Source organism: Melospiza melodia, chromosome 10 (assembly GCF_035770615.1).
Source record: "Melospiza melodia melodia isolate bMelMel2 chromosome 10, bMelMel2.pri, whole genome shotgun sequence".
Taxonomy (NCBI): domain Eukaryota; kingdom Metazoa; phylum Chordata; class Aves; order Passeriformes; family Passerellidae; genus Melospiza; species Melospiza melodia.
The window spans coordinates 24,346,362-24,486,146 of NC_086203.1; the positions used below are offsets into that span (position 1 = coordinate 24,346,362).

General features: G+C 44.7%; 2 protein-coding genes across 4 annotated transcripts; both read left to right on the plus strand.

Annotated features, from left to right (window-relative positions):
• The first annotated feature begins 9,280 nt into the window (after window positions 1-9,280).
• SYNPR (synaptoporin) lies at window positions 9,281-107,317 on the plus strand. 3 transcript variants are annotated; one of them, XM_063164927.1, is made up of 6 exons: window positions 9,281-9,386; window positions 9,486-9,551; window positions 79,483-79,607; window positions 96,139-96,337; window positions 104,255-104,446; window positions 105,537-107,317. In XM_063164927.1, exons 1-6 carry the CDS (start codon window positions 9,369-9,371, stop codon window positions 105,801-105,803), a joined length of 867 nt encoding a protein of 288 aa, XP_063020997.1. In that variant the 5' UTR covers window positions 9,281-9,368; the 3' UTR covers window positions 105,804-107,317. The 3 variants fall into 3 exon arrangements, with proteins under 3 accessions (XP_063020997.1, XP_063020994.1, XP_063020996.1); XM_063164924.1 differs by lacking the exons at window positions 9,281-9,386; window positions 9,486-9,551 and adding an exon at window positions 56,643-56,812; XM_063164926.1 differs by lacking the exons at window positions 9,281-9,386; window positions 9,486-9,551 and adding an exon at window positions 65,598-65,847.
• A 148-nt stretch (window positions 107,318-107,465) lies between these two features.
• SNTN (sentan, cilia apical structure protein) lies at window positions 107,466-115,980 on the plus strand. The gene is made up of 4 exons (XM_063164928.1): window positions 107,466-112,811; window positions 113,415-113,449; window positions 114,196-114,335; window positions 115,714-115,980. Exons 1-4 carry the CDS (start codon window positions 112,606-112,608, stop codon window positions 115,870-115,872), a joined length of 540 nt encoding a protein of 179 aa, XP_063020998.1. The 5' UTR covers window positions 107,466-112,605; the 3' UTR covers window positions 115,873-115,980.
• The last annotated feature ends 23,805 nt before the right edge of the window (window positions 115,981-139,785 follow it).

The following is a 139,785-nucleotide window of genomic DNA, read 5'->3' on the forward strand; positions in this document are numbered from 1 at the left end:
ATCTATATCATCTATCTTTACTTCCCCATCCCTGGAAGTGTCCAAGGCCACTTTGAGCAGCCTGGTCCAGTGGAAGCTGTCCCTGCCCATGACAGGGGTGTCAGAACTGGGTGGTCTTTAAGGTCACTTCCAACCCAAACCATTCTGTGATTCTCTGTGCCCACATGGATTCTCTACAGATCTCCAGCCTTTCCAGGAAGTTCTGGTACGCAGAGGTCATTGAATAAACTCTATGGTCTTCATAAAGATCAGACTCTAGAAGTTGCTCCTGCCAGGGCAGATTTGGGGAAAAGCAGTGCAGTATCACTACACTGCCTTTTGTTGACAATAGCCTGGGGGTAAAAGAACTTTTTTTGTTTCCCTCTCCAGCCTCCCAGTCTTCTGCAGGCCTAGCAAATGCTCTCAGACAGTCTGAGAGCATTTCTCCCAGATAAGTAATTTCACAGGCTCAAGCCTTTGCTTTCCATCCCCCAGAATGACTCTGTGAGAGCTGCCATAGCCCCCAGCTCCCTCTGCACCTGAAGAAATGTCCTTGAAGGACTTCAAATATTTATGAAAACTGAAGCAGGAAATGTAGTCAAAAGCCAGAGTGTGAGGAAGAGAGACAAGAGGTGACAACATACAAGCAGGAGAACAGAAAGAAAGATGCTGCACAATTCCCTTCTGCTACTACTTTTTTAAGGTCTCAAAACTAAGATTTTTGCCATTTCTAATAAACCTTCAGCGAGAAAATAAAAAATTCGTGTTTCTTGGGAGGCACATAGCTGTAAAGGTGACCAAAGTAGGAAACGCTCAGCAGTTCTGCCCAGGCTTAGGAACAGCTCTGTGCATAACCCACTGCTGCCTTACACTGAGCTCCATTTACCCCTCTTATCTCCCCTCCAAAAACAGGCAGTAGTCCTGCTGGGGGCTATCCAGAGCTTTTCCCAGCCCTTGCTGATTGACTTAACACAACTTTGAGAGGAACAAACTCAATCCCTCTCTCCAGCACAGCCCTCTCTACCTCTGCTCAACTGCAGCTATTTGGGATTTTTGTGATGGGCTGTGTCTGCTTTCTTTTTAATTACTGCTTTGCTTATATCTCTGAGTTTTAAATTCCCCTTTGTTATTTTTCCATCCATATTTTTCACTTCATATTTCATGCTGCTTCTTCTGTTTGGTAACACCCTCTCACTGGGGGTTTTGTGTTAGTAGTCCCTGCTTGCTCTCTGTCCGGCAGGGTCTCCTGATGTTTCTCTTTCCAACAAAGTTCTGAGTTCTTCAAAACAAACCCAACATCACCTTCTCTGCAGCATCAGGGACTGATGGGTGGTTGGACAAAGGGTGTTTCTAACCAGATGGGAAGGATAATTTATCCTTATGAAAACTGGGTATTGCTTGGTAAGTAGGAATAATACCATGGCTGGCTCTCTGTCTTTTACAGCCATAAAAGAACAATTTTAGGAGTATTGACTAAACTCCCTCAGAAACAAATTGAGAGCAGGATCTTTCCCCTTTCACAGTGTCCCTGGGGCAGAGGAGAGCCTGACCAGGGTTTCACTAATGGTGAGGATCCAGTCTCTGCTGCACTTTTGTGGTCACCTCTGAGGATGTTGTGAAGTCCTTGGTGGGGAATTAGACTTGAGTGCAGCACAATTTGGGCTGGGAAGAGCTGGTTCTATTCTAAGTGATCTGCACTTCTCCCTGTGAATGCCTTGCAAGGCAAAGTGAACTCAAAAGGCTGTTGAAATGACCAGGAAAAAGTGTGCACTTTTTTTTCCACTTTTTTTTGTACTTTTATCTTTCCATGAAGCCTAAAAAAATGCCTTGATTTTTTAATTTATTTTTTCATTAGTTCCAATTTGGTGAAACACATGTTTAAAAACACACTATCCTGGGAGCAGAGAATGGATTTCAGTGTTCTCAACATTGCTATAAATATCATGTCAGCAACCAGCATGACTTGTACAACAGCTTTAGCCAGATTGCAAATCTGAAGGAAATTCAGATAATATTTAGCTTGAGAAAGGGTTGTTATATTCATTTTTATGGAAAGGAAGGTCCCCAGATAATTTTTTAAATTATCTATCATTATAAAAAGTTTATTTTATGACATTAGTAAGCTCCTGTTTTGAGGTGTTACCAATACTGACTTCAGCACATGCTGAAAAATGGTTAGCAAAATTTCCAATTAGATGCAGAGACCACCTTATTAAAACCTGGAAGTTTGCAGCACTGCTTCTTGCTCAACCCCAGAGCCTGAGAAAGCTCTTGGGAAAACTGCAGTCAGTGAGAGGAAAGCAAAGATAATGTGTGAATTGCCTGCAAGGAGGGCAGGAGTGGGGGCTGATGTTCGGGGATGTTACAGGCAGTTTTTGGGGGCTGGAGATTTTTGCTTTCCCTTAATTTACACTTGTGTAGTTCATTTTATGTTTCTGATCCCCAAAAGCAGGATGTAGAGAACTGCTCATTTCCTGAAAATTTCTTGAAATTCTATTGCAGATGACAGGAGCTGGTGCTGTGCTTGGAGCTCCTCCATCAAGTACTAATCAGGTGCCTTGGACAAGAACATGTCACTGTCTTTAATGCCTTGCACACCCAAGCTTTCACCGGTGGGACCTGCTGAGAGTTTTGATCTGATTTGGAGCATCCCCCTTGCTGCTGTGACCTTGCCTGGGCTGCACACCAGGTGATGCTTTGCCTCCCAGCCTGGCCTCACCTGCAGCCCTGCACTTGGGGCACCCTCTGCAATGGATGATGTGAATTTGAATTTTCCCTGGCTGAATTTTCCCCTCATGGTTTGTGTGAGAGCTCAGACCAGCAAGCAGCAGTTTTAAGGAGAAGGAACTGTTGTTCTCTGAAGTGATGGGGCTCCAGCTCCTGGCTCCAGGCTGTGGGTGCACAGGGAGTTGGATGGGTATCCCTGGAGAGTGATGCTGTTTGGGGTGTTTCCTGTCCTTTGCATTTTTATTAGCAGTCTTACACAGCCAGCTGTGAAAAACACCTTCCAAGTTGCAGGGCTGTGCTGGTGTGAATTTGAGGACCTTGGTGAGTTTGTATTTTCCATGCTGTGTTACAGGAGATTTGCACCTACCGCGCTGTCAAAGCTTTAATCCAGACTGAAGGAGGTAAATAAATGAGGTAAATAAATGCTCCCCAAGCAGGGAAAGGACACGTGAGATACCTGCTGGGATGCAGAGATGTGTAAGCAGGATGCCCACCTCATCCCTCCTTAAGAATGCAAGTACTGAATGTGCTTTGTACCAGTATTGAGGAGCCAAATTTGGGTTTTTGGCATTTCTCCTTCAATCCTGCAGCTGGCAGAGTGAGTCCTCCCCACCTCCTGGCTATTCCTGACCCTCTAATTCCTTATCCTGAAAAGAGATTTTTCTCATGCAAACCAGCAGCAAGGTGGGTTTGGGTTTTGTTGTTGCTTTTGTGCCCTAAATGGGCACTGGGGCAGGGCACAGCATGGGGACAGCTCCCTCATGGGGCTGGGACAGCTGAGGGCACCATCCCCATGCAGGATGTGGCACAAGCCCCTTCCTCTGTGCTTAACCCAAAGCAGCTCTCGTGGCTGCATCTCTTCCTTGGAGCCTGTGCTCTGACATTTCCCCCTCTTCCTTTAAGAAAAAAAAAAGAGAAAAAATCTAGCACTTAAACATTTGCTTTGGTAAAGGATGAAATGGAAAAGTAGGTCAGATTTGAAGGATCCCAGCCCTGACAGTGTCCCTTCCAGAGCTCCAGACACAGGTTTTTGGGGAGAGACTGAATATGACTGCAGCAGTGCTTCTCACGCTCACTTGTGCTCTCCATGTTCCTGTGTATAAAATCACCCTCAATGTGCCCAGGACAAATTATATCTGATGATTTTAAGGGACAAATTTGCCAGTTGCCAGTGATATATTTACGAAGTCACCCCTGTTCAGCTCCTTTGAAACTTAGCTGGGTTTTACCATGAAGCAAGGTTATTTTTTTTGCTTTTAAATAGTCTAAGCTAAATTAGCTGGAACCTAATTACAGAATGCTTTTGATTAAAGCCAGACAATGTGCTCTGGAAGCCAGGATCAAAAATGACAAGACAGGATGGCAGTGAAAGATTAGGGAGGGAAAGAAAAATGACTGATTCGTTTTTTAAAATCAAATCAGGATCGCCTTTTGTACGTGGAACAAAGGTTGCAGCCAAGTCAGGAAAACCTTTTGGACTAAGGGAAACTTGACTTTCAATAATACAATTTATATATAACTGAAATCCAAAAAGAAAAACTAAAGATTATTTCTGCATCCATTCTTAGAGATCAGGAGAGAAATATTTGCAGGCCTTGTGTGAGTTCTAGAAATCTTAATAAGACAGTTTGACTTGTAGACATGATACTTTTGGTCAACATCAGCTGCGCAGCCAAACAGCTGCCTGCTCTTGCCTTAATCACTGAACCTTTAGAAAGTGCTCCGTAATTATTTTCATGCCATACTCTGAAAATAACCCTGTTTAAAGAAATTGTGCACATTGCTAGAAAAACAAATGCTGATTCAACAAAGCTCCTTTCAAAAATACTTTTGTACCTTTAGCTTTATAATGAGCAATAGCCTCATTGCTCTGCTGATTTGAATCCTGAAGACTTGTTATTGTCTGGCAACACATTGAAATGTGCATTTTTTTTCCAAGCTATTTTGCTCTAAAACAAGCCCATATGGGTTTCTGTATGCAGACTTTATTCAGCTTCTGAGGATAGAATATTCTGCAGTCCTGTGGCATTTCAAGTTGTTTACCTTAGTATACAGTGAGGGGGGATTGATGTCCATGCTTGGCCCTATCAACTGCACACAGGGAAAACTGAGAAATGAGATTCCCTGGGGAATTAGGTTTAATAAGATTATTTATAGCCAGGACTGTACACCTAGGATTTGAAAATGCAGTGGGGGAGGGAGCTTAGGGGTGTTAGAAATTGTGCTACAGGACCTGGCTGGGACCTAAGAGTCTGGTCTCTCCCATGGATCACCATATGTGATTCCTGGCCACATGGAAGGCAATTCTTGGCTCTCCCAAGGCTTCATATTTTGTTGCTCTTCTGTCATTAAATTTGAAAGTGAACATACCAAAAAAGTGAAGCCAAGCCATGAAACGACTGTCAATTGGCTTTGGGATGGGTGAGTGAACTCTGTGCCAGGAAAAGGTGAAAAGCTCCCTAGTGCAGAATACAGCCCCAAGGGGAAGCTATTGAAACCTAATCAAATAACTGAGAGATTTAAAAACAACAGAAAGATCCAAGAGATGGCACCAAGCTCTCCTCTCTAGGAGATAATGTATTGCAAACAAATTTGATGGAGACCCCGAGAGGATGAAGTGACCCTGGAGAGTGTGGATCTCGAGAAGAGTGACAGGTAGAGTGTGAGACTGAGGCCTGGCTGGAGCTGGGAAATCTGGTGTGCTAAGTGCCATATGGTCCTCCTAGCGCGTGTGCGAGACCTCATTTCCACACCCAACTGCTCACAAAAAAATTGCACTGGTGCTATCACCAGTTGCCTTCAATTCGCTTCAAACTGGGTGACCCCACCATCTGGCCCTTGCTGCTGCAGCTTGGATGACCCATGGGTTGTAGGCTTTGTGCTCTGCCACATGCAAGGAAAGACACTTTTCCTACTATTTATCTGCACCTGTGTGCAGATACACCTGGCTGACATTCAATGTCCAGCCTAGGAGAACAAGAGATTACCCTCACCCTTTCCACATCAGCAGGTGGAAGTAAGATTTAAATCAAAGACACCCCAGGGAAAAACAAAGCCTCAGTGTCCTTTCCAGCTCCTCGAGGCTGGCATGCTGCAGTCCTGGGCAGGGGCAGGAGCACTACCATCCCTTAAGTTAGTGTCCCCATCCTGCATGGCTATTTCTCCATTCCCACAGGGAAAATTTGATCCAGATTCACGTGCTGGCACAGTCATGCTTCCATGGATCTGCTGCTTTCCAGCCCCATGTGGTCTGCAGTCCATGGGTGTGCAGTAAAAGCCTGAATTCACTTGGTCTGCTGCTTAGACCACACTGTAGGAAATTACTTATGAGAACACAGGTTCAGGCAGCCTGGGAGAAGTCTAACATACCTCTCTTGGCAAAGCCCTTTGAGAAAAACCTTTCCAAGGTAGAAATGAAGGGTAGGTACATATTGAAACTTTTCCTACTGACACAACCAACAGACGCAGTTCTCACACTTGCAATTAACCAGGGAAGCTTCCCACCTTCTACCCAAAAGAAAAATCAAGGTATGTGCTTCCTAGAAACAGGAAAGAAATCACTGCCTGTAGCAGGACAAAATGCTAATCCTGAAATGAGGACTTCAGCTTTTAAACTTGCCCTATTAGGACTTGGGCCAATTAAATTAATTTTTTTGATGAGCACTAAAGCTCCACCAGTGTCCTATGCAACACTTTGGCCCCCAGCAGGACTGGCATGGCTGCTTCCCCTTAGAGCACTGCTGGAGCCTTTCCAAGGAAAGGAAAGGGCAGGAGCCTCCTGTGTGTGAGATCCTGTGCCTGTGAAATATTCAGAGACTTTCCAGCCTATTTTTCATTCATCAGGGAGATTTGTGCCTGCACCTCTCTGGCTTTTATTGATTCATGCATGCCAAGCCCAGCCATCCAGGTGTGAGCAGAGTGAAGATAATGGAGTGTCCTGGGGTACAGCTTTGTGCTGTACCATCAATAATTGCAAAATTACCATGGCTGTAACCTGAACATGCATTTCAGAGTGTGTTTTATCAGGTGGGCTCAAAAAAGTGTGGAGCTTTAATGTCATTTTCAGAGCAAGGTTTGTACTAGGATGCTCGAGAACTGGCGTGGAGGTGCTCTTACCTCTGAGCTGACTGGGATGGAGACAGCAGCTGTGAAAGCCAGAGACACTCAGCCATACCCAAGAGCAAATGCTTACAGCCATCTGGAGGAGTTCATAATGGCAAGAAGAGGCACTGAGCACTGGCTATAAACTCTGGTTTATAGGTTCCTGCCATGGTTCTGCAAGGATTTCCAGCCAGAGGGGGAGCTGAGGTGGGGATGGCCAAACACTGAGGAGCACCAAGGTGAAACACAGCTGGGATGGTGGAGAGGGAATGAGAAAAATCCCCCCAAAACAGCATGAGGGAGCTCCTGTATCTGCTGAAAACCCAAGTGTGCTGACCTAGAGAACAGTGGGGGAAATCATCCCAGTAGTAAAGGTTTTAGGAGCATTTGGTTTGTTCTCCTTTCTTTGACAATTTTTGAAAACTGAAGTCCAAGTGCCACTAAAATTTCAGGCTTATAATTGGAGGTAATTAATAAAGGGTTAGTGAATTAGGCTTCCAGTTCTCTGTGGCAGTCAATGGAGATGGGGTAGATTTTTCTTTTTCCAATACACTACTGATAAAATTAAAGAAAAAATATTCTTAACGTCTTCTCCACTCTACTGCTAAGTTATGCCTTTACTAAATGTTTCAGCATTTTTTTTCAGTCTCTCAGGAGGTTTTTGAACTGCTTCAATACATCCACAGCTGTAAGTCTCTCCATGAAAGAAACCTATTAAAGGAAACAGCACATGAGAGTCACAGTAAACAGCAAATGATGAAACTTCCCACAGCCAAGGGCTTTGTTGGTGGGAATACCAGACACCAGAGCTGAAAATCCCTGCAGGAGGGAGAATGGTTACCCTGATACTCTTGGGGACCAGGCTAATTCACACTCAATGATCCTTGTGGGTTGCTTCCAACGCAGGATATTCCATGATAATTTCTTCTTCAGGCATGAGAACTGGAGGCAGGTGGCTTGCAGTGACCTGGCTCTGCATCTCTGTACCAGTGGGAGAAGTTCTGGCTGGAAGTCAGAAGGATGATTGTGCATCCCTGCCTGCTTCTGCATCTTGGAGATTTATGGATGCTCTGTCCTTCTGCCTCCATGAGGGGACTCTGCCTCCCACAGCACTGGGCCACCAGCAGGCAGTTCCTAGAATTGCTGTGAAGTGTTTCATATTTCCTAGAGGATGTTATATAAATAAATAAATTTGATAATATTTTGTAAGGCAAATTATCCATTTTCCTTTCCTTTTGTTATCTGCTAGGATAGAAAGAAAGGAGCACAGAAAATACACGAATTTTTAATTGAAAAAAATTTAATGTAATTCTGACCTGAAAGCTGTTTTGGTATGGTTAAAAAAATATATATAAATTTTTAAAAATCTGGACCCAGTCCCACTGCTGCCAGACTTCAGCTGAGTTTGTTCCAGATCTGTGATTTTGACACAAAATCGACTGCCTCAAGTTCCAGTAGAAACTTCATAAATTCATCTTTTTCTGACTCCCATCCCACCCCCCCCCCCCCCATCTTGTTTACTCCAAGAGTGCATTTAGATTATTGTTTGGGGATTTCATAACAGAGATGTAGTTTGAGCAAAACTAATTGACTTATTTAACTTTTGCAGATGGCCGATTCCTTCCAGGGAATAAAAGCTTCAGGTATTTTTTAGGCACATCTCTGACCTACTTATGGCCGAAATCCTATTTGAGCACTGGTGTCCTTCTGGTGGCACAACTGGTTATCAGGGTGGCAGGGAAGTTTATTATGGAAATATTTATAGATTCGGGGTCTCAACCTAGGGGTTGTTGTGTTCTTAAACGGGTTGATGGATTTGTGTCCCGAGCCCTTACTGGGGCAGGAATTTGCTCCATCGCAAAATCCTCGCAGTGCTGTTTAAATGCCACAGGGAGCTGGGAATGCTCTCGGAGAGCGTGGATGGACACAGGGAACCTCCGCTCCTGCCGGGCTGTGCCACCCGGGATGCATTAGAACTGTTAAGGCTCTGCTGGGAAATGAGGCCAGGACAACAGCAAGGCAGAAATCGCTGTTCTGCTGTCAAGGAAATGCTCGAAAAAGCGGGAGGGAGCGAGGGCTGAGAGCGCAGAGCTGCAGCCCTGCGGCCGCGGGGGAGACGAGCGAGTCCGTCCCGGGAGGGGCTGAGGGGACGGAAGCGCGCAGGGCAGCGGGGGGGCATCCCTTAAATATTAATAGTTATGTGCGCGCGCTCAGGAGGCAGTTTGTTTTCTCTCTTTAAAAAAAAAAAAAATTTCCTGATGCTTTCCTCCAGAAATAAAAATTTAAAAAAACAAAACAACAACAAAAAAATATTAACGCAGATTCCCAGGAGGCCAACGCCGCTATCGGGAGCGCGGGAGCGGCGGCGGCCGGGGCGGCCCGTTGCGGGCAGCGGGCGGGGGCCGGGGCCGGGGCGGCTCCGCGGGGCGGCGCGGGGGGCGCGGGCCCCGCCCGGCTGCTCCGCCCGGCCTGCGCGGGGGCAGCGCCGCGCATCCCGGCTGGCGGCGGGCGGGAGGCTCCGCTGGGCTCCGCTCGGCTCCGCTCCGCGGGGCTGCGGCGCCATGGAGGCGGTGGACCAGGTGCGCGGGGCGCCGCGGTGAGGGGCGGGCGGGCTGCGCCGCGGGCAGCGCGGAGCGGGCGCGGGGCTGACCCCTCTCTCCGTCTCTCCCTGCCCGCAGCTCGCCTCCGCCGGCACTTTCCGCGTGGTGAAGGAGCCGCTGGCCTTCCTCAGGGTGCTCGAGTGGGTGAGTGCCGCGCTCGGAGGGGTTTGGGGGGGCTGTGGCCGAAGTGCGCGCACGGCGGAACAGGTGGGAGCTGGGCCGGGCTGAGGGACGGGGACACGGGGGATGGGGACGGGGACTCGCGTCCTACAGCGCTGGGTTTGTGGGTGACCCCCCCGCTATCCGTGTGCTGGCTGTAAACGAATTAAAAAAAAAAAAAAAAAAAAAAAAAGCAGCGAGGAAAATAAAATCCTCGTTATGCATTTAGTAAACTTGTCTCTGGGCCGAGCGGGGAAGGAGGCAGATAATTGGTGTGCGGAGCAATGTCACTGTGTGTTGCTCTGATGCTCATTCGTAGTGAAGTCTGCAGGTCAAATGACATCCATCGCCGGTAGGTCTGCGGGAGCAGAGAGCCTCTCTGAACGGAAAGTTCAGAACATGTCATGGAGGATTAATCACATTCCCCTAACGCCGACTGGCTGGGGAATTATGTAAGGCGTGTATTTTGGGGGGCGCATCCCTGTGCGGGTGTGTTTATCCACATGTTGGCACCTGCAACGTGCAGCCCGGCCAGGGTGCCTCTGAAGGGGTGTTTTGGTGTGCTGGGGGCAGCTGCTCACCCCGGACTCTGTCCCTGCTCACCAGAAGCAGCTCCTCTTCCCCGGTGGGCACCTTGAAGCATCAGGTCCTGTGGAGTTGGGCAATGGTGATGTGGCGGTGCCATGGCCCGGGACAGGGTGCCCCCAGAGTGGGTCACCTGCACATGGCAGTGGATGGACAAGGTCCCTTGTGTTCTTTGCCCAGAGCTCTGCAAACCCACCCAGCCCTGCTGCTCCTGCCTCAGGGAGAAGTCAGGACATGCAGGGCTGAGCCCCAGGTGCTGGTCTGAGGGTGCTTCAGCCACTGTGCAGTGCTCACTGCGGGGCAGAAGAACAGGAGCGAAGCTGTTCCATGGCAAATAGCTGCTGGGAGCGTGGTCTTTTGGCTGCCTGCCTGATGAGGCTCTGTCTGATGGGGCTTGGGAAGTGAGCCCTGCTGGGGAGGACTCTGGGCTGATGGGCATGGGCTGTGTCATCCATCGGGAAAATTGTCCCCGCCCCAGCCAGCGTGTTGGCATCCTTGGGACAGCGATTGGGAACTCTTCTCTTGGCACTTCCCTGGGTCTGTAACTTCTTCCAACAGCCAAATATAAAAGCTGCCTTTGTCACGGTTGGAAGGCACAAGTGGAGCTGCTCTGGCTGCTGCAAGTGCACGTTGCCTGTGTGTGTACACAGCAGCACACGCGGCCGTGTGTGCACGGAGCTCTCTGACACGGCTCGAGTGGGACAGCCCTGGGCAAATAAGGGAGTACAGGAAAAGGGTGCAGAGTATGGTAATATTTAAGATGATCTGAGAAGTTACTTTCTATCCATTTGACATGTATGTGTAAGTAGAATTAAGCACAGTTTAGTTTATGGTATTTCACAGTGTGGAAGTAATTTTTTTTTTTTAATATACTTGAAAGCCTTTTTGGATTACTGGAATTCCATCTCTATTCAATTAAACTTACTCCCCTATCTTCCTTCTCTTCTCACCATGCTTCCAAACTGCTGTCCACCTCTCTCTACCATTCCCAGTCCCAGCTAACTGTCCACCTCTCCCTCAGACCCCTTTTATCAGCCTAGCCATAATTTTAAACCTTAAACACTCAAAAGACCAAATGCTCCAGTCAATTCTGTGTCCTCTTCCATGTCCCCCAGCAGCCTCACAGACCTTGTTGCACTTGATCAGAGCAGTTAAATTACACCCTTATCACCTCCCACTTGAGTCCTAGATTGCATCTGCCAGGGAATAAAGTTCATGGCCCAGCTGGTGACGCAGTGATGCTGGGCGTTGGGTGGCTCTCGTGCCTGGGGGGAGGCTCTGTGGTGCTGCAGCACAGATGGCAGAGCTGTGGGAGTTCCTCAGGAAGGCTGGGAGGGTGGAGGTGGTGCAGCCTGAAAATGTCCTCAGCTTGTCCATGCAGCCCAGCCTTGAATTCTCACTCATTGTATGGGGTGGCTCACAGTGGCTCTGGCCACATCCTTATTCCTGAGCCACTGCTGCTGAAATCCCTGTGTTTGTGGGTGCACACGTTTGTGGGTCTGGAGGCAACTGAAATGGCTTGGAGGTTCCTCAGATGTGAAACTGTAACTGCTGCAGAATTAATCTTCAGGTATGCAGATTCCAGTTTACCTGTAATCTGGCTCAGACATGGACTTCTGTCCCAAGGAACAGGGACCTTATCTGACCTTCTCAGTTTCCTACTTTGATGGTCACCTAACACCCAGAGAGAAGCTGCTGAGATAAGGCTGATTCTTCTGAATATTCATAGCACTGTAATTTGTTTTCATTTGTATTTCCTATGTACACTGTAATCTCATTTTCAGACAAGAAATTGCATTTAGAAGCCATTAAGAAACAACACTGGCTCAGGCCTGGGAAAGGTTAAGAGAAAGAAAAGAAACCAAGAAATCAACTTGTAGCAATTATGCAAGAGTTGCATTTTTTGAACTGTACCTTGGCAATAAAGCATGTGGATCACAAATCTGAACTTGGAAAAATGCACACAGCTGTACTGGGTGAGGCCTGGGTGTTTCCAGCTTTCAGTCAACTCATGGCATGTGCAGGGGGCAGGGAAGAACTGTACAAAAGCTGTATTTGTTCTTGCTCATCTTCAGTCCCTTGGCTGTTACTCCACAGATCTTTGCATGAGAAGAATGTTCTTCTGAAGCTTATTTCTCAGATAATCCACTGTGGCACTACAACCAGTAGCAATGTCGCAAACACTCTTACAACTTCATTTGAAAAATAACTCTCTTATTTGTGCACCTGACAATAATGAATAAGGAAGGAAGAAAGAGAAGAAATACCTTCATTCATCTCCCTGGATTAATTTCAGTCCTGTGACTCTCTGGATGTGTTTAGACTGCTTTTATTGGGGTCTGCAAAAAGTGAGCAAGGCCAGCAAGTTTGTCACTTTTGGTCTATTTGTTTTGCACTTGCTGCCTCTCTCTCTGGAGCCCTAGAAGAGGAAATTAGGTAGAAAGCAAGGCAATGTGATGGGTATAGGGGCTACCTGCTGTATTCGGGCTGTTACTGGAAAAATATTTTTGTACAAATGGGAACTTTGTATCCCCAGGCTGCGGAGGGCAGAGGGGGCATGGGTGGTGGTGGGGTGTGTGGGTGTGTATGTTTAATTACATTGTGAATTGCGACAAACAGCTTTCCTTCTGCAAACCCAAAGCAACCTGATACTTGTCGGTTTCCTGTAAAGTAACAAGAGCTGCAGTGCCGTCCAGAATGTCTTTCCCTGTGTTCCTCCATAAATGTCCATAATGTCTTTCCTGTATTCCTCCATAAATAGCAGGATGCAGAAACTCCACCGTTGTGCCAGTCAGGAGATGCTGTGATTGCCTTGGTGGTTATCCATAGGTTGGTGTTTTAAAATACCTTGCAGGGAGCTCCCATCTCCACCAACTTGCAGCTGTGTCTGGGTTGCTATGGGCAGGGGGTATTTTTGGCACAAAGGCCACGCTGCAACTTTGTGTAAGCCAGTGCAGCTTTTATCAGGGCACTTGTGAATCATTTATGTTACACGACAGATCTTGTGGATGCTATGGCTTTTCTTAATAGGACAACTTGGAAGTGAATGTTACAATGTTCAGTAAACTCAAACGTGTCTGAGTTGTTTTATTTCTTGCCTTTATGCAAAAAAAAAAAAAAAAAAAATACATTGCAGGCCTTGCATGATTGGCTTTCATCTCTGCTCATGAGCATCTCCATGGGATGTACCAAAGAGTTCCAAAACATTGGACAACAAATCTCTGGGGGGGATTGGATGAAGGTTATTTGGAAAATGTGCGTGTGGTGCACATGGACTGAGCTAACCTTGCTTTGCCTCCACGCTGTGATCACTTGACTGGTGAGCCAGGAGAAAGGCCAGGCTGTTGTCAAGCTTGCTGTGATGGTATAGATTCTGAAAGGGTTAGCACCTCCTGCCTTGCACACAGATGTGTGTTCAGAAGGCAGAGGGAAGCTGAGTCTTGAAAGACTGATAATAAGTCTTGTCTTTTGTCCTAGTGCTGATTGCTCATCTGGCCGTGGAGTGCTTTTGTTGGATTATATTTGCATGCATATGAATGGACATAAGTAGCTGCATGCTTTCAAGTGTGCCCTAGAAAAGCCTAGATATCTTGAGATGCTGAAAATAAATGGGGAAGAAATAAGAATGTAATGCTTCCATGAAGCATGTGTGATTAGTAGTTTGCTCTGTCTAATGTATTATGGGTCTGAGATGTTTTATAGTTGCTTGAGACTCTTCACCACATTTGTATATAAGTGTTTGGTTTTTGCTTAACCAGAAGGCTGCTGGCTACTCTGGTATGGGCAGGTACTTAGTTGGTGGAGCAGGTTTATCTTGCTGAAGCTTAATGCTCCTCATGGATGCAGGGTGGAAGAGTTGAGTGTTTGATCTTCTCTACATACATATTGAAAGAAAAGCCTTTAAAAAAAGTAATATTTCTCATTGCCTGGTGATTTTGCTTGTACAATGCCAGGATCAGATGTTGCATTTAGTGCTGGGTCCATCCATCTTGCTGTGGAAGAAGCACGTACACATGTTTAAAATGTATTGCCAAGTCTTTTGATGTCTGCCTGGGGATGTAAGTACCTAGCTGCTCCTGTAAACTGGATCCCAGTTGCTGCCTCAATGGTCTTGTATGTGTAGTGTCAGGTCAGTAAAACATGTGCCACTAAATCAAAAAAATGTAAATCCATTTCTATGGTATTTTAATATTAGAAAGGTAATTACCGTGTAACTAACCCTTCTCTGTAAGCTGTCGTTAATTGGATGATTTCTTATAGGCAGCTTAGCATAATGCATGCAAAATACACTGCAGCTCTGGGCAGGCAAAAATTGCCACGATGAACCAACAAGATGTGTGAGCATCCAGGAGACCTGAGCCCTGGGAACAGGCTTCATTTGTCCTTGGCTTTTGGCCTGCAACTCTGAGCACTTATTGGGGCAATCTGCAGGCAGGGAACTCTGTCAGATGAGTTATTTTTATTAGGAAGAGCCCAGGAAGTGGGTTTTGCTGTTAGACATCAGGTGTGCAATAGGAAGGATCTGAGAGGTTTTTGTAGTCTCACTGAAGCAGATGTGGAAGCCAAATGTCACTCTGCCAGTGGGACTGGCATCAAGGCAGTACAAGCACTGGCAGTGCCTACCTTGTGGTCCTAAAATCTCAACTACTGTGAGTCTCATGATTCTGAGACCTCTGGCTTTGATAAAAGATACGGTTTTAGATCAAGGTAGCAGAAAAAGATGGGAGCTCTAAAGACTGAAAACCCAGAACACAATTGAAAGAACAGGAAATCTGCCTTGTGGTCCCATGTTTTATGCAGTTTGCAGAGAGCTGACTGCTTTGCTGTTCACATCCATCATTATCTGCATGCATATCTGGTTGGAAACTGAGAACTCTGCTTATCAGCAAGTTGCTGTTAAAACGGTACAAATGCTGATACAGGGAAGAGAAAAGGTCAGCAGTGCCCGATCACATTGCAAATAAATGACATCTTTCATCTGGAAAATGCCTACCATTTTCCATTTTAGGACCATGCTGTGATCACGGAAGAGCTGCTTTTAAAAGGTCAGCTAATAGTTCATTTAAATCCTGATGTTTCTCAAACAGCCCAGAGTGTGACCTGGTATAAAATAATTATTTAGGATTAGCTCATATGGTTGAGAGACAGGGATCCAGGAGCAGAACTTTTTGGAGTTTAATGCTGCTGCTTGGAGGTTCCTAGGAGAAACTGGTGAAATCTCATGGCAAGCCATTTCAATGGCTGCTCTTATGTGAGTGTGGCTGTTTGAAGCATTAGGAATAGAAGATGAGAAAAGAGACTCATTAATGCTAAATTTGATTATATATGCAAACCAGGTTTCTATGAAAAGAAGAACAAAAATGATCTGACTTTCAAACTAGCAATAAGATGTGTGCAGATAGAGGGTTCTGCTATTAGACAAACACAGTTAAAGTCTCCTTGACAATTTTTATGAGGGCGATGTTTCAGTCATCACTCCTGTAAATCAGCATCTGCATAATTGGAGCTCCGGGTAAAAGCCCTGCATGTTGACATCTCTGGATTCAGATGTTGCAGTTGGGAGAGGACAGGCTTGGAGATGCTTCTGATGAAACCCTTTTTATCATTTGGATGCTCAGGTCTCTGGCTTAACCTGCATTCATGGCACTGTGTGTGGTCCCAAGGGGCAGGAGGTGTTGCTTGGTGAAGTTCTCCATTCTGCTCCGGGGGACAGGACCTTGTCCTGAGCAGGGAAAGAGGAGAGGCAGACAGAGGTGACCCTGGGCTCTGCACAGGGCTGCCTGAGCAGACAAAGCTGCACCTCTGCAAGCCCAGCTTTCCCCTTGGGCACTGAGTGAAAATGCTTTGTAGTATGGGCCTGGAGTGCAGTGTGGAAAACAGCACTTGGCTGTCTGTCTGCCCAGCCCGGCAGCTGCCAGAGGGGTCTGCATGGATTTTACTCCCAGGGGAGTCTACAGAGTGCTGTTTAGAACATTATAGAAAGGCATATATATACAGTGTGGAGATGCTGTGTTTAAGGTGTTTGTTCAAAGTGGCATATGTGCTGCAAAGTGTGACATTGTTGCTAAGGTGACAGCTTGCTTGCTTTTTGGCAAAAGCATAAGAATACTGAATATAGGCAAACTGTAAGCTTTTCCTTTAATTTGCACAGTTTTATCTTCTGGTTGTGATAGAGACTTCTCAGGTTTGTGTTTGGGAGCATTGTCTTCCCATTCTGAATACTTCACTCAGTTATAAAAGCTAATAGTGCTTTCCATTCTTAAGGGAAGTCCTAAATCACATAAAATTATGGGAATTCTAATTATTATAATTGTAGATTTAATTTATGTCATTGAAAGGCTTTGATATATAATATTTATTGAAGCAAGGAAGCATTCTCTAAGAATATTTTATATAACAAAAGTACTAGGTGTTGTGTCATTAGCAGCCTATAGATGCGGGCACATCCCTGAGTGCATGCTCCGGATTTTTGGATGGGGCATTTGCACTCATTTGCAAGTGCTCAGCTGGAATGGATGGTGTGGGGAGAGAAAACTCCTGTGGGTCAGGCTCAGAAGTTGTTTGTGGTGGGAGGGAGCAGAGTCTTGTGTTGGACAGCCTGGGTTCTGCTGTGGTGAAGTATTTTCATAATGCTGCCAGGGGAGGAGGATCAGCAGAGGATTAGACTGGTGTGGCCCCTAAGGAGAGAGGGTTTTCCAGATGAGCAGCCATCTGTGGCATGAAGCAAATGTTATGAACCTCAGTGTTGAGAGCAGAGAAGAAAGGTCTCACAGGATGAATGTCAGCTTTGGCCCTTAAAGCAGAGGGGTAGGGGCATGACCCAGGAAAAGCTGAAGTAATGTGCTCATTGCCCTTTATTGTTTTACCTTTCCTTTTTTTTTTCCCCCAATGTTCTAATGGAGGGATAATTGTGTTTCTCTGAGCAAGCTGTTCTGTCTGTGCCTTTTCCAGAATGCCTTAGCATCTGGGAGAAGGCTGTGTTAGAGGCAGAGCCTGTGGGAGCTGCTGAGCAAATACTGTGGGGAGCAGCAAGTGCTGCAGCCTGAGGCTTGGGACAAACACTGTGGGGAGCTCTGGGGGCTCCAGGGCCTGGATGAGTGCTGGTGCAGATGTTCAGCCCAGTTTGGCAGGGCCATTGCAAGGCAGAAGCTGGTGAGGATGTTTTCAGTGCTCAGACATGACACAGGGAGCTTTTGCTGGACTGGAAAAGCCACTTTGATAAGAAGACCCCATCCTAGTCACTAAAATGTGCAGGAGGGAGGTGGTGTTAAGGAAGCAGGAGAAAAACTGAAGCAGGATGATTTTAATGAAGTTTTATCCATTTTCAGTGGAGAGGTGAACAATCCCAGATCTGCTGTCAGAAATAAATCTGGTTTGACTCTTGCAAAAGTCCCAACCTGTCAACTTGATCTTTATTCTATGAGAAGTACCAGAGGCTGCTGTGAACAGCCTGACTGAATATTCACCAGAAGTACTCAAAACTCTGAAGTATTGAGGGTGAAATTCTGCCCAGAAGATTTCAAAATGAAGTGCTAACCAACATCAGCAAGATCATTGATACATCAGGAAGTAAATTATAGTAACAGCTCTATAGTAGCTCTTTGAATTTCTAAGAGAAGTTTATTGTGTTTGTCCTCAGTCTTCTCTTTTCCTGATGTTAATGCTCTGCCCTCCTGTGTAATTTCTCAGGTGATGCAAATCCAAAGTATCTTTGGCTTGAAGTGATATACCTCAGTTTAAATCTATTGTCATGTGCATGTTGGGTGCTTGTGTTGGGGCCCCATGTTTGACACTGCATCTGACAATCTTCATATTAGGTGAAAAGCCTCTCTAGCATCCCCAATAGTATTAAAGAAGTAGCAAAATCTTCCTTTCTAGGTTCCCAAAATCCAAGGAGACATCTGGCTTCTTGGTTCAACCTCCCTGAGGTGAGCTGTATGGTCTGTGGCTGCCTTAAGTGTTCAGCCCAAAATACCCCAGCAAGGCAGGAAATATCTTACAGTTATTGAGCAAGCAAACTTGAGCATTGCTTGAACTGTTTTCAGAATAATCTTCTCCCTGGCTGTGTGCTGGAGGTGTGCTCAAAGCAAAACCAAACAAGACAGGGCCCCCATCTGCATGCATGCAAGTCTAAAACCACATTGTTGTGTACCCCTTCTCCTCCCCACACAAAGGTCATGTTGCACACAAAACACCACTTCTTTGCATCAGTTTTTTACCCCATTTCAAACAGCCTTTGTGTGGAGGGAAGGGTGTTTTGAACATGGTTGAACATGGCAAGGTCACACCTCCCTGCTGGGACTGTAAGGGGGAATGATGCTCTTGGGTGTATCTTGTGCCCAGCCCATGGGGCTTAGGCTTGATACTGGAAATTGGCTTATTACTGCACAATATGTATATAGCAACAATTATCCTTTGAAGCTGAGTTTCAGTTTCTCTTAGTGGTTTTTTAGGGACTGTGCTTGAAAGCCAAAGCAAGCGTGGGATTCCCCCACCGCCGGATCCAGCGGCTGATGAATCCGGCAGGGCTCTCCGGATTGCCATCTCCAGGGGCAGTCAGCGTGCTGGGATGGAATTAGGACCCGGTTTGAAAGGAGATGCCTGCCAAAAAATTAAACAATGGATGCCTTCCTGTTTAATTTTAACATTTTAATTAAATTCTTCGCTGCTGTGTGCCTTTGATCTTGGTGAGCTGATGCACATGGCGTGTGCTGTTGTGTCGTCGCAGCATTTTGTTCTAATCTTTCACACAGATGCAAGGATGCATTTGAGGGTGGATAAAAGTGCAAAAGCTGCTCACTGCCAAGTGCTGAGTGCATTGCAGGCTGCCTTTTCCAACTGGTGACCCACGGGCATGTGGACAGAGGGATTACTCACAAGTGTGGCTCAGTGGAGTTTCTCTCTAAACATATTCACTCCATTTTTTAATCTTCTGTGAGCGGTGCTACAGGAAGAGTTTCCTTGATGGAATTACTCATTGAGAGGGTTGATGCCAAGAAAGAATATTTTATTGTGAAAGGAATTTAATTTTGGGTGGAATAATTAATAAACTTTGATTTTTCAGTCAGAGAGCAGAAGCAATGCTGTGTGTTGTATATTGGGCACATCCATCGATTAATCCCAGCCAAGTGCTCGGTTTGGGAGCATTTGGCAGGCAGCTGGCTTTCCTTGCAGCCAGGCACAGAGCAGCAGGAAAGGTATTGGAAGGAGTTTCCTTGTGGATTATAGGCTGGGGCAGGTGATTAAGGATCATGTGGAGTATTTGTCCTTTGTGGTTTGGGTTGTACCTAAAATGTCAGAGAAGAAGCTGTCATTGCTATATCAAGAGGACTCATTGGTAGAGCTGCTTTGGGAAAAGAAATCTCATTTACTTGAGGGAAAAATAATTCTTAATCTCAATTTCCTTTCAAAACTAGGACTTTGGTGAGATCGTGAATGGAGGAATATTTGTGACAGAAACTACCATATTTCAAGACAAAATATTTCTATAAAGAGATATTCTCTACAGAAATGGTTGTATTCTCCTCTTCTGCACACCTTGCTGAGGTGCCCCAGGCTCAGTCCTTCTGGAGGGGTCAGTGATGGGGCCCTTTTGCCCATTGGAATGGTTTAGTGTGGCTGTGGCACCTAATTTCCAGAGCAGGCACAGGGTGAGGGGCCAACCCAAGCTCACTGAAGGCACAGCACTGGTGTTCCCAGGGTAGATGTTGCAAACCCTTAGCACGGGCACTTAGAAAAGTCAAGATTTTTTTTTTTGAGAGATGACAACTCTTTTGGGAAAAGACAAGTGAGTCTAAAATGCAGAAAATTATCTTGGTTGAAAATCGTCATCTGACATGTAAGTCCACGAGTGCACGCTGGTGCTGTAGCCTATGCATGTACTGTGTGCCCAGCCCTTTTTCTGGCCAGCTGTGGAGTTTTTCAGAGCTGTGCAGGGGCACTAGAATCCCCTCAGCAGAGCACCAGCACTCCTGAGCCCCCGTGTTTTGCTGTGTGGTCCTGGGGCTGCGGTGGCAGCCTGTCACTCGTGGCAGGCAGCTCAGTGAGAGGGCGCCTGTTCCAGCACAGAATCTGTGCCTGTCCAGATTGTGAGGCCCTGGCAGGCAGCAGGAGCTGGCTCCACGGCGGGCTGACATATGCAGGGGATGCTGGCTGTGCCACGGGGTACGAGCCTCCTGCCACTGCTGCTGCCCAGGCAGGGATGATGCCATGAAAATCAGCTCCTTGCCCATGTCCCAGCGGTGGTCCCCACTGCAGGGACCAAGTGCTGTCACTGCTTTTTTCTCTTTTCTCTTTTTTTCATCCTTTCCACCATGGCTTTCACAGCAGAATGACAACATGAGATGGAGATGAGATTTGGGTCTCATGGCAGAACTGATCCAGCACAGCTTGTGTTGCTGAGAAATCAAATGGAAAAGCTCTTTCTGCCATGCAGCTCACCATGGCATAGTTCAGTCATTTCTAAAAATGGCTTTTTCCCTCTTCAAATTTGTGTGCTCGTTAGTGCTGGCCACCCACGGGTGCAGCTTTGTTTGTTTGTGCAGCTGGAGGGGCTCTGACAGAGCTCATAAGTGTTCATTGTGCGGCTCAGTCCCCCAAAAGTAGTGACTCAGCAATGATCAGACATCTCTCATGGGACAAACAGTTCCCAGCTATTCCCAAATTGCACTGAAACCCGTGTGTCACTGGGCTGCCAAGAGGCAGGGCTTGAGTACCCCACATCTGTATTGCTTCTGCACAGAGAGATTGCTGAGCATGTCCTGGGTTTTAGGACAAGAGTATTCTTGCTTCATTTAAAAGAGAATTTATTTTTTTTTCTGGGGATTTTTACACTCCACCCCATGATGCGCTTTGGGATGCATTCAGCTTTCTCTTCTGAATAGGGCTCCAGATGATGGAAATAAATTATCATAAATTAGAATAGATTGCACTCTTCAGCATCTCTACATCTGTCATTATGTTTCTTTAACAGTTCAGTTTAACATTTATACACACTCTGACAGCAGCTACTGGTGTGTATGCTATAAATATTGGCTTGCAGAAGACATTAATGGAGTTTAGGTAAACGTTTGATGCCGCTGAGATTCTGTTCCATATGGTGGTATGCAGAAAAATCAGATTCTACATGCCACATATAATGGTCATGTATTCCTATGGACTGTCCTCCTGGCATTGCAGCAGCTCACTGCCCCACCAAGAAAGCACAGGTGCCTCCAAAGAGGAAGGTGAGATTCTTGCAGTCTATTCTGATTTTTACCACCTGTATTTATCTGTGGTATTTAAAGCCAATGTACAGTATGTAGAGATGGGAAGTGCTTATGAAAGAGACATCTCAGAGAAGCAGCAATCAGGCAACAAGATGTGGGAATGCTCTGCTTTGAACATGTCTAAAGAAAACCCACGGGATTTTCTGGCCCAGGTGCCATTTTGTTGTCAGTAAGTGAGTGAAAACTTTATGCATTTGTTGGTCAGAGTTGCTAAACCTGTAATATTTTGCTCTACCTCTGATGCAACTATCACCGAAAGTACATGGAGGGAGGGTGGCATGAGGGTTTGAGGAGTCTGGCTTGCATCCCTCTGACTTATAGGAGGACAAACAGCTGAGACCATCATGACAAGAGGCAGGAAGCAATATATTCTGGTTCCTCTAGTGTTCCTTCTGCAGTTCAACAGAATTTGGGTGTCTCCCAATTATGGTGTCTCCAATAGGTTTGGGGTTTTTGGTTTGCCGGCTTGGTGGTTTGTTGTTGTTTGGTTTTTTTTCTGTTTGGTTTGTTGGTTTTGTTTTTTTGGGTTTTTTTTTATTTTTTTTTTTTTTGCTAATTGCAACACTTTGATTAGTGTGGCCTGGTGATGTGGCTGTGTCCTCTGCAGTTACTCTGATTTACTTTCAGGCTGGAAGGAAGGTAAGAGGGCAGCTGGGGTAAAGCAGCCCAGCCCCTGCTCCTGATGTGGGGCCCTGGAAACATCTGGCTGGTGCTGGCCTGGGGCACATCTGCTGCAGAGAGCAGTGCCTGCTGCATTTGCCCCTGTGTAATGCAATGTAAGTAATGAGGCAGCCACAGTGTACAAACTTACTCAAAGCAGGGCAATCTGAGGAGAAAGTGCTCTTCACACTGTAAATTGCTAAAGGTCTTTGTGATGCCAGTGAATTAAAAATCTGAGAAGAAAAAACCCTCCAGTGCTGTAAGTTCAAGATGAATCTTTTAAAAGCTGCTGGTGGAGAGGGGAAGAGATATCTTATCTGAATGGAAATGCATTTAAAGTCTGTATTTTGTACAGCTCTGTGTTGCTGCTAAGCAAACAGTGTGTTCCCTGTCACTTGGAGAGCTGGAGACATTTTTGTGTAGACTGAATAGGTTTCTGTGTTGATGTTACCCCTTTTGATCTTAATCATTAGTCAGGTTTTCAGTCCTTTGCAGGTTATTCCTTTTACAAGGAGTTGCTTCAGATGATTTGGTGATTCACTCTTATTTATTCACACTGGCAGTACCAAGGAGCCTGGTGTGCATCCTGTGAGCATCTGCAGCCACCTGCCCCCTGACTTACCTTTGAGTTTCCAGGTTTTATTGCTGTTCTGACTGCTTGTATGGTTCTTCTGCCTCAACTTTCTTCTGCTTTTTTGCTCCTGTGGAGGAAAAAAAAAAGTTTTGTGAAACCATTAGCAAAATCTTTCTGCCCAGAGCAAAACCTGGCCCGTGAATTTCCTTTGAATGCTTACTTGTGTCTGAGCTTGAGGCTGGCATTTAGGTCTCTTGAATGGGGTTTTAAAGGAAATAAACTGTACTTAAAGAAGGGCAGCATTTACATTGGCCTGATGCTAAAGACATTTTAGCCCAGCCAACGAGATTTTATGGTGAGCCTTGGTCCAGCAAGGAGCCCTTCAGCCTTCTCCAAGCTGACAGAGAAGCTGGACTCTGGGGAGCAGTGTCAAAGCATTGAAACTCTTTTATCATCATTTGTTGTGTTTGTTTTTGCATCTTTTGATTCTTGTAGGACTGGACAATTTATATCTGCAGTCTGGGTGCAGCTAGGACAGGTGTGGGTTTCTCCATGATGCCCTAATATAAGCATGCAGAATTTGGGAAGGAATGTGCAGTGAGAGGAAATTCATGTAAACAATCTGCATTGGATCACTCGTCATGAGGATATATCTTTGAATTATGTATTTAATTAACTGCATTTAAAAAAAAAATTATCTCTCATCTACACTGTAAGGATATTTTTGGCTGGAGAGGACAGAAAGGAGCCCTTATTCTGGATGAGTTTTGCTGTTTGTTTTCAAATACACATTATGTTCTCATCGGAAAGAAGTCTGTGTACTTCTTTTTCATCAAACCTTTTAGCTTTCACATATGGCTGACATTCATCAATTCTAAAGCTGTTTCTTTTAAGCTTTCTACCCCCACTGTAAACCTGGAGATGACCTGCTCCCAGTTCCTGCTGTCACCTGTCCCTGGCTGAAAGGCTCTTTGGGGTAGGACGGGAGTAAAGTCACACTTTTTGCATTCCAATCAGTGCTGGATCTCATAGAGTTTAAAAATATCGCAAGTGAAAAAACATGGATGTGAGTCATACAGAAAGCACCCTTCATTTCTCAGGAAGTAAAAATATCAGAAAAACACATTCTTCAGATGTTTTCTCCTGTTGAGAGGTAGCCGCATCTAAGATTTCTGTTTGAAGTGTTGAATCACAAACATTGGTTCCCTGCTGTCACAGTGACCACTGGATGCAGGAGAGGCCTATTAAACATTAACAGCTCACACTGCCAGAGCTACATCGGCCACGAGGGGCTGGGTGGGCTTTGCATGAACACCAAAATGTGGAGAAGTCTGTGATGTCAATTCTGGGCCAAGATACTCCAGTGCTCAATCCCATCTGCAGTGAATGCCCCACTGCTGGAAAGTTCTGTGCTCTCTTTGGACCCAAACACTCATCCCCATCTAACACATGTGGTGTCATATTCCAGGGCAGCATGTCTGCATTTTGGGGGAGTGAGCTCTTTCTTTTCAGTCATTGCCTTTACTCCTCAGGGGCTGCAAGACCATGGTTTTGTATCAGCTTGTTTTAGTGGTATTCGTGAAGCAAACGTGTTTTAAAATGCATATGCATTTCCCTCTGTTTTTACAAGATTAATATTTGAAAGGCTATTTAATACAAAAATGCCTAAAATTGTTTAAATCTGAGGCATGCTGGAGAGATCAGAGAACTCTTATCAGCTGAATTAGTAATGTTGAATTAGAAATGAGAAAATCCTTTTCAATTTAAGTGGCTTTTCTCAGAACTTTTTGCATGTTTAATATCTTCATTCATCCTTCTCATAATTGTGCCAATTTCAGCCCTCCCTGAGTACCCATGCAGATGTGCAATGCACACTGCTCAGGCCCTGATCCATTCAGCCAAGCTTTACATCCCTGAGGTCCACCAGGAAGCCCCCAAACCATTTGTGCAACATTTTCCTCCTGTGGATGCAAAGATTGGGTCCTTCATGGATAGTGTCATACTTGTACTTGGAAAACCAGCTTGTGCTGCTCTCTGAGAGATTGGAGAGATCATGAGTGCTCTTCAGTGTAGACACTTTACCATTATCTTCCAAGAATCCTAAAAAAAAATTGAACTGGAAATAACATTTGTGTAATGTTTTGTAAGAACGTGACCATGAGGCTCCTCAGGGGGAATTACAAGTATTGCTTTCTTTTTCTTCATAACTCTTGGAGGGGGTCAGCCTCCCTCCAGTCCCCCTTGATAACAAGCTGCTGTGAGAGCTTAGCAGAGCAATGTGTGTCCTGGTTGCACCAGATGGATCTCATTTGTGTTGCTGTTCATAGTCATGATAGGCAGCAAATGGAGTGCAGCCTGAGGCAGCACTTTGCTGCCTGAAGTTGATGCCTGATGAATTATGGAGATAAGTAAGGCAAGAGTCCACCTTTGCTTTTCCCTTTGAGTGTGCACGTAAGTGTTAGGTGGCCCACGTTTGAGAAGACAAAGTGAAATGAGCTTTCAAGTACTTCCTTGAAGTTGTCTTAATTATTTCATTATAATGGTAAAGAACAAAGCAGAAGAATCAATAGGCCTAATTATTACATCTAAATGCAAGAGAAATTAGTCAGTGAACTCTCCCTTCTCTGGGGAGGATTAATCTTCCTATGCTCTATTTCAAATGTCTTTCAGAAAAATGAAAGGCTTATCACCTAGGAAACACGCGGTCCTAATCGCCCAGGTCTTGCTCTTGGATTTATGGATGGTGAGAGGACTCTCAGTTGGCCTTCTGAAGCACAAAATGAGGTTGTTTTGCTTGTGTTTAACCGTTGCAGTTGAGTTTTGCAGCTGGGTGATGTGAATAACGAGCGCAATTGGGGCATGTGCCCATGTCACCCCAGCAGGGCTTGGCCAGCTCTGGGTGAGCTGCAGGGCCAGCCCAGCACCAGGCAGTGCCATGGGGAGGGGATGGGTTGGATCCCAGTGTGTGCTGCCAGGGAGGCAGTGCTAATTAGCCCAGGTTCTCAGTAATAAGTGCTGTACTGATGAATCTGTAATACAGAGCTGTCCCATTGCCTTTTTGATCACTGTGTGAGACTCCAAATCATGCAGCATTTGGCTGCAGCCACAAGATGATTACAGGTGATCCTGGCAGGACCTGATTCTTCACCCTTGAATTAGTCACTGGATTGAAATGGCAATAATGTTTCCTGCATACAAAGTTTGCTATGGCAGTAAATTCTGGTCCTATCTCCCTGCTCTTGTCTTGCACCAAGCCAATAGCATCTTGTGATACTTTCTACTAGGTTGATTAGAAGAATTTCAAGCTGTGACCCAGATGTAAAATGATTTCAGATGAAGTGTTACATTAATAAATGAATCTTCAGCCTCTGCCCTTTTTAAGGTCTGACTTTCTTTAGATTTTGTCATTTGTAGTCATGTGTTGTGGTGGTGGAAATACAAGTCTGGAAGTACTAAGATGTGCTTCCCTAAAATAATTCCAGATTTTTGCATAGGCAGATCACACCCAGGAATAGAAGGCTTGGGTTTATTCCTCGCCTGCAAACCCAACTTAGTGTAAAGAAGACTCAGTAGCTGAAATATGAAGTCTAAATACAAGAAAAAAGGGCCATTTCTTTGCATAATACTGGGGAAATCAGCCTTACAGTTCACAAACTGAGATGACAGCTTGCTGTAGGGAAAACTTCAGTCCATCATTATTTTGCCTGTTTGGGTTGCTTAACTCATGGCAGTTTATTAATTAGTTTCTATTTTGCACTCTTTCTTAAAAGAAAAGGATTCCAACTCATTATCTATCACCCTTGTACCTTTCTTTCTTCCCAAATTACTCTGCATCATGGTCGGTTCCCATCTTCCCTGGCTGTTGAGTTGATTAACTGGGTGATGCTGACTGGAGGGCATGGGCTGGGCCACTGATGCACCACCTGATTATGTGGTCATGGAAACCCCTGGAGGTAAGACCTCTGTTATCAAAATAAATTGGGATTTTCTGCCAACTAATGGTTGGCGAAGCTTGCACTAATGCTAGATTCTGATGGATGATGTGCTATGGAAGCCAATTAGCCTTTGCTGATAAGCTAGACTTTGATTAAGCTCTTCCAGGCTTTCTCATCACAAGAAACATGTACTACTCATTGAACATGCAAATGTGTTTGCAGTGTGTAATTACAAAATTTTCTAAAGGAGCGACCTATTTTAAACAGAGCTTTTGTTTCACTCTTATTCCTTCGTTGCCCTCACCAACTCAATCACACAGGCTAATTCAGCAAACATAATTGACTGGTTTTAGGAGTTAAAATATCCTGCTGTTGAATGTTTTATGCTTCAAATATCGATTATAATGAAGACCTCTGTGATGGATACGTAGCTGTGCAGCCACTCTGAAAGATTTGCCCTTTGCAGTGAGCCTTTGGGATGCAGAGGGCTGGCAGTGCTGGGATCTGCAGCCCCGGCCAATTTCAAATGATCTTGCCCAATAATGCTGAGAACAAACTCTTTCTGTAGCCATAGGCTGCTGAATATGCAGCTTGTTTCACTTGTTGGAAATTCAGTTATTGATCAAATTAGCTCCTGACCTGTTTACGGGGTGATTGTTGTAATTAAAATTTATTATGGCTGTGTATTGTGACTTTGATCTTTGATGCTGAGGATTTGGGTATTATGGCCTGCCATTATGTAGCTGATAATGGATTGTGAAGAGCATCAAGGAGCTCATGTATCTTCACACTCCTCAGGGATACATTTTTAGTGTTAGATTCTCATTTGTAGGGCAGTTAGGTAAATGACAGAATCATGTTGCTTTCCCAGGCATACGTATTTTGTTAGCTTTAGTCACTTTGTCTAAGAGATTGTGTGAGCTCCTGTACCTGCCTCTATCCATACTGTGGTGCTTTAGGAAAAAAACCTAGGAAATGGACATTTTGTTTCCAGGTGTAATTCATAGTTGTAGTCCTCAGCTCTACCAAGGGCATTGCTATAGCTATCTGCATGTACCTCCTAGTTGTGGTGCCTTTAGTTTATTGCATGCCTAAGAGCGTGAAAATCAGAGTTGTATTCTGTTGTACACTGATGGATCAAAGCTTGGCATAGTTACCATTTTCTAATAGAATTGCCTTCACAAATTCTCCAATCAGAGCAGTAGAAACACAGGGAAATGGGCATTTTACATTGTTGTCCATCTCCTCTCCTGAGGTGTGGCTGTGGGGTCGGAGGGGAGGAACAAGCAGGTTCCTGATGCAACATCTCCTTTGGTTTCTCCTCCAAACTCCCAGTGCTGCACTGACACCTGAGACAGGGTAGTGGTCTGTCAGGGCATGTCCCATCTGTCACAGACCCTCTGAGATGTGTGGGTTTTAGGATGGAGAAAACTGCTGCACAAACCTGTGGTTGAGAGTCTGATCCTGCAGGAATAAGCTGTATGATGCAGGTTTTTGCCCCTTTTGCAGATTATGATTGATGACTTCACCTTATGATGCCTCATCACTGGGGCTGGTGGGTTCAAAAAATGCTGGATACAAGGAGCATGGTTGTTCTTCCCTTGTGAGGCTTTGCTCCCCCAGTCTCTGCCCTCCAGCTAAAGCAGCTTCCTGTGCTCATCACGTGGATGTTCCCAGGATTTCAGCTAATGACCACAGAGCACACTGCCCACTCTAAAATCATGTGTCTGTCCTCTTCCAAATTAGCAATTTTCAGATATCCCACTGGACATTTGGCCTAAAATAGTCTGAACACTTCTACTGTTTTATGGTCATCACCACCTTTCATGACAGGCTCTGGTGAAGCCACAGTCTGAACACACACCTTTGCAGCTTTTATTAAAATTAAATTCCATCTATGGTAGGAGTGTTGCAAGAGAAGGTTTCAAGACTGATTTTTGAGTGTAAATGTCTGAATTATAAATTAAATTCTGCAGCTATTTGGGTTAAGAAGAATTTTTATGAAATCTTGAGAATTGTCATTCTTTCCCATTCTATCAATAGTAACTGCAAGCTTGAGCATATGCTGCAAAAGGCATTGAGGTGAAGTATTCACTTAGAGAGAGAACACAAGTGCCTTTTTCATCTGAGGCAAATTAGGAGAAAAGGAGACAACTTCCAGCAAACTGTGGCTTCCGATCTACAAGCTGATAAAATCTGCATATTAGTCACAAGTTATTTTTCCAGATTTCTAGTTCATTCTGTTTTCTGAATTGAAGATGCTGAAAATCCCTTTCAGTCTTTCAGTCTGTTTCATAACTAGTATACTTGGTGGGGAGGGGAGAAAACAAAATCATCACCACCACCACCATTATTATAGCTCACATCTGGCAGGTTGAGAATTGGCTGGGGTTTTTTGGGAGTAAATCTCGGGGAGGAATGCAATCTTTATTGTGACCATGTTCTGTAAAAATTGGATTTTTATCAAAGAGAAGGTGTTACTTTATGCCAAAAATCTGTTGGATTATTAAATCCAAACCCTTCCGCAACTAAACCCCTCATTGCATGGGTTTGGAGCTCAGCATCCCAGCACATCCTGTATTATTAGCACACTGGACTTTTTAGAATGTGGGGTAGGGGTGCACATTGTGTGCAAGTGTGAAAGCACAGAGCCATTCTGAATCTTTGCAGTGGTGGATGTGTGTCTGTCTAGGGCTTGCTCCATAGTGAATTAATTGCTGTGAAGATTAATGGTACTTCACTGATTTCACTTGCCTGTCAAGGGGTTTGAGTGCCATGAGATTTTCCCAACTGCAGGAGACATCCCTGGCTGGGTAAAGGGCTACTTCATCCCTTGCCTCATTTTGTAGCAGTGAAATCAAGGGCTTGGGGGAGGAAATGGTTCCATGTCAGAAAATTCGTCCCTTTTTTTGTAGCAGTCATCAGAAGCAGCAACCACTGGCCAGCATGGGCATTGCTGCTTAGGATAATTCATAAGAGTGTTTTGGCTTTAAAGCTTGGCTTTGTAACATTACAGTGACTGAGGACATCTCTTGAGCTTCACTTCAGTCACAGAAGGTGTTTTCTGCACTGTTTTGGCATGTGCTAGTTTGTGTAAGAGTTGCTGAGCCTGAGTTTCTGCCTCATCGTGACCTCTGGAAGTGCATTGCTGTTCTCAGTGTTGCCCATAGAGCAGCTGGCACAATCAGAGCAAGTGCCATAAAATGAGATGTCTCTCGTGGTTTTTAATACTCCTCCTGTTTGGTGCCACCTTTGTTTAGTGTATGTAAATTTGTGATTGGCTTTTACTGTGTTTTGTATCCTAAATTTAAATTGTAGTCACTTCTGTAGCATGAAGGGATGTACAAGGGGGATGGTGCATCAAAGGTTATCAGAAAACATATACAGGATTTGCAGACTGGGAATATTTACCTACAAGCAGAAGACAGCAAAGGCCAGTTTAATATGGCCTTTGGTACAGCCCATTTTTCCACTTTAATTGGGTTGGTTTGTGGCAGAAGACTGTTCCACTCTTTTATGCATTGTTTTTCCAGTCAAGAAATCATCTGCACTTTGCTTTTCACTGTCTGTCTTTTTCCACACCTCTCTTGTCCCATTTTCACTGCCTGATCATTGCCTAGAGATGTACATGCATTGGTCCATCACTCATGAGGAGGATTTTTTTGGTTGAAATAAGTCTTCCCAGAAGGGCTAACATAGAATATTTTATTCTTCCAATTCACTCTGATTGCTGCAAGAGTTGAAGTGAGTCTGCACATTTAGATACAGCAAAGGCTGTTTTTATCTCTGATGAAAAACTAAAATGCCATTAAAGCAGAATGTTTGCAGTAATTATCTGTGTATATGTGCATAGAGGCCATAAGGAGAAGTGGACCTTATCGATTTGATGGCACTCATTATCCTAGAGCTATTTTTTCACAAGGTCCTTCCTATAATTCTAGGCTATTTTTCTCTTAAAATTTGCTCTGACATGTTTGTGTTTTGGAGGAATTTTCCCTCCACAAGATGAAACACCATCCTGTCATATAACTTATTTCTTTGTTTTTTTACTTGTGGCAAATTCATGGAAGTTAAATGCTGAATTCATGGTGGGCTCGGAGGAATGCATGATTGCATTAACCCTTATGCACTCTTGTATACTGAAAATATCCTCTGTTTATTTTCTGTTCAGGAGAACTAATTGATTAAGCCATGCAAGATTTTACATCCCCAGTGACATGTCATCAATAAAGACAATGTTTTCTAACATCTATATTGTTGTGGGTTTTTTTAAATTATCATTATTATTTTCAGTATGACCTTCTGTTGGTAGGTGTCTGTTGGTAGGTGGAGCAAGTAACAATGTTCTGCAGGGTAAAAACATTCTCTAACACTGCTGGGGTATAAATTGTGACTATTGCTGCACAGAGTTTGGAGGCAATGGGTGATTTCCATGTTCCCAAGATTCTGCTCTTCTGGAAGACCGGTATATATGTAAAACATCTCGTGGCTGAAGGAGGATTTCAGGAAAAAAACATGTAAAAACATGTTCTACAGAAGCATCTATGCTGGAGGAGTTGGCCTAAGCCAACACCTTGGGGTCTGCACCCACAAGATCCAGGTGGAAATCTTGCTGGGCCAGGTACCAGTTCTCTCTGAGTCATTCCTACCAGTTGGCATCACCATGGTCATGACCCATTCCCTGAATTTGCAGCAAATCTGCCACTGGCAGTGGATTGGAGTTGATTTTTCTCCTGTTTCTGTGGTAAGAGATTTACAGTCATGGCTCTGGATGCATCCAAGGCAGGGAATGAGGGATGAGTGTGTGTGCCCAGCATGGAGCTGGGCTGGTACCCATCACCTGGGCAGGACACACGCTGCTTTTTGGAGCAGTTGCAGCTGAGATACTGCTGTGCTGGAGCATTTTGATCTCTGGAAAAGATTTGGTTGCCATTCAGTTGGATTTCCTACAAAAATAATTCCCAAAGCGTTTTGGATGATGGGCGAAGCTTAAGGCAAGGTTCACAGGGAAGCATCTCCTCTGGAACTGAGCAAGGGAGGTGAGACAGCCTGATTTGGGGGTGATTTTGGCATATGCCCTTCCCCTGCATCTCATGGAGCCAGGGAGGCTTCTGCTTGCGTGCTGGGATACAGGAAAGCCTGCAGGAAACCTTCTCTAAGCTAGGGAATTACTGTGCCTGTTTTAAAAATTAATCCATATATTCTTCATTTAAATTTATCTTACCTCTCACATGCTTGAAGTTTCTCTACCTGAAATGTGCAATGGAGAACCATTCTGCAGGGATCTGTAGGTTAAAAACAAAAAACAAAAAAGGTATTTCCATGGACACAATAATTTGTATTTTCTAAAATCAGAGACTGTGATGGACTCTCTATCCCCCAGGAACTTGTTTAGAGCAGATATACTCTCTAAAGATTTAATGACCAGAAGCATTTTCCTCTTGTTTCACAATTACTTTTTTTTTTTAAAGTGAATACTCATAAAACATGGGCAAAATGTAAAGCTGAAAGGAAGAGAAGCCAGGAATACTAAAGAGAGAGAGAGAGAGAGTGCTTGCTTGAAAGTGTTGGCCAAGCAGCTGTTCATGCCTCCTATTTAGCATGAATGGAAGACATAGCCCTGATTAAAAATGGTAGGTAGCAGCTGCACAGCCTGGGCTAAGGATTACCAGATGGTTAACTCTGATTGACTTGTCTCCATGGAGCTCAGTGGGGAGGGAGGAATGGAATATCTGAAATGTGATGAACATGCTAGGTACACAATTTTTTTATAATGAATGTGCCAGATTTGTTTACATGCTTCTTGAATAAAATATGGCTGCTAGTTTGACTTAAGACAGACATCTTTAGTACATGCTATGTTGCAAAACCTTGCTCTTTTGATTGTAGGTGTGATGATTCCCCCTCATCTCTCCCCCCCACACCCCGGTGCTGTGATACAGCATAAAATAATTGGTTGACAGAATGTTGATTCTGCAGCACGGGGAGGATTTGCACAGATGGGAGTCAAAATATGTCTCCTTGCCTTATGCTAATGCCACCACAAAGGTTAGGGAGAAGTTCAGAACTGAATGTGGAATCCTTGTGCTGCTTTAGCTGTTGCAAAGTGTTTAAAGTCAGTACCTGGAGGAAGAAGATCTGGATCCAAATGCTCTGTGTGTCTGCTCCCTCTGTTTTACAGCAAAAGGGAACCAGCACTTGCTGCATATTCATCATATTATGGTGCCTGTGTGGCTGCTTTTTCTTGACATGTGCCCATGGTGGCCAAAGTGGGATTTTTTTTTTTCCTACCCTGGATATGTTGTCACAGATATCTCTAAAAATACTGTGGCAAGAGGATGATGCATCAGCATGATTCCAAACAGCATTTTCTTAAGGGGCTTGGCCACATTTCTTACAAATGCCAAACAATTGTCCCTCGTTTAAACAACGTGTTCTGCAGAGGCTGTAGCCATGTGCAAGGTGGTGAATTCCTCATAAAACCTGTTTTTGGGATGGTGGAAGAAAGTGGGAATTGGTCATTCAAGGGCCAGAACAGCTCACCCACCTCTTCTGGACAGTCCCTGGGAAGCAGCAGCCCCATGACTTGGTTTCCCTTCCTCTCCCTTTGATCTCAGCTCCTTTTGTTTGGGCAGCAGCTCTCACAGTGTGTTTTTGGAGAAGTCCTGGAGCTGTGGCACCCTCAAGGCCATGGGTTTCATGGGCAAACTCCCTCATGCTTCAGCCTTTAGTTTCATGTGACTGCCCTGACTTGAACAGGCGATGGAAAATTGCAGGTAACTAACAACAGAGGCTGGTAATTTGGGAAGTAATACTTTGGCATGTATTTAGGAAAAAAAAAATTAGTAATAACAGTGAATAATTTAGAAATGCCAAGATAAATACCATGTTTGAGGGAATGTGTCACCTCCAGCTGTGGGGAGTGGGAGACATTGATCGTGTGTTTCTTTATCCTCTGTGTTGAACATTTTTGCTTTGTGTTTTCATTACTTTTTAAAAGCAAAGTACAAATATGTCAAAAAGATGGAGCTGTTGGTTGTGCCAACTCATTTCCTCACATTTGAGTATGAATGGAATTGTGATGCCGATTTTTCTTCATAAATGCTTTTTACCTAGAAAACATTACTTCTGAACCTGTGACACTTAATACTTTATTATTGGTCTCACCTGAATGTTGTCACTGTATACAAACACAAATAAAATGCTAGTTCAAGCTACTGATATTGATAAGCAAATATGGGGGGGGTTTATGTGGTTGATTTTTTTTTTTAATTTTGGCAACATCAGAGCTTCCCTCCTTCTTCCCAGAATACAAAACCAAAACAAGATACCAGCTGATTTTTTTGAAAGTGGTGAGTTGTAAAAGCAATGATTTAAAGTCTCATTATACTCAAACAATTGTGCCAAAGAGAGGAGGTTGGGCAGGGGATGGTGGCAACAACCTCTACCTCTTTGTGGGATAAAATATTTGGCTGTGGGTTTCATGATCCTATTGTGAGGAGCATCCTGGCTCCAGAGGCACCACGGTATTTCCTACATGTTTCAAGTGCAGAAGGAAAAGCTTATGAGGAAAAAAAAAACATTTTTCCCAGCTGAGCATGAAGACTGTGAAGTTTGTGGTGGATTTTGTAAGGGCTTTTGGTGTCCCCTGGGGAATTGAGCCATTTGGATGCTGGAATGTGGTGGACACCCACGCCTGGCTCTCTGGAGACAGCAGGGTGGTTGTCAGGTGTCCTTGTATTTCCTTTCTCCTGCACGCTGCTAGAAGGCTGATTTCTGGGGAAAACCCATCTTCAGCATGATCTGCTTCTCAGTGTACAACAAACTGGATTAATCTTGAGTGTCATGGGCCAGGTAACAGATGAAGGTGATAAATCTGTTAGCAGCCACACTGAAAAGGCTGAAATGTTCTGCATTTGTGGAGGTTAAGCACTATTTGTGGAAAAACACATTTATAGTTGGGCCACACCTTGCAAAAATAGCAGAAGAGATGGCCAAGGAGAACTGTCCTGCCTGGTGCTGGATTTTAAGTTTTCTCATAGCAGGGAAAGGTACAGAAAAGTGCTGGTGTGATGAGAAACTGCTGAGAGAGAGACAAAAGAGTTTTTTCAGGTGTAATGGGCACACTCAAAAATAGCTCTGCTGTTTAGATGCATGAAGGGGAAAACAGCTGTTTGAGCTAATGAGCCAACTTGGTGTGGCTGCAGGCACCCTCAGAGAACTGCAGCCTTTGGGAGCACAAAGCTCCTCTGCCAGCATGGAGGGGAGAAGAGAAGCAAAGGCAGTTTTGTGAGAAAAGGAAGGAATTGGTGAGAGTTCTGGTGCTGTGCTTCCTCAGCAGCATGAGTCCTTATGACCCTCGTGGTGCTTCCAGCCCTCTGAGAGCCAGGAGGACACAGGGGATGGGATGGGATGGGATGGGATGGGATGGGATGGGATGGGATGGGATGGGGCCCTGATTGCCACAACTGGGCTTTCCCTTGTGTGGCCACCACCATGTTCTCAGGGGGCTGTCTCAGAGCGTGTGCCATGGGAGGAGAGAAATCTGCCCTCTCCTCACACATGAGTGTAATTTCTGCCTCAGTGATGCTTGGCAGAGCCACGTGTGAAACAGCCTTCACGTCTCACTGAAAAAAGGCAAGACTGCCAAAATTTTGTCTGTTTTGAGTCAGGAAGGAATGTTTAAATCTTGAAAGTCTGTTTGCCTTGAAAAAGATACCAACACCCCAAAACTCAGATCTGGTCAACTGAAGTGCTTTGATTTTGATGCGTTACGCTGTCTTTCTCATGTGTGTATAAATTTTGTAACACAGTATTTTTCAAGCAAAACTGTTCATTTTGAAAACTCAGAGCAAGGATTTTGACAATGTAATAAATTTCTGTAGAGAACATGTCATCCTTCCTGTCTACAATTATGTGGGACAAATCAAAGCTTTAAGGGAAAAGCACACATGCGCAGTAATAGTTCTTTGGCACTTTCCAGCTGCATAGTTTAATACATTATTTCAATTTTAATAAAAAGGAAAGGGCTAGTACAGACCTGTGTATTTTGGGGATCAATGGATTCCTCTTGGAGCTCAGTCAGCTGGTCTCTTGTTGGTGAGAGGGGAAGATGGACCTTCTGCTGTCCCAACAGCATTTGGGGGAATTCTCAGGAGTATCTCCCACCACTAACCCCACTGACAGGAGCCTTCAGAATGATGTGGCTGATGTCACTGTCACAGTCCCAGTGGGACATGTGGCTTTATCTGCTGAAGAGTGAAGAAATGTAGAGGCATTTGAATGCAAAGGCAGAACTGAGGAGGCAGCAGCTCTGAGCCTTGGCTCTGTGCAGGCTCCTCATTGCAGCTGGAAAGGTAAGGAAAGGGCACAGGTCAGGCTGGCAGCTCTTGGCATGAAATGGGATGCACAAGGTGCTCTTGGAAGAAATGCCAGGTTTTGGAGAGTACAGGTTTGCACAGAGCGTCCTCATGGGTGCTGCTGCTTTCCTCCAGAAGCAACAAACACCTGTGTGTCAGCTACAGGGCAGAGGGGACAGGAGTAAGTGCACCCCACCAAAGGTGTGCTCCCAAATGGAGAGGAGCTTCTTGTCCCTTGGGGGAACATGTCCATGTGCAGCTCTGTGTTCAGTACTCCTGTTGTATCAATGGGAGAACAAGCCTGGCCATCAGAAGTGGTCAGAGTGTGTGGGGAGTAGGGGCAGGGCTGCAAATGTTTCTGCAAATCTTCTGCCCTTGAAGATAAGTGTTGGTGGACATGGGTTTTTGTGTCATTTACTGCTGCATGTTGTAAATAACAATAAATGTGAAGAGAAGTGTTAAACCATATTGCTCTGGCACAGTGTTGTGCTCTGGTAGTATGAGGATGCTTGATGAAATCTCTGCTATAAAATATTTTCATTTTATTGAGCTACGCGTCAATGATGGATGGCAAACAAAAAATATCTGACTGCTGCTTATGACTCCGTGGTAAATGGAACAGATGCAAGTGGGTTTTCATTTTAGTATTGTGTGCTGAGCTTCAGACTTCAGAAGAAGCAGTGCTGTCCAAACCTTTTTGCATTCTGTATTTTGCCATTTACTCTCAGCAAAAACCTGTCGTCTCCATGTCATTCTATCACAGATAACTCATTGCTTGACATTTTCCCAGCAATATTTCTAAGGAAACGTTTTGTCCCCAGTAGCATAAACACTGTGAACTAGGATTTATGTGTTGTAAATCAAGGCCCGGTACTCTCCACTGAGAATAACATTTTGAATAAAAGCTTGGTGTCCACATATCTTGTGACTACAGCATCCTGCCCTCTGCACCACAGGATTTGTCTTGGAATGAGCATGATTAATTAATTGTTTGGAACTCAACCTCTATGTGTGTAGTTGTTTTATGGGTGCTTGGGTGACCCCCCCATACTCATGCAATGTAAATCAAATCCCTCTTGCTGGCTGAGTGGTACCTTGAATGTAGACAGTAATGGAATTTGTCTTCTTAGAAACTGCCTTATTTATTAGCATAAATTGACTGTTAAAATGAATTGTTTGCATGGATATAGAAAAATGTGACAATTGATCAGTCTAAGACAAGTAGACATTGATTTTGTGTAAATCTAGTCCATGTTTTGAGGTTATAAAGCAATACAGGCTTGGCTGAAAAGAAATTGCATCTTTAATGTGTGTGTTTTGCCTTAGCCATATTGAGTTAAGGAGTAAAATCTTGCCATTGCCCTGCTGCAGTATAGGATACATCTATAAATAGATCTGGTGGCTGACATCCCTGCCCATGGAAGGGGGGCTGGAACTTGAAGACCTTGAAAGTGCCTTTCAACCCAAGCCATTCTGTGATCCATTATGTATTTTTTATGTATATGTAGGAAGATGTATGTATTTACTCATACAGGTGCCTGCACACATACAGAAATTAAGCAGAGAGCACATGTAGGAGTGACTTTGAAGTGTCTGGCTTTGAAGTGTCACCTCTGAGTTTGGCATCTGAACCAAACCTTAATGTCACAAGATTTCACTCTGCTGCTGGTGCCAATAGTAGGCTGCATTAGATGAGGCTGGATTAAATCTCATTAGTACAGCTCATGAGCAATGTGGGTTGGCATTGGTTGCCCTCCATGCCCCACTGTTCACGTTTCTTTTTGCCTGGATGCCTCCTTGCATTCTTAAGAGTAAGCTTTGAATGGGAATCATCCAGACCCTTTCTGACCTGGCTACAGAGTGAGCCCTGCATCTGGAATCAGGCATCATGGACATGTGCAGGCATCCCAGCATTGCTGCCATGAAAAATGTGTGTGATCCCTAAAGTTCTGTATTTAAAGCTTGGGTAGCCCAGGGAAGCTGGGCAGCAGGTTTTACATGCATCTGTGCCTTGCAGCCCTGCATTTTGTGTACAAAAGCAGCATTACCTCTGTGGAGTGTTTCTGCAACATGGACTCCAGTACTGGTCCTGGGGCTGTGTGGGGCCACACAGTACTCAGGGCCATCTGCAAACGTGGAGAGGTGCCTCAGCACCTTGCTCAGGGCCCAGACACATTGTCTTTTATTGTGGTACAAAAATCTCATCACAGGGGATTAGAGTGTTTAGTTCTTCATTGTGTGGTTGAACCAGTTAAGCTGCACTTGGTTTTTCCACGTGCCCAGATATCTTGATGAATTCATCCCACCCTACAGCGTGTGCATGTTCTGCTGAGAATTAGATTTATGTTTTTAAATTTCTGGAAAAAAAATTCAAGTAAACAGAGTTGAGCAATTCATCTGGATTAATGGGGACCAACTCTATTAGCCTAATACAACATTAATCTGATTCTAAACTGTTAACATATTAAAGCTGCTTAATTATATGTTTGTTTGACACAATGTGGTAATCCTGTATGATTTAGGGTATATTGTCACAGCTCTTGACTTGCAGTGTCTCACCATTGATAAAAACACAATTAAAACCCTTTAGTGTGTGTTAGGCACTAACTTCACTTCACCCTTTGCTGTATTGAAATGTGGCTTGTTGTAAGTGCTGCCAAGCATCCTCCCTGCTTTATAGAAACACTCACCACCTCTGTTTCATGCATGAAAGCAAGGGGCAGGAAAAGCTGCTGTTTGCTTATGCAAGGAAGGGGTGCCTGAGCTGGGAATTTAATCCAGGTTCCTGAGGAGGAGGTCTGGAATTCCTTCCAGGTTAAACCAGTAGGTTAAGGGATAAGAGCATATAGCGCTTTGGGCAGTTCTCTGGGGTTGTGCAGTATTTTCTATCTGGTCTGGGTGCAGCAATGCTCCAAAAAGTGCAAAGCTCCCTCACATCTGCTCACTGTGAAGAGTGGGATAATGAGATGCAGAATCAAGGCAGAGCACAAGCCCTCTTTGCTTGTTTGAGCCAGGCACTGTCAGAGGAGGAGATGCCTTCTGGGGAAAATGGCTCAGCCCTTTCTGAGGCTCCTGTGCAAAGGGCTGATCCTGGCTTTGTGCAGAACCTGCTGCCCTGGTCCATGGTGGGAGCAGGACCAAACCTGGGGCATTTCTGCCTCACTCACTCTGCATTTCTGTGGTATTTTATGTTTTTCACAGCAGAATCCTTGTGCAGAATACAGCATCTGTGTGACTCTGCAGAGAACCAGAGAGAGGGGAGAGGTTTGTGACTCCTGGTGATAAATGAACTAAACACACCAAGGACCAAGGTCACTTATTGGAGATCTCACTAGAATGGTTCAGCTCATATGCCTGTCCTAAAACCACAGGTAGCACCTCTGCTTTTCAGACTGTGAAAATCTCCACTGTCCCAGATTACAAAGGTTTTTTGATATTTTGTACAATACTCTGGAGATTTTTCATTGCTATTAGGCAAGGTTGGTCTGCAAATTTTACATAACATCATTGAAATCAATACAGATTGGAGGCACTTTTACTTACTGCTTTCCTTTGAATTGGAAATTTTCAGATTTTTAAATGCAATTGAAAATCTTGAAGCATTTCTTGCAGCTTTGGTATGATGATTTTAACTAAACTTGATATGGGGCTTTGGTGGCTATCCAAAGAGAAAATATTCCTGATATGGATGCCATGTAAAGTGATGCCTTGATGGCAGGGTAAAACAGTTCTGGGTTTGTGTCTGTCTCTTGAGTTCAGCATCTGCAAGGCCTAATCTGAAAAAGCAAAAAAAAGTCAGATTCCAGGGATTAATTTATATGAAGACAAGGAGAACATCCTCTTTGACCCTAATGGATAGTGTGTGCTGTGATGGTGCCTTCAGTTGACATTACAGTGACAATCTGAAAGAATATGATGACATGAGGACCTGCCAGATGGATGCTGTGAGTTCTGAGGTGTTTGACAAGGCTCTGGCATGGGGATGGATAATCAGAGGGATAGAGAAGAGGAACAGAAAGTCCTGATTTTCACATGATTCTGAAGATTTCAAGGCCACTAAATTTTTTCACTCAGCAGGGCTTTGCTTGCTCCATGGAAGGACCTGGGGCTTATCGACCAGTGAAGAAGGTCTGTTCCCAGTTAGAGACATTTGCAGCATGGCAGCTCAAATCAGAATAAACAGAGAGTTTGGAGTCCCCCCGGGAGTGTCTTTCATATGCTGAGGCAGTGTCCAGATGCTGCAAGAATATTTCCTTGTTGATCATCTTCAAAGTGTGGCAATGTCTGTAGGCACTGAGTACAGTGGCAGCATTCCCAGTGCTGGTGCTGGGTGCTGGTTTTGTGTGTCCCTGCTCCATGCATGACGTTTCACTGGGAGCCTGGGATAGATTGTTTCCTGTGATAACATTGTTTTAGGTTTTTTTTCAAAAGTTCTGCATCTGATGCAGAAGTATTAGTAACTCATTCTTTCTCTGTAGTTCTTATATTGTTTGTTAAATGTCATGCATGTACATAAAGATATGGGACTGGAAAGATGATATTTCCCATCTGAGTAGGTTTTATTTCTGTTGCTCCCACTTTCTGGGCAGCACCATTTTCTCGGACATCAGGATAAGTAACAGTGCTTTTTATGGTTGTCACTTACCTTTTTCCAAGATACTCCTCAACTTTCGTGTCTTATACCTTGTTTTACACATCTGGGAGCTACCTGCTCTTCAGCTGAAATTGTGGGGTTGACCCAAACCATTTTCCCTCTGGAAATCTAGACCGTAGCTGCTCAGTGGGTTGTTTTTGGATAGCAAAGCAAATGGTGGAATGGTAGGTTTCCCTGTGGGCTGGGGCAGGCTTGTGTCTCCTCGTTCAGAGTCAGCACGTGGCACCCTCAAGCCCCCACATCCTTCATGGGAACAGGGCTTAAACCCAATAGTTGGGTTGGGTTCTGTTTTTCTGTAAGGTGACAGAAAAGAGGCAGAGTGACTGTAAACCCAGGGGAGTTAACCAGAGACACCTGAACGGGAGCAGAGATAAACAGCGTGCGGTTTGGAGGGGAAAGTGCCGGTCTTTTCTGCTATTATGGGAGGCACATGTGACAGCGGTCCCCGTGAGTGATACCCAGGCTGGCAGAGCCGCATTTTGGGATCCGATCCGCGTTCATCAAGAAGTTGGTGACACCTGGTGGCGGGCGCTGGCCAAGCCCGGCTCCGCCTGACCCAGATTCCGTCCCTGCCCTGCGGAGGGGCTGCTGCAGAATTAACGCTGTTTTCTGACAAGGGCAGGATGCTCACGTCGGTGTTTCCCGAGGTTTTGCAGGGATTAAACCCCTTAGAGGCAGTTGTGTGCACAGGCAGGAGCATCCTAATTCTGCCGTGGCTCCTGCACAGGCAGGATCCTGTCCCTGACACCATCTCTGCCTTTGCCTTGAATTCTGCTTGAATTCTGCAGATCCCCCCCTCTCACATCACCTGGAGTGTGTTATTTGTAAAGGATGAGAAATTTTGGGAAGAGCAGACTGTCACAGAGCTCAAGTGCAACTGGCTTCTATCTGGTATACTTGGGAGAAAATACATGCCATTTCTGCATATCAGAATTCTTAGGTTTTGTATCACTGGTGAGTATGTGGACCATCTTACACAGGGAACCAATTAAAAATAATATAATAGCATGCTTGCATTAATCCATACCTGCTGTACTTGCCAGAGTCTAACTTGGAAGAAAACTATTGTATTTGCAGGGATCCCTGATGAAGGCAGGAATGATGAATCTGACTTCATGTTATCAGAAGGCTAATTTATTCCTTTATAATACTATATTACATTAAAGAATACTATACTATACTATACTATACTATACTATACTATACTATACTATACTATACTATACTATACTATACTAAAAAATACAGAAGGGTCACTTACTGAATGCTAAAAAGATAATAATGAAAACTTGTGACTCTTTCCAGAGTCCCAACACAGCTTTGCACCAATTGGCCAGAGAGTCAAAACAGCTCACACCAAATCCAATGGAACAATCACCTGTGGGAATACAATCTCCAAACACAGTCCATGAGCACAACACAGGAAAAGCAAATGAGATAAGAATTGTTTTCCTTTTCTCTGAGCTTTCTCAGCTTCCCAGGAGAAAAATCCTGGGCACACCCTGGCACACTCTTGCACACCAGGACACACTCTTGCACACCTGGGCACATTTGGGCACACCCTTGCACACTCTGGCATTATATCAGAGGAACAACATGAAAGGGCTCTCCGGAAGGTAATATTCCTGCTGTCCTTCCCCAGTGATAAATTTATTGCAAGAGACAAACTATAAAACACATTTCTTGGACAGCCTAAGATCCCAGTGTTTTAAAAATCACAGAAGTGGAGACTTTTCCAAAATCCTGTCAGTTCAGTTGTGCTAAGGTGTCTTTTCATACATAGTTTAATATTTTGGAAGAATTTCATGCTCAGTTTAATTAGTTTCCTCCAATTGAATTTGGATTTTTCTTGTTGACTAAGTGATTCTTTCCCAAACTGCCTGAGGCATCAAGTTGATCTTGACAGAAATGCTGAAGTAAACATTATTATTTGGTAACTGTGACTGTTCAGAGCTGCACCACTGGTGCCAAACTGCTACTCGCTGTGACAGCTCATTATCTCCCTGTTTCCCAGTTCTTTACATATCTTTTTGTTTATTCTGGTGGGCTGAAAATAGATGTGTGTCCATTTTTGTGTGTATTGCTGTTTTCTGCACAGCAGTGAAGCCATGTTTATTAAATGCACAACTTCTTGTGTAGTTGTAGTGGTGCTTAGGGGGCAATGGGGAGGCATGTCCTGGTAGAAGCTTATTTAGTGAAGTCCAGGGTATTAGTTATCTATCTATCTATCTATCTATCTATCTATCTATCTATCTATCTATCTATCTATCTATCTATCTATCTATCTATCTATAAAAACATAAGGTATATGTGGGGTTTTTTGTTTTGTTTTTCTTTGTTTTTTTTTACATATACACATTTATAATAGTGTGTGAGCAGCTCAGCCTGTGCATGGATGAAGATGACCACTGGTTCCAGTCAAGGTCAAGTGTGTGTATACCTGCCAGAAAGAGTCAATAGAAAGCATTCTTGATCTAAACACTTAAAGATGTCTTTTTGAGCTCATCTGGCTTCTGGACACTAACATTTTCCACTCTAGGTGGCTTTTTAAATAACACACTGGCCAAGTGTATCTGTTGTAATCCATGGGTCATTGTTGGAATTGCTGTAAATATTTTGGAACTGTTCTGAATCTGTATTAGAGATTTCTTTTTAATGCTTCATCTCAATAAAAATACTAAGTACTGAAACTTGTTAGCACTACCACTTGTTTCTATACAGTATTATTCTGATGGAATATGAAGATCTAAAAGCCTGTGTTTAATTGGCAGTTTGTCCTAATTTTGGTTTGGAAGATGGCCTTTCAGGCACACATGTCAGGAAGATTGAGCACAGGGAGAACTGTTGTTTCCTTCTCTGGTTTCTGTTTCCCTGTGCCCTGCTGCAGCTGGGTCACCTTAGCAATTGATCTTATTTTGAATGGGGGTTTCCTGATTTTGCCCAGGTAGCTGTATTAATTTTGGATCCCATAAAATCTTGACGAAAGCAAATTAAAAAGTGTTAATTCTTTTTCCTTACATATTAGGGGGAAGAGTGATGGGATCATAATTGCAGAGACTTTTCCAGGTCATATGATTATGCCACGTGTCACGGATGGAAGACTCCAAATATAGGATGTATTTTTCATAAAACATCTCTCAGCTTGAACAGCTCATGCAGCATCACCAGGTTGATGAAAGTCAGTATTTTAATTACTTTTAAAATACTTTTAAGGAAAGATGTTGCAGTTTTGTCTGTGACCTCAACAACCTTGATTCTGATTTTTTTAACCAAGCAAGTAGCTGCTTTTATGTGTCAGCAGAGTCTGTAATCTGCATTACACAGATCAACAGGTTATGGAATATTTGGAAAAAGAACTAAAGCAAACGAATTTAAAAAACAGATATCTGGCCTTATTTTGCCACCCTAAAGAGGAATAGGGACAGAGCCCTGGAGGGCTGCAGGTCCCTGCAGGTGTGAAACCACTTCAGAAAGCCACTGGTTGTGGCAGGTGCTGCAAATGCCACTGCAGGGGAAGGATGTCCTGCTCTCAGGGCATCCAAACATCTCTGCCCTGAGCAGACTCCAGGTGCAACAGGCTGCACTTGTCTGCCAAGCCCTGATCAAAGGGATTCTGCCCTTGCACTGGGCTGAGATCCCCACTAACAGGATCTGCCTGGGTCTCGAGCCCTTGCAGTGAAGCCTTTTGAAGCAGTAATGTGATTTTATTTAGTCAGATAGGAAATGTTATTTATCTCAAAGCTCAAAGATAACAAATACACAGCTCAATGTGCTGCTGATGTGTGTGAGGGTGAATCAGGGCCTTGGAGAGCTTCCAAACAGCTTTGCTGCTGGTGGTCATGCATTACACAAACTTGTGACAGAGCCCTGTTTTCCCTGCATACCCTGATGGAGTGAGAATGGAGGGAAAGTTCAAGGGGGTGTCTGCAAGTTCCTAAGAAACTTATCTGCTTCTCCTTAATTCTGTTTTGTTTATGTTTATTTGCAATAAATTTCATCAGCGAAGGAAACAATGAATAATTTTATGAAAATACTGACAGTTATTCCAGACCACAATATTCTTTCCTAAATCTGATTTTCTCAGAAGTGGTGTTTTTTATCTTCAGTGAGCCAGAGTCGTCATATTCTGTGTGTATCTGTTGTCATAAAAATGCTGACAAAAGAATTTGCCAAAATTGCATTTGCTTGCATAAATTTAGCATATAAAAACCTACTTGTGATGAAGTTGAATAGAAGAACCAGGTGTACAGGCAGCATAGATGGAAGCTGGAGGATAACTCTGGAGTGCAATTGACACAAGGAATGTTTGCTGAGAGCTCTTTAATGAACTTTACTGTGTGTCCTTCATGGGCTCTGCAGTGGCTGCAGCTTTGTAACTCACTTAGGAGACTTCCCTTGGTTTTAATAGACTTCCCTTATGTGCTCCTTGGTGTTCCAAGCTATTCTGTTATCCAGTTGTTTTCAGTGCCAGGGGAACAATGCAAAATCAGCTGCTGTCAAGAGGTGAACAGTGACATTTCTGGGTGCAGCAAATTATCCCACACCAAGCTATCTCTATGTGTGTCAAAAGCACCTCATGCTGCGCACATTGTGAGAGTCACAAAAGTCAGCAGTGAGTTAAAGAAGGTACCTAAGAAGCCCCATCTGGAGTCCCTCACAAGGAAAGCATCATTCTGGTGTTGCTCACTGGGTGCTCCTCTCCCCAGCAGGTAAAGGGGGGTCTGGCAGGGATGGTGCAGCATGCCCCTGGTCTGGCACAGTAGCATGGCACCATCTGCATCCCAGCTGCCACAGGTTTGCTCTGCAGAACTCTCTGCCACTGTTCCACCTTCCTGGGCTTTTCATGGTGAGAGCCTCTCTGCATTGCCAGCTTTTCATGGCTGGACTGGCAGAGCAGAACTTGGGGAGCTGCTCCCTGAAGTCAGGCTGGTGCTGCAGGAGTCCTGTGTGTGATCTCACACCTTGGGAAACGTGCCCCTGGATGTTCTATATCAATTCAGGTTAAAGGAAATATAATTGAAAATATTTTTTCATTGTTACCTGTGTTTTGACATTGTTCTGTATAGTTTCATTTCAGTCTTCATAGTTATTAAAAGCATTTTATTCTGTTTTCTCAGGGAGTGCACAAATGGTGGTCACTTACAGCAGAATTTAGAGCAAAGCATGTTTTCTGTTCCATGTTTGTTTAAGCAACTGTGACAAACTCCCTGGCTTTTCAGGTGCACTCCCTTCTCTCCTGGAGTGTATCAAATGAGTTTTCTTCTCACTGCCAATGATCAGAAAGCTCCTATTCCTCTCCCAAGGGCTGCACCCCTTACCTTGCCTGTGAATCCTGCTGTGACTGTCTGGCACCTGTGGGTTGGTGTGGGCTGAGGAGGTGTTAACCTGAGCAGCCACCCCAGAGGTGACGTGTGGCTTTGTGACACACTTCAGTCTTCAATTCATGTGCCACCCAGATTGATACACAAAATAATGTGCTTGATAACAAATTCTGATTTATGAAAGTAGAACAAAACTGCAGCCTGATAAGTGGACAAAGCAGTACAGCGATTGTAAAGGATATTTTTTGCTCAGCATCACAGTTAACCTTCAGTTCTTCCCTTTGGGTCAAGCTGGAATCTCCTTCCCTTAGTTTAAGATGAAGTCTCTTGCTTGTATTTTCTAGAGGTTGCAGCACCTACCTTCTTCTTCTGTATGGAGAAGGAAATTACCTGAGCAGAAAAAAAAAAGCCAAGTCCTGCATCATCTCAGACAAGAATGCAGCACTTGTACCTATTTCAGAGTTTTTCCTGCATTTGTATATTGACCAGTCCTGGCTTCTCACTCTCTCCTCCCCTTTCCATAAGTGTCACCTGGCACAGGTCATCTCTGAGAGGGAGGAGATGGAGATCATTCCATCACTGAGGTGGAGCCTTGGGCAGACCCCTTTTGCCCTTGGGTGAGTGCTTTGTGCTGTGCTGTGATTGTCACATTTCTCTCCAGGTTCCAGCACACTGCTGAGGTAAAACACTGCAGAGCAGCGTGAGGCATGTGTGTGACATTTATGAGATGAGACAAATTCCTCTTGCTATGGAATTATACATTTCACAGACATGGAGGAGTGTTTTCTTGATGAGGTAGATTTAATTTTCTTGTATGGATTTGTGCTGTCAGGGCATTTCTTCCAGCCTCCCTTTGATAGGGAGGATGTGTTCATGATGCTGGACATCCAGTGATGTCCAGCTCAGTTCTGGGCTGGGTCACAGACTTTGTGAGGTGCTGGCAAGCAGTTCCTTCTTGTGCCTTGGCTGTGAATGAGGAGAACTTCTGTTCTTGTATCAGGAGCTCAAAGCTTTTCCTTTTAATAATGCACCACTCTCAATGCTTCGATGTAAATAAGGCTTTCTGTTGCATATTTCTGTGCAGTAGTTTGATACCTTAGGAACCTATAAATTAAATAAAACACATTTTCAAGATAATATTAGTATAGGAAGTAATATAAAGGCTGGAGGCCTCCAGATGCAGATATGGAAAATGTCCACAAAAGCCCACCCACACAGGGTGAACACAATTTCTATAAATTTAGCTAATTAGCATAATTGACAAGAATTCCCAATTAGAAGCACAGGTGATGAGGTAATTCCCCCTTCTGGTTCAGCCCTTTTCTGGAGCCTCCACCTTGGTAATGGCTGTACTTTGTTCATGAAAAGAGGTCTCGAAGAGACCTTGGTAGCCAGGGAGAGCCAAGACAGGATAGGAGCCTTTGGAACATGTTTTGTCTTTTTGCCTAAGGAAAGAGCATGAAAAACTACTGAGAAAACTAGCCAGTAATACAGTAATAGGCCACAAATATATGTGTAAAGAATACAGAGAATATATAAAATAAAAAGGCAAAAATCAGCATGGCATGAATTTGATCCATCAATTCTAATTATCTCCAGATTTTTCATTCTTGTTTTTTTATGAGCAGCATTATCCTGTCTCACATTTTCATTCTCCTTTGTCTAACAGTGATTAAGAAGAGATACACGTGGTGATAAAGTGCTTTCAGGGTGAGCTGGGGTGAAGAGTTTATCTGTTGTGAGTCTCCTCTCTTGTAATCCTGAAAGGTTTTGCAGCACTAAAAGGACTCTTTCTGAATGATATTGGAGGCAGTGTTCAGCTCATAAATATTTGTGTTTCATCACCATATCAATGAAAATCTGGAAGGCTGTTATACCCTATTGGTTCTTCAGTCTTCACTGACTGTAAAATTTTAATTGGTTTTTCTTCTGGTGCTTGTTAACCCAAATGTAATGTTGAGTTCCAGGGGAGATGAAATCCCTTCCAAAATTTTGGAAATAATTGTTTAAACAGAGGCATGTTTTTTGTGATTAATTTTTTCAAGACAAACTGTTTTCTGCTCTTTTCAGGGGAAAAGCCTCCCACTGCCTTTATCCTTAATTCAGCCAATGTGTTTACAAAGACTGAGCTTTAAAATCAAAGCACCATCGGGGCTCAGCTGTAACTTTGCCTGCAATGACAAGATTGCTAAATAACTGTTGTGTTATTTGTGCTGTAAGCTCTGTGGAAGTGTCAGCCTTTGCTCTTTTTTTTTTTTTTTTTTTTTTTTTTAATTCCACCTGCTGCAAAACATGTGCCCCAGCTGACATGTCCACCCTGACCCTCCTGTGGGAAGCCCAGGCTGGCTCCATCTCCACGAGCCCCAACCTGGGACCAGAGTTAATGAGAAGCCTGGGGAGAACAAGGTGGATCTGCAGAAGAGGCAACTGATGAGCAAAAAATAAAAGGCTCTGGAGGAAACTGTTGCTCACCACAGGGTCAGAATCATCTAATTTTGCAGTGCTGTGGTTATTTCAGAAATTGTGTGCTAATGGTCCATTTTCCCCATCACCTCCCAGCACTTAATGCATGTAAAATTGTGGGCAGAGTCTGGCTTCCATTTGCTTTCAATGCAATTGATTTTGGTCATAAATCAGCTGAGTGAAAGCAATCATTTTGGCACCCCTCACTGTCCACAGAGCCTTGTTTAAACCTGTGTATGTTTGAAATCATGTACAGTAGAATATTACTGAATTTTGTCACTGACAGTGTCTGTATGGAGAAGCCATCAAACTCTAGTTAGAAAGAATAGAAGCAAATTTGAACAAAATACTATACTAATACTATGTGATTGGCTTAAAATATAATATAACATAATATAACATAACATAACATAATTACATAATATTACATTATATACCATAATATTACATTATATTATATTATATTATATTATATTATATTATATTATATTATATTATATTATATTATATTATATTATATTATATTATATTATATTATATTATATTATATTATATTATATTATATTATATTATATTATATTATATTATATTATATTATATTATATTATATTATATTATATTATATTATGTTATATTATGTAATATTATATTGTATAATATTATATTAAATTTGAACCTGTTTTGCCCTTAGAATGTTTTTTCCCAGTCCTCATCTCAAGTCATGAGTACTTTGTTAATTTTTCCCCTCTCCTTTGCCCAGCTGAGAGCAAGAAATGGTGAGCAAACGGCTTTCATGGGTGCCTGATGTTTGGCCAGTGTCAAACCATGATATACTGGAAGTGATCTGGCTCATAAAACATCTCTAACCCTAGCCCAAAATTGTCCAGTGTGAACAACAAGATGTGACCTCCAAACTGGGTGTTAAAATCACAGTCCAGGTAAAATCACAGAGCCAGCAGCCCGTTTACAAGGGTAATTATTAGCCTTAACTGAAACTGGCAGGCTGGAAATGTAAAGGTCTTTCCTGAATTAAAACCTCTTCAGGCAATGGCAGAACTTTGCAGAGCTCTGTAAAACCTATTGTATCTGGTGAAATCAGTCCCTTTGATCTCAGTCTCAATTTTAGGTTTCTACAAAATTAAACAAAACTATGCAAATATTTTAAGAAAAGAATTAATTAGTTAGATTATGAATAAAGCAACTTAATTTTCTTTCATATAGAATGTGCTGTTTATTAAAGCTTTTATTCCTTAAAAATACTTTCATAATAGAAGAAAATCAGTTTGTTAACTACCTGGATATGCAGATACAAGGTGATTGTCAGCTGAAGTGGGCAGTTTTCTGGTCTGTGCTGGTTGGGAGAAGAAGACATGCTATTAAGGGATATGCAGTTTTAAGAAGCAGATGGAGAAGCACTGGGGTAGTTTTGCCCCAGGAAGTTGTGGAGTTGCAGTCACTGGGAGTCAGAAGTTAGATAAACATCTGCCAGAATAGATAGAGCTGCCTGGCCTCTGCTCTGAGGGTCCTTTCAACCCTCTTTGCAATGATGACTTACTCTGAAATCAGATTCTGCACAAAAATAAGACAATGCACTGACTTTCCTCTGCAAAGAGGATGATGCAGGGTGTGCCCAGGAGGAAGATATGTGGAATAAAGTGGTTGTGGCAAGGGACAAAATGTGACTGAGACCTGAAACCAGTATGATTTCCTTCCTTCTCTTTAAATATTAATAGACCTTTTTTTTTTTTCACGCTGTTAAGATAGCCAACATTATTCTAAGCTGTTGCCCAAGCCATTAATGCCCTGTGCTCTGAGTTGTATTTTGCAGGTATTTTCCTCCCCCTCTGGAGAGATGTTGTTGTGAAGTACCCTCGTTGGCAGCAGAGCTGGGATATAACACAGTGTGGTACTTCATGAACAGGTTCCTTAGTCTCTGGAAGGAACAGTGACTTTCTGGGGCAAGACTCCTTTGCTTCCTTACTCAACAGTGGACAGGCCTGCAGGATGACTGATCTTGATAATAATAAAGAAAAGCACACTGTGTGCACTGGGGAAATAATAAGGAAAGGATTTATGAGTGGTTTGGAGTGGGGTTCTTGTGGCCGTAACCCTCATCCAAGGCAGCTCCTCAGTACCCGGGATGCTGTGGAAGAGTCTGTTAAGTTAGCAAATGTACACCATCCAAAAACCTTTGCATGTAACAGCACAAGAGTGTCAATTTTGGAAATTACAGTTCCTCCCACCCCTCCTGAGCCAGGTGCAGTAAGGTGAGGTCCAGGAGATGTAGTGGTGACTGTTGGAGGTGCTCTCTGGGATGTAAATCCTGTGGTTCATGGGGTAGATGTGCATTCAAGCAGTTCTGTTTGCCCACCTACAGGGATTCTCTCAGCCTCTGGTCATCCGCTCAGAACAAAAGCTATAACCTTGAAGGTTTCACCTGCTTGGAAGCACTTTCCATCTGTTGAGATGCTGAGCAGCAAGCCTGGGCAGCAGAGTGTCAGCGTGGTCCATGATTTCTGGTCTCTGTGATCAAAGCTTCCTGATGGGTAAAGCCTTTTTATCTGCATCAGTGATGGGAAGAGAACAGGCTTTGTTCCCTGCCACTGCTGTCTAGGAACCTGTGTTATTTGTCTTGCCCTGTGCACCCTGGAATGCAGAGAGCCAGGGCAGGCCCAGGCAGAGCTGCTGCTGCCTTGGCAAGAGGCTCTCACGCCCCTCCAGGTCTGCAGGCTTAGTAAAGACAGAGCAGGGAGCTGCAGCCTCTCAGTTGGCTCATTAATGCCTGTGCTTGTCACTCTGAGTGGAAATATATTTGGTGGCTTTTGTGTATTAATGGGCTTTTGGTGTTGGAGAATTCAGGAGCTGCCTGAAAGTCGTGGGTTTTCTCCCTTGTCTCAGATTTGCTGAGAGTAAACAGCTCTGCCCTCTGGTGCCATTTGCCAGATCTGGTAAAGCTGAACACGTCAGTGAGCCTGGGAACACAGAGCATCCCTTGGAGCACACTGAGCTGTGCTGGTCCAGGCTGCTCTGGGCATCCCCACGAGCAGCTGGAACAGGACAGGAGGGATTTAGCCCCATGCCAGGCAGGAAAGCATGGCAAATATTGGCATACCTGCTGCACAGCACCCCCACGCTCATTTCTGTGCTCTCCCCCAAACAACCCAGCTTAGCCTGGTATTTGCTTTCCCATTATGTTTGTTATGCCTTTGGGAGGCGTGCAGAAGAGCTAAATGATTTCAGCAGCTTCGCTCTTTCAGCCCCATAAATAATGAATTCATCAGGGTGAGGAAACACATGCCCAGACACAAACACATGCAGAGCCCTGCAGAGGAAAGGGAATAAAGGCAGAAGCTTGAGATCCAAATGCAGAGCCCTGTGAACTGGGAACTGCTTTTTGGAGTGAGAAGGTGTCAGGGGGTGGGTATGGAGTTAATTGCCTCAAGAAGAGGCTAAAAGCAATTAGGAGCGCAAGTGAGTGCTAGCTGAGGTTGGAAGTGATAAGTTGCTACCTGCTTGGCTTTTGGAGAGGGCTGTTAGTTTGAAGGAGATGCTTGTTTTATTATCTGTAAAGTCCTGTCTTCAGGCATCAGATGAAATAATTTGGTTGTGGCTGGCACCCTGAAACATGACAAGGGGTACAAATACACTGTGAACCTGCTGGACAGCCTCAGCTTGATGGGGTAGGATTGTGGCGTTTCAAAGGATCTGCATTTCTGGAAGTTTTGTAAAAATAAATTAAAAAAAAAAAAAAATGGAACCTCCCAAGTCCAATGCTGCCCCTGCTGAGAGTATTGCAGAAATGGTGTATGTGCCACTAGACACCAAAGAATCCACCCATCCCTTCTCCCCTTCTGGGGTCTGCAAGGGCTCTTTCCTTGCTGATGCTTTGAGTGCCCCTTCCAGGAGAGATAATGTGCAGCAGGAGCTGTGAGCCTGGCTGGTGTGGGGAGCCCAGCTGCCCAAAAACCAGGGGTCTGCAAACCTGGGCTTCACCAGGAAGGTAAATGAGATGTAAGATGTTCACCTAGGGAATCTTAGCAATGTTCTGCTGGCTGGAGATTTTTGTGTTGACTCTGTTAAATTCTTTTCTGGAAAAATTGCAAAGAAAAATACACTGGTTTGCAGTTAGTCCTTCAAATTTGAGTGCTCCTGGACAGCCAGGGAAGCACATGGGCAGCTCTTGAGTTTAGCAAATGCTGAGACTTCAATTCTGTGATCCGTCTTAGTTTGATTTGCACTGATAAGAACTAGGGCATTTTTATAAAATTTGGTCCTCTCCCTATTGCCATATCTAAAAAGTTTTACAGATCAGCTGCCAAGATTAAGTTATCTTTTGTGGAATTGAAAATTTTTGGGGGAAGTCTAGACAATTCCACTTGGAGGCACTTTACTGCTCAGCAGGTGATGAAGACAGGAGAAATTTGTGGGCATGGCCTGAAGATACTAAATTTCTGACCTTAACTGGTGCTTGGAGTTCTTACCTTGGTATCAAAACCATAACCACCTGACTATTGCATAAATAACCTTCCAATATGCAAGCACTGATTTATTTTTTCCCCTTGACACTCAGGCCATCTCTGACAACTCTTAAGACCTCTCTTGACCTGCTGTATTTTTCTCCTTGGTCTCTGAAGCAAGTGATGCCTACAAGATTGTGCTGTCTCAGCTCCTTCCTTCTCCCCCCTGATTTTTAACATCATTAACTTGTCTTGCCCACTTTGGGGGTAAACACTGTGTCACTGTGGGTATTGTGAACCCAGCTGGCCGTGCTGAGCAAAGGCCTCTTGGTGCCTTCAGAGATTCACCCTAGAGCTGACAAATTAACGTGGGGAGAAGGGAAAGAAAGAGGCGTTAGTAATTCCTGAGTTCAGGAGAAGTTCAGCCAAGAGCTTCCCCCAGTAACTGTCAGCTTCCTTCTCATCCCCCTTTATGTATTTAGTTGTAATGATGAAAGCTCAAATATGAATGCAATTACAAGATAATTTTGCAGATCATCATTCCTAGGAGTGCTACAATCGTTACAGGCTGAAATAATACAAGTAGAAACATAATAGCAAAGAGAGAGAGGAGCTAGCAAAAAAGAAAATAAGTTTTAGGTGAGTTTTGGAAAGAAACAGAGCTAATGAGCTGGAGCTCATCTAGATGGCAACAGAAGACATTATTTTTCCTAACAAGAGGTGATGCATGTCTGAAAAATGAAAGTGAATTAAAAAGTTGCCTGATGAGTGATATGGGGGTGGAAAGGGCTAGGAGTAGACTGAGACAACTGAGGTATCATGAGATTTGCATGTACTTCATTTTATTCAGAGTGACTGGTGCCAGGCAGTTCATAAAAGCAGGCTGCTATATCTGTGTAATCCCTAGCTGTCTTTATTTTTAAAATAGTATTTGGGTTGAGCAGTTTTGTTCCTGTTGCTGCAACAGAGTGGCCAGGGAAGGAGAACAAAGGTGGCAGCAGAGGGTTTTCCCCAGGCTGGAGACCAGCACCAGGATGTGCCAGGCTTTTGGACCACTGGTGTGCCCACCCTGACCCCATGCTCTTCTGGAAGATAACACACAGCATCAAACCAGAGACATGTGCATTTTATGGGCTTATTCATCCTTTATCCCATCCTATCAAACCCAGAGCGCAACATCCCTTTGGTGGGGTGGCTGCAGCCTTTTGCAGCTGCTTTGCCTTTTTTTTTTTTTTTCCCCTTTTTCTTTCTTTTTCTGTGAATCCTGGTGAGGCAGGCTAGCAGAGCCAGGAGCTGTGTAATTAGTGGGAGCAGGTCCCTGTGTGTGCATGGGGCAGTTGTTAGCAAGGCTGCTCCAGGCTGAGCTCCCCAGGCTGTGCCAGACGGAGCCGCCGGTGGAAACGGGCACAGGTGGGATGCTCAGTGAGATGGAGAATAATTAGGAGAGCATTAGTTTTAGGTTGAAATAAATGGATTGTCCAGCTGTAGCTGCTGTGGAGAGGAAGCTGAATGTTAATTAGATGCCACCAGTAATTATGGTGATTATGTATTTTTTGAGTGGCTGTTGGGAATAGTTCAATTCACTTCCACAGGGTAATGTGAATGACATTTCTAATAGGTTTAAGGAAGGGGGAAGGTGCTGCTTTTTTTTTATTTTGTTGGAATTTTTTTTAAACAATGACAATTGCAGTAAAACAAAGCTACTGGAGTGTGCAAAAAATGTAAGTTGTTTGATGTAACTGCTCAGAAAAAATGATTGTTCGTTGAAGTTAGAGAAAATGCTTTGTGTTTGCTGTAAGAAATACATCCTACTTTTCTACAGAGAGAAATTAGACCCTTGCAGAGCTGGGACTTAAACCTGTTTTTCCATCTCATGGTGCATTTTCTGAACTGTGAGACAAGCAGACCTCTTGAAATTAACTCTGAATTTATTTTGCTGGCTTTCAGGCCTGTTTGATGCTTCTCTCTCCTTCTTGCACAGATAAAGGTGTTGCCAGTAAAATTAATTGAAACAGTGATTTTGTAAGACACTATTATTTATATTACTTGCCAAGGGCCAATTTTAATATTTAGATCAGAAAACTTATTTTACAGGCTTGTCCATGCATGGGGCCTCTCTGAAACAGTTGCTCCATACATATTTATGTAGGCATTGTGATAAATCAAGTGCCCACATGCGAATCTGTTCAGCAATATCTGTTGTGCTCTAAATTCAATTTTTCTTTCAGTTTTTTCTTTCAGTTGTAGATCAAGCCTCTCACTTATACCCACTAGTTAGGACGTGAACACATTAACATGCCACCCACTGTGTCTGATAACCTAACCAACACCTGTGATCTCAGACAGCCTCAGCTCAAATTCACTCTCAGCATTATTTGTCAAGATTATTTGTAGACTAGATTTGCATAAATTGCCAACAAGCATGTTCTAAACACCCAGACTTTTGTGGAATACTTTAATGGAAATGACTAGTGCAGGAGAATGTTGTCTTCCATGTAAACCAAGTGCTGCTTCTGGGGGGGTTCTCATTTCAAGAAATAATAACCAATATTTGAATCTTACACACACAAAATGTGCAAAAGCCCAAGGACAGTGAGCTGCTTTGCACTTCTGCTGGTTGGACAAGGACAGTTCTTCTGCAAGCCACAGGGAAGGTCAGCCTAAAGCGCTTGTGTGGGTGCCTACATGAGACTTAAAAAATGCACCACTCACCTTCGTTCACAGGGGAAACACAGTACCTCAGCCCCTGACCTTCCTGAAGCTGGAGTTTGGAAGAGCCTTGCTGATGGTGATTCAGGTAAGACATTGTTTGCATTGGCTGTGTTGCTTTCTGTTAGGGGCATGACTGATTTTTCTGAGCATCGGGACAATGCAAGATACCTGATGACACACGGTAGTCAATGTGTCTCAGACAGAACTGAGGATGTCCCCAGCACAGCATCCCCCACTTGCACTTTTGGAGATATCAGTTGGAGAGGTTTAACCTTTCACCACATGGCCCAACCCTTGCTTTCCTTCAGCTTTGTTCTCCATGTGGAGTTTCTTCAGTGGTCCCTGGTTGTGTTACAAGGACCACCTACTTCTTTAGGTGTGACTAGAAGTCCATCCATAACAGAGCTGAGTGCAAGTATCTTGCAGAATGAGATGGGCACACACAGACGTCTCCTCTCCCCTGTGTGCTGGCACAGGGGCAGGTCTGTGGTGTGCCCTTCTCAGAAGCAGCTGTGTTTTGTTCCCATAATGGATGCAGTTATGTAGGGGAGAGGGATTTGCACATCCCCTGGAGCTGGAGCAGTGGGTGGGTTGATTGCTGGAGCAGCAGAGTGCCCCACATCTGGGAACAAGCCTTGGGCTAACAGCTGGCTGGAAGCTTTTGGTGGGTTGGATGCATCTGGGAGCATATGATTTGCCAAGGGGAAGGCTCCTGTCTCCACTGCAAACACAACAGCCTGTGCTCTCCTTAATTGCTTCCATCTAGGAAAGTTGATGGCTCCTTTGATTGAAATATGTTTAATGAAAAATAGGTAGCAAGCTGAATGCTTTGCTCTTGTATCTAAAATCTGCTGATAATTAGAACTTATGGAAGCAGTAATGTTCTTCCTTTTCATATTTCCCTGACCAATGAGTCAATTGTAATACATTTTCATCCATAGTACTTTAATTTGGGGAATACAGAGACCCTACACACGTTTTCTTGCATGCTTGGGTCACTGTGCAAATGGGAAAGCTGGGCTGGCCTTGATTTACCCACTGTTTACACAGCCTGTGCTCTCCTCTTCCAGATTCATCCTGAAGGATCTCCTGCTGTTTGATGGGAATTCCTCAAAACACAGTGTCACTTCATGAGGATCACAGGACAGCCTGGGACTCTCATTCCTCTTCTTTGAGGATGAAGAGTTGACAATTTTAAATGGACACACCACAAGCAGTATAATCAAGAAAAGATGAAGGAAGATTGGGAGCTCTGGCAGGTTTTGAATCTTTGAAGAATCAGACCCCAAGAAAGTTAATCTTGATATTAAAGTGTTTATAAGAGTGGTTGCTTTGCCATGTTCTCCTTGAGGACCTGGCTGAGCATCCAAAGAGGGCACATACACATTGTCACCTCCAATGAGGCAGGCTGGCTCATGCCAGCAGATCTGTTTTGTCACTATGAGCTCCTCTGTGTGCTGTGCCATCACCAACACTTGTAGGAACAAGAGGAGATTTTGCTGCTCCTGTGCCTGGCAGCCTCAGTTCACCTTGTTTGTCCTTGATTCTCCTCCTGTACGTGGACACAGGGACAGTTCTCAGTCACACTGGTGGGTTTGCTTCAGCCCTGGTGTGTTGGTGCTTCCCTCCTGTGTCCTTGCCATGCCGGGCACAGCTGAGGCTGTGGGCTCTGCTGGCTGCAGGGAGGTGGCACCTCATTGGCAGTGCCACCACCAGGGTGACTTTGGCCATAACACAGCTTCTCTGTGTCTTGGCAGCTTTCTGAGTAGGGAGATCCTTCAGCCTGAGGGTTCATTTGCACAAACACCATGGGTGAGAAATCTAACACTGTGTTGGGCCATGTTTATTTTAAATCTCTACTCTCTGTCAGACAGCTCTGTCAGCCAAGGCAGTCCCCAGCCCTTGAGAGCACCAGGGCTCTCCAGGCCGGACGTGGTGGGAGCTCTCCTGGTTTGCCTGGGAGCACCGTGGTGCTGCTTGGCTGCCCAAGCAATGGCAAAAATTATTTTTCCATCTTCTTGTCTTAAAGTGAAGCAAGTTTAGTGATGAGGGAGAACAGAGTAATGCAGCTCAGGGAAGAGCTGTCTTCCCTGAGGGCTCTGACAGGGCACACAAGGGATTTTTAACCCTGAGGCCCCTCTGGAGTTCTGGTCAGGTTGTCTCAGCCTTGCATGGGAGGCAGCAGTTTCCTGTGTGGCTGCAGAACATTGTGCTGGGGCTGGTCCATCCTTGCTGTGCGGTGGGAGAAAGGGTTAGCAATTTTTATTTTACACATTTTTAAACTGGTGCTCTATTTCTCTCACTCCTGTGTTGATGGACACTGCTGTTGTTGGATGGCTCCAGGAGCAGGCTGAGTGAAGATTGGGATGCTGTATCCCCATCTCTGGCTGTAGTGGGTGGGGTGGTGGTGCTCCCAGGAGGAAAAACCCCTCAGATGAACCAGTCTCCCTTGATTCCCACATGGACCTGGTGGTGCAGTGAGTGTGCTGATGTGCTCTGTGCTCTTCTCTGTGTGTGTCAGCCCAGCACAGGGAGAGGCTCCTCCAGGCAAGAGAGATTACTCTGGAGCTGGTCCAGGTGCACGCAGAGCCCTGGCACTGGGTCCCTCCTGGCATGGGCACCTTCCTCTGGGACACCACTTTGGAAATGTGTTATTTCCCAGCTTTTCCTTGCCAGCTCTCAGCAGTTTCTGTGTGTGCCCACAAGGGAGCAACCCCAGCACAGGGTTGTTGTCTCCAGAGAGACAGATTGTAGGGATGAGTGTGAGGTCAAATCTGTCTTCCCTCACCCCTTCCAGCCCTACCACCTCATCCCAAACCTGAGCTGGACAGTGAGTTTGGGCCCTCTGTGTCCTGGGCAAGAGGAATATCCCACAAGGAAGGAAGGACATGCTGGAGGAGAGAGCAGGAGACCCTGGCTGTGTCTTCTACAGCAAACCCAGTGCCATCTCCAGGAAAGGACCATGCCATGAACTAGCAAGGGACATCAATCCAGGATGTCAGGAAACAAGTAAGACTTCAGACAGAGCTTAACTATTTGGATGGCTGAAAATCTGGTGCTTTTTTGCAGCTTCTCATAAGTGCATAGACAAATTTTACTCAAAGAACAGAATCATTTATTCTGGAGGAGACCTTTAGGATCCTGGAGCCCAACAGACATTTTAGTGTGTATCTTTGATGCTTGAAGAGGTAGCTGAGTGTCTTGGTGGGGTTTTTTAAGTGAGACTCTGTCCCAGTTTTTGGGGAAGATGTAAACCTGTGTTTTTAGGCTTTGTGAGTGAACCTCAACCTCAGGGCTGGGAGGAAGCCCCAGGGTGGGCAGTCACAGCTGGGCTTGCAGGTCAGGTTCAGCTATGCAGCATCAAATACCTCAATTGAGCTGCCTGGGTCAGGAGGGAGAGATGAGCAGGACTGGCCCTTCCTGGGATGGAAACAGCACATGGGACTGCATCCCCTGCAGGAAGGACCTGTCCCTCCCCTCTGTGCTCCTTTGGGTTGTAGGAGCAGCATTCCCAGGCCAGTGGTGGCACCTTGGCAGCTGCAGCCCCAGTGCCTGCAGAAATGGCCTTTGAAAAAAGCTGAGGGAAGAAACAACTCCTCGCTATTTTTATCCTTGCACCAGCCCCTGGGGATTTCGATTGACAGGATTAGTTATGAAGCCAATATTATGAGTTTAACTATGAGTGAAATAACACAACTTCTGTGGGAAGCAGAGTAAAAGAGGCAATTATGCAGTAGTTTAATAACAGCGCGCTGCTGGCTGGGTAGCTGAAAACTTACAGTTGACAGTAATTAGATTTTTCCATTCTTCCTGTTAAATAGCTATAAAAATTACAACAGAAAATAATCTGATTCTCTTTTATTTCGTGCTGTTTTCATCATCCAGTCGGTATCCATTTGGCCTTCTGATTGTTCTTTATATGGTTTTAGTATCTGGTATTTAAGACATGCAGAAATGGGAAAATGCTTTAAAAATGCAGAAAGCACTAGGAATGAGGGAATGGCAGTAACACTCTTCTGAGCATGAGGAATCCAGGGGATGCTTGAGTGGACAGTGAGGGCTTTCAAATTGACTAACTCTGAATAACAGTTGGGCTTCTAACCACAGGAGTTATTCCAAATCATTTAAAATTGCAGTAAAAAATGAGATGTTAGGAATTAAATCCCCATTTACCTGTCTGTTGCTGTAATGTGCCAGGTGTAGATAAGCAGGAGGGATGGAGGGGGGTGCTATGGCACATCAGTCTGCACTGGCTGCTTGCTGCCTTCATCTCCCTGTTGGGATGGGAGCCCATGCTGTGATGTGATTCTGGGCTTCTCTCCCACCTCGGGCTCTGTGCTGGGATGGCAGAGTGGGTAGTGGGGGTGTTTGTTGGCTGGAAAAGAGCTGGACTTGCACAAAAATCTGTGAGGTCCCTCAGATCTGCAGGGTATCTTCTTTTCCCAATTTTGTTGCTCTTCCACAGCCCTGCAGTGCTGGGGCTGTACAGGCACCTCATGTCCCTGTTGTTCACATCCCAAGTGGTGCTTCCTTGTCTGCTGCCCTCCTTTCAAGCACTGTCCTTTTTTTTCCCCCTCTGTGTCTAGACAGCAGTAAGTTTTCTCTTATGGCATAAAAACGTGAATTACTTTAGAAATATGCAGTTGTTAAACTTTCAGGGTGAAACTTAATGAGCCAACAAATGTGTGGCATTTGGCTGCTTATGATCATAGCTTGAAAGTGCAGCACAGCACAAAGGGAGAAACTCTCAAGTTTGCTTTCACCACTGAAAGCTCAGGATGGGATATTTGCTTGGAGATTAAAAGTATTCTTCCTTTTGCTCTCCTTTACCTTGTCATGTAAAAGATCCAGGTATGATAAATGGTATCCTGGCTGTGATGTTGTGCAGGGAATTTAATGTGAGGTGATGTTTTGCAGCTCTGGTGCCTGGTGGGATCTCTGACTCTCAATAAATACATTCTGTGGCAGCACACCTGACCTCACAGCACAGCATGTCTCTGATTTTATTGCTTTTACTCTGTCATGGCAGGAGCATCACAGTTCAAATTCACTCATGTGTTTCGGTTTTAAGGCACTGTGCAGGTGCCCAGAGCTGGTAGCAGGGCAGAGGCCACCTCCAGGTTTGCCTCCACCCTGTTTGGTTCTCCTGGTTGAAGAAATGCGCCGTGCTTTTGGCAGATGCAAGGGCTCCAGATGGTGCTGGGAAAAGTGCAAATGAAAGACTTGATTTCAGCCCTTCCTCACTTTAATAAAATCATGTTCTTCTCTCTCCTAGAGGCTTTTTTTTTAGGGGCTTTTAAAAATGTATCCCCTCTCTTTTTTTGTTTTCTACCCCTGCCTCTTGTGCCTGTAACTTTCAGCTCATCCCTGTGTCAATGGGAGTTGTTCTGCTGGTTGTTGCAGTCTGCCATCCGAAGTGTTGCTTCCAGCATGTTTTTCTGGTGCTATTCTTTAAAAGGTGGATATAATCCATTAATCAGTGCCTGACTTTCTGTGTTGTGGCCTGTTGCCAGGTTGAGCCAGGTGTACTAGTGAGTAGTGCGTGGGGTCTTGACACCTGGACCTGTGGACACTTGGACATGTGGTGAAGTTTAGACTTTTAGTGTGTGCTGAAACAAATATTCCTGTGTGTTCTGGGTTCCTGCTGGCCCTTATGTGAGGGACAGGGGCAGCTCAAAGCAGCTGGTGCTGCTCTTGGACTGTGTCTGCTCCCCCCATAGGCATCATTCTTCTGCAGTGCTCTGCTGGAAGAGCAAGAGGCTGGAAGGAGTCACCTTCTGGGGCAGGTCCAACCCATGGGCCACTACCTGGACCTAATTTTGGCTCGGGGGGATGAGGGAGAGCAGAGCTGTCATCTCCCCCCTCAGTTCCATCTGGAATGTCATGTGTGCTCCCAGGCGTGTGCTGTGCTGATGCTCACACAGTGCCCGAGTCACCACCCTGGATTAGCTTATTCCAGCACATTTCCTTGCTACAAAATTAGATCCATTTTGCAAATTGCTGCTGCACTAGGAATTGAATTGAAGGGGTATTTTTGTTAGTTTTCTTTCCCTTCTCCCCCCCACCTTTTTTTTTCCACTGGAGTAAATCAGGAATAAGTCAACAGAATCAAGCCCTTAGTGCTTTCAGCAACATGCTCATTTAAATTGGATGCAAGAGGGTGTCTGTGTTTACATTTGGCCTGCCAAGAATCTCTGTTTCAGAAACTGGCTTACATAATATGTCAAAATTGGTTTACTCATTAGCATTGCAAACTGCGTGAAACAAGCCCAGATTGATAAACTCGCAGCAATATTTGCATCCGGATCTGAGTGGCACAGGGGGAGGGGAAGTTCATTAGGAAATGTTCCATTTCCACAAGAAAAACAAATGGTTTCCTGTTATAGATCTCAGACTTTGTTAATTTTCTGTCTTCCCAAATTTAAATAAAGATTGAGAGGGAAATGTGAAAATCTCTGCTGGCAAACGGGCAGCCTATCTTAATATTCCCTGTGCTGGTGGGTGGCTCACAGCAGCAGCTCCAGGTAGGAGCTGTCCTCTCCCAGCTGGGGCTCCAGCCCCTCTGTCAGGCTCCAGCCTTCTCGGACACCTCTGCTGCCCTGATTGATGCTTTCTCTGCAGCACAGGTGGGATGGACACTTTAATGTTATTAATTAACTTTTCCAAATGTGGAGTGGGCACCAAAGCAGTAGCATGGTCCAAAGGGCCTTTGGGGATGCTGCCTGTTCCTGGCTTTACCTGGGCAGAGGGTGGAATCCAGCCTTGGGCAAGGTGAGAACCCTGATGTGGAAAAGCTCCAGCTCAGGTGCTCCGTGACTAGACTGATGAAATTCCATCTCCACAGTGAGTGTGGGATTTTAGAGGTGTCTGTAACTCTGCACACACACACGGGAGCAGGCATGAACAGGGATAATGCGACCAAGCATGTTAAGAATAAAGCAGTGGAGCAGTGAGAGGCTCTAAGGGCAGTTGGTGCCTGTGTGGTGGTGGATACTCTGTGCTGGGTTGGGGCATGGTGGGAACAGACAGCAAAGAGTGGTGGGGAGCAAGATATTAGGAAAAGTTTCTTCACTGAAAGCGTGGCCAAGCATTGGAATAGGCTGCCCAGAGAGGCGGTGGAGCCTCTGTCCCTGTTCAAACAATGTGTGTGTGCTGCTCAGGGATGTGGTTCAGTTGTGGACTTGGCAGTGCTGCATTAATTGGGCTCAGTGATCTCAGGGGTCCTTTCCAGCCTCTGTAATTCTGAGCTGTCCTCATGCAGATTCCTCCCCTGAGCCCTGCTGTATCCAGGGACGAGTCTCTCCCCAGGCTGCCTGTCCTGCTGCTGTTGTCACTGCATTCCTTTCAGCAGCACTGGCCATGAACCTTGCACAAAGATGCTGCAAATCTGTTAGATGCGCACTGCTTTTCAGTAGTACCTAAAGTAGTTTGGGGCTTAAATCCCAGGAGATTTTTAGTTTGCTTTGGAACTCCTAACTCAAAACTCTGAAGTAAAAAGCTCTGAAGTAAAAAAGTAAAAGAAGTACAAATTACAGCACAGAGACATGGCATAGCAGTGCTGGTGTTGGCAGCAGCTCCTCTTGTGCTTGGTGATGCTGAGTGCCCCATCCAGTGTTTCAGATGAATTTTTGAAAAAGAATCTGATAAAGCTGGAGAAAGGATGAGGCTGCAGTGCTGCAGGGTCTGCTGCAGCCTGACAAGTGTTTTGCCTTGTCAGCAAACCCCAGCACATTCATTTTTTCAGCAGTGTTAGAACTGATCCACAGCACTCATGGTGTGTTACCAGGTAGGGAAAAAAAGCAGCCCTTGGTTTCTGTATCCTGTGGAGTCTGTTTTACTGTTATTTGGAGGAGGTGTGTGCCAGAACAGGTCCTTCTCTGCTGCAACCCATTGTGCTAAAGCTGCATTCCTACATCCCACACAGGTGCCCAGGTGCACACATATTTTAGAGGGCTGAGACATGGCAGCTCTCAGCTCAGCAAAACTCTCTTGATGTATGTTTTTCAAAGTTTTCAGAAGACTTTAGTGAATTTGAGTAAGCAGTTGTTAACTGTGGGAAGGGAAAATAAATTTTCTCACTGGAAAAGGAAACGAGAGGTGTTTGCATTTCACTTACTCTCACACCTTGCAGCAAGAGGCTGCTCACCACGAGATACAGCACATTTGGGTGCCAGCTGGAGAGCTGAATGCAGTGAAGAAGGCCAGGAGCAGTGAGCAGCAGCAGCTGGGGAGCTGAGGCAAGCTGGGTATCCTCCTGCCATCCTCCACCCATGTGCACCCACAGGCTGGATAGGAGCTCCCAGGGCTGTGGGAGAGCCAGCATCACTGTGCTGATGCAGTGGGTGGTGGGTTTGGTGAGGTCCTTTCCTTGGTCACCTTTGACCACGTGGAGTGTGAATGTGACTGCAGTGTGCAGCTCTGCCTGCATTGGTGAGGCTTCAAAGGGCTGCTCCCAGTGCAGGGGGAGGCAAATGCTGCCCAGCTCTGCAAACCAGAGTCACTGTGGTGTTTAATCTTCATGGCTGGGGCTCAGGCAGTGTGCAGGTAGCTGGTGAATGTTTTTGTGTGTGTTAAAATGCACCACGCAGCAGAGCAGTGCTCCAGCCTGAGGAACTCTCTGAGCATCACAGCATCTCCTCATTACAGCATCCACCAGCACCAGGCTGTGTCTGCTGGAAACACAGGGCCACATCCACAGCAGTGACATCTGTCAGCCTGGCTGTGCAGCTCCTGCTTGTGGGAAAGGCTCATAAAGGGTTGTCAGAGCCTCCTCTGCACCTGGATTGTGCTAGAAGTGCCAGCCCCCCACAGATAAACTCTATTATCAGATGAATTCAGCCTCCTTGCTTTTGTCTTCCCAGGATTTTCCCTGTGAATTCCAGCATTTGCTGTAAATCACAAGCCCCTGGGGAAAAGCAATTGTGCTCCAATTTTGCAGTGCAGAGAACTGCTGTCACCCCACAGGTGTATCTGTATACCAGCATGAAACTTCTGTCTCCTAATAAAAGGGAAATCTGCCTTATGTCGCATGTATTTGCAAATGTTTGATGCTGTGGGTAGAAAAGAGTAAAACAGTGCTCAGCTCAGCACTGATCAGTAAACAGCTCAGTATGGTTTAGTCTTGGTTACCCTGAGTGGTGTTGGGGCATGGGTAAGTGCAGAGCTGACACCTTTCCAAAAGGGATCCATGGATCCCTTCCTGCTCTTAACGTGCTGATGTCCTGAACACAGAGCAGGGAGATGTGGGACTGGCCTGAAGCCCTCTTGTAAGGAAGTTTGCTGTGCCAAGGTGTGGGGTTTGTGTCTGTGTAGCTGCTGGGGGGAGCAAAGTGGCACCTTCCCAAAGAAGTGGTGTTTGGCTGCCACTGATGCATCACAAACAGGTGCCTGAGCTCATGCCCTGATACATCCTCCTCCTCCCAACACACATGTGGCATGGCAAAGGTTTTGTTTGGGTGCATTAAGAGCACAGAAATTTTCCCTCTTGGTGAAGGGCAACCCATGGGTTTCCCACTGGTTTTCTCTGATACACAAAAAGGGACAAAAGCTCAGATTCCAGGAGGATGCTTTGGAGGTCTGGTCCTGTGCAAGCACAGGGTGAGCTCAGCCCACATGAAGGTCTGGGAGACTTGAGGAGTCTTTTCCCCTTTCTGCATGGGCTCCTTGCTGCAGCTGCAGGGCAGCTGTCTGAGGTGCAGTGAAAGGCATCTCAAAATGTAACAGAGTCCAAACAGCCCCAAACCCCACAATGAAGAAGCACTGCTCCAATGACAGTTTGGAGGCTCTCCAGGCTTTTTTCAACTTTAGCCCAAAACTGTGGGCTGGTTCTTTTCTGTGGAGCACACGGGAGTGCCAAGGCAATGCTGCACCAGCTGTGGGTGGGAAGGGGCTGCATCTCCCAGCCCACCACGGTGGTACCTGCACCAGCACAAAGCAATCAGCCCCTCACTGAGGGGAAATGGTTTCTCCACCCAGGCTGTGTGTAGTCAGTGTCTAATAATATGAGCATTTTGCCATCCCTCTGCAAACAAGTCTGAGGCTGCTGCCTGATTGGTATATCATCTCACTTTCTCTCAGCATTGATTTTCTTGCTCTCCTTATTTGCTTCATAAAAAGCGAGGCAAGGAGCTGATGCTCGCTTGCTCCCTCCCTCCCTCTCTCTCTCTCTCTCTCTCTCCTGTGAGAAGCTTTTGGGAGCCTTTATTTTTAGTATGAGACAAACCTTGCTTTATTTCAGGAGACGCAAGTTGGATTATAAATCCTTTTGTAAATGTGTATGGTGATATTTGCTCCGGTAAGTTATATGCATCTCTATTTATTTGTGTAACTGTACGGGCTGGGGGAGAAGTGGGGTGTTTCAGGAATTGTGAAGCCCACAAAATTGTGTTTAGGCTTGGCTTTTTTGTGGTCTCATGCTGAGCCAAACTGTTCTGTGATTTTTAGATATGTTGAAATATTTTCAGTTTGTATTTGGCTTTGCAGAGAGGGATGCCTGCTTTGAAAACTTGTTTTGCACTTCATTTTACTGCAGAAACATGAACAATGATGATTAAAGGGAAAAGGAATTCTTATTTATTGTGTTCCTTCTGGCATTTTAAATCAAAGGTGCCTCCAAAATAATGCTGCAATATTTGATAGAAAAAAAATCAGTAAGAGCTATTTAATATTGATCAAGCTGAAGTATGAAATCTGCCTGCCTATTACCTTAGATCAATCTAAAGCATGACAGCTTGGCAGCAACATGTTCCTCATCAAAATATGTTAATGAAATAAAGAAAACCTTTAATTAAGAAAATAGCTTGCTTTTCATAGTGTGACATCATTAGTACAGGTCAATAGACTGTTGCTCTGACTTTCTGCTCCCTGCCTTGGCTTTTACAGCTCAGCAGCCTCATTCCTCAGCCCTCTTGGTTAACTTGGAGACCTCCTTGTTACCTGTGAATAACAGCAAGGTGCAGCTATTTCTCTCTTCCCATCACAGCTCCTGGTGAGCTTTCCAGGCAGCACAAGTCAGGGGCTGTAATGGGCTGAGGAAAACAAGATGTATAGCTTTAATACTTTCAGACTACCTAGTACTTGAGTTTGCAGCATTATACTGATTAATTTATTGACACTTCAGTTCTCTCATGCTTGAGCCGTATCCATGGGAATCAATAGCTTTGGTGCTCCAGAAGTCTTTAAGAACTCCAGCTGTAGCACAAGTTGGAGCTGCTATGAGGGCATGTTTGAGTATGTATCTGCTCAGAAAATCAACAGATTAAACCTAGAATAGTCTGCTACTCTCATGACACCAGGGTATGCTAATAGATATATGAAGTGTACTTTAATAAGATGTTAGAAGGCTGTAACTGAGTTTATTAAACCCACAGGAGAAGGTAAGGATGTTGTGTAAGCCCAAGCTAAACTCTTCTAAAATCAGAGAGAAATTTCAGATTAGCAATAACTGCTTAGTCATTTTAAGCTGCTTTTGGACAGCTTTAATTATCCATCACCCTCTCCTTTTTTATTTTTTTTATTTTTTTTTTTTTTTTAATGTAATAGTTCATGTGCCTTCTCACCTGCTTGAAGAGCAGCTGATGGGAATATTTGGTGGTGTGCCCTCAGCAGTGGCTCCTGGGCTCTGCTGGGTCTGTGCCCTGGCTGAGCTGATGCTGGTGCCCAGCATCCCACAGGCAGCCAGGGCACTCCACAGGCAAACCCATGTGCTTTGTTCCTGAAAATGGAGTTAATGGGCACTCAGTTCAGAGGCTTTCTGGTGTTTTTGTGATTGCTGTTTCATAAGGACCATACACATATTCAGAGCAGCTGCACGGATCGAATGTGTGTGCTTGGCACTGAAAACGTGGCACATGAGATGTGCCGTGTGCCACCATGTCAGAGAACAAGGTACACAACAATAATTGTCTTTTTCACAGTCCTTTAGCTCCTCAGATGTGGAGGGCATGGGTGTCTGAGCAGTGCCCATCTCACACACTTTCTAAGCATGATCCTGCCTGGCTGAGGACAGCATTGGGCATTTCTAACTTTGCTCAGCCCTGGTATCTGGCTCAGTGCAGCCCTTGAGGTGAGCAAGGAACATGTTTGGGTGACCCAGAAGGGGAGGTGGCTGAAAGCACAGCTCCTGCTCCTACCCTGCAAACCTAAAGGCCTGGTTTTTCTGTGCCATATAACTCATCATAGCAGGGGTGCCAGACTGTCCTGAAGCCAGGTTGTGGTTTGTTAAGGAAGGCAGTTGATCTCATCCTAATAGCTTTGAAGCAGGAAAAGTGGCTTGAAATGGCTGTTTGGACTGCAGGCAGGGGCAAGTCTCATCCCTGTCCCTGAGGGCAGTCTGCCAGCAGCCAGGGGACTTAAGGCACAAAGTGAAAATGTGGTCAAGTATTTTGCTGCAAGGCTTTCTCTTGGCCGAGGAGCTTTTGGCTGAGCAGAAATGATCCCATCAGCCCCACATCTCTACAGGGTATGGCTGACACAAACTCAGGGGGACAGGAGAGCTTGCCCTGCTCATCATGTCATACATACAGAAGTCCTCTGTGTCCGTGGGGTTTTCTCTCTGTCCTTTTGCCCATCCTCATGCTGCAGTGTGCAAAGATTTTTCATCTCCACCTACTTGGTGTTAGCAGGTCTGGGGCAGCTGCTCCCCAGCCCAGTACCAACAACCACCCTCAGCTCTCAGATCTTGGGGCAGCCTCCATCCCCTCCCCAGGAGTGTGATACCCACTCTGCAAGACGACTTCAGGCTGATGTGCAAACTGGGCTTGGTGCAACTGCAGGGACAGGTTCACAGCATGGTGCTTTGCAAGCCTTGGCACTGAAAATTTGAGATTTGTGCCAGTGGGATGGAGACATCACTGTCCCCTGCTAGGAGGTGTGTCAGGGTTTGAAACATTATTTTAGGGGTGTTTGGATCCCAGAACCTTCATTTCCTTTGAGACCTGTCTTTCTGGCTGCTCCTCTAGCAGCTCAAACAATTCCTAGAGAAATTCCATAAACCCTTTAAAAAATTGGTTTCTTAAATATCTGACTCCTTCTGAATGTCTGATACTCCTTTTTTTAACCAGGTCCTTGGATGTAATGAGTACTTTCCTCACCTCTGTTGATCCTGCTCAGATCAATAGAAACTCTGCAGGGGGAAAGGTATTTGTATTGATATTGGGTGGCAGCTGCCTGTCAGTGCTGGTGATTGCAGGTGGTACTTTATTCTTCATGTTACTCTTGATTAAGAGTTCCTGTAGAACTATATGACCATTTTTTTCCAGGGAATTTTTCCATTAACATAGGATGGTTGATAACAACCAACTAACCTGGAGTTTGGTTTTTCCTGATTTTGCTTGTGGGCTCTCTTTCCCTGAAGTAGTTTCAAACATTGTGAATTTGGCTTGTTTTTGCACGGTGGGCTGGAGACTCAGCCCAGCTGGTCTGAGCAGAGCTGGGGTCTCTGTGTCCTCCTGGGCTTGAGGTACCACTGTGGGATGCAGGAGCTGTGCCATGGATTGGGAACAGGGAAGGGCCACATTTCTGCTCAGTGCATCCCTGCTCCCCCATGCAGAGGCAGAGCAGGAGCTGCTGTGAGATAAGAGATGGAGCTGCTGCCTGCCAGCGCTGCAGCTGTGTCTGCACAGGGGCAGGGTGGCTGGGGAGCCCAGGGGACAAGAGCTCCTCTCTGTGCCAGCCCTGAGGATGCTGGAAGGGCCCATGGGTGTGTCTGGGCTGCAGGTGATGCTGGGGCTGGGGACACACTCCCTGTAGAACCGTGGAGTTTGCTCAGCCTTTATTTCCTTCAGTGTCCAGTGCAGATGGAGGGTCTGGCTCTGCCTGTCCTCAATTTAGGGATGTGACCAAAAGGTTGCAAAGAGCCCTTGCACCTGCAGTGAAACTCTGGTAACTGAGCTCTGAGGCCAGAGACGTGACAGTAATGTGAAACTCTTCAGCAGTCCTCCCCTGTTGTGTGCCATCTCTTATTTTGGAGGAAAAAAGAAAAAAGGCGAGGAAAGAAAAGGAAATGAGAAAGATGTGCTAAGCTCATCTGTAGAGACAGAGACAGGTGATCAGCATGGGGTATCTGCAGTGCTGTGCCTTCCCTCTCCTCTCTTTTCCAGGCTGCTGTGTGTGTGTCAGGGCTGTCTGTCCCTCTGTCCCTGCACAGGTTGGGTGGGTGGCAGAGCCCTGTGCCACCTGAAGGGCTCTGCTGTGCCTCATCTGTCACCGACGCTCCCCGGCGCTGTGGCAAAGCAAATATGCTGCAGCAGGCTGGAAAGCTGTAAACATATGGGCACTAACAACAGATTAAGTGAGTGATTTAGTCTAAGGGGCTTGGTAGATTACCATAAAATGTATCTTAATTAGAAAAGCAATCAAAGTTGCACAGAGTCAATGAGAATGAAACGTCTCTGTTGGCAGCAGTGAGCGTCCTGTCCCCCATGCCAGGGGATGAGGATGGCAGTGGATGCAGCTCATGCCACTTTGGGGGTTTCCTGGGGTATGCCCAGCTCAGCCTGGAGTGCAGGCTGCCTTCATGCTGAATTATTTGTTATTTGACCAATGAAACCATCCTGTGAGCTGCTCAGAATGAGTCTGATGGTGGACTCAGGTTCCTTTAAAAGCATTAACAAACCAGAAGCTGCTGAAGGTGAAGGCAGAGAGCATTTGCACATTTTCCTTAAAACTCTGTACCACTACCCAAAGATACATCTAAGTGTTTGCAGTGTATAGTACAGCTAGTCCCAGATAAAGGATTGGGGCTTCTAAGTGCTACCATAACACAAATAATTAATAAGTCTATCTCCCTCCCTGTGTCCTTATCTTTTCAGTGAGTGTGGCCATAATTAGCTTTCACCTGATTCTAAGTTTATAGCATGTTCAATTGCTTTTTCCATTCTGCTTGTGTTTTCTCTGCTTCCTTATTTTAGTGGTCCTGGCTTTATTCCACAGGCCAGAGTCTATAGATTTGAAAAAAGCTGGATATTCATCTCCAGCAGTGCAGATGTAAAGACTGCAACAGCCAAAAGCATATTGATGCATTATTGGTTTTGTACAAGTGTCTGTTTCTTTTCTGGGGTCTGGGAGGATTTGAAGTGCATTGGTAAGTGGCACAGAAGATTTGCAGCAGCTGCTGGCAGCTGAGAGAAAGGGAAGGATGACTGGTTGTCTCAGAATTAAATATTTTGAACCATGAAGGAAATGGAGAACATTCAGGCAAGAACCTGATTTTTGGAAAGTTTTTCTCTTTGTGTTCGGAAAGTAGTGTGGGTACAGATTTCATGGAACACAAATTAAAGAGTGTGAATAAAAAGAAGACAGGCAAGAGGTGTGAAGCAGCACAGGAACAGGAGATGCAGGGGAACAGGACAACTTAACCTGTCCAGATGAAGTCTTTCAGAGCTAGTGAGATAAGGACAATGTTGTTAGCATTTCCTAAATATGTTGTGTTTAGGTGTTGCTTTTTATGATTTAAGTGTGGGAAGGAGAGCAATACCATCTCTAGGGACAGAGTATAAGAGGAGTGGCAGAAAAGAAGAGGAGAGGAAGGTTTTAATTTTAAAAATTTTTCTTGCTCAAAATGTTCCTTGCGAATTCCCAGAGCTCAGCAAAGCAAACGTTCATTTATAGCCCATCATCTTAATTATTAAAAAATAAATTATTTTTACCATGTGGGCTGATATTTAGCCAGGAGCAAATTCTTATTCCAGCCTTTTGCACAGAGGTGGGTGTTGAGGTCAAAGCCAGCTCCAGTGGATTTTTCCATCCAAAACTGGTTTGAGATGAGGCAATGGGCCCCATGTTTGGAGACAGAGCCAGGGCAGGCGTGTAGGACAGCAGGTGACAGGCAGCAAATGACACCAGAGAGTTGCACTGGAGCCCAGGGAGCTGAGAGGAAGCTACTAATGGCCTCTGATGAGCATGGACGTGATAATAATGAGGTTAATGCCCTTTCATTCACCCAGAAACATCTTCAGGAATGTATAATCCCTGCTAGTCAATGGGCAATCATTAGGTCATAAATAATACAGCGTGATTGAAGGACAAGAGCCCTTCCTGTAATGATCATTTTCCATAGGGGCTGACCCAGGGAGGGTTTGGTTGCAGCCCCCTGCCTGTGCCACACTGCAGGGACCCAGCTGCCAGAGCATTTTCTGGTCAGAGGAGTGCTCCAGCCTCTCAGTTCTGCTCTGTGCATCTGTCACCAGAGCAGGAAAATTCTCCTCAGGAGCCCAGGCCCAGGAGTAGTGCTGGGAAAGGACTAATGGGAAGCACAAAGGCACAAATTAGGCAAGGGAGCAGTTCCAGGAGCCATCAGGGAATGCTGCCAAGGACCGGTGGTGCCTGGTGGGGATGAGCTGGGAATGGGGCGGGGCTCCCTGGCTGGGAGAGATGCCCTGTGCCCTGTCCCAGCCCCAGCCCAGGGCAGGTGCTGTGCACACTGAGTACAGCGCTGCCTTTGAGAGCTGGGTGTGTGGTCCCTGCCATTGTGCTGCAGTGTGGTGCAGCCTTGGCTGTGGTTGAGTCCCTGTGCCTGTGGTGGCCAGCCAGGCTTTAAAGACATCAAATTCAGGAGCACTTTCCCTTCACAGAGTGCTTCCCATGTGTGCATGTCTCTCAGCCATAAAGTAAATCCCTGTGGTTATTAGAGGGAGTAAATCCCACTCAGTAATAACTTGGATCCTGCTCTGTATGCATTTATATTACATTATGGGCCATTTTAAGCCCAGATGCTTTTGAACCCACCAAGCAAAAGAGGAAACGAGCAGCCATCCAACCTTTTTTATTTTATAATGTTTACACTTGTTACACAATAAATCACATACAATCAGGCTGTAAAGTCTGCACAAAACCTGTTGTTTTCTGGAGGGAGCAGAAACAGAGTTCTATGTATGCATTAACCTGAGTGTTTGGTGGGTTGTTGCACATGGCCTGTTAGTAAAATGAGAATTGACTTGACCTATTAGAAGAGCTCTCTTGTACCTCTACCATGGCTTTCCATGGTTTTGCCTGTGGTGGTCACATGTGGAAGGGGACACAGAGTGGGAGTGGCTGCTCGCCAGGACTCTGGGCACTTGTGATGCTCTGGGCACTGTCACAATGTGGATCCTGGTAGAGACTGCCATGGTTGTTTGTTTTTTATTTTTGCTGGAAGTCCAGGACTAGAAAAGCTCTCAGGCCCAAAAAGGAGCACGTCTCTGCTGCAGTGACATATGTCACAGCATGAGTCATTCAGGGATTATATGTACAATCCAAACATGTCTGTCCAACTCGTGCTCCCGTGTCCTTAAATGAAAAGGGCACGAAGGGGAAGCTGTGGAGGCTGCAGAGGAAGAGCCAGAACTTCCAGGCTGTTCTACAGCCAGAGGGGAAAGGGCTGCAGGTATGTCTGGGATCCATCCCAAATGAAGCCATGTTCACCCAGCAATTACCCCAGGTACTCCTAAACCTGTTTGCAGCACCTGCTGGTGTCTTTTGTTCCATGGAAGACATCACCAATGTGTTAATGTCCATGTGCTGAAAGCAATTTATACAATAAATTCTAAAAACCCTTGGGACCTAGTAAATGCTTACCTCAAACCTTTGACTCATGGTTAGAGGTGCTTGTGTAGGTTACTTGTGTAAGTACCTCTGTACTTCAAGGCTTTTCCCTTAGTCCAAGAAGAGATGTTCTATATGTGCCTCTGTTTTCTGCCTGTTAACTCTTCCATGCATGCTGCCAACCTTAGCATTAGCTTTCAACTTTGTGGCTGAACCATTAAATACTGGATGAAACAGCTTGTATTACATTTCCAACTTAATAAATAGGAAAGGCATTACACAGATTCTGTCTGGCCATCTGGAGGAACAGTGTTCTTTACCCCAACGAATGGCTATCTAATCCTCTCATATACAGTTGGGCTTTATTCTATTAAAATATAATGAGAAATGACTACCATACCATTATTTGGTGGAGCTAAATGGGATTTTTAGAATAATCAATGGAAGATGAATGGAAAAGATAAAGGTTTTCTTCAAAGCAAAAGAGAGAAAATTGTCTCCTTGGGATTAAAGTATTGTATAACCAAGTTATTTTAAAATTATCTTTACTCACTAAAAATACCCCAATTTCATTTCCATAAATCTTTCCATTAAGAATCAAATCAAGTTGTTGGGTTTTGGTTTTTTTTCATTAAAAAAAGTTAACCATTAAATGAAGTGTCGTGCTTCAAACACAGGATGCTGTGGGGTTCCTGCCTGTCCTGGGGTCGGGTCTTTCCATCCAGCTGGTGGCATCAAGGGGTGGTTTTTGTGAGTGCTCTAAAATGCCAGACAGAGGTTTTCTGCTGTAGATGGCCTCATGAAGATCCCACAGCCCTGTGGGGAAGTCGTGGAGCAGATTGGTCTTCTGCAGGTGTATGACAGTGGCACATGTGGTTCTTCATGCCTGAACTTCGAGCTGCTCCCTCATCCCTGGGGTTTTCACTCCACACAGACCTGGGCTGGGCTGGCACAGGAGCCTCTTAGCAATGCTAAGATGGGGACACTAAATCCCAGCAATCAGTGAACTGTGGCTTGAGGGTTTGTTTCTCAGCAGGAGCAGAATATATTTCAGCTTTCTCCCTGTGTAGTTGCTGAAGGAAAATGACTCCAACTAGTTGTCACCCCCCACCCAAGAACTGCGTTGGTTGCAATGCTCTCCACCTCCAATTCATCAACCAGTCAAGTTGATATAATTAGGAATCCCAAAGTCAATAATCTGAAAATCTCCAGTGCACAAAGGCTTGTATGTAGGAGAAGTGATTCCAGGAAGTCTGCAGCTCAGATTCGTGCAGGAAAAAATGCCAAATTTTAAAAAAGAAACAGGCAGAGACCCAGGGGAGAGAGTGCTTCCTAATCCTTCACTGGTGACATATTTTGGGCCATCAGTTCTGCAGTAAATGTTTCCAGTAGAGTCCTTTAGTGCCTTCAACCCTTCCCTTTACAGCCTTAATAATAATGTTCAATTACTGGTTGTGCCCTATAAATAAATAATCTCAGTTTAACGAGACGCTCTGCTGGGTGAGCGGTGCCGGCTGCGGGGGGATGTCTCCAGAGCAATGAGCTCCCTCCTCTCTCCACACACACTCCTGGCCACTGTGGGACGTGTCAGGCAATGCAACATTTGGCAGAGGTTTTGCAGTGTCTCTGTTATGGTGGTATGGAGAAAGGGAGGTCTCAGATCCAGAAATGATGCCAGAAAAATAGGTCTGCTTTTAAAACACTCTGAACGTGTAAAATGACTAATAATAGTGCGGGCGTTTGGGATATTTCAGGTTGCTCTTTCAGAGTGTCAGGAGTTCCCCTTGGCTCTCCAGTGTTAGGGTAGGAGTAGGGGACTGGGGGGACCTCTTTGGGAAAGCATCCAGCAGGTTCATTCCCATTTTCCTTCCTTGGTGCCAAGAGAAAGCATTGGAGACCAACCTACATAGTGAACTGCATCCCTCACAGCCTGTTTTTGGCCACCACAGCTCCAGGCAAGACTAACACTTTGTTTTTAAGATCTTACCCTCCTGGAGGACCCACCCAGGAGCCCTCAGGCAGAGTAGGTCCTCTCCTTTGCAGCAGGGTAATTTTGGGGTGCGTCCCCAGCACGACTCCATCCTGTCAGCCAGCAAATTGCTGCACAGGGCAGATGTGCTCCCACAGAAAGCAAGTGGTTTTTATGGAAGTTTCATCAATTTTAAATGACAGTGTTGTCTTCCTAGCAGGATGTTTCAGCTGTAACATGCTCCACATAAGCCTTTCAACTCGCCTTGTCAGGAGCTGTTCTGCCTTCCCCTGGTGTGCAGAGCGAGCCTGTTGCTCAGCAGGCATTGAGGGGAATTGTCACAAAGCCAAACAGGGAGAAGGGATATGAAATCATGCTGTTTTTCCCTTCCATGGTGGGATGAGTGATGCCCAGGGTCACATGCTGAGGCACCACCAACTGTTTAATTCACAGCTGGGACTTGGGCTCCCTCAAGGCATCACACAAGTCCCTGGCTGCTGGGTTGGGAAAGGAAGGAGCCAGCCTTGAGTCTGGATAAATGACAGCACCTGAATGCTGAATGACAGGATTCACTGCCATTGCATTGAAACCTGGCATCAGAAGAAGGGAGGTGATCCCATAAATCATATGATGGACCTTTCCCTGCCCTGAGCTGGTGTGAGAAGCAGTGTTGTGCTCTGCTGGGTATTACGCTGCTATTTTTTTCTCAAAGTGCTAAGGAACCAACTGGTCTTTAAAACATGCTTGTCTGATTTGACAGGGAAGGCTGGTTTATTGTTGCACAGTACCATAATAAATATAATTTCTATTGGTTAATTTACATTGTGTGATTATACTTCTTTACAAAAAATATACCTGTAGTCCAGGCCAAGGCTGGAGGTCAGAGAGGGAATATCATTGTAACAGGATCTGGGAATGGTGTTAATCACTTTACAGAAACTCATTGCCTTGGCAGCATTGTGTCTGAGACCATGAGGAAGAAGGATGATCTTCCAGCCAGCCTAGCCTGGACATGTGAGATGTGCATTGCTCCAGTCTGTGCTGAGAAGCACAAATAATGTTCCTTGCTGTCCCTCCTTTGGTCTGTTCCTCACTGGGTGGGTTGGTAACTGCTTCCAGAGCACACACTGAATTTGGGGGATGCTTGGTGTGTTATCCCACATGCAATGTGGAGCACTGATTCAGGCTGGGGATGGACAGGCATTTTCCATTTCCCTGCAAGGGTCCCAGCACCATCCTCCCCAGTGTAGAACAATGGCCAGGCAATGCCTGCAGCTGCAGCAGGGATGGGAGCACAGGGGAAAGCAGGGTTTGCCCTGCTCCCACTCCTGTGGGCAGGAGCAGCCTGGCACAGCCAGGGCAGCAAGGATTTGTTGCCTCAGTGGCAGCACATTCCTCTGCAGGACTGGCTGTCAGCCCTGAGCCTGGGCAGGCAGCAGCCATGGGATAACCAGAGGTAACTGCACGGGGACATTTATCTCACGTGAAGGGGAGAAGCTGGATGTGTGCACACTTGCAGATAGCCTGGTGCTGAGTGTGGATTTATAGGCAAAGCATAAATAGGAACGTGGGGAAACACTTTCCCTTTCTCCATAAACTTTTCAATTTCAGAGCAGCCCGATTCCATAAAATTATCTTGCAGATGGAGGTTTTATTGAGTCTGGCCCATAAAGCTCCCATTATGGGGTTTACAACTGCCTTTTACACAAATCCTGCTCTAATAAAATACAGTGGTGTTTACAGTATTCCTGAAATGGCCACAGAATTACCGTGTGCACAAAAAGCCAGCTAGTAATTCTTGGCTTATTGCTCTGGGCACTTCTCTGACAGCATAAAGCAGCACAACTGGAGTAGGGGAGAAGGGGAAATGCAGAGGTAGGAGGAGAAGAGTTATGCTGCTGCTTGACCTTGATGCCCCAGGGAAATACCATTGATTTACAGCCCTCACTCTGCATTCCCTTGATGTAAATTATAAATATGCTTCCTAAAGGTGCTTGGTGTCCTCAGCATGCAGCTGTGGGGGCTGGCTGGGCATTGCTGGCAGCTGGGTGATCCCAGCCTTCAGCTGATCCAGCCACAGCAGGGAACCAGGCTTGAGCTGGCTGAGGCTCAGCTTAAGTTTGGTATAAAGGTCTGCAGCATGGTCCTTTTTGCCTTCCCACCTGCCCTGTGGGTGCTGCCTGGTGCTGGGAGCAGAGTGTGTGCTGGGTAATGCTGGGAGCTGCTGGCTGTGCATGGAGGGGTTTGTTGAAAAGCTTCTGGTTGAGAGCTGGTTGTAGAGCCAAAGTAAAGGCTGGATGCTCTCAATAGGGGACAGAAAAAACTGGGAATTATGGAGGAGATACTTCCTGGGAAGGAAGGAATGGCCTGAGTTGTGTTTTAGGGCATAGCTCTGTGCCCTTGGTGAAAAAACATGATGAAACCCGTTATGGTGGTTTCTAATGCATGATTAAAGGAGATGCATTTCTTGCACCTCTTTCCTCTGCTTGTCCCCTTGCTGAGAGTGTTAGCTGAGAGGTGATGGCTCTTCCTTTATGGCAGGTCTGACACTGCAAGCTTTCAAGTTCCCTCTTTATTTATCACTGTTAATCTTTGTGCCTATGTACCTGCAAACCATTTGCATTAGCAACTCTGTTAATTAGGCCAGAAAGCAGGTCAGCATTCTCTCCTGTTCTCTTTAATATATTTGTTTTCACAAATTGACCTGAGGTGATTAATGCTGATTTTCAGTGCTGTGCTACATGTAAGGGCAGAAACTTCTTGTGTGTACAGAGGAAGTGTCTCATTTAAGATGAAGGAGCACTATTTGAGTTGCAGTGAGAACATTTATTTTGTGGCACATATTTAACAAGTCAATTCATAGTGAAATTCAGCTTTCTTCTTTGCAGTGAGCTCAGCAAGAAGAATTGATTCAATCAAAGTTTTTATTAGCTTTTCTTGTCATTAGGTACCTAAATACCTTTGCAGATCTATCCTCCGTGTATGAAATGCCCCGATCACATTGGAAGTGAGTGGCAGGGTGGAAACTTGCATCATTCTCCTGTTACTCCCTGTGCTCCATCATGCTCAGCACATCACTCTGCACCCAGGGAGGGTCTCCCTGCCCCAGTGCTCAGGTGTCACCCCTATAATCTGTCACTCTCTGGGAAAAGCTAAACATGCAAAGCTGAATTCCAAGGAGGCTGGTGAAACTTGGGGCTTTGTTTATGCTGCAAATTGGGAGAACTAAGATTAATGGCATGTTTTACAAAGCCTTGTGCAGCAAGAAAAGATCTAGTTTTTCTATTTATTATATTTTCAGTCTGTTATTTTGCTATTACATCTGCTTGCTGCATTATTTTTCAATGTCCAAAAACATGGTTTCTTTCCCAGATGTGAACACTCTGTTTCCTCTGGGTTCCTGATTTTAGCTCATTTAATTGTGGCTGGGATTGGGCATTTCCTTGCCATTTCCCTGATCTGCCCTTCTGTAGATCTCACAGTAACTCTGTTAAAACTGATTGAGTACTTCAGGGCTATAGTGCTGCAATCAACAAAATCTAACCTGTCTTTTAATTTAAATTACAACTGCATAAATAAACTGTACCCACTTCTACTTGGGGTCTTCCAAGGAAGCCTACATCAGTGATGTTTGAAGATACTTTTGCCTGCTTCCAATTCCTTTCTTTGAACCCTTGATATAAGAGCTGATGTGTCTCTGCCCTGCATACTCCTTCCTTCATTATTTTTCTCCTGGAAGATTAACATGTGTTATAGGTTTGCATCAGAGCCACACAAGCTCCTTTTTCCGTTCCAGTTTGCCTGACTCCAGCCAAAGTCTGGAATTCCTTTCTGCTTTGCAGTCAGTTTATTTCACCTCTATGTCCACTTTAGATTATGGTGGTAATTTAGGAAAAGTAATTAAAACAAACAATGTGGGTTTTTTCTAAGTCATAAATTAACTGGGAGAGGGGCAGGTCATGTCTGTGTTTTGCCACATAATACAATGGTGGCTGTGTGAACTGTCTGGGTCTGCTGTTGCTGCTTCTGGTGGCACCTTTGAAATACTTCTGCCACTGTTTTGTTTGGGTTAAGAATTACTCATTATGTTCAGTCAATATCCATCCCTCTCATCCAATCTCACCTGTCTGTGGGGTGATTGAAATAACTGCTTGGGTTGTGAATCCCAAACAGGGTTCAAGACAGGAGGGAAGGGCTGAGATGGCTGGCATGGACAAATGGTGATGGCTCTGTCTGTGTGGCAACAGAGCTTCATGTGTCATGGCTCTGTGCTTCTGGGAAGGGTAAGGAATAATGTATGGCAATGCTTTAAATGCAAGGAGTGATGGATAACCCGACCTGAGGGGGATCAGTTTGGGGCTGAGCTAGAGCTACAGCATGGATCTGCTCGTGGTGGTCACTGAAATGAAACTAAATAAAAATATTGTTTGTTTTTGACAGCTTTTTGCAATCTTTGCATTTGCAACATGCGGCGGGTACTCTGGAGAGCTGCGCCTCAGTGTGGACTGTGCAAACAAGTCCGAGAGTGACCTCAGCATTGACATAGCCTTTGCCTACCCCTTCAGGTAAGTCTGAGTGACCTCAGCACTGGCACAGCCTTTGCCTACCCCTTCAGGTAAGTCTGAGTGACCTCAGCATTGGCACAGCCTTTGCCAGCCCCTTCAGGTAAGTCTGAGTGACCTCAGCATTGGCACAGCCTTTGCCTGCCCCTTCAGGTAAGTCTGAGTGACCTCAGCATTGGCACAGCCTTTGTCTGCCCCTTCAGGTAAGTCTGAGTGACCTCAGCATTGGCACAGCCTTTGCCAGCCCCTTCAGGCAACCCCGGCTGTGCACGCTTCGTCTCTCGGGGCTGGGCTGGCCAAGCTGCAAGGGAGGGAATCCTTCACTTACAGCACATTTCAGTCAAGCACCAGTCTGGGGCTCCAGAATTTTCCTCTGCTGTACAGGAGGAATGAGTTTGGCTACTCATTTGGCTATCCACCTGGAGTGGATGGAGCCTTGGAGCTGCTGGGAATGGGAGCTCAGCAGAGGAGAATTCATGACTCCCAGATTCCAGAGCCCTGGGGAGGACAGGAAAGCTGGGGGAGTGGGAAATGGGAGGCAAGGAAAAATAAAACAACACAGTCATCCCAAGATGAAAAACTATAGTGTAGCCATTAACTGAAGCTGGAAATGAGAGAGATTTCCCATCCATTGCAGTAGCAAGGATATGAAATAGCTGCTCCAAGGGAATCATCCCAAGATGAAAAACTGTAGTGTACCCACTAACTTCAGCTGGAAATGAAAGAGGTTTCCCATCCACTGCAGTAACAAGAATCTGAGATGGTTGCTCCAAGGGACGGGGAAGCAAAAAGCCAAAATGAGCTTGAACCAGAATTTTGAAATGCTCTTTGAAAATTTTATTAATTGCCTGTTTGCATCTCTTGGTGTCTGAATGCTTTAAACTTAGTGATTAAGGAAAACAGTTTTTATAGGGTTTTTTATGGTTTTTAAGTACATCTGAAAACTGTAGTGTAGTTACACATATATATATAATAATATGTACTAATATAAATAATGTTCTTGCCATTTAAGATCCTGCTTCAAAAGAGCATCTACAGTCTTTTTTCTATATATGTCAAGTCCATTGCAGAAACCATTCAGTTTTGTGTAAGTGATTTCTTCAAGGAATTGAGATGATTAAGAAAAGAATGCATAATTCAATCTCAAGTCTAGTACACTATGACTCTAAAATCAGTTTTCTTCCTTGGGAAATCACATGCTGTTTTGCTTATGATTGCTATGTACAGACCAGACTTGAAAGCATCTATTTCTTTAACATGTTCTAAGATACAGCAATTTCCAAACAGTGGGAACTGAATTTGATTCCTTGAATTGTTCTTGCTTGCCATACATTTATTACTCTAAAAAGTCACATTTCCTGGTATTACACATGTTTATTTTTTGGCTTGAATATGTCCACATTTTCTTTCATTTCTGCTTAGTATGCGTAGGAGAGATCCTGAAAATTGAGTTATGTGAGTTTGTAATTTGATTCACTTCCAAATAGGTCATTTCTCCAACATTCATTACAAGTACACCCTGTAGTGAAGTGCTTTTAGTTTGCATGATTATAAAATAGTATTTTATTTTAAAAGTTAATAAAACAGAGAGAAGGAGCCCTGAAGTGTCTCCTGGTGTTCCACCAGGCACATCAGCCATTGTTTCTAGAAGGAAGTGGCTGGATCTGCAATCTCCCACAGTTTTGCTTATTAGAAAACTGGAAGTAATTGATGGGCAATGTAACATACCAGCATGTTGCAGAGATGATGCAGAATAGGGTTTATTTGCAGGAGGGATCCAGCTGGGGCTGTAGCTGGCCCTTGAACTCAGCATGCACAGATGGGATGTATGTACAGTGGTACAAACACACCTGAAATGTGCAGGTGAGAGGGGAGATGACACTTAGCTGCTGTTTCAGGAGAAACATGAATACACTTAGATTTTGTGCAATTTGGGATTTTGTTTGCAAACCTGAGGCATACGCAAAAAGTGTCCAGAGATGTGCAGATTACACGAGGCAGCAGATGTGTGCTTGGAGAATATGCTACTTTGGAACTTGGTGTCATCTCAGTGTTTTATCCAAATATTCCTGTGACTTTCTCGTGTGTTTGTTTTTTTTGCTTTTCTCCACAGAACGGAGATGGGGTGCTCTAAAAACAGAACTGAGATTAGCTGGGAAAGGTAACATCTCAGAGCAGTGAATAAGCTTGGAAAAGGCAGCTCAGAAAAGCTGAGGCTCTCTAATCAAGGCTGTGCTCCTCAGGCTGAGGCTCATCTCCCTGCATGGGCTTGCAGGCATTGTTAGGTAGGATGAATTTCCCACTAGTTGTCTTGCATTCAGGTCCATCTTCCCATGGCATTTTCCTTTCAAATGCCTTCACAGTCCTGATTATTGGCTGTCAGCTGGGGGAGGTGTAGGTGGAAGGAGAGAAGCTGCTGAGCATCTGACACCCCGCTGCTGTTGGGGCTGTCAGCAGTGACACTGAAGCAGTCAAAATACCTGAGTGCTGCTTTTTTATTAGCTGCACCTTCCAGCATGACTTGAAACAAAGAAAGTGGTGCTTCCAGCTGCTTTCATTTCTCTTGCTGTGAATTTGTGGCTTTATTTTCTTCTCCCAAAAAATGAACTGCTAGACCTTGGCCAATAGATGACAAGTGTCAAGAGCCTAAAACTGGTAAACAAAGTGGTAAGGCTGAACAGGACAGCTGGGCAAAGCAGGAAGGCTTGGGTGTTTTGGAAATGAGATTGAGGGAACCTGAAAATATTCCTATTAAAGCAAGATCAGAATGAGGATGTAGTTTTCCAGACTGAAAGGATGGGCATTGCACTTGTGACCAATGCGTGTGGGGCCAATCACCTGAGCTAAAGAAAAGGAGGATGCAGGAGGGCAAAACCAGGACTGGTGGGGTGTGGGCTTAGGCCAGTCTTGAATGCACAGAAGCAGCACTGCACTCCACAGCAGGTAGCTCCAGATGCTCCCAAAACAAAGGAGCATCTTCACACCTGCTTATTGAGATTTTTCTCAGCCCCAACCTACAAATTGCAAAAATCTCCAGCAAGAAATAAAAATTAGTGCAAGAGAAATAATTAGTACAATTATTTTGGAAGTTTTGAAACATACCTGTAAATTAAGATTAATTTTTTCTTGGTTTTATTTAAAGTTATGGCTTTTTGGAAGTTATGCTTGGCTCCTGTGTTGTCTTACTGCTGTTGTAACTCTAGTAGCAGGAAATTGGGGAGCACCAAAAGGAAAACCCAAAGAAACCTTTTTCACAAGGTTCTGCTTCTCATTTCTGCTGGAATCACTTTCCTAGTTAGTTCTGGACCTGGATTAATTTGCCCTTTGAAAAGGGGGAAGTGAGGAGAAGCATAAAAGTGGGCTAATCATGTACTAATCACTTCCAGAGTGACCTGGTGCAGTGGTGCTTCGGCACTGCTGGGAGGCAGGCTCCCTGGGAGAAAAGCCCTGCCTGTGCAGGGTGGCTGTGTCAGGAGCATGAGGAGGATGAGCCATTCCCAGCTGAGCCATTCCCAGCTGAGCTTCTGCTCTGACCTCATGCTGCTAGGGTGCAGTAACCACTGAAGAGCCCCCCCAATACTGACATAATTGACCCCCAATCTGGCTCCACCATCTCTCCTGGAACAGCAGATGAGATGGATGCTTTTCCATCCACAATTACTCTGATTCATTTAAGCTTCCTGCAGCTCATGTCCATGACCCTGTAGTCACCCTGCAGTGTGGAAATTAACCTGAAGTCTAATCCCTAATATCCTCCTACAGTGTGTCCTGGAGCTCTGCCACACGCTGCTACAGAGCTTGCCAGACTCTTACATGCCTAATCTGATGTTTATAAAGATGTTATAAATATTCACCTGAGGATTTTTTTTCTCATTTTGGCCTGATTCTAGTTTTATCACAGAGCATTTCTTCCTTCCTCATGTTTTAAAGCACAAATCAGCCATTCTATGGATACCTGTATATGCATTTTGGAAGTTTGACAAGTTCAAATAAGGAATCAATTTCTCTGGCCCTACAGTGGCAGTTTTTCTCTAGCAGTAGGATCTGTGCTTGATACAGAGTCTATTGCAAATTTGGCACACATTAGGATGTTCATTAACTTGACCCTCACCCAGGCAATGATTCTTTGAGGGGGTGGAAAAAAAATTCAGTATCTTGGGATTATTTGTTGCTCTCACAGTCCATCACCCTTTCAGATTGGATTTGTCACTTATCCAAGTGCCCTGAAGCAATATGTTTTATCTATAATAAGAGTCCTAGTGAAGGTCCTATTTGTTTATTATTTTCTGTGATCCCAGAAATATTTTTATCATGTACTTGTTTTTTCCTTGGGCTTACTTTGATAATAAGTGGTAGAAGAGTACACCTACTGGGTACACAGTTGTTACTGCTATTCACTATTTTAAGATGCTTTTTCAACAGTCCTCCTAAAAGCAAGTATTTTTGTATACTTAACTTACCAAGTCCGTACTGAAGATTTTTTTGCTAGTTAATTATTTCTATCACAAGCTTGCTGTTTTACTTGCAACTGGTAGAGTTGCACTGAAACATTTTCAAGTACTGATTTAAATGAACCTTTGCACCTCAGAGTGCACTTGTGATGATGTGCTGGGAGAGGTGCTCTGTGCTGAGGCTCTTTGTGGTTGTGCCCTGTCCATTCCAGGCAGGAATGCTGTGCCAGAGCCTGGCTCTGGGTGATGCTGGTGGGGTCTGTGGCTCGTGGGTGTCCCATGAGCAGAGATGTTGAGCTGGTAGAACCTGCAGAGCAATGGGAAGGGAAAACAATCTCTATACAAACCCCTAAGTTAAGTCTTGAGGCAGACCCTGGACTAAAATCTCTTTGCCTGTAGCTTTTGGGGATGCTTTAAGCCAAGCCTACATACAGGGTATATCCCCAAGTTGAATGATGCATGGGAAATAATTGGGAGCATCTCTTGTCTTTTCTTGGGGCATTCATTCTGCAAACTACATGGAAAATATTGACCTGGAGGATGACATTGTTAAATTTTAAACACTCTCACCCTAGCCACCTTCTTAGGTGAAGTGTGTGCAGAGGTGTTAGGAGCACTGAGCCACAGTTACTAGAAGGACAGAGTCAGATTTCCTGGTACTAACATGAGACCCTGATGAAAATTTGTCTTTGCACATCTTTGTATCAAGCAGTGAGCAAAACAAATGTTTTCCATTTTATTCTAAATCACATATTAGTATCTTTTCAGTGTGCTAGTAAAGCTGTCTCTTCAAGTGGCCCTTCCTTCTGAAGGAAAAGGAAATTATGTTTTATGGGAGCTTTTCATTCACTTTAAGCATCTCATTTGAATAAAGACATTCCCATTGAGCACCCTTGAAAGTGTTCACCTCATCTGCATGCTATGGGCAGTCTAGTCTTCCATTTGAAATATGACAGCCAGATCTAAATTGCCTACTTAGAAGCTACAAATGATAATTAAGGAGAAAACATCTAACTTTTTGAGCTTTGCATCTATCTTTCTTTGGAAAAGGCCTCTGGTAATGTTAGCACATTTCTCTTCCAGTGTGTGCTATCCTTCTATTTTTTGCCATCCATTTGTAAATCTTGCTTCAGAATTCAGTGAAAAACATTCTGGCTGAAAGATTATGAATGTCTGTAATGGCTGGGAGACTGAGAGCTGCTGATAAATAGAAATTCATTCCACTAAGTAGCTGCCTGCAGTGCTGACTTCCAGGCAGCTGTGGTGGGCTCTGCTCCCAGACTCTTGGGAGGTTGGAGATAGGAAAGAGTAAAGTCATAGAGTCAGCTGAACTCCTTAAGGTTTGTGTTTTATTTTGGATATCTTCACCTTACAGAAGATTCCCCTTCTGCAAAACCAAGCTGTGGTGTCCTAAACCTCCTGTGCATAGACAGGAGCAGAAGCAAGGCATCAGGAGCTGTGCACGGGCTTCAGGTGTGAGCTGTGCCAAAATGCAGATCCCCAGTTCCCAGGCAGATCTGGCAGAGCTCCTGGGAAGGGGAGAGGGGCTGGTTAAACTTTGCATGACCCATTCCAGCTTAATGAAGGCATAAATCTCCACCCTGGAACTTCTCAGAAGAAAACTTGGTGCTTCTGAGAAGCAGATTTTGCACAAGCAGGAGTTGCAGGGATGGTTGGATGGAGTTCAGAGGACCATGAGCTGTGCCACAGTGGTCCCCTCTGGATCTGCAATAGTGAAAGCTGCATTAGTGCAGTCCCTTTTCTTGCCAAACTGGGACTGCCTCATCTGGCACTACAGATCTGGGGTTAACAGCTGAAATGATGAGGAAAACTGTTCAGTAATACATCAGCTAAGCTGGAGATTTTCACCAGTATCCCTGTTATATAAACTGGCTGTGTAGGATGGGCACTGAGGGCTCAGGCATGGCTTTAATTATTTCCTACAACTGTTTCAAACTCTGACCTCAGCAGTGCTTTGCATACTTAATTTTGACCTCTTAATGAATAATTTGCCTAACCAGAACTTTTACTGTTAGTGGAAAGAGGAAATTGTATGAATGAGGAGGATAATGTTGCATCCTGTTGGGTAAAATTCAGCAAATCCTTCAGGTTACAAATATCTATTATTGTGACACCTTCACAAAGTATCTTCATATTTAATATGACTTAACGATGCAAACTGAAGCATTAAAGATATATTTTTAACTAGGAAATAGACCTTTTTTTCTCAGTTGTGATTTTTACATCTGGTAATTTATAGGACTATCCATAAAACTGCAGCTCAATTTTTCAAAATCTCCCAATGGAAAGCCAGTTAAAAGATTTTCTGCCATTCTGATGTGAATGCAAGAAACTTTGTGAGCTATTTAAAGTATGGCCCCAGCACTTCCCTGGAAGTGCAGGCATCAGAGACCTTGGTCAAGTCTCTGTACTGATGCAAGTCTGGAAGCAGCCTGAACATGGAGCTTGCACAGCCAAGCTGAGCACTGATCAATGAGCTGTTGGTTTAGTTAGAGCTTTTTGCTCTCAGATTGTCTCCTGGGCTGGGGAAAAGGTGATCCAGGTCTGCAGAATAAGTACTTTTCAGCTTTGAATGAGCATAGTTTGTAATAGAAAATAATATTTCACATTTTTATAACTGGCTCTGGTGATTAAAGAGTGCATCCCATAGTTCAGAGCCCTGATGTGATTTTGGCTTGCTTGTGCATGGCTACAGACCACTGAAGTAATTGAAAACTGCAAATCAGCGTTCTCCAATTTCCACGTCTTCAAGGACCACACTGAGTGTGAAATACTGTCTTTAGAAAAAGAGAAAATGGAAGAAAATTGGAGAAAATGGGCTTTTTTACTTGGTCTGCAGTAACAGCTGTCCATGAGTACAATGTACAGTGTAATTCCTATTGTCAGAGTGTGATGGAACTACTGCTGGTTTGATTAAAACAGATAAAAATATGGATGACTTTGTGACTTCTCTAGTTTTGAGAGCCTCCTCCTGACCCCAGTTACAATCTTCAAAAGCCACTTTGTATAAATCTTCAAGATTGGCAAAGAATGGTCATTACTGCCAGTTTGCACTTTTGGAACTGTGGATAAAGGCAAGTGTCCTTTCCTCACAAGTGAGGGACCAGAGATGTTTCAAGTCACCCTTTGTTCCTGCATGAGATCTATAGAAATCTGATAAAATCAGATTTACCAGAAATCTGATAAAGCCACATCTTCAGCTTCCCTTTGGGGCTAACCCTGTGCATGTGGTCCTCATCACAACTGTGCTGCTGAAGCAAGAGACCACCCACCACCCCCACAATTTCATGGCTGGTCTGGATGGCTTCTGGGTCAAACTACTTTGTAAACAGCCAAGAAGCTGCAGCCCAGGGGTGGCAAAGCCTTTGCTCATTCAGGGCTGTCAGGAGGGACTCAGTGCTTGAGGAGGTCAGGGGAGGAAGATTTGTAAAACCACAAAGTCTCCAGTTAATTGCAAGGACAATTATTAACCAAGGACAAGCTGATGGGTCCAGGCAGTATTTTTGTGATGGGGCAGCAGCTCTGCAGACAAGGTGACTTCTCCAGATGTTGAGGTCATCTCAGTTGCTGCTGTCATCAGTGTTCTGCTTCTACTCTACAGCTTTTAATCCCTTAAAACTCAGAACAAACACATCCTTGAATGCTGAACTGGGGCCATAGAGGAGGCTTGTCTTGGCTCACAGCTCTTCAGACTGGTCAGTTCTTGTCTTGGTGTCCATGTGCAAACTTTGCAAGAACACAGAGCTCATGGGCACTCAGCTGGAGGGGGAAGGAGAGTGGTAGGAAATTTCTGGAGATGGTGTCTGCTGCAGATAAGGGAGAACACCTTCTTAAACCTGTGTAAATTGTACAGCTTTTCTTTTGACACTCAAAAATTGGACTTTTCCTGAATTTGGATGGTCCATACTGGCTGATTTTTCTTCACAGAGGCTGTATTTTATGCTTAACACTGTTTTAGTGCCAGAAAAAATCTTCATTAATTCTTTAGGCCAAATTTATTCTCTAAGTGGAAGTTGATTTTGGATTTGTTGCAGCTTTTTCACCATTTGAATTTTTAATATATATTCATGAATAGTCTCTGCAGTATTGTGCAGTGATAGTGTTTTATCTGTGCCTGCCACAAAGGCTTTTCCTAAAAGTCAGAATTTAGGCAACTTCCCTTGCAAATTTATTTTTGCACATTTTCATGCTGTCAGTACAGAAGCAACCAAAGCAGCCACCCTTTGGCTTTGCTTTGTTTGGTATTTAATCCCTGTATGGCACATGGTGACCCAGCTGGGGGACAATCAAACACATGCCCTTCCCCTTTTTCCCTGCTCCAAAATGTGCATTTGCTGTGCAGGGGTCATGAAGATTCCCCCAGGACTGTAGGGGATGGGATGCATGGGATGTCTTTGGTCTCCTCTCACACCTGGATTCTACATTAATTTATTTGCCAGGAGATAAATTCAATATTTTTCATTCAGTAGACTCTGGAGAGGATGTGCATCCAAGCCCATGCAGCACAGCCCCACTCAATGCCTGTCCTCTGTGGTTTCACACCTCCTGGGCTATTCAAGGTGTGAAGGTGCTGGAATTTTGTCTGCAGGTCCATCAGCAGATCCACAAGTGTGCTCAGCCTGTGCTGCAGCCCACCAGCTCCCTGAGGAAAGGATTTGTCATATCCTTCCAAATGTACATGCTGTGACTGGGAGTTTCATTGGAGTCATCCCATAAAACTCCAGAGAACTTAATCTGATTGCTTTAGGTACATTAGGACAATATACTTGAGAAAAATTATAGTTAAATACAAAGTAATATTGAAATACACAAAGGAGTAAATGTTGCTGCATCTTCTGTAATTGCCCTTGTATTTATATCAGTTGGTCTGGGGGGTGAAATTGCTGCTTTCAGGGTCTAGATCTAGATGAAAATGTGTGTGACACTGCTTGTCACAGGGTGAAGTATTTGTGCTTTCAGGTGGGTCTGGCTGAACACCAGGCGATGCCAAGAATTTGGAATTCTTTTCCCTGGAGTTCATAGCCCATTGGATGGTGGAAGGGAAGGTGAACTGGAGGTGGTGTGAGCAGGAATTGCAATTCTGCAGGAATTGCAGATCAGCAGTCCCACACTGCTCCATGCAGAAACACTGCCAGGGATTTGATACATCCGCTTCTCAGGAATGGTCTTATTATATTCAATGGCTTTTCTTTGTGATTTCTACTGCTCATATTTCATCTGTAGATGTTTAGATTTCTGTAGATCTTTCTCCAAATGGAAGCTTTTGTTTGGCTCTGACAGCAGCTTCTCAGTTTGGAAGCTGTTTCCTGTGTCTGTCCAGAGGAGAAGGCAGCAGGAGGGACATGAGAGCCATGGGTTCAGCCAGGATATCATGATGGGACCAGGTAACACTGAATATTTATTTATATGGTGATGTAAATGTATGCCAGTGGCATTTCCAGGTCCTATAATTTGCCTTGTTCCATGAACATGATGGCTTTTTTTAAAGGTAATTAAGGGTTATCTTCCTTCAGAGACAGTAGCAAAGTTTCCCAGAGACTAGAAAGCAGTTTGTCCCAAGAAAATATCCCAGTGAAGGGAAATCAGAATGTATTGCCACTGGTTTGTACCACAAGGAATGCAAGTGCCCAATCTAGAAGGTATCTGGGCTGTACAGACTGGTGGAACATGTCTTTGAGCACTGTGCTCTGCTTGCACAGCATGTGTTCCTGAGAAGAGCTGTGAAATTATCTTGGGAGATAAATCTGGGTCTTGGATAAAGGCTTGGAAGTGGGGTTGGAATCACCCACTCAGCTCAGCAAGCACTCCCAGCAGCATGTGTTCTATAATGAGCCTTTTTGTTGGCTTTTTGGTGCTACGATGGAGTAGTAGGGTTTGCACTCCTGCTACTCCTGCACAGCCTGGGGAGGCTCCTTCCCAGGGCTGGCACCACTCCAGATGTTCCTTCCCCCAGGAACGTTGTGCAGGCTGTTTCCCAAGAGCTTTGTGCACACAGTCACTGGGAATGGGTCCTGCAGGGGATCTCAAGCTGGGGTATGGCACTGCCCACCACCAGTGCTGTCCCTGTTCCAGTGCCTTCTGAACCCACCCTCAAAGGGGTTGTGTAGCTTCTCTTCCTGGGGGCCTGAGCACCTCAGAGGGTCTCAGACTCACTGTCTTAACAGGAGAAATTAAATGTGGGGTAGAGGGATGGAGCAGAGGGACCCATGAGGTGCCCAGCTCTGGGTAGGTGTCGTGGTGAACCTGCTCTGAGCTGCCTGCCCTGGGGGAATTGCCCCTGTCCCAGGACAGCACACAGTGTAGTATGCTGGCACAGCAGCTGTGCCTGCAGTTTGTCCTGATAGACCAGAACTGTAGGGAAATACTGCTGGTCAAACATCTGCAGCACAGTTCTGTGCTGGAGAGGGCTGGGAACCTGGCAAGCTAGGAAATTGAAAGTATCAGGAGGGAAATATTTTTAATTATTTTGACTGGACATAATCCAGAAAAGAGTGTAGGTTGCTACAGTTTTCCTGGTTAGCTTCCCAGCAGTACCATCTGGGGTTTGTTTTGGTCATGCTGCTCTGGACATGGATTTGGATGAGTATAAGCCACTAAAATCATCTATGACAAAGGGGAGAGCTTTAGGATGTTCAAATGTCCAGGACAGGAGCTAGAAATAAATGTTTGCAAGATGATATATGTATTTGTGTGAAATGACTGGTAGTGTTGAATAATTCTAGAGTGATGTGGGCTTTGGAATTCATTTTTTTGGTAATAAATGGAGAGGATTTATTGAGCGGACAGAAGTTCAAAGTGAAATATTTTCAAATACTCTTTGATCAGCCAGCTCTATCCCTTCTTCTTCCAGAAAGGAAAGAAACAAAAAACAGGCTTGGATTGCTGAGTCAGATGGCAGATTTTAATTTTGCTTTCTGCAAAATTCTCCAGATAAAAATGAACAGATTTTTAGGGGCAGGTATGCAGTGGAAATGATTGTGCTGCTGCTCTGTAGGGGAAGAGGGTACTGAGGGCACCTTTGGGTGATGAGGAGTCTGGAAGGGTGTTGTTTTTTGGGGCAGCTGTTAGAGTGAGGTAGGGAAAACTGCTGGGATTGTTAGGAAGGATGGAGAAACATCTCAGTTTTGAAAGGCTGTGGTATGTGCAGGCAGCACTGAGATGTGTGTCATGGCAGAGTGCAATGTAAAGGCAAGGGTTGGGAATACTTGAGTAAGGTAATTTCTTCATTAGGGAAAGAGCTGTTGGAGAGCAGCTTGGGGTGAGAAACAGTCTTATCATTGTTAGCAAAAGGGTAAAAACCTCTTTTTTACCAGAATAGAGCCTGGGAGCAGTCACCTCCATGGTAGCTGCTGTCCTGCTGAGGGGCAAACCCCATCTCATCCCCACAGTTGTCCAGGGCTTGAATAACATCTCAGCTATTTGACTTTGAAAGGCTGGAGAGAACTTCAGCATTTAATGGCTTCAAGGTGTTCAAATGTGGTATTAACAGGATTTCTTCCTGACACTAACTTCAGCAGCTCCTGGGTGCAAAGGTTCAGATCCTATGGGAATTGCTGGGTAATGAATTTGATCCCCCCACTCAGGATTTTGTCCCTGCAGAGCAGATCTGGGGGGAGGAGGAGGATGAGAATGCAGAGCTCACTCCATCCATCCTCCTGAAGCCTGGAAGGAAATCTGTTCCTTGCTGGGTGAGCAAACTTGAGACAGCCAGGATTTAATGCCAAACATTCTGGAATGCCCAGCACTGGGGGAAGTGTTCTTTGCAGTGAGAAGAGCAGGCTGGGAAGAGTGTTGGAAGAGTCAGTGGACCCCAGTTTCCTTAAAGAAAAGACTTTTCATTTGCAGGAAGATTTCTGCTTTGACCTGACTATTAGAGATGACTTTCAAAATGTTTTTCTTAATGTAGGTAATATCTCTAGAGAAGTTTTGCAGGAATGTTGAGCCTTGTGTGAAGAAAGGCTCCCATTTATTTGTATTCTTCCACTAAGCCTACAAAAAAAAATCCATATTTGGTGCCTCAAAAAGGTACATCTGCCCAGGGACTGGCTGGCTGGAGGCACTGGTGTCAAAGCACACCAGGATAGTGCTCTGAAATGAGGGAACTCCGGTGTTTCCAGGGCTAACTAAAAGAAATGTCTTTACTGTGTATTTACTGAGAAAGGAAGATGTAAACCTTTGTCACGTTTTTGTGCCTCAGCAGAGCAGTTTGACTTGCTGAGGGGCTCTGTGCATGTCAGCATTTCACTACTGTATTTTGAAATTTCATTTTCCCCTCATTTTGGAGATTATCGGCCAAAATAAACATTTCCCAAGAAACCCCTCCACAAGCACTACTGCAATAAGTCATTTCTAGTGATTTATTTCTCTCAGGGATTTGCAGACAATAAAGACAATTGACAGTTTGAGTTCCAGAAACAAGTTGGGGGGAAATAGAGCCCAGTGAAAAGATAATGGATCTCTGGGTTTTTGCAAGCACGTGTGTGGGTGTTGCAGATTTTATTCCAGCATGTTGTAGACCAGTTGGAGGGTGGATTACAAGATGCTATTTTCAGAAAATAGGACAACCTGCCAAAACAGAGCTTTTTTTTTTTTTTTTTTGCCTGTTTTTCACTAGATCCTGCTAAAGGAATGGAGAAACACTAACCCCCATTGAGAATTTTTTGGAGGCAGAACTTTATCTGCTATTTATTAATCCACACACTAATCAAAGCCCATGAGAGGAAATCTATGCTGGTTCATCAATAACATTTGAGCACATTCTTGTGTTAATTGTGTGTTCTGTTGGCTTCAAGTTTAAGCCCTGTGTGCATTGTTGAAGGGGGTGAATCAGACAATATTAGATCACTTACCCTTCTGCTGGTGGAGTGAGACAGGTCTTTGGGGAGGTTGGCTCTGACTATTTTCATGCTCAAGGATCATCAGGGGAATTAAGCTGCTCAAAAAAAAGTGGAAGGCTATGAGTAAAAGAAAGTTGTGGCTTCAATATTGTACTGAGGCTCAGGAAGAAAAGGGAACTTCACGTTCACATGGAGAGACCACAACTTTTGCTCCCCCATGCACATGTAACAGCTGTAGCTTTGTTCAATGTGTCTGGCTTCATGTGTTCTTTTCAGAGCAAGGGTAATTAGCATCTGAAAATTTAACTGCTCTTTGCTGCTGTGGAACAATGAAAAAATCCCCTTTTTCACTGTAAAACATTCCTGCCCTCCTTTGATCTTGTCAAGCTAGACAATACAGCTGTCTTGTCATCATATTTCCCACGGCAATGGAAAGTTTGCCAAGTGGTGGAAGAAGCCTCAGAAGCCCTTAATTACTGTGACTTCATCAGTGAAAGTTGACTGCCTTTGGTGGACTTACTTCAGACTGGAGTGAATTTGGGGGAATTTGGGCCTGGATGGCTTGGCCATGGCAGCTGCTGTTAACAAAAGGATGGTGCTGGTAACCATGGGCAGCGAGGACGACCTTAGTGCAGCTCTGCTGAGTGTGGGATGCAAGGTCACATTCCAAAGCCAGGAGCTTTATTTCTGTATTAATAGCAATACTCAGTGCAGTACAAGGCCAAAGAAACCCTGGAGGAACTTACAGGGGGAAAGGTTTCCCTAATTGAATAAATTCATTATTTTTGTGTTCCTTATTTGCATTGCCCATCAATCAGTGAAAATAGTTCCTGTTAATGCAGCCTAACAAATGTTAACAAAGTGCAAAGGGTGTGATTGCAAAGGGTCACTCTTGGGGCTCCTGATTTTGTTTAGCAAATGGAGAGTCGAAGGTGGAATGGAGGGGTCGTGCTGGAAATTGGAAAAGCAGCAGAAGGAGGACACTGGCCAAGGGTGACTTGAAGGAAAAGAGGAGAGAGATAAGAGAAGATGAAAGAAGAGTAAGTCAGAGGAAATAAGAGACAGAACAGGTAGAATTGTATCAAAAGTGAGAGGTGGAGGCAATTAATGTTTTGTGAGTCATCCCCAAGCCATCCTGCCCCCAGAAAGGCTGATTCAGCAACATCAGTGGGGAAAAAATCAGAGCTTTCTCTTGGAGATGCCATTCCAGATCAAAAAGGCTTTGATTAGTGAAAGTGGATTTTCTGTCAGTGATCCTCCCCTGCCTTAAAGAAACTTTTCAGATGTATCATGTACAGTCAGCATCCACCCTAAGCACCGCAGGGCTTGGCTGCCTCACTTCTCCTGCCTGTCACAGCTCCTCTTCCCAGGTCTGAATCATGGTCTATTTTGGGGCCCTTTGCAGAGCAGAGATCTCGGCTGTTTTGACAGAGGTGAGGTGGCCACAAGAGGCACCAATTACTGCACATCCTCTTAGAGACCAAGGAAATCTAAAAGGAAAAGCAAGTGAATAAAAATAACTTGATGGAGGAAGGTTTCTGTGATCTCGTATCCCTGACAGGTGCCTGGCCATAAAAGCACTCCTGGGAAGGTACAAGTGGGGTGGTAATATATGAATATTTTTTTTTGGCTTATGATTCAGAACTAAGGTGCAGTCAGGAAAACAGAGAATAGAAAATGAACATGGTCTCAGTTGCTTTACCATGTTTTGTAAAGGCTGGTGATTGTTGATGATGAGACTGGGCTGTGTTGACAGTGGACAGTCAGAGGGGCAGGGGTGGGCAGCAACTCCATGTCTGAATCTTGGTAGAAATATTCCCTAAGTAGTTTCCTCTTTGGTATGCACAGGACTTTGAGCTGCTACTTGCAGCACCACGTGCTGTCCAGCCTGTGTTCAGGGCTCCTGGGGAGGGGAAGAAAACTCTGCTGTAAAGACAGTCAAGTCAGGAAACATCACTGGCATTAGGATCTCTCTCATGTGTTCAGATTTCATCAGGCTTTGCTGGCTTTATGCTGGAAAGGTGATTCAGCCACTGCTCACCTCTGCAATCTGGGCAGACTTGGTTTTTGTTTTAATCCCACCACTACTACAATGACAGCGAATAAAACCTCTGGAGCAAATAACTGGTGCTATTCATCAACCACTGATGAAAAGGTTCTGCCTACATGTTTGGGTACATTTAATCAGGACCAGCAAAAGCAAAAAGTCATCCAATCCTCCAATGACCATTAACCCATCTTGTGATTTCTGCTATGGGTTCTTTGTTTTCATCTGGGGAATTAACTTTTTATTTAGCCAAATATAGTTATGGCTGCTGCTCCCATTGGCTTTATGTTGTGCACATTAATTGCCCTTGAGCAGAGGAATGTCTCCCAGAAGGCCTAATCCTTTCTCAGCACCAGATCATCAGTTCTTTAATTGCTGCTGGCTTCGTCCCCTTCACTCAGCCTGTGCAGGGCAGAACAATGTGATCCCTCATTGGGCTCCATGTCCCCACTGTGAATCTGGGCCATGCAACAGGACCTGCCAAAATGGCCCCTCCATGGATCCCCTTTCTTTTTCTGAATTAGGAATTTAAATTATTGCAGAAAAATGTCTGTCACAGAAGCTTCCAGACAGAACTATAAATCTATTAGTTCAGTCACTCACAAAAGTCATGAGGATGAAGTTAGAGCTTAGGTTGCTTAAACCAGGGCATGCAGACTTTTTCTTTGATCCAAGTTGTGTATTTCTGCTGCAGCTTGATTTTAAAAGCCTTTAATGTAGAAGCACTGTGTGGCTTGCAGCCCTATGGGCTAACAGCCACAGGTAGCTCTGCACCAGACAATTTGATGAAAGGAATTGTGAACATCCAAACACGGGTATCCCATGGGCTTAGTCCTGAGGATAAGACTCTGTTTTCTGCTGCCTGGACTGTAAGAATCTGAGAATCACATTGTTTCTCATGTTATCCTTTTTCAGTTGTTGCCATGGCAAAACCCCAGAGAGGATGGGGAGGGTTGTACCAAACCCCTGGAACATAAACTTTTCTCTGGGATTGATTAAAAGATGTGTTCATGTGCTCAGTCTCACCCTGGCACTCACAGGGCTCTGCCCACAGCTGCCAGTTATTCACAGGGATCGATGTGCATTGGGAACGAGACAGAGCAAATGTATTAATCTTTATTCAGATAACAGCTCCCATTTTCTGTGCTTCACCTGCTGCTCCATGGGATGTTTTCCAGGTTGCATCAAGTGAATTTTGAGGCTCCCACTTGTGAAGGCAAGCGCCGGGAGACGCTCGCCTTGATCGGGGACTTCTCCTCCTCGGCGGAGTTCTTCGTCACCATCGCGGTCTTCGCCTTCCTCTACTCGCTGGCTGCCACTGTGGTTTACATCTTCTTCCAGAACAAGTACCGTGAGAACAACAGAGGGCCTTTAATTGTAAGTGTTTGCAGCATTTCCAGTGTTTTCAGGCATGGTCTTCACCTCCTGCTTTCTCGGTTGTTGAGGTTTTGGCATGGTCTGGGATATCCAGGTGTCCTGCCCAAAGCATCTCTGCATTCACCTGCTTTTTTGTCTTAATGGTGATGTAATATTTTAACATCAAAGGTAATGTAGGCTGTGTGCAGGAGGAGTTCAGTCCTGTGTGTACTTGTGAAATCCTGTGCTTCTCTCCCAATGCTCGCAGTGACGATGATCACACAAATAATGAACATGTAGCTGAGTGGTAGCAGAATTGGGATCTCAGCCCTATGATAGCAGAGCTTTGTTTAGGGGGGAAAAAAGGAAAGAGGAGATTATCAGAGGTTGGCTCTGTTGGACATGGTGGAAGCTTCCAGCAGCTTCTCACAGAAGCCACCCCTGTGCTCCTCTCCTGCTACTAAAAACCAGGCTGTGCCAAACCAACACACTGGGACCTTTCCTAGAAAATGGTGTGGAAATGTAAGGAAGTCCTCACAGAGGAGCCAAAGAACAGGGAAAATATTTAAAGAGTAAATAAAGTGCCTTGCTTCTTCTTGGTATCAAGTAAGGTCTCATTTCAAAGTCTCATCAAAGGATTTGTTCCAGAATTCTTACATCTTAATTTTCTTGTGGAAAATAATTCTTACTTTTGACCAACCACATTATCCTCTGTAGCAATAGAAAAAGGAAAGACAAACAATGGTATTAATATATCACATCATGATGTGGCCACTTGCCTTTGTCCAGGACTTTCCTGAAACAGCTGCTGCAGTGTCTGTCACAGGATGCATGGCACAATCTGCTACAGCATTAACATCACATTGACTTAATTTGTTCTGTGTAATGGATTGTAATTGAATCTACAGGTTAAATTTAACCAGTGTCTGTCACCGAAGCCTCTGTTTGCAATTTCACAGTATTTAAACCAAGGCTATATGACCTTATTTTTTCGGAATATAAAGATGCTTTTGAGTTTGTCCTACAGCAAAAGCAGCTCCTGCTGGTGAGTGGTTCTGAGGGTTGTGGTCAGGTTATGCCTGACAGGAGGAGAGTCCCATCTTCCCCAGCCAAATGATCTGCAAATCGTGTGCACTGCAAGCTCTGTTGTTTTTGTCATTTTTAGAAATAAAGAACCTTTTTTACCTGGAGAACATCCTTGCTGGTGTCCCTGGACACTCTCCAGTGCAATGATTGCAGCACCACAGTCTGGCTGAGGACAGGTGTGAGTCCCTCTGTGCAGTGGAGTTGTAGGGAAAATGCAGAGCCCCAGTTGGAGAAAAGGGTGGCAGCTGTAGCCAGGAGGAATTCAGTGGTCAAGGAAAAAGAAAACATGGAGTGAAAAGGAGCTTCTCAGGGCTGCAGTGCTCACCTAAGGGGTGACACATGCTCTGTGCAGGAGGCAGGCAATGTATCCTCCAGCTCCAGGCAGATGCTGCTCTGAGTTGACGTGTATCAGATCAGATGTGTGAGTATGTCTCATCCCTGAGATTGCTCCTTCCAAAGAAAAGTGCTGCAGAAATCTCTGGTGCAGCACGTGTTGGTGCAGGAGGCAGGGCAGCCCTCACTCTGTTTCATCACCTGGCAGGATCAGTGCATCAGGCACCTTGTCCAGACTACCAGTTTTTCTCTCTTTGTGAAGAGTTTGAAGATGATAGTTTCATCCATCCTTGCTTCTGCTGCAGTGCCTGATCACAATTTCATGGTTAAAACCATTCCTGTTTTAAGCCTTGTACTTCCTCTTGGCTTCGTATTTTCTCAGTCTGGGATGACATCTGCCTTTAAGCAGCACCCTCTCAGAACTGCCTTTTTCTCCTGACAAATTTTCAGGATTTGAAAAATGAGTATGACAGGAGAAGTTGGGAGAGGAAAAAACCCCTTTCACTTGAAATTTTATAATATTTTTCAAAAGGCCCCTGCACAGGCAGTCACCATCAATGCATTACCAAATTGCAGAAGCCTGACTGGGTGCAGAAGATATGATTATAAGGAATTTAATGACCAGTAAGTCACACGAAACTTGCAGGGAAAATTTCAGTCACAAGTGTTTCAAGTTTACCTTGTTTATACAGATACAAGGAAATGAACTGCATGTGCTGAGATCTCAGCAAAGCATCACTTTAACTGTGGAAAAATATTTTAGCATTCAGTGTGGAGTGAGGCATGATAGCAAGGAAATCTTTCCGTGGGAGAAGCAGATAACTGCTCCCTGCCTGTTTGGATGGCAGGGGTGTGTTTATTCACTATGCAGTAAACCATTTCTGTTGCTAATGTTGCCTGTCAGGTTTTGGGGATAAAAGTCTTTATTTTGGTCACACAGGGCCCTGGTTGTGTTACTCACCCATTCCCACAGGGAATGATGAGTCCTTGCACTCTTCAGCCTCTGCTTCCCTTGCTGGCTCCCTGAGGGATCCTCTGAGGGGTTCATACAGATAGAAGAGCCTAAGAGAGGGCCTTGGAGTCCCAATTTCTGAAGGAACAAAGAGAGATTGCCAGGGATTAGTACCTCACAGAAACATGCTGTGTGTTTCTGAGCTCTGCAAACCTCAGCTGTGATTTTCATTCCACTGTGAGCTCCCACATGGTGCACATGTGGAGTGAGGAGCTGGGGTCTCACCTTGGTGGGTACAATGAGGGCAAGGCTGCTTCTCCAGTGACTGATTAGTGCTCAAGAGACAAACTTTTAAAAGAGATTAATTGGAGGTGGTGACTTAGATTTTAAAGAATGCCATGTACAAAATGCCACCAGTTTTCAGTACATCCCCATCTCTCAGGCCAAACCAACCTAAGCTGGTTCCCACATGTTTGACACCACATACCTGGGAGGCACTGCTGGTTTGTGGTGAGAGCAGAGATGAGCTGCACCCTGGGGCTGCCAGGCCAGCCCCTGTGTTGATGCTCTGCTTCAGGTCTGTGCATTTGGAGTTTCTTGCAAGCAGAGAGTAACCAACCCAGCTGTGCTGAAATTGTAGGGGATAGGATGCTTCCATATGTCTCTCAGAAAAGAAAGAATAGGCATAGTCATTGTATATCAGTCCCCATCACTCAGGCTTCTTATTTTTCCTATGGTTTCTTTACCCCATATGTGTTCCATTGAAAATCCACATGCTGATACCCTAGGTGCCTTCAGGTTTGTCTCTGGAAGTTACAGCTTGGCCATGAGGAACCACATGCATTCATGTATAAATGTAAATCACTTAATTAATATTCCAGTCAATTAATATAAAAGCATACAATTATTCAGCCAAGAAAGGTGACTGATATAGCCCTGAAAAGAGATATTTCATTTTTATAGTGATTACTTGCTAATCTCATTCTTATGGTGCATAAAGATGCTTATATCTTAAGAAGATGAGATCTTTCCTTTGCATCTGGAGTCCCATGAATAATCACATTATGCAGAAAGGCATTTGGTTCCTTACATATGTTGCAGATTGAGTGAGTTAAGCACACCCAGGTCTGTTCTTTAAACACCTCTTTGGTTAAATGTTGTACTTCCTCACCAATGTCCAGTTGTCTAAAAACAGACAGGAAAAGAATAAAGGACCATCTATAAAAAAAAAGACTGAATCCTTTACAGTTGAAAAATGAAATTAGGAAGTACCTGATTATTTCTTTGCGTTTCAAACAGCTGTTTCAGCCTGCTCTTGTCATCTCCTTTTAAAGCACGAGCCAGGGTGACCTTGCTGTACATGCTGGTGCCTCCCAAAAGGCTCTGCACTTCCCTGTGAAGCAAGCTTGCAAGGCCTTACACTATTTCAAGAAGCATGTAATTCTTTCAAAGCTTCATTCGGCAGAAAATCTGGGGTGGGACCTGGTTCAAACCAAAAAAGAGCTAAAATGCCACCGTGGGAAGGCGTTTGCTGCCTGCGGCAATCTGCTGCTGGCCGCTTGCCCGGCTGGGACCAGGCCTCTGCCTCTTGCTGGGGTACTTCTTCAACTTCAGGGTGGTTGTGACTGTGAAAGCAAATCCCCTGAGTGGTTTGCCTCTGCTGGGTAAAGAAATCTCCCTCTGTTCCTGCGTGGCTGGCCATGAAGCCTGTTGGCAGTGCTAGACAGGCTCTGACTGGGAGCGTTCGTGGACCTCAGCGTTTGAGGAGCTGCTCCCTTGGAGGCTGTGAATCTGTGACGGGGTTTTCACAAATGGAAAGGTTTTGTTGCATGAGCCCTGCATGGCAGTCAGTTACGAGGCAGCAGCTGCAGCTCTGTGAGGCAGGAGGGATGCCAGGGGCACTCTGGCCAGGCCAGAGCTGAGTCTCTGCCTGTTTCCAGCCATGACAGCCCAGGCCCATCCTGGCAGACGTGGCTGGGAGGGAGAGCAGGGCACAGAGTGCACGCAGGGACATGTGTGTCACAGCCTTCAGGGGCTGGCAAAGCCACTGACCAGCCTGGAGCAGATGAAGCACAGCCCCTTTCTGAGTGAGGCTCTTGGCTGGGTCAGGTCATGCCAGACACTGGGCAATCCAAAACTGTGCTCAGGAGGCTTAAGTGACTGTAAGTGACTGCCCCTTTTAAAGAGGGGCATTTTGCAGAAACCAGTAAGTAGCTTCATAGCAAGGAGAAATATTTCAATTGTTATAAAAAGAAAAGGCTTTCACAGTTCTATTCTAAAATGTGTAATGTATAAAATTGTTCCAAGTAGACATTTTTGGCAAACTCAGTAATAACAAGTTTCAACTTGAAAAAGGCAAAAAGGATTTTGTTTTTTTTGTTTTTGCACATACTTCAGGATCTTAAAAAGTCCCTCCTTGTATACTCTGAGTATTTTAAATTTCAGTTTTTGCCTTTCTTTACATTTTTGTGTTTTCCTTTTTTCCCAAAGGCATCTGTAGGCAGAGCAAAGTATCTCAGCTGAGAGCTGAGTGAGAAACTTAGTAATTAGGAGTTTGGTGTAATCATACAAGAATACACACTCAAGAGATCTGGACATCATTTTAAGAGAGCAACTACAAAAAAATATTTTGTTCCAAAGGAAAAAAAGACTCACCCATGCTATAGGGATATTAAACATTGAAATGCAAGATTTGTTTTAGTATGTTTCAGTATGCAGGCACTCTGGCCTTAATTACCAAGGAGAAATTCCCCAGATAGACATTAAGCCACAGAACAGCTTAGCTTGAAATTCACTTTTATTTTCAGCATGTCATTATCTTGTAACTCTGTTCCACCCAGAGCTGTGAAAATGTTCAGCCAGGAATGCAAACCCACTTGAAAACAAGAGAGGTTCAGGTTCCAGCCAAAGCTGAAGGTTCTCAAAGATTCAACACAAACAGAAAGAAGCAAGTTCACTCTAGATGCAGAATCATACATTTTGATCCTTGCATTGTAGAGGGGAGGCAGAAAAAGCCTGAGTCCGGCCATGTAGCCCTGATGAGAGCACCTACTGAAAAAATCCCAGTGTTCCATTAGCCTTTGTGTCCTGTCTCCTTGGCCAGCTGCTGGCCAGGCTGCATGGTTTCCTCTGAGTCCCACTGTGCCATCTTTCACTTCTGGTTCAGTGTGTTTGTTGCACCCAACCAGACTTTACAGTTTTTGGGAGCTCCTCTCTACAAGAGCTGATCCTGATACCCCAGGAGCAAGAGCCCTTTATCCAAGGCTCTGACCTGCTCTGAAATAAGGCAGTTTGTAGCACAGAGGGCAGGGTTTTAGACTTTGTGAACACCCTGGCACAGGGGAGCAGAGGAAATCAGGAGAAGCATGGTGTGTGATGGGAAAGGCAAGACCTGAGAAATAACATGAAATACTTAATGCCTTTAGGGCCATCCCCTCAGCTGCACAGTGCCATGGGATGATCTAGAAGGACTTACAGCCCAGGACATGGGCTATACCACCAGTCAGTCTGTATCATGCAGATGCAGTAATTTGTGCAATGAGCCTCTCCAACATGGGCCTGTAAGCTCAACTGCAGGTCTGTACCCCTGCTGCTGTCACCTGCTTCAAGAACTTTGCTTGCTTTTGAAGTTTTTCTCTTTTTAGCAAGTTTGATCTCCTGTGTTGCATTAGTTTTAGTCAGTTTGTCTCTGTTTGCTTTAAATTTCTACCTGCTGTTATGCATTTCTTTAATTGACACTGCCAGTGCACTGATTACAGAGCTGGGTTTAGTTTGCTTCAAATGTGGTGGCACTAGGAGAGGGTTGCTTGGCATTTGGAAAATACATTCCCGAAAACTCTGCTGTGTCCCCATCTCTTGTGTCAGTCCAAAGCTGCACAGAGGCTTGGCATCTGGGTTGATAGCATGTCAAACCTCACAGCAAATAAAAAGCATCTCCCATCATCATCCACAGCTCAGCAAACATCTCGTCTTTCTACCAGCTGGAATTTTTAGGGAACGTTTGCAATTGAACCGTTGCCTCTAGGAATCTCTTTCTCATTCACTGCTAAGACGTCTGAGATACAGTAATTTCTCTTGCTGGAAATCTCCCTGAGAAGAAGAATTACTCTGGGCTATATGCCTCATGGAGTCTCTTTGGGTGCTAAGGGAGTTGTCAAATCCTGGGCTTCACGCTCTTTAAGAGAGCCCAGTTGGGCAGCATGAAGGAGGTCAGAGGAACTCAGAGCTCGGTGGCAGACACAGGCCTGCAGAAAGCAAATTGTTAAAAGAGAAGGATGTATCCTTTGGGAAAGCATCCAAGCACAGTTAATTTAATCCCATCTGCGTCAGTGGAGACATCCTTTGTTCAAGGCTCCCTTTATTGACTGGTGCCTCATCCATCATGACGGGGCTCATGCCCTGCACCCCTGGGGTGCCACGGAGAGCTCCTTCCCCAAATGTCAGCTGTGCTGTACATGAGAATGGTGTTTCTTAGAGATTGCTTGTTTCTTTGAGAAGCAACCTGAAGCACTGGGTTCTTAATGAGTGTTTTCCCTCCCTTCCATGCACACCTTTATTTTGCAAGGGGAAGCAGCCCCACGGGAGGTGGAATATCAAGACGCAGCGATGCAGTTAGTGGTATGTTAGACTTTGGCACCTCTGCCATCTGTTGTGGGCTGACAGATGGGATGAAATATGACAGCAGAAAGGCTCTTCTGTTTTATCAAGACACAAGAAAGCTTGAAAAATCACACCTCCTCCCTCCTTTCCCCCCAAACCCACACAACAACAGTGTCACTTGGCCACTTGTTCTGGCTAAGACAAGGAGAAGTTTATGCCTGTGCATGCTCCCGAGAGTCTTTCAAGGGGAAAGTGTGCAGAGTGGATCAGAGCAGAGCTGCTGGGACCTGGAGGGACCACCCCACCTTCTCCCCTCTTTTCACATGGATGGGAATTAGGAACCAGTGCTTTACCAGGCCAGGGAGAAGTCTCTGCTTGGCAAGTCTTGCTGTTTACTTGCTCACTCATGGTAATTAGTGGCTGCATGGCTTATGCAGCAGGGACATTTGGCCTTACCTGTGGCTGGTGAGAAAACTCCTCATCTGGTACCTGAGGATTAGCCAATTTCAGGTTTTCCCTAGGACAGAAACACTTCCTATTGGAAACCCACCCTGACTGTCTGTAGGAGTACCTAGGGCAAGACCCAGCCCTCAGGAGGGCCCATCTTGTTTACAGGCATCCGTATTTTGTAATTCATCCCAATGCATCAGCCTGGTGCTTTGAACTGCCACATTTTCAAGGCAGATCAGCATCCTCACATGTGGGTACCAGCCACGTGTTTGCGGGAATCTTGCCTGAAGGCCCAAGATGCAAATGTCAGCCCAGGGGCTCTGCCCCATTAGGTGTGTCAAGCACTTCTGAAAATTAGCTCTGCGGGTGATGACAGTAACACAACCTTCCACTAAGTAACAAGCTCTTGGTATTTCCCTCCTCTGACACAAGCTTTGAGTTTTCTGGTGATTTTTAATATTTTTTTCCCTTTCCAATGGACACACCAGTATAATGCTTCTAACTAATTTGTCTTTTAGGATTTCATTGTGACAGTGGTCTTCTCATTCTTGTGGCTAGTGAGCTCATCTGCTTGGGCTAAAGGACTGTCAGATGTAAAGGTTGCAACTGACCCTGATGAAGTGCTGCTGCTGATGTCTGCCTGCAAACAGCAGTCCAACAAATGCTTGCCTGTTCGCAGCCCTGTTATGTCAAGCCTCAACACTTCGGTTGTAAGTGACTTTTACTGCTGCTGTTCACCCTTACCTTGCAGTGTATTTTCATCTTTTAGCTGTGTATTGACCTAAATTGACTGGTGTAAACCAGTTAGCTGACATGATTTAATTGGAAGTGCAGTCTTGCTGCAGGGAAAGGCAGGCTGTGACTCACAGCAGCTCTGCCATGGAGCAGCAGCAGGGTGAGTGTGCAGGGCTGGGATGGGATGGGGAAAAAGCAAAGTGGCTGTCCAAGTGCATTGTTTGCCCCTCTGCTTTTAACTTGCTCACTACAACTCTTTTGCAAAGGGGTCTGTGTGCTCCTTTAGAAGGAAATGTTTGTGCCTTACAGATTTTTCTAAAAATCCTCCAAAAAACCAACATAAAATTGGACTTCGCCATGTTAAAAAAAAAATAAACACAAAAAATCCCTCTAGGCCACCTGACCAATTAAGAGCTCTCTTTTTAATTAGTTTCTTTCAATTTTATCTTTCCACATTTTCTTTAAACTAGATTATGTTTTCAAGCAAAAAAAAAAATTTTGCTCTAAAAACTTGACCTTTATTTTGAAAACAAAAAGCAAAGCAGACACCTTGTGAGCTACAGCTAAGGGAGATGAATTTAGGAATTTGCTCCAAAGCTGAGAAAATTTTCCTGCAGGTTTTGGGACAATCAGAGAATCATTTAGGTTGGAAAAGATCTCTAAGATTACAGAGTCCAACCACAAAGATCTCTAAGATTCTGGAGTTCCAACCACAAAGCTCTCTAAGATTATGGCGTCCAACCACTAAGCCAGCACTGCCAAGTCCAGCACTAAACCTATCCCCAGATGCCACATCTACACTTACCCCACAGATGGTGACCCCACTACTTCCCTGGGCAGCCTGTTCCAGTGCTTGACAATAGTTTCAGTGAAGAGATTTTTCCTAATAACCAATCTGGGCCTCCTCTTGCACAACTTGAGGCCATTTCCTCTTGTCCTTGGGAAGGAGAGGTTGGGAGCAGCTTTGCCTTTCCCCAGGACCTAGTGTTATGGTGGGGACCATAACATTAGGTTGAGCTGTGAGATTGTGGCTGCTGGTGACGAGCTCCTCTTCTTCCCACCCAGGTCTTTGGCTACTTGAACTTTATCCTGTGGGCAGGCAACATTTGGTTTGTGTTTAAGGAGACGGGCTGGCATTCCTCGGGCCAGCGGCACGCTGCGGACACCATGGAGAAGCAGCCCGGGGGCTACAACCAAGGTGGCTACAACCAAGACAGCTATGGGCCAGCTGGTGGCTACAACCAGCCAGGCTCCTATGGCCAGGTGGGTGAATATGGCCAGTCCCAGAGCTATGGGCAGAGTGGGCCAACCTCCTTCTCTAATCAAATTTAGGGTTCACGCAGCGCAAGCTCTTGCACCCCTCGCAAGTAGAGAGTTTAACAGGTCTCAAGTTTCAGTGGCACCAGATTTTTAAGGGTTCTACATAAATTCATACTACAACACAGTGTTTAATGTCCATTGAAGGTCTAAGCCCACCTCCTTTGGCAGATGGGAGGTGGCCAGGGGGCTGGAGTTGGCCTTTCTTTCCCTGATTAGCCAGACACAGGGGATGTGCTCCTCGCCGGTGACCTGGAGTTGCTGTTGTAGTAGGTACTGTAGAGATAACTTTATGGTAGTTTTGTATGTGTTAAGATGGTAGAAGCTTTTTGTAGCCTCAAGTCTGTAGTATTTAATATGCATAATATAATTGAATTTCCTTCTGCATTTTGGTGAAAAACGGAAGTGTTTTACTATGATTTCTACAGATTATTCTGTATATCCATGCATGTAACATTGCACCTAAATTTTCAGAACTGCCTGTCTGTGACTCTTCAGAGAGTTTGTTTTGGTTATACCTTTTTGTTTCAGAAGATTTTACTATTATTTCAGTTAACTGAGTCATCCATCTGTAATTTAGTGCATGGATAAGCAGTTTCATACTACCAAATGTCTGGACTGTGTAAATGGAACTTCTCGACTTCTGCCACTACATTTTGTTAAATGTCTGTTTAAAAGAAGTATGCATCTTTTATATATTTTGCAGAGTTGAATATATGGCTTACCCAAGTTCTGAATGCTTTGTAACTAAACTGTTTTTCCTTGAAATGGCATTCAGTAGTATCTATGGTACCTGACCAATGTTTATTCCATTTAACTCAGCTAAGTATTCCTTCTATAAATCACTATTTCTATGGATGTTTTGTGAATCTTTTAATGTGAGCTGTGGAGAATAAGGACCAAGTAACTGTGTTATATGTTTACAAAGGTATTTATTTAACTAAGATAACAGAGGTGCAGATATCAGTACACAAAATCATGTGGAAACGCCCTGTTGCTTGACACGGCAACATGAAAACTGCACGTATTGTTGTGACCTTACAAAGCATAAATATTCCTTTATGCCCTTTGATGGGAAGAAAACCTTTCTGTCCGTGCTGTTTCAAGATTGTTAGATATCCCTCTGTTAGATTGCTGCTCTGAGCGCTAGCTTGGTGCTAATGGAGAATGTAACTGGATTGACCAAATAACCCAGGCTCAGAGGAACTCGTCCTGAAAGAGCCAGAGCCAGCCTTGTAGCCTGTTTGGATTCCTCCCTGGGAAATTCAGCCCTCCCTCACTACAGCATATGGGATGCATTGACACAAATGAAAGCCTGAAGCACAATGTACTAATCAAAACTGATCATCTGCATTTCTAGATCAAAGTGTATCAGTATATAATCTTATTGTATGAGCTGTAATGTTGAAAGCATCTTAGCTTAAAACAGCTTAGTCTCTTCTATGATTGTTGTAACCAATTTATGGCTACTCAGTGGATGAATCTATATTGTGATATCTATTTGACCCTAATAAAGTTATTGCATACAATGCATGTTTTCAGAGTATGTTAATATTGAAATGTCACTGCCAAATGACAAAGATAACTATTAAAGAAAAATAACTATTCCTATGCCTGACCTTATTGGTCATATTCTTACTGTTTTCCAACACTTTTATGGGGGTTGTGTTAATGTGCAGTGGAGTACGACACTTCTGCAGACACCTGTCATTAAAGGTCAGTATCACAAGTTTTTTAAAAAAATTAAAAGTGTGCAGTTTAATACCTGCCTGCCTCTTTACCTCTCTTTCCACTGTCAGTAGGACTAGCCCAGTAGTGTGCCACTCATCCCAGTTCTGAGGATTGCTGGAAAGCTATGTGTGAGTTGTAGAGAAAACAAACTGGAATATCTAAACGTTCTCCTATTCCAAATGAAGGCAAAGTACAATTTTCTGGGTAAACGAAAAATGTTATTTTGGCTCTTGGTTAATTTGTTTGGGGTTTTTTATGTGATTTTTTTGGTTTTGGGGTTGTTTGTTTGGGGGAGGTGGTTTTGTTTGGTTGGTTGGTTTTCTTTTAAGTTTGGAAAAATGTTAGACATTGGCAGGTCAGGAGAAAGTGAAACCTGTATGTGTGGCAAGGGGTGTGATGGGATGTGTGCTCTTCATACCTTCTCCCACATATTCCTGCTTCTACTCTTTTTTCTTTTTTTTTTTTTTTTTTTTTTTTTTTTTTTTTTTTTTGTTATTGTTGTTCTTTTAAATTCCCTTTCTATTAGTTGATGAGGAATATCCCAAGCTGAGCTCCCATATCTAAGTTTCTCCTCTAGAAATAGCTTTTGTGTCAACTAGCTTTCTCTTCATGAACTTTTCCACCCAAATCAGCAGGCTCCCATTCCTAAACTTTTCTATCCAATGCTGAGGGATGGAAATGAGTTTTGCTTTGGTTTATTCCTGCATTTCAAACCAGATTAAATTCTTGTGTGAGCACAGGACTGCAGCTTTCTGGAGCTCACACCCCTGGAGAAAGGGCAGTTTTTGATACAAGGCTTGGAACAGAATTAAGTTTATGTCATATTTTGGGCACTATTTGTGTAACTCCAGGTCTAAGGGTTTCTCATGAAGGGCAGAACTGGTTGAAGAGTTAACAAAAAGTAGTGTAGGAGGCACATATTTTAATGGAAGACTCGCTCTTGCTTTACCCTGCTGGCCAGATATTTACAGGTACCTCAGCTCCTGGCTGCTGTACAGAACAGTTGAGCCAGTTGTTACCCTTTGGGGACTGTAATCTTCACTCTGAATTAGGAGGGAAGAAAAATCTCTATCCATAGCTTCTCAGGTTAATAAAGTATGGCAGCAGCAAAAGGGAAAACAAAAATGATGCATGCACTTGTCTGTGTTATGTAAGAAAATGTATCTGAATGTTTTCTCTGTCTTCCTCTAGATTTGAGTCTCATCCTTTTGCAGTTGCTGAGAAATTGAAAGTTTATTTCTGCTGGGGATGGGGACTCCATAGCCAAGGGTTGTGCAACTTACGAAAAAGACTGTATTTGATGTTACCTGGATTTAAGACAAATAGCAAAGTAAACTCAAGCATCCTTTGTGAAACTGCTGCTGGCAGCCTCCTTGCTTCCCTGCTTCATCATTAGAGTATCTCTGCCAGTTAGTTGAATAACTAGGTCAGCCTGGGAGAGAAAAAACATGTTCCTTGATCTTTGTGCTGTCCCTCCTGTTTTCCCATGTGTTTCTCTTTATAGCCCATTTCTCAGCTACCCAAGTTAGGAGCATATTTGCATTATCAAATGTGAAGCTATGGGGGAGAGGCAGGTGCATCTGGTGAGTGTGGTGGGGAGGGAGGAGCACAGGACTGTCTCTCCAGGTGCCTCAGAGGCCAAGGAAGGGGCACATTCACCTGCTGGTTTGGGTTTCCCCCATTGTTCCTGGAGCACCAATGCTCCCTCCAGCTCTGCAGAGTGCATCCCCTGCCCTGGGTACCACTGGCTCTGAGCCCGCTCCACCTCCTGCCCAGCACTTCAGGGAGACAAGGGTGAGTTCAGGGCTCTGTCCTGGCTGGATGGGGTTGGGGTTTTTGTGTGTGATATTTTTCCTGATGGCCAGATCTCCTTCATTGTGGCCATTGATCTGCACGTAACAGAGCCTCAGTGATGGCTAAGACTTGGAGAAAGTTTGTGCTCTTGTTGCATGAATTCATGTTACAATCGCCTGACCTGATTAGGTTAATTATTTCAAATCTTTATAGGCTCTCAAATTGAAAGAGCAATCCAGGCTGTAGCCCTGAATCAATCTTGGATGAAACTGTGATGTGCTGATATAAGACGCAGTGGCATCAACATGCATTGCACCTCCCTGTAGTCTGCTCCTGACAATATCTCCAGAGTTTCACAGTTAATATGACAGACAGATTAAGAGCTACTGATTAAAAACTGCCACTGTATTATTTAATCCTTTTCTGAAAAAAGTTCTTCTCATTATGCCATATCATGTCACAAGCATTTAGTCCTTTGTCCACTGGTTTTAAGAAAGATTTTAGTCAAAATTTGTTATGTATGTGAATAGATGGTCTACTTAGCTTGTGCTCTCCCCTAACTTCAATATTCTTTTTTAGGATTTCTTTCTATTCCCAGCTTCTGCTAAATGCAGGAGCTTTTCTTTTTGGAATTCTACAACATCAGCAATTATTTGTATTTTGCTATTAATATATCTGGTCCTGATTATACCATCATTTGTCACTGACATCTATCTTTATTATGAAGATCTTAGCATTTCTATATGAAATTTTAATAGTTCAGTGAGAAGGCATCCTGTTTGTTGCATTTACTTCCTGCTGTTACATTTTTATTCTTTTGTCCCCCATTAATGAGATTCTAGGCTTTTAAGAATATAGCTGCCTTTCTGAAATCTAAATATCCTATAATAAAACATTCTCAGAGGGAAAATTACTTGGCAATAGTATTTTCAGGATTAAAGTTCATCTGGTTCCATACCCATTGCCATGGCAGGGACACCTTCCACTATCCCAAGCTGCTCCAAGCCCTGTCCAACCTGGCCCTGGACACTTCCAGGGATGGGACAGCCACAGCTTCTCTGAGTGAAGAATTCAAGCTATTACCTGCCTGGGTGCATGTTTGCAGCTCTTCTCCTGCAGCTGCTGAAGGGTTTGCTGGTGAAATGAAACCTGAGAGGCCAGGAGGTGTGAGTGTGTCTCCTGTTTCAGGTATTCCCTCCTGCCTGTGTCCCTGGGATCCTGCCCCACCCAGGTCATCTCTAAGGGAGTCAGGGCTCTGTCACACACACACACGTTTCACAATATCAGCCTTCTGAAATGCAAAAAGCATTTCCTTAAAAAAGGAGGAGGAAGTCTCCAGGAAAATACCAAAAGTGAGGCAGAGGCTGTGGCTTTTTGCAGTGGCAATTATTTTAAGTGAACTGCCTGTAAGGATTTTGCAGTTTGAAGTGGCAGGTTGCGTATTTTGCGCAGACAGGATTGTTAACGTGTGAAACATGCTAAAAATTGACCAATAAAGGCACCTGGATATTTCAAACATAAATAGTGTGTACCAAAATAGCTACAGAGCAGATGGCCTGGCTCCACACACACCTTGCTGACCAGAATACTCGAGCTACACGCACAGCCAAAATCTCAATCTTCAAAGCTGATCATCTGCAAAGGCAAGGGTTATCCTCATGCTACCCCTTATCTGTCAGGCACAAATGCTCCTGCACACGTTAATTAGTGTATCCTAGAGGGATAATGAACCCCAGGTTTGTCTGAACTTGCTACTACCCCAGCAAAGCAAATCACCTGTTCTAGAGCACAGGCTCTCAAAAGTCGGTGAGATTAAAACAACTGTGAGCTGAAATCTGATCTGCAGTGGAAAGATCCCAAAACACAGAGGGCTGGGTTTGCCAGCCCGCTCACAGTACTGCCTGCCACTGATAAACAGGAAACTGAGTCTGTTTCTCACTCTCATTTTTCACCTTGGATGCTAAGACCAAACATCCCTGTTCCACATATTAACCAGGATGTAAGGCTTTTCATGTATGGTTCAACAGATGTGAAAGGGAATTATCACTTCAACATGATATCAAGACTCTCTCTTTTTTTTTTTTTTTAGTTGATGGCAGATTACTAAGCCTGAATTCTTGTTTAATTTTAGTGTGTTAATTGATGGAATAATGAGCATTGATTATATGTGTTTTGGCTTCGTCATTGCAATTACAGGCTCTGTTTTATTCATGAGCCAGTCCTAAAGAATGCACTAGAGATCTAAGACAGCTTAAACCTCTCAGAAAAAGGCTCTGAATTGTTTGAGTAATGACACTCTTAGATGGAAAATTAAAGGTTCTCTTTTCCCATGCTTTTTAAGATAATTAAAATCCAGGAACGGTAAGGTGGTGAACATCCTTGTTCATTAGCCTTCAGTAATTTAGCTTCTACTAAATGAGGAAAACATTTTAATTCTCTGGGCCATCTGTTGCAGTCTCCTTTGTGTGTCCCGTTACATAAAGTCTCATCATGGGCAGTTTTAACATCAGTATTGTATCCTTTCACCAGGAACGATGAGCTGGGTGAGGTAGCTGAAGTCACCACCTATTAAGAGACCACCCTGGAATTAAACTGCCTGCTTTGTCTTTAAACTTGAAGTTATCCTGTCTAGACACCTCTAGGCAGAGAGGAGCCCGTGCAGGGAACTAGGCAGTGTGACAAGCTGTGTTTTCTAATAGCAATATCCATGCCAATAAATAACAAAGTTCACTGGAGCCCTTCCAGTTCCTCTAATGCGCGCCTGCTCTGCCATATGGCTCCGAGCTGCTTGGGGAAGCAGCACTCCCTGCTCGGGTGGGAAGCACAGCCCAGGCTCCCTGCTGGGGGCTGCCTTGGAGCTGGTTTGGAGGCAGAGCAGGGCTCTTTGCACCTTGACAGGGAAATACAATAAATATTAGAGCAGGAGTGTGCTCACCTAGGATAAATGCTGGATCAGGAGCTAGGAAGTGCTTGGATTCCAGCTCTGGCTGCAGGAATAACTCACTTTATAGCTTGGGGCAAGTTACATTATCCCACAGCAGGAATGTTTCTCATTAAAATTATAATTTGTATAGATGAGTGGATGCAGTGTCAAAGTTATTCCCGATGCAAAGTTACATCCCCATAGGTCTGAGAGGATCCAGGTTCCATTATGAGCTGGGTTTGTTTCTGTCAAATTCCCCTGTGAAATTCAAGCCCCAGTGCTTGCCAGCCCAGCAGCGCCTTCCTGCTGCAGACTGGGGTATTTCACTGGCTCCAGGATTCCCAGGTAGTGTTTGCATTATTGATAGGCATGGCTACAAGCAGGCTGCTTCCACGGGGCAGAGCTTCCATCCACCTGCTTGCTATTACCCCGTTGCCTGGAGATCACAAACAGCCTGGCCTGGAGATGTGTGGCTGCAGAACAAGTGTTCCCACTATGAAGCAGTACTCAGTCAGTCAGCCTGCTCCTACTGCCACCAAAAAAGGCCCTCCAGCTGCTGCAGGCATGCCCAAGGGGTAAGTCACCTCTTTGTTGTGGCATCTGGGTGATCTGCCATTTGTGTTGGAACTCATCATCTGGGTGTGTTTGTCTCTATCACATGCTCTGTAATTAGTTTCCAGCAATTCAGCACAAGGTAAGCAGGTTTTAGGTTTTGATTGAAAGCAGGGGGGTGATTCTCACAAATGTGAGTCCTGCTGGAAATAAAAGTTATGTGTCTGCTCCAAACTGAGAGCGTTGGTGAGGAGGGGATGGCAGACCCCTCTCCAATTTCCTGGGAATGAGCATAAAACTGAGAAACCTCTGGGGCCTCTTTCATGTTCATGAAGAAATTACATGGAGTGTGTTGCAATGTCCCTCACTTAAAATTAATAATCAGCTTTAGTTACAACTCCAGGCTACTCACTCAGGTGAGGGATTAGAAGCTGTGTGATGTTCTTGTGCTTCTTGTAGAGGCCATTTTCCTTTCCACTGTGCAGGAAAGACACTGTCCCTTGGGAAGCCCTGAGTTCTTGGGTGATTAAATAAAACAGAAATGAGCAAGCTCATTCATGGAGAAACTCAATACCCAACACAATTTACCAAGTGATAATTGTGCCTCTCTGCTTTCTCACCACCAGTGTACCCATTGCCAAGCAGCTGGCATCAATAAAAGGTAAGGGGAGCCCTTCACTGCCCCTTTGGGGTTCAGGTCATTCACAGCCCACGTGCAGAAAGTTCTGGCGGTGTCACAGGGCTTGCAGAGGTTGTGCAGATCCTCAGCTGGTGCAAGTCAGGAGCGTCTCATGTGTCCCTGTGCCCTGTGCTGTCACATCTTGTCCTGTGTTTGCCTTTTCATAAAAAAATCACAGCATAAATCATCTGTGTAACCCCTGCTGGCAGAGCTTGTGAGCATCAGTATTTCAGAGTCACGCACAAGGGTGGGATGGATCCAGCCCAGATCCCAAGCTTGCCATAATGCTCAGGTGCAGCACTGGTGCAGCACAGGGATGCTCCCAAAGGGGCCCTGTTTTCCCTGGTGCAGGTCTCTGGGGCTCCAAGTGCATCCTGGAGATGGCCACCATGGCCTGTCCCTGTGGTGTGGCAGATCCCTGCTGGGTGCCCAGGGTCAGGACAGGCCAGGTGGGTCCCAAGCCCCGTGCTGTGCCACAGCCCTGGCTCTGAGGGAAAGCTCCCTTCAGGGTGTGATTGCATGGGATATGAGGCATGGTGCTGGCCCATTCCAAATAAAATCTGGGCCAGATCCTCTGTGGGTATAAACAGTTTCAGTCTCATTAACTTTAATGAAACTACACAGGTTTCCACCCACCCTGGATGGTTTTAACAGATTCCTTTCAATTATATCTCAAAAGCCTTTTTTTTTTTTTTTTTTTTTTTTGGATAAACCTTTCCTCCCTCCAGCTCTAAGAAAAGGCTCAGACCTTGAAAAGGCTTTTGCTACAGCAGCTTTGGTGTATAACAACCATGCTGACCCTGAGAGCAAGCTCAGCAAGTCTGAAACCAAGAGCTTACTGCAATCCCAGTTCTGGCACTTCATCCAGGTGAGGGGATCTGCTGGCTGGGTGGCACTGGGACAGCCCTGGGACTCTGGGTGCAGGAATGGCAGCTCAGGCTCTCTCCTGCAGCTTGGCCAGCATCAGGCAGTCCATGGCGTCATCCCAAGGGAGACTTGAGGGGTTTGGCACAAACAAATTCTGTGAGTTGCTTTATGTTGAGCCTGTGTCTAACACAGGGCCAAAGGAGGAGCACAGCAACAAACCACAGCTGATTGCTGCTTGAATTTGTTTAAAGAAAACAGGGCAATTGCAAAAAAAAAAAAAAAAAAATCAACCAACCAACTAAATTAAAACCCTTGGAAGATACCAAGAAGCTGGTTTTAGGAAGAGAAGAAACTCATGGTATTTAATGAGGTGTTTGGTGGTTTGCCAGAGCACTGAGGCCAGCGCTGTTCTGCAGAGCCATGTTCTGTGTTCTCTGCTGTCACTGGTGGGGTTCCTGGGAGAAAGGGGCAGAAAGGTGTGGTGAAAAACCATCACAGCAGCACTTGTGGCTGTCAACTTCCCACAGGGGTTTATTTCCCCTCTGTAAATTAAAAAAAAAAAAAAAAAAAAACCAAAATAAAAAATTATCAAGTGGTAGGAAAAGTTATATTGGACTAATAAAAAAGAGTTCAAATAAGTAAATGAGAGAGGTAATACCTTTCCTTCCCAAAATGACAAGATCACATGACTGGTTGGGGAGGGCAAATTGGCACCAAATTAGAAATGAAGCACCTTATTGAAAAAGAATTGAAAATATTACTGGAAGCAATTAAGCTTGGGATCCTGAGATGGTTTGGAAATAAAGCTAAAAAATGACCCTGGAACTCTAGCAAGGATTTTACGTTAGGAAATATAAATAATAGATATGTTACAGAATTCTAATAATCCATTCCAACAAGAATGCTCAAGAGGACCAGGAGTAGCAGTAATAAAGTTATGCCTGTAAAATCAACAGTTTCTGAGACCTTCACAATATGTATTTGTATATATTTGAATATTCAATTTAAGAGGGTTGGTTGTTTCCTCCTCCCAGTTTTATCAGGACACAGGGCTCCCTTTTTTATCTAACAGTTACCAGCTGTATCATCATCATTGGCAGATTTTCAGTCATAATTAGGTGTCTTTTAGACATAAAGATATATGCTGGATTCTGATGGAAACTTTGAGGACTGGTTGTTCTCCTTTCTGACTACAATAATATTTCTGTTTGAATTTCTCTTGAAAAACTAATATGAATGTTGGCATAACAACCTGAATGGGAAAATAAAAAATACATTAATATTTACATAAGTAGATGTCTTTCTTTTTTTAGTGATGCAATAAAAAAGGAATTTCATGCTCTTTTTTTTTTTTTTTTTTCATTTAAAATCCTCCATAGGGCCAAGAAAACAAACCAAAATACCAGGAAATAATTTCTTCCTTGGATGAGGAATCAGAGAACAAAATTAATTTTGAAGACTTCATGATCTTGTTAGTCAGTCTCACTCTAATGTCTGACCTGCTGCAGGAGATCAAAAATGTGAAAACCACAAAATGATCTGTGATTTTAAAGAAGAAATGGCCTGGTAGCATATGAGGAAAGCATGAGTGAGGTACACACAGAGTGCCTGGATATCCTGTGCTGGTCCCTTTTAAATGGAATAAAGTTGTGTCCAAACCTCGCTGAACTTACTCCTCTCTTGAGACACTCCATGAAGTTGGTGCTCAGGGGTTTGTGTCCCTTCCATTTGTGCTTTGCAGAGTGGGTGACTGGCTCCTGCTGGGGGCAAGAGCAGGTAACAGCTGGGGGCAGCCCCCAGCCCAGTTCAATGCCAGGAAAGGCAGCCCAGGCTCTCCATCCTCTCCCTGTGGTGGTGTGGGACATGATGGAGACACAGCTGCCAAAATGTGCAGCTCCCCTGGAATCAGGGCTGCCCAGCTCCCTGGGCTCTCCCATCCACCCCAGGGATTGTCACCCCTGAGCTTGGGTCACCAGTGATGGGTTTCACAATGGGCAATGACCACAAAAGCTGTTCCTGTCTTAGGTAAAGGTTGATTTTAGTCTGAGAGGTTTCCACCCCACCATTAACCCTGCTGAAGGGAGCATTTGTTTACTTTTATTTCCTCCTCCAGCTGCTTTCTTCATTTACAGATCACAATGGAAGGAATTTCAAGTCCAGCATTTGCAGGGCATCCCTGGCAGCGCTGTGCTTGTATGACCAGGGGAGTGACCCAAACATGGCAGCCTGCTGCATCTGCTGTGCCATGAAAATGTGAAAAGCAGAAACCAGATAAGAGGTGATCCAGACCAGGGATGGTGGGAAAAAAGGGTGGCCGATAAATTGGTTGTTTTGGAACTGAGTGATATTGGTTAGGGCCAGAGCCTAAGCATTAAATGCTCATCATCCTAATATTTGGTTTGATTCCTACCTACAAAGTCCTGGCTCAGAGCCAATATTTATCCTACTGTGACATCCCTTTAGGACACAAAAAGCAGTCTCATACCCCAGGAACAGAACAGCCCCTGCAAGGATTTAATAAGAATCTACCAAGATGAATGAGCCAGCAAAACGTTGGAGCCTTTTAAATTTTTTTTCTTCCTTGGCTAGAAAGGGGAAGACAAGAATGATTTAGCTTTGGTGGATAAATTTTTAACAGGAAGGGATCAAACCCTCTAGTGTTAAAAGAGGGAAATTAATGCCTGCTGAGTAATGAGATTTAACTCTTTGACATAAAAAGGCTCTTAGTGTTTTCAGGGGCTAAGATGATGTTTTGTGATGGATTTTGATGTGAAGGAAAGACTACAATAGAAGACCCACAGCCAATTGTTTGGAGAAGGAATGTCTCTGTGCAGTGTGGGCTGGAGCTGAAAGAAGAAATGCAGATGGATGTGGTGGGGTTTGAAATGAAGCTCAGCAGGTAAGGTGCTGGGTTTGGACCTCAGCCAGGACAGGCCTGGTCTGGAGGCTAAACATTCATTGGTCCTACTACAAATAAAACCCTGATTAGCAAAGCCCCTGCTGTGACGGTGGCTGCAAGAACAGGCAGCATCCAGCCTGTGGCAAGAATGAAAAAGTCAGGATGCAGTGTTTCTGTCTGTCCTGTCTGTCTGTCTGCCCAGGGAGCATCCCCCTGCTGTCCCAGTGCTGGGAGGGTGCCTGCTCCCATGGGTGCCCACTCAGCCTCCCAGGGTGGGATCACCCACCTTGCTATCACAGTTTAACACTGATACTCTGTCCCTGGTGTTACTCAGTCACTTTCCCTGTCCCCCTGCTTTTTGGCCAGGTAGATTTGTGAAAGCCTGAAATATCAGCTGATGCTCCTTTTCTGGGGTAGGAAGCTGCTCTGAATGTGAGTGCCTGGGCAGGTTTCCCATTACTCAGGAATGAAAACACAGCACAGCCTTGAAAAGATTGTTTGGGAGCCACTGGTGATGCTGGAAGCATAAATTTGCTAATATCCCCATGTCACCAAAAAAAAAAAAAAAAAAAAAAAAAAAAAAAAAAAAAAAAAAAAGAGTGAAAGGAAAAAATATTGTGAAGCCAATTAAGAAAAAGTTCTTTGAAATTGCTAAGGCTCTAACAGAGTTTTTGTTGTTGCTGAAATGTTTCTAGATCTTGCATAACTTAAGAGCCTTTTATCAGCCTTATTCACTCTGTCGTCTCATCATGTGCAAACCCTTTTTATCCCAATTTGGTGTGTTGTGAGCAACATCCTGAGTCCCTGGCTTGGATCAAAAGCCCCTTGTGCTAAGCACAGTGAAAATTCAAAGTAAGAAGCAATTCCTGAACAACTCAATAGCAAAGATATTCAAATGGTAGGGAAGGAATCAGAGGCACAGGAAAAGCAAGTGAGCAGAGGTAGCAGAGCTGGATTCCAGCCTGCACTGGGCTCCTCACAGAGGCTGAGGCACTGGGACATTTTCTGCAAGAGTTTCTGAACAAGGTGAATGGGGCTTGATCTGCATCAGCCCTTGAAAGTCCCACCTGATGCTCGAAAGCAGGAGGAAATACTTGGAGCAGCCCCAGCATCTTCCTCCAGTTAGGAGGAGGCAGAAATTTGCACCATGACTGTGGAAGATGCTCTTTTATTAACTCAGTGTGTTTGTGCCCTGAGCACTCCCAGCTGCTGGCTTTGAAGCTGATCTGGTGCAGACAGCATGTCTGGCTGCATCCTCAGGGAGCAGGCTCTGAGCTTGCTCAAATGCTGCTGTTGTGCTTTGTTTTGTTCCTCGCTTGCTCCTGTTGGAAGCACAGAGAGTTCAGCATTGATTTCTCAGAGCAGAGCCCAGCAAGGGCCAAGGAGCTGAGCAGCAGCTGAGCTGATGGAATCCTCAGGTTCCTCTGCCTCAGCAAGTGGGAGCATCATGGCAGAGTCTGATAGCCCAGAAGTGAACGTGGTGTGAAGAGCAGCCAGCCAGGACCTGACCTTTGTGTTGGGATTTGTGCCATTGCGATTTGGCATCCAAAGTGATGGATGCCACGTCTCTGCTTGAGTTTGGAAAATGAAGCTGGGCAAGTATTCTTACATCAGGGACAAGCAGAAAGATCTACAACCCAGCCCTGATACCCTTCCTCCTCCTCCAATGGTTGCCCAGACAGCCTTCCCACTATTTCTCTGATTTGTTTTCCCAGGAGTATGAGATCTGTTTGCTTTGGCACCTGGGACTGTTGGAGGAAGTCTGTGTACAGATGCTGACCCATTCGCTGGTGAATTTTCTTGATCCAGTTGTTCTTCCTCCATCCCACATAATGCCCTTTTGAGGTTTGTCTGAAGAAAACCTGCACTAGCAGACACAATCAGTTAAGCATTAAATGACAGCTTTTTTCTCTGAAGCTGGCAGGGGCAAAAACCACACTGGGCAGGGAATATCCACAGGTGAATTCCCTTTTTTGTTGGGGCACTGTGTCTGGTGTCATGGCATCCCTGGGTTTATACACCACTACGTGGATTGTATAGTGTTTTGCCTAATTAATTAATGAAACCAAATTGCAAAATTGCTTTCTTATTAAACTGATCTCACTGCAGAAATAAGGCTGATTACTTCCCTGACAAATTTTAATTAGGCAGCTACAACAAACTGTAATAAAGAGCACAAATTAAAACCAGATCTTACTAGATGTGGCTTTATCAAATGCTGTGTTAGTACCAGGCAACATACACCATGATTAAACTATACAGAAAAAACTCATTTTTTCCTCTTCTGGTAAAAAACTATCTTCTTTCTAGGGGAAGAAGCATTTATATAAAAATATCACATAATTAACCAACACATCAGTAAGTGTTTATTGGTAGTTGCTTTCCAACAACAGCTCTTGCACATTCTTCAAGACTCAAACATTAAGGCACTCTTTATTTCTCCTCTAATTTTATACTTGTAGTACACATGACCCAAGGTGACTGCAAAGCCTCTGAGGACAGGAAAGGCTTTATTACCTGCACATTTACTCCTCAATTTGTCATTCCTCTTTTAGCTCTTTAGGGCTTGGATCCAGCTCAGCTGAAACCAGAACACAATTTGATAAGGATTTGCATAAGAATTGTAAGCAGAGGCCCACACAAATTAAGCATTAATTAATGAGCACCTAAAGCCTTCTGCTGAATGCAGCCTGAGGCCAAGCAATGCTGGGAGTGCTCAAGTACATGTGAAGAAAAGAGTGGGTAAGCACAGCAAATTAAAGAGAAACGCTTAATTCTTCTCTAATACCCGTTCCAGTCCTTGAGATGCAGAAGAATTGCAGATTTCTTATCCCTGTTAGAGGATGACAAAGGTCAAAAGGAAAGCTCTTCCTCAGGGAGCTGAATTCATCCAGCAGCTCCCAGGCTGTGTTGTGTGCAGGATGCTGGAGCAGCAGTGGTGCTGAGCTGCCCCCAGCCTGGGCAGTGTGTGGGTGCAAAGTGGGGCTGGGGGTGTTGGGGTGGGAGTTTGGGGTCTGCTCATGGCCTGGATAAGCAGGCAGTGCCCAGGGCTGCAGTAGGGGCAAGTTTGTGCTGCCTGGTGCAGGGTCTGGGATGGGAATGAAGAGACCACTGAGGTGACAGGACAGTGAACTTTGGATTTGAAAAATGGCTATGAGGGACTGGAGACTTTTGAAATCTCAAGTGACCTTTTCCTTATGTTGTTGATGCATACATCTAACACAGGACTCCTGAGGAAACTGGCTTGTAGCTCTCATAGGCGGCAGCCAAGCTCTGGACACATCTGCTGCCCCCATCCCACCTGTTATAACCAGAGCCTTCCCAGGACAACATTTTGGCTCTGGTTCTCTCCTTTTTTTCTAGCCCTGAGAAATGTTTAGCAGTTCTCTCTCAGGTGTTTAACTGGCAGCTCTCAGCTGCTACATATTTCAAATCAGCTCAGGAGTTCTGATAAAAGGAAAACACCCTTTTTTTACAGAGCTCTTGGGAGAGAGGTCAGGGTGGTGGCCTTCCCAGGCTGAGCACATGGAGAGCTGCTTTGTCCTGCCTTACAGGTATGTGAAACACCTCATTGCTCTAGATATCTGTTAATAGAACATAAAATAAATGCTGGTATTAAATGGAGATGGAAGGTTGTTGGTGTCCATGACCTAGTGCAGTTGTGTAGCTGTTTTGAGCACAGAACTTAATCCTGCTATCCTTAGGTCCAAGGAGATTTTTTTTTTTTTTTTTTTTTGGTGTATGTTGCCTGGTACTAACACTGCATTTGATAAAGCCACATCTAGTAAGGTGTTTTTAATTTGAAAAAAAAAGAAAAAAGCAGCAAGAGCTTAGGAAAGGCAGGACTGTCCCCTTGAGCTGGAGGCCACTTGATCTGTCTGTGTGCTGTGCTGCAACCTGGGAGCATCTTGCTGTTGGCAATTGTTCCATAACAAGATTCCTGGCTAGATGTGTGCATCCTGGTGGGCACCAGGAGGTTACAGGGACCAAGAGCTGCCCTGAGATCGATTGGAGCTTGCAGGCAGTTTGTCAATGTAATGGGGGGAGCTTGAACTGTAGATAATAAGCAAATGGATTGAAACTGTTGTGTCCTGATTGCTGCAGCCCCCCGGGTGTCTGTAACCACTGGAGAGTGAACGCTGCCCTCGGGGCCCTCTGGAGCTGTGGTGGCTCTCCCCGAGTGCTGGGGCTGCCCCGGGGGGGGGAATGAGAGGCTTTGGCTTCCCAGGCCCTTGGTTTGCTCTGAAGGAATGTATTTCACTTGTTGCTAAGATGCTTCTGCTGATGTTCTCCTATGGAGCCCCACAAGCTGCTGTGCTGCCTCCCTGCACATCTGCCCTGGAGCCTGGCGCCCAGGGAAAGGTGGCACAAAATGGGGTGGGGTAATAAATTATGTAGACCTGTGTTTGTATATAAAATATATTGATTTAAAATGTATATTATATATTTTGACTTATCTATACGCAACCTATAATATATATGTAATATGTACAATATATAACCACTAAGATACACATGCTACATATAAACTATCTTTATGTGCATATAAACACATGAAACCTCTTAAAATATCTCTATGTGCTTATAAACACATGAAACCTCTTCCAGTTTTCACTATTCTGACTTTATCTCGCCTAGAAACTTAATTTTGCTTCTGAATTACTTTCTAGGCCACTTGTGACTGCCCTGAGCAGTACAAATCACTTGATACATTCCTTTTCTGTTGAAAAACTGGGGCTTATTCCTAGTCTTGTGAGGTTTGGGTTTTTTTATCCCTCTATTTATTAATGCATTAAAAGATCCTCTTTCTCATCCTGTGACATCCTAGCAGCTTTAAGTGCCTTGGAGAGGGGCTTTGTTAAAAGCCCTTTGGCATTAAAGCGCTGCTAAGTGGAGTAGGCAATCATTCTGCTGGTGTGACAGAGCCTTCCTCTGCCAGGAGACATCCTGGGCCCTCCCTGCTGCTGCTGCCTCTGACAAAGCTTTTCCTCAGCTTGCAGAATTGGTCTCCTAACCTTTAGTAAGCTCTCTCTTAAGCCTCATCTCACAATTGTCATTTCTCTTGTCTCTGGTATTGACGCTAATGAGAGCAGGGTTGTTACCCACCACAGGCAGCTGTGGCTGGGATCTGTAGTGGAAGATCCTTGAAAAATAGGGGTTTCTTTTTTTCTTTTTTTAATATCTGTGAGCTGAGGACTACTTTACTGCCAGTGAGAGTGTAAAGAGTACAAAGCCAGTCTTATTCATAACTTAATATTTCTATTCTCTCCTTTCTTGCTAGAACCCAATGGGTGCCAAATATTTCATGAGGGTTTGGGACTTTCCTGACACACATCACTTTTTTTGTTTCCTTTCCCTTTTTTTTTTTCCTTTTCCCTTTTTTTTTTCCCTTTTCCCTTTTTTTTTCCCTTTTCCCTTTTTTTTTTCCCTTTTCCCTTTTTTTTTTCCCTTTTCCCTTTTTTTTTCCCCTTTTCCCTTTTTTTTTCCCCTTTTCCCTTTTTTTTTCCCCTTTTCCCTTTTTTTTTCCCCTTTTCCCTTTTTTTTTTCCCCTTTTCCCTTTTTTTTTCCCTTTTCCCTTTTTTTTTCCCTTTTCCCTTTTTTTTTCCCTTTTCCCTTTTTTTTTTCCCTTTTCCCTTTTTTTTTCCCCTTTTCCCTTTTTTTTTTTCCTTTTCCTCTTTCTTTTCCCTTTTTTTCCCGGTTTTTTTTTTCCGTTTTTTTTTTTTTTTTTTTTCCGTTTTTTTTTTTTTTTTTTCCCGGTTTTTTTTTTCCCGGTTTTTTTTTCCCGGTTTTTTTTTTCCGTTTTTTTTTTTTTTTTTTTCCGTTTTTTTTTTTCCCGGTTTTTTTTTTCCCCGTTTTTTTTTTTTTTTTTTTCCGGGTTTTTTTTCCGGGTTTTTTTTTTTTTTTCCGTGTTTGGTTTTTTTTTTCCGGTTTTTTTTTCCGTTTTTTTCCCGGGTTTTTTGGTTTTTTCCCGGTTTTTTTTTTTTCCGGTTTTTTTTTTCCGGTTTTTTTTTTCGTTTTTTTCCCGTTTTTTTTCCCCCCCGTTTCTTTTTCCCCGTTGTTTTTTTTTTCCCCTTTCCCTCTTTCTTCCCTTTTCCTCTTTTTTTCCCTTTTCTCCATCACAAGCTCCTCCAGTGTAATCCAGCCCATTATTTTGGAGGGAGGGGGGCCGTGATGACAGCAGAGCCTTGCTGCTTTGCCATTTCGCCTGTGATGCGCTGCTGTGCCCTGCCTGCCTCTCGCTGGAGGTAATTACCGTGTGAAGCCATCAGCTCCTGCTCCAGACACACACCCACAGCTCCTCCCCCAGCTGCAGGAGGCAGCAGCCAAGTGCTCAGCTCCAAACCCTGCATTTCAATTATTCATTAGCTCATGGTTCCCCGGGGAGCTGAGGGAGGCTGGGACTGTGAGGAGCCTGTCTGGAAATAGAGTTCAAAGACACAAAGGGTTCGTCTTGGCAAGAACAGTTGTCCTGGAGATGCCCAGTGTGAACCTCATTTAAAGGAGGTGCCCTGGTCCTGTGGGCAGTGACTGTCCCCTTGTCCTCAGCACTGGAGAGGGCACACCTCAAATCCTGGCTCAGTTTTGGGCTCCTCACTACAAGAAGGACACTGTGGGGCTGGAGAGTGTCCAGAGAAGGGATGGAGCTGGGGAAGGGTCTGGAGCATAAATTTGATGAGGAGAAGCTGGGGGGGCTCAGCTGGACAAAAGGAGGCTCAGGGAGGATCTTCTGGCTCTCTACAACTCCCTGAAAGGAAGCTCAGACAGATGGGGGTCAGTGTCTTGTCCCAGGTAACAAGTGACAGGACAAGAGGAAACAGCCTGAAAGTTGCTCCAGAGGAGGTTTAGACTGATTATTGGGAAATATTTCCTCACTGGAAGGATGGTCAGGCATTGGAACAGGATGCCCAGGGCACTGGTGGAGTTTCCACGCCTGACAGTGTCCAAATAATATGTAAATGTGGCACTTAGGGACATAATTTTATGGTGAACATAGCAGTGTTGGGCTAGAGGTTGGATTCAATTAGGGTAGAGATCTCTTCCAACCTAAAATATTCCATGGCTTCCCACACACAGACTGTCCCAGAGACTCTTGAGTGCAGCACCACAGGGTAGGGATGCTATTGGTTGAAGTATCCAAAACAAAAATGTGGGGAATATTTAACAAGCTTTTTTTTTCCCCCAGCAAGTTTTCTTTGCTTTACTGCAGGGCTCTTAATTTGATGAATTAATGTGAGAAGTGCTAATGTACCAGCAAAGACAGCAGGCAAAGATCTGTCTGCTGATCCCAGACATGACTGATTTCAGCTGTGCTGCTGAGCATGGGATGTGCTGATGCCACTGAAAACTGCCATAAAGATAACAGCAGTGTGTGTGCAGCCTCACAGGAAGGTGTTTGTAGCTTTTCACTTCTCCTCTCCCTCCTGGATGAGGCTTGGGCAGTTATCTTTGAGAAATAAGCGCAGGATGCTGGAACTCTGCTCTTCAGTGCATGGGACAGAGGTGCCCAGGCTGTAAATGGTGACACTCAAACCTCCCTTCCAGAGGGTTTCTTTTAAAGCTGTGGAGGATGAGCCCCATCCTGGAGCCTGCTGCAGGTGTGATTCTCCTGCACTGGCTGCCCAGGAACATCTTTCCAGCACCAGCTTTGATTGCCTGAGGAAAGAAGGTCTCAGCTCCAACATCTGCAATTGAGCCCCAGAGAGATCTGGATCTGAAGACAAGTCATGCTCCTGTTACTGTGTTTGAGAGCCAGGTTAAAGTGTCCAAAGGGGAGACACTGCCTTGTTCCTGATGTATTTGAGCAGGCAGCTCACTGCCCCAGGCTTTCCACACATACCTAATTTTACAAAATCTGTTTAAAGGGCATGTAGTGATAGGACAAGGGGAATGGCTTTAAACTGAAATAGTAGGTTTAGAATATTAGGAATAGGTTCTTTCCTGTGAGGGTGATGAAGTGCTGGCGCAGGCTGCCCAGAGATGTGGATGTCCCACCCCTGGAAGTGTTTAAGAGCAGGCTGGATGGGGCTTGAAGCAATGTGATTTTGTGGCCAATGTCCCTGCCCATGGCAGGAGGGCTGGAACAAGATGACCTTTAATATCCCTTCCAACCCAAACCACTCAATGATAGAAATAGGGATCTGTTGTTGGGTTCCTACAGTGTTTCCAGAAGCAGCTCTCACCTGGTCACTGTGCTCAGTGATGTGTTGGTTCTTTCACAGCATAAAATAACAATCAAGGTTTGCATATGGAAAAACACCTTTACAGCTTCCTGCCTGGTTGAACTTGCCCACAGCAGGTTCTCAAATGATGCGTATTGAAATAGAACCACCTTGAAATGCCTGTGTCTCAAGAGACCTCCAAGCAGAGAGGACAAGATTGTTCTGTTGCTTTTTTGAAAGATAAATGACCTGACTGCAAGTGACAGTCTGCTCACGTGATGTGTTTAGTCATTTGGCATGAAGCAGAAAATCTAAACCATTAAGGTGTGTGGGCTCTGCAGTGCATAAATAAGTTACAAATTAGGGATTCTAAGTGGCTGCTTGCCCCTTGCATGCAGTGCTCCAAGTGATTACTGCTCTCTTTGTCTAATCAGAGTTCCTCGGCTCAGAGCAGGTTTCTAATTTAAACACTCGAGTACAACATTTCACTAAATTAAATCATTGCAGAAATCTGTGTCTCATGCACAGCAGATTCTACCCCCACCTTATATATGACTTTTTCCCTTGACTCTGTAGCACATTTTCCTCTGAAGGGTAAATGATTCCTGATATAAATATGAATAACCTTGGCTTTGCAATATTGTATCCTCAAGCAACTCAGGTAAGATGTCTTCTAGAAAATGCTGAAAGCAGCTTACAACATAAAGCACATGTGCAGATATTGTAGCAAATATTGCTCCAAAAAGGAGCCTCCTCTGAGTAAATGTCCCTTTATGTAAACAGCTGGCAGGCAAAGCAGTGAAAGTGGTCATCAACACAGGGATTTCCCCTACAGCCCTAACAGCATGTGCATCTTTCCTGCTCTGCCCTGGCTCTCAGCTCTTGGCAGCCCTGCCTGCAGGGTTCAATGCAGGCTTTAAGCCTGTCTGATGAAAAAACCACCATGCTGCAGCTGGCTGTGATCCAAACTGGAGAAAGCTTTGATTCCCTATTTAGTCATGGAGAGATACTTCAGGTGTCCAGGGCTGAAAAAGCTGATAAATGTTAATTCCTGTGCTTGACCCAATGAAAGGGAGAGCGTGCTGTGCTTGCTAAATGGTGACACCCAGCAAAAGGTGCATCCTGGGGCTGAGGGATGCAAACAGAGCATCCTGTGAGTAGAGGGAGAGGATATGGCAAAGTATGTGCAGGGGGAGAAGATTGCCCTTGCCTGCAGTGATTTAACTTGGAGCCTGACATAACTGTGTGCTTGGGCTGGAACTCACTAGCAGTGCCTTTGTAGGGTTTCTTTCTTCCCCTGCCAGAGGCAGAGACATCTCAATTGGCTGTAGAGCAGCTGCTGCACTGGGCAATGAGCACATTATTGCACAGCTGATGCAGCTTGGCTCAATTTGCTGAGCTTGGAGCTGTGGCCATCAACAGATGCCTGAGATAGCACAGCATCCCTGGGAATGGGAATGCTGCAGCCAGCAGATACCCTTCCCATGTGGGGATTATTGGTTACTGGGCTTATCCTACAAGGGTAGTGAAGCAGGCTTTTATATGCATGAAAATATTCAGGTTTTTAAAGGTCTGTGAAATTCTGGCTTAAAAAGGATTCTTGGGAGAGGATTATGGCAGTTTACACTTCCTGGGGCCTTGTGTGAAAGGGGACAGCCCTGTGCTTTGCTCATGGAGGGGCTCTCATTGCCTTTTTTGAATCAGTTCTGGTTTTTATGGAGCTCAGCCACTTATCTTGGGAAGAGTTCTGTCTTCTGCTCTGTGTTTTTGGCCAGGTTTTCCTACAGAGAGTGATGCTGTCTTGTCTTTTGGCCAACATGGGGATGGTGGTTGTGCAAAACCTCTCTGTGCCTGCCCAGCCCTGAAGGACCAGCAGGGAGAGGTTTGTGTACAGAGGAGCTGAGCTTTCCTCTGGCTGTGACAGGAGAGTTCCAGAGCACCTGTGCCAGGATACACCCATATTTCGAGTGTAGTTCATTGCAGAGCAGGGACAGGGCTGGTTTTATCGATGGCTTGATAATCTTTCTGCCTGTTCTGTAACCCCCTGTGCACAAAGCTGGGGAAACACCTCCAGTGTGCACACCCTGGAGCAGCAGCATCACATCACACCAGGCTCAGGGAGAGGTGCCAAACTCCAGCCAGGTGGGAGCAGCCACGGGGGCTGAGCTGACCCACTCAGGTGATGAGCTGCAAATTACATCTTTCTCAATAAGCAGATAATTTACAAAGCATTTTCAGGGTTGTTTAGTTTAGTTTAGGTTTGGTTTTCTTTTTTTTTTTTTTTTTTTTTTTATCTAAGTGAACAACTCATCACTTCTGGATGTGTCTGCTTCAGACAAGGGACTGCTCACAGATCATTGACTGGAATTGTTCCTGCCTTCTGGTTTTGATCTAAACCATGCACTGATGAATGAGAGAAATATTTTTAAGGACAAGAGGATGGTGGGTGCCATATTTCTGGTGTAAACTGAATAAGGAGGCATGTGCTAAAACTCACGGCAATTTTGTGAGCATCTCTCAGAAATGCCAATCTCTCCTTGGCATGTGAATAATCCCTAATAATGAATAAAGCTGTTGATATACCAAAACAAATGTGAGGGAAGAGTTTGCCAAAGGAGCAGATGCTGTGTTGCATCCCCATTGTATGGTTAAAACTCCCAGAAAATAATTATCCCCAAACATTTTGCTTTTCTATTAACTGAGAATTCACAGAGTTGTCTCATTCTGCAAAATTTCAGTTCCTCAGAAGAAGCAGAGATGACTAGAAGTAAGGCAATAATTTCTGTCTGTGAAATGAAAAAGTTCTGAAGCGTTTTTTGGTTGGTTAGTTGTTTTTTTCAGCAGGAGATAACAATTCTTTCTTACTTTAGATTCTTTTAATCATTAAGTACGTTTCTTTTGAAGCCTAGATTTTTTTCTTTTAATTTTTCCTTCACTTTTCCTAGTTAGGCCACTATACCCCCCCTACAACATTATTATAGGAGATACTTGCATTCTAGTGCAAAATTAACCTAAGAGAGACTCCACAGAGTCCTTCCTGTTCTTGTTGCTGGGATCAGAAGGTGAAACCCCTCCAGGTGTGTTGTTTAGAAACAAATCAACCTTTGCAGTGTGCTGGCTGTGCCCAACTGTCCCTGTGAGCCCAGCCATGGTTTAACCCCCAAAAACTGCCATCCTCCCATGGGAAGCACCACCAGTGATGCTGTAAACTCCTTGGGCAGAGTGTAACCAGCTGTGCTCACATGGGGCTGCTGTTCTAGCTTGGCAATATTTTTATTTTTGCTTTGCCATGGAATAGAATAAAAGGAATAAAAAACCTCCCATGACAGATGATTGTGTGTGTGAAGTCTTACAGGAAATAACTGCTCCTCATTCAGCCTGGAGAAAAGGAGGCTCGGGGGAAATTTTATTCTCTCCAAAACTCTCTGAAAGGAGGCTGTGGACAGATGGGGGTCAGCCTCTTGTCTTGGGTGAAAAGTGGCTGGTCACGAGGAAACAGCCTCAAGTTCTACCAGGGGAGCTTTAGGGTGGGTATTAGGAAATGTTCCTTCACCAAAAGAGTTGGAGTGTGGGAACAGGATTCCCAGGGAAGTGATGGAGTCACCATCCCTGGAGGAATCTAAAAGGCACATAGACATAGACAAAAGGCACATAGGCATGGCACTCAGGGACATGGTTTCGTGCTGGGCTTGGCAGTTCTGAGTTAATGGTTGGACTTGATGATTTTAGGAGGTTTTTCACCCTGAATTACTCTATGATTTTTGCCATGGCTGGTATATTTACACGGCTGCTTTGCAAGCCTGTGTTGGTCAGTCTCCACTTTACACACAAATACTGCAGCCCATGGGCAGAGGTTTCAGTGGGCAGACACAGCAGCATTCAGTGCAGTGGGGTGGTTGAGATGTCTGGGTTGGCCCCATCAAAGCGTGGCCAACCTGGCTGTTCTGGGCTCTGAGTCTGCAGCTTTCATGGTGCCTGGTATGTCATGGGAGGGCAGGGATTGTTCTGCAAGTGCTATGGAAGATGTGGGGAGCACCTGCAGGCCCTGGCTGTGCTGCCCTGGTCAGCCCCAGGGCTGCTCTTTGAGCTCACACTTGCTGTTTCTCAGACACTGAATTGCACCCATGGGCTTGGCAAGAGCTGTGTGGGTTTTAACCCTGATAACACAAATGAAATTAGCACGGTTGATAGGCTCATTATCCAGTCCTGGTCCTTTTATTACATTTTGCTCTCTAAATGGGAGGTAGGACTCTGCCATGTTGCACAGGCAAGTTTATCCAAAATAAATGACCAATAACTCATCCCTAATTGCAGTAAGCACACAGGAGTACCACACACATTTCCAACCACTCTGAATCCACAGTGCAGAGCTGCTCCAGTCCCCACCTAGCAGATTAGCTGGGAGCTCTGGAGGTCTGTCCCACCAGTCCCACTGATGGATGCAATTGCCTTTTACAGGGAGGGCTCACAAAGTGGCTGCTCATCAGTGTTCCCTTCAATGTCAGTTGTAACCTGTCAGGCACTGAAATAAAACAAGCTGTTGGCACTGCAATGTGTATTTATGTCACCTTCTGTGCACATCGTGGGTCCTATAGGCCACAGGAATCCACATAATCGATTTAGTCACTGCAAAAAGCTGCAATTTGCAGGAGTGACATGGTCAAATTATTAAAACTCCCTAGAGGGGCACTGCCCACCATCTAGACAGCCAGACACCTGCAGATTTCACCCTTTAGCTGTCAAAATGGGTTTCCTTTGATGTTGCAGGTACAGCCCAGGGCTGTGGCATTCAAATAGTTCAAACATCTCTTTTAGCAGTATGAAATCCAGTGTGTTAAATGATTTTTCTCAAGACTTTAAACATGGAGGGAAATGGTATAAACATCTTTAGCCAGAGATGCTATAGGGAACTTGAACCCCCTATTTGACACACAGGAATCTGTTTGCCATCATTTTAAACACAAAGGTCCCATGTGGAGGCAGAGGTGCTGCAGGGCTCCAGCTGCCAGCAGTGCTTTGTGGTGGGGCAGATGTCCCAGTTTGGACTGGTCAGGAGGGGCTGAAGTCACAGCTCCAGCGTTTTGCTGGTGGAGGAAGACGGGGAGGAATTGCAGGTAGAGGAGCTGCTCTGTGATGGCAATACCTCAGGGTGCCTTCCACAATGTGTTGTGACCACCACCTCTCTGGTAAAGGCCAGCAAAGCAGGTGTGAGAGTCCCTGCTCATTGCTGGAACTTCTGAAATTTAGAGTTGTGTGTGTGTTTGTTTTCTCAGCCTGTTAAATGGACTCAGTAGCTTTGCTGTTGCATGATCCTAAAAATAAAACTGCATTCCCTCAACCTTTAAAGTCCTTGTCTTAACTTGTGCTGGGACTCTGGGAAGTTCTCCTTCCTGGCCACAGCAAGAGGGGCTCCCCAGGCTCTGCTTCCTCTGGTGCAGATGTGCTGCACTGAGCAGCTCTCAGACAGATGTTGTATCTAAAACATTGAGGTGACAAAACGTGACCAGTTTGTGCATATTTGGGGAAGCTCTTCCATTCCCCTGCTCTGTAGTTTGTTTTTTAAAGGATTGGCACAGTTCAGAATCTCCTAAAAGAAAAAAAATCCTGATGTGCAGTTCCTCCTAATTCACAATCCTTCCACACAGCTATCATTTGCTCAGGAAAACCAGATAGTAAAATGACTGTGGCTGCCTGCCTCAGAGTGAGTGATTAGGAGAATGTAACTGAGCTGTAGCAGAAAAGCTGAACAAGGATCCCCGAGTCTGATGGCAGAGGAGTTGCTGGTTGTTCATAGGAACTTCTTTATCTGAGATTAATGACAGGAGGTTAGTGGCATCTTGCTCGAGACCCTTTTTTGGCTCTGGGACACTTGCCAAAGTTTAGACTCCCATTCTGAGTGTTGACAGGCGGAGAGAGCACTTCAAAATGTGTTATGGACATAATTAGTTACTGTTATCACAGTTTTCTTAATTAGAATATCATAAAAAGGGGAAGTGTGACGATTTGCACGAGGAAGATTGGAAGAGCAGCAATTCTAAAGGCTGGAGAATGAATAACAGAGAGGAATATAAACGTTATCTGCCTCTGGGATGAGGGATGCTGCTCACCTGGGACTTTCAGAGGTGCTCTCAGTATTGACTGAACATTTTCTTTTTTCCATGAACTTTTCACTAACTCAGCCAAACTGCAGGAGCCTTTGTTCAGCAATTACCCATCCATCTCCTGCAGGATGGCTCACCTGCTGCTACCAGGATCCTGGCAATGCTGATAACTTGCAAATGTTAAAAGGAAGCCTTACTTTTGAAAATACTTCTTCCTTAAGCTACATTTTTCTTGCTGTTTCGAGACAACAGAATCCAAGACATTGAATTTATTCATTCTCATAATTGTGGGGAGAAATTATAGCTCTTTTTTAAAGAGAATGCCAGCAGCTAAAGAAACCCAGTTATCACTCTCTTGCCTGGCAGTTCCTTATCAGGGCTGTGCCTCACTTCCCAGCCTTCACAAAGGCAAGGCCCCAGCTCTCCCAGAGCACAGCTTGGGAAGAACTGGCTGCTCCCATCCTCCGCACCTGGCTGAGGGCTGCTTCTCCGAGCTGTTTTCTCTATCCCCTTGCTGGTGATGGATTCAGAGTGAGCTGTTTGCAGGCTTGGCTTTTTCTGCCATGCTGAGGTTGGCTTTGCTGTTGCAGGGAGGAGCATTGCATGCCCTCAGTTATTTCTTCGGGGTTATGCTTCTAAGGCTTGCAATGAAATTTCCCCAAACTGCCACAAACCCAAGAGCTGCTTCTGAACAAGCAGGACTTGGAGAAGGCGCGTTGGAGGAGTAGGGGCTCCAATGCTCTTGCCTGAGCTGTGCCTCCCCTGCACCTCCCTGCCCTGCCACAGAGAAGCACAGGCAGGCTGTAACTCACAGCCAATAAACCTGTTTCTTCTGTTGCATTAATTCTTTGTCTCCAGGGAACAGCCCACACACTGATCCCAGCTGGGTGTGTCAGTGGCCTGTGCTGCACCTCAGTCAGCTCTGCAGGTGCCCTGAGCCCTGGAACTGTCCCTCTGCCCCTTGTTCCTCAGGAGGAGCCCCTAGCAATGACAGGGAGCACTGTGCAATGACAAACACACCTTGCACAGAGCCATGGTACCAGGATTCATTGGGATAAATTAATCCTCTTCCTCTTCCCTTGACAAGTCGTTTCTGGTGCGACTGAACTTAAAATACCTAAATGAAATTCAGTGTGACTTTTTCCCCCCCATAAGGTAATGACTGAATCATGGTTTCCCTGGAGGCAAACCCCATTCTTTTCCCTGATGGTTTTCCTTGTGCACAGGGCTGCACAAACCCTCTCCTCTCTGCCTGCATCCGCCCCCTCTGGCGCTGTGCACGCTCACGCTCACACAGGCACTTGTTGCATGAGGAATGATGGCTCTGGGAGCCAGGAGGTGTCTGCATCCATCAGGGGTAGCTGAAACTACTGCTACAAGTGCTCTCTGGGTTTAAATTCTGAGAAGGAGAGGGGGAAGTGCTGGTTTGGGGGAAGTGCAGGTTGCCAGACACAAAACCCCAAAAGCATCGCATTTGCAGGGATGTTCTCAAGGGAGGCTGAAGTTCAGGCTGGGTCAAAAAATAATTACAACAAGGTATAATGATGGAAAGTGTCCTCTTGGGACTCCTCTGGTTCTTCAGGATTGGCTCCAGGGAAACAGTGCCCCACCCTGAATGAGTGATGGACTTGGTGTGCCTTGGTGGCAGAGGCTGCTGCACCAAGTGCACAGGACACCAGAATTATTTCATTGTTTCTGCCCTAATCTCACCCCTCCAGTGGGAGATAAGCATGGGAGCAGGCTGGTTCCCAATGGCATCTTTCACTCCAACAGAACACACAGCTGATGGGATGGGGAATGAGCAAATTTCTTCTTTTCTTCTTGTTTGTACTTTCCCAGCAATAAGGTGAGCCCAGAGGTGCTGTGGTGCTTTTTGAGACAGCTTGGCATAAATCTGTGAAGGATTAGTATTGTTCAAGCCTTCTCCCAGGGAAATGTCCCCTTTTGCCTTCTGTGCTGGGTGTTCTTCAGGTGTGCACAGCTGGCACCCAAATTCCTGCAGCTCTGGCCCAGGGCTGATTTGGGATCAGGTGCTCTTGGTGTTGGTGCTCCAGGCAGCCCCTGTGCCTGTTGTGCCTTGGCTCCCCCAGGAAAGAATGGAAAATCAGGGTGGGTTAAAAATTCAACAAACTTTGCACATTCATAGGGAAGGGACTGCAATTTTTGCATTTAACACTCTGTTAGATCTAATGGAAAGCTGGTATTTTTCTGTAGGTGTGAAATTAACCTTTCAATAAAACTAAAAGCTATCTTGAGTCTTTTCAGGATGAAGTTTAAAATAGAGCAATTATGAAACTTGCTGAAAGACTGCCAAGTTTTCTTGTTGAAAACTGCTGCAAATGAATTATGTCTCCCTTGTGATTTACAGCACAGTGTGAAGGAACTATAGTTCGTATTTAAATCTGTTTCCATTAAAGACTATTTGCAGCTCATAGAAATGATTTTTTTTTTTTTTTTTGGACAAAATTGTCAAACTCTATCAGATAAAATTCCTTTCAATGCTCAGTGCTACAAATTGCTAAACATGGCATTGTTTATGAGTGCCATGTGTAGTAATTGTATGCCTTGAAAGAATATTTTCTTTCTGAGCGAGGACAGCTGACACTAAACAAATTAGCTCAATTTCTTGTTGAGACTGCTGGAGGCAAGAGGGGATGAAGGGGGATTTTCTGGCCTTAAATCCCAGCAAAACTGGGATTCTCCATGCTATGCTTCCTTATCCTCATTTAGGTTAAAAAAGAGAAGCTGAAGCCATGTAGGTTTAGCGCTCCCACATGTCCAGGCACTCGTGGTGCCAGTGTAGGGAATGATGTTTGCCAGTGGGATTGTTACAGGATACTGCAAAAACTCATTGAGTCAGCAACCATTCTGGAAATGCAGCCAGCTTTGCATCCCACTCCTAGAAACAAGGGATTGAACACCAATTCAACTCACTGCTGTCTTTTCCTCAGTAGCATTCACTGCAGACAGCAAAGAAGAAATTCCTGGGCACGTGGAGCTTGGGGATGATGACTGGTCACAGGAACACAGCTGTAGTGTCTGTGGTGGAAGCTGCTCCTTTGGCCAGCTTTCTTGGAAATTGAATTTTTGGTGAAATGCAGCTGATGGGTGTGAAGGATAGGAAAATCAGATGGATCTGCAAAATCGGATTTTTCAAAAAAGGAGTTAACATAAAAAATATTCCTGTGTGGAAAGACCTCATGTCACATTACAGATACCATAATTTCATATACATTGACACCTGCAGCTTCAGTTGCATCCTCATAAATTCACTCCTCAGTGACCTTGAAAGCTTGATAAAGCAAACCAGACCTCCAGTTCTAGGTGCTTGTTAAAAATATACTCCATATAATGACAAGGTAATTCTATGAGGTTAATTCTATGAGGTATTCATATCTGAGGTTAAAAACAAAAGAGCATTTGTGTTTGGGGTTTTTTAAACTCTGAAAACAGTATGTTAGAGGCAATAATCAATCTCCTGCTCAAAGCCACCCCCTTTCCCAGGTATCTCTCCTCCTTTCCCTGCTGCAGCCATGTACCCAAACCCTATAGCACCAACTGCTTTGTACAATATCCACCTTGCTTCCAGCCATGTGTGGGCTTGGGTCAGGCTGGACTCCACCATAAACCAGGAAGGTTTTTTGCCAATAAGGCACTTGGGCTGAGTTTTACTTTCCAGATGGCGTTCCCAGCCTTTATTTTGGTTAAGATCCTTGATGGACTGCTCTCTGGCACAGAATGAGCTACATCTGGGGACCTGTCCTGGGAAAGACACAAGCAAATTATTTGCAGTCACCCCTGAGCCCGTGCATGTAATCAAAAAGAAACCATTAACCTGTCAGAGTAACTGATACCCTTGCATCTCCATAATTATCCTCCATAAATGTCTGTCAGCTGTACAAGGCTCATATTTTGCCATCCATCCCCACAGGAGACTGCTTGCCTGGCTTGGGGGGGTGGGCTTGGTGCTGGCCATGGCTCCAGCAAGGTGATGCTCATTTACATCCCTGGAAACCTGCTCTGATACATGTAATAGCTAGCAGGTAATTGATTTCTTGGTAAAATATGCCTGAGTGTCATGATTCTTGAAAAACACAGCAAATCAGCTTCTAAAAGTGATGAATCACACTTGTGACTGCATTTATGTCAGTCTTGCATCAACCTAGTGGTGAAATTTGCTGGCTGCAGGTTCAGCTGTTCTGGCACTGAAGTCAGCACTGATTTAGATGGTTTAAATTATTAAAATTATTTAAATGATGCTGTGTCTCACTCTGCTGTCCCAGAGCTGTCTGTGCAGCCCCACGAGGGGCCAGCTCCAGAAAACACGGAGGACCTGATTAATTGTTAATAGAATCTGAATGGAGTGAATCAGGCACAGGTACTGAGGGTGGACAGGACTCCCAAAAGAGCAGGAAAGGGACTTTTGTCATGGCTGTGCTGTGTGTTGAGTCAGATGACAGAAGGTGAGTCACTAACAGTGCAGAATTAAAGGCTGGAGTGCAGTGCTCACCATCAGGGCTCCAGCTCACAGCTGTGGGCTCCTGGGGACTCAGCTTGACAGTCACCATTGTGCTGTGTAGGAGCACTGGGAATTTTGGTGTATTTTTAGCATGCAGAAAATCACTAAAGGCTGTAGAGGAGAGAAAACTGAATTTTATTTTTTTTTTCTTAAGGGAAAAAGTGCTTTTTTTTCCCTCATGCAAATACTCTGCAGGAACTTGAGCAGAGGGAATGCTCCCTTCTCCATGGGTGCTCAGGTGGGGAGGGCTCTGCCCTAGTGGATAACTCTGGGAAATTATTTGCTCTGCTGTCTGAGCTCCACTGCACTTTCAACCATGTTTATAAGCTGTCAAAAGGCTGCAACAGATACTGATATCTTGCCAAAGCTATTCTTGGAAAATGAGCTATACCTGGGCTTGTGCTATAAACAGCAGCAAGAGTCCATCAGGAACTCCTCAGTATAATAAATATTGAAAGCTCTGCCACACCTACAGTCATGGGTTTGAACTTCTCCTGGTTTATGGTGCACTGCCAGTAGCAGGGGGAGGGTTTGGCTGCCACTTGATAATTGAGAGCTCCCCTGTAACACTTCTGCCTTCAGTTCTTTTCCTGCAGTCTTGTCAGAACGGCCAAATTAACTCAAAATAGGGCAAAGGTTTTGTGTGTCCACTTTGCCTAAATATTTTGCTATGTGGGCATCCACAGCTTCTCTGGGTAACCTGTTTAGTGTGTCACTACCCTTATAGTAAAAAACCTTTTTCTCTTTATATCTAATCTAAGGTGCAAGAGGGAAGTATTTTCGATGGATTTCTAAAATTGCCAGATTCTTCTGAGCTACTAATCTTGGAAGCTGATAAAAGAGCTGCAAAATCCCATTTCCTGTTTCATGATCTAACACTAACAGCACAAGAGGCATAATTTTCACAGAGGCTTCCAAAGCTTTAAGCTTTTTGTTGTTAAGAGAGCAATATTTCCTTCAGCACACCTCCTCTTTCCAAGGTCCTTCAAAACTTCTACATGAAAAGCTTTGCTCAACAGAACACAGCTGAGAGGTTTCAACCGGCTCTCATTTTGGACAAATAAGTGAAAACAACTCACTTTTCCCTGTAGAAGAGACTTTGATATCAGCTTACCTGCTACTGCTGGCAAGCCTTTCTGCTTTTGAGTTACCTGAGAGTATCTTGAGTTACTTGTGGCTGCCTCATCCCTGGCATTGTTCATGTCCAGGCTGGATGGGACTTGGAGCAGCCTGGTGTAGTGAAAGGTGTGCCTGCCTAGGGCAGGGAGATGGAAACTGGATGAGTTTTAGGATCCCTTTCCACCCAAACCATCCTGTGATTGTATGGTGAGTGGTGCCTGCCTGGGTTGTGCTGTGTGAAATGGAGCTCCAGAGAGGTTTAGGGGTTGTGCAAAGCCCTGCACACCCTCCACTTGCACTGTTTGTTATTATTTCCTGCTCCCACCACTGGATCCTCTTTAGATGCACACATCTGATAGAGATGAAAGTTCTTCTGATTAAATTATGTTTCTGTAAAGTGGAGAAGAGAGTGTACAGTGTAAAAATATCTAAATTTCCCATCAAAATAGGGATAAAATTGCACGTGTGAAACCTACTGATGTAGCTGGCCTGCCCCAGCTCCACAGCAGCAATAAGAGGCCATTTAAGGAATTTCACAAGATTTTTGAAGGTGGGATGACTATCATTATCAATTATTTCATGGCTAACCTTAGGGGAAAAATGCCTGTTAAAAACAGGTTGAAGAGAATAGGCTTCTATATTTAACAAGGCCAGAAAATATTAATATGCAAGTAGAGAGACATGGCTAATGAATAGGATTTGTTATTACTAAGGCAATCTATAACTTCTTTGAGTGCCACAAGTGGCAGGGAAGTCATTGCTGAAGTGACTGGAATTAATGAGCTGTCTCAGGAATTTTATCAAGTTCTCTATGAAAGTCTTTCCCTTGCTTCTGAGGAGATGGATATATTCAGAGAGAGGCAGAGAAGAATTTTCTTTGTATCTGCTTAAAGGCTGAATGTTCATGAGGGCCCAGAGCTTAGGAAGATCTTCATGCTGAATTTTTATGGCGGCTTTGAACAGCATCAGGCCCATTTACAAAGAAATACATCTAACCTCTTCAATCTGCTGCTCTGCCTCCTGCAGCTCCAATCCACCAGGACTCTCTGGTCTGTGAGCATGGTTAGAACAAGAGCAATGGTGTGAATAGACTGGACTGGACACAGGTTTTGATGTAGTTTTTTAATAAGGACTCTGGTCTGCAGCTCGTACAAGTTATTGTTTTGTGTTTTCCCAGGGCCAGATTGATTGAACCATTCTACACCAAACTGATTTTTAATGTAGCAATTATAGGGGTTTTAGAAGAACATGAAAGCCCAAGGTTTTCAATGTAATTTCTCAGGTGGAGCTGCCTCATAGCTTTGTTAGCTGCACTGAAAGTGAGGAAGATGTGAAACCAACTCTCCTCTCCTGTAGAGGACAGCTGATGCACACAGCTGTCACAGAAATAGTTATCCCTCCACATGTCCTACCTTGCAGTAATTGGAAGGTAAATGCATATTTATTAGAGCAGCTGTGCTATGGCTGACTTGGAGACAACTTATTCACATACCCATGTCACAAAATGTTCTCTTTACATGTTTTTTTTATTTACATATTCTCTTATATCAGAACTCTTGAGGAAGATTCAGGTTCACCCCCTTTTCTGCTGCTGAACTCTTGGCTGGGGTGAGATCCAGCAGAGGGGCATCACACTTCTTTAAATAGCATTTCCTTGAAGAGATTGAAAGGTCTGAAAGGCTCAGGGTGCGTATTTGAGTGAATGTATATATGCATGTATTCATCATTTCCCGTGGCAACTGTCATCCTCTTTTTATTAAAAATTTCTCACACATATCTACAGATATATATAAATTGCATGTAGGAGTTGCTCTCTCTTATACCCTAAGAAGAGAGCCGAATAAGTAAGGGAAGATACAGGACAGAAATGTGCTTTCCTGACACTAATACAGAACCTGTGTTTGAAAGTGCCACCCATAATCAGCACAAGCAAAGAGCAGCAATCTTTCTTCTGTTTCTGCTGCTCTTTTACACTCAGGGCTGCGAGGCATCACTCAGCAAGGGCAGAACCTGCCAGGCTGCAGCAGGTGGGTGCCTGGAGCTGAGCATCTCTGCTGCTCCTGGGCAGCAGGGCTGGAAGCGCTCTGCTCCCAGCACTGCTGAGATGTGAGTGCAGAGAAGGTGGCCAAGGGCAGGGCAGGCTGCAAGGCAGCCCTGTGCAGAGAGGAAAACAAGTCCTCTCGCAGGGTTCACTCTTGGTGATTTTTATTTTTAAAATACGAGATAAGGGGCCTGAACAAAGAGAGGAAGTAAATAGGTAAGAACCTCGTGATGCCTAAAGAGCTGTATGTGCAGAACAAATGAATGGCTTTAGGGTTTGCCATCAGTCTTTTTAAGATGTAACTTTAGAGTCCAAGAGGTTTTATCAATTTAGAAGAAAAAGTGCCAGTTTTCAAAGTATTTCAAAGTATTTCAAAATATTTTTCTAAACCTCTGGTTTTAAAGCCTGATTTTCTATGCTGGAGAGCCCCAACACCAAATGGGCTCTGCTATAGCACCCAGTACCTCACAAATCCTGCAGTTTATTCCAGACACAAACAAGTCTGTGCTGTCAGCATTGAGCCCTGCACAGGGACAGCAGGTCCAGGTGAGGTTACCTGCTGTCCAGACAGAGATAACCCCAGGGCTGGGCTCTTCTGGGGGGAACAGGGTCT

What these genes read in the sequence shown, in the direction of transcription:
- SYNPR (XM_063164927.1), top strand. An exon ending in ACAACAGAGGGCCTTTAATT is followed by an intron (nt 96,338 to 104,254) that starts GTAAGTGTTTGC and finishes TTTGTCTTTTAG; the next exon opens with GATTTCATTGTGACAGTGGT. An exon ending in CAAGCCTCAACACTTCGGTT is followed by an intron (nt 104,447 to 105,536) that starts GTAAGTGACTTT and finishes CTTCCCACCCAG; the next exon opens with GTCTTTGGCTACTTGAACTT.
- SNTN (XM_063164928.1), top strand. Translation starts at nt 112,606, where the DNA reads ATGGCTACAAGCAGGCTGCTTCCACGGGGCAGAGCTTCCATCCACCTG. An exon ending in GCAGCTGGCATCAATAAAAG is followed by an intron (nt 113,450 to 114,195) that starts GTAAGGGGAGCC and finishes TCCTCCCTCCAG; the next exon opens with CTCTAAGAAAAGGCTCAGAC. An exon ending in AGTTCTGGCACTTCATCCAG is followed by an intron (nt 114,336 to 115,713) that starts GTGAGGGGATCT and finishes AATCCTCCATAG; the next exon opens with GGCCAAGAAAACAAACCAAA.